General features: G+C 44.0%; 6 protein-coding genes across 8 annotated transcripts; 3 read left to right on the top strand and 3 right to left on the bottom strand.

The window, feature by feature from the left end:
* Positions 1–8,628: 8,628 nt before the first annotated feature.
* LOC121543731 (L-lactate dehydrogenase B chain) lies at positions 8,629–20,520 on the top strand. The gene is made up of 8 exons (XM_041853883.2): positions 8,629–8,826; positions 17,198–17,337; positions 17,648–17,765; positions 17,995–18,168; positions 18,458–18,631; positions 18,976–19,093; positions 19,487–19,610; positions 19,763–20,520. The coding sequence occupies exons 2-8, from the start codon at positions 17,209–17,211 to the stop codon at positions 19,928–19,930; spliced, it is 1,005 nt and encodes a 334-aa protein (XP_041709817.1). The 5' UTR covers positions 8,629–8,826; positions 17,198–17,208; the 3' UTR covers positions 19,931–20,520.
* Positions 20,521–24,757: 4,237 nt separating this feature from the next.
* On the top strand, positions 24,758–35,199 carry LOC121543730 (glycogen [starch] synthase, liver). The gene is made up of 16 exons (XM_041853881.2): positions 24,758–25,056; positions 26,700–26,881; positions 27,259–27,450; positions 27,691–27,876; positions 28,691–28,835; positions 29,061–29,178; positions 29,283–29,403; positions 29,488–29,594; positions 29,800–29,859; positions 30,186–30,264; positions 31,484–31,597; positions 32,974–33,100; positions 33,261–33,356; positions 33,619–33,782; positions 34,117–34,197; positions 34,573–35,199. Exons 1-16 carry the CDS (start codon positions 24,936–24,938, stop codon positions 34,789–34,791), a joined length of 2,112 nt encoding a protein of 703 aa, XP_041709815.1. The 5' UTR covers positions 24,758–24,935; the 3' UTR covers positions 34,792–35,199.
* An 85-nt stretch (positions 35,200–35,284) lies between these two features.
* Positions 35,285–36,254, bottom strand: LOC121543732 (spexin prohormone 1-like). Its single transcript, XM_041853884.2, has 4 exons — positions 36,096–36,254; positions 35,794–35,932; positions 35,553–35,639; positions 35,285–35,379 (listed from the first exon to the last, which is right to left on the bottom strand). Exons 1-4 carry the CDS (start codon positions 36,099–36,101, stop codon positions 35,315–35,317), a joined length of 297 nt encoding a protein of 98 aa, XP_041709818.1. The 5' UTR covers positions 36,102–36,254; the 3' UTR covers positions 35,285–35,314.
* Positions 36,255–50,372: 14,118 nt separating this feature from the next.
* On the bottom strand, positions 50,373–53,779 carry LOC121542526 (vesicle transport protein GOT1B). 2 transcript variants are annotated; one of them, XM_045208443.1, is made up of 6 exons: positions 53,623–53,779; positions 53,055–53,146; positions 52,521–52,699; positions 52,181–52,262; positions 51,771–51,807; positions 50,373–51,438 (listed from the first exon to the last, which is right to left on the bottom strand). In XM_045208443.1, exons 1-5 carry the CDS (start codon positions 53,645–53,647, stop codon positions 51,799–51,801), a joined length of 387 nt encoding a protein of 128 aa, XP_045064378.1. In that variant the 5' UTR covers positions 53,648–53,779; the 3' UTR covers positions 50,373–51,438; positions 51,771–51,798. The 2 variants fall into 2 exon arrangements, with proteins under 2 accessions (XP_045064378.1, XP_041707855.1); XM_041851921.2 differs by lacking the exon at positions 51,771–51,807.
* Positions 53,780–54,125: 346 nt separating this feature from the next.
* LOC121543733 (ATP-dependent DNA helicase Q1-like) lies at positions 54,126–77,504 on the top strand. 2 transcript variants are annotated; one of them, XM_041853885.1, is made up of 15 exons: positions 54,126–54,208; positions 58,214–58,286; positions 59,048–59,269; positions 66,717–66,896; positions 67,935–68,041; positions 68,307–68,505; positions 68,795–68,961; positions 69,139–69,220; positions 73,179–73,445; positions 73,686–73,824; positions 73,954–74,045; positions 74,219–74,435; positions 74,713–74,842; positions 75,880–75,998; positions 76,440–77,504. In XM_041853885.1, the coding sequence occupies exons 2-15, from the start codon at positions 58,265–58,267 to the stop codon at positions 76,450–76,452; spliced, it is 1,956 nt and encodes a 651-aa protein (XP_041709819.1). In that variant the 5' UTR covers positions 54,126–54,208; positions 58,214–58,264; the 3' UTR covers positions 76,453–77,504. The 2 variants fall into 2 exon arrangements, with proteins under 2 accessions (XP_041709819.1, XP_041709820.1); XM_041853886.2 differs by lacking the exon at positions 54,126–54,208 and adding an exon at positions 57,358–57,472.
* Positions 77,505–89,689: 12,185 nt separating this feature from the next.
* On the bottom strand, positions 89,690–98,230 carry pyroxd1 (pyridine nucleotide-disulphide oxidoreductase domain 1). Its single transcript, XM_041853887.2, has 11 exons — positions 97,929–98,230; positions 97,756–97,836; positions 97,423–97,542; positions 95,940–96,068; positions 95,773–95,846; positions 93,729–94,023; positions 93,429–93,531; positions 92,042–92,154; positions 91,797–91,919; positions 91,505–91,642; positions 89,690–91,325 (listed from the first exon to the last, which is right to left on the bottom strand). The coding sequence occupies exons 1-11, from the start codon at positions 98,004–98,006 to the stop codon at positions 91,077–91,079; spliced, it is 1,503 nt and encodes a 500-aa protein (XP_041709821.1). The 5' UTR covers positions 98,007–98,230; the 3' UTR covers positions 89,690–91,076.
* Between the last annotated feature and the right edge of the window lie 23,666 nt (positions 98,231–121,896).

Genomic DNA, 121,896 nt, shown 5'->3' with positions numbered 1-121,896 from the left:
TTATCTCCCTCACTAACTTTAAGCATCAGTTGTCAGAGCAGCTTACCGATAACTGCACCTGTACACAGCCATTCTGAAATTAGCCCACCCAACTACCTCATCCCCATATTGTTATTTATTTTGCTAATTTGCACCCCAGTATCTCTATTTGCACATCATCTTTTGCACATCTATCATTCCAGTGTTAATATGAAATTGTAACTATTTTGCACTATGGCCTATTTATTGCCTTACCTCCATAACTTACTATAATATAATAATAATAATATGCCATTTAGCAGACGCTTTTATCCAAAGCGACTTACTGTCACGGTGCTGTGTATGGGTGTGGTGTGGAATCAGGCGCAGGCAGCAGAGGGTAAGTCCAACAAGACTTTACTGTGCACGAAAAGTAATCCAAAACAGCCCGGAGGCAAAAGACGCACACAGGCGTAAATACAAGCGCACACACAGGTGCGTAAATCTCTCCTCACAACACAAGGAGGAAGCTCAGGAAAATAGCGTACCGACACGGGTAGCGCAACCACGACACGAACAATCACACACAACACAAACCTAACAACAAGGAAACTAAATAGGGTGCTAAATGAGACCTAACACAAAACAGGTGTGACTAACAGACAAAACCAAACAAACACGAAACATCGAGCGGTGGCAGCTAGAACTCCGGAGACGACGACCGGCGAAACCTGCCCGAACAAGGAGGAGGAGCCGCCTCGGCCGAAACCGTGACAGTACCCCCCCCTTGACGCGCGGCTCCAGCCGCGCGCCGCCTCCGGCCTCGGGGACGACCAGGGGGACGCGGAGCAGGGCGCGCAGGATGACCACGATGGAATTCGGTCATCAGGGACGGATCCAGAATGTCCCTCCTTGGCACCCAGCACCGCTCCTCCGGACCGTACCCCTCCCACTCCACGAGATATTGGAGACCCCCCATCCGGCGTCTCGAATCCAGGATGGTCCGAACCGTGTACGCCGGAGCCCCCTTGATGTCCAACGGGGGCGGAGGAGTCTCCTCAATCTCAAAATCCTGGAGTGGACCAGCTACCACCGGCCTGAGGAGAGACACATGAAACGAGGGGTTAATATTATTGTAATCAATAGGTAGTTCTAACCTGTAACTCACCTCGTTCAATCTCCTCAGGACTTTAAAAGGCCCCACAAACCGCCGACCCAGCTTCCGGCAGGGCAGGCGGAGGGGCAGGTTTCTGGTTGAGAGCCAGACTCGATCTCCAGGTGCGTACACTGGCCCCTCACTGCGGTGTGGGTCGGCGCTCGTCTTCTGTCGACGTATGGCACGCTGCAGATGGACGTGTGCAGCGTCCCACGTCTCCTCCGAGCGCCGCACCCACTCATCCACAGCGGGGGCCTCGATCTGGCTCTCATGCCATGGTGCCAGAACCGGCTGGTACCCTAATACACACTGAAAAGGGGTTAGTTGGGTGGAGGAGTGGCGGAGAGAGTTCTGTGCCATCTCGGCCCAGGGCACATATCTCGCCCACTCTTCCGGCCGGCCCTGACAATATGACCTCAGAAACCTACCCACATCCTGGTTGACTCGTTCAACCTGCCCATTACTCTCCGGGTGGTAACCCGAGGTAAGGCTCACCGAGACCCCCAAACGTTCCATAAATGCTCTCCAGACTCTGGAGGTAAACTGGGGGCCTCGATCGGACACTATATCCTCGGGCACCCCGTAATGCCGGAAGACGTGAGTAAATAGAGCCTCAGCTGTCTGTAGGGCCGTAGGAAGACCCGGCATGGGAAGGAGACGACAGGCCTTCGAGAACCGATCCACAACGACCAGGATGGTGGTATTCCCCTGGGAGGAGGGAAGATCGGTCACAAAATCCACCGAGAGGTGAGACCAGGGTCGTTGTGGAACGGGCAGGGGCTGTAATTTACCCCTGGGCAAGTGTCTGGGCGCCTTACACTGGGCACATACTGAGCAGGAGGAGACATAAACCCTCACATCCCTGGCTAACGTTGGCCACCAGTACTTCGTACTAAGGCAGTGCACCGTCCGGCCAATACCCGGATGTCCAGAGGAGGGGGACGTGTGAGCCCAATAAATTAGCCGATCCCGGACCTCGAGCGGGACGTACACCCGACCCACCGGACACTGTGGAGGACTAGGCTCGGTGCGTAACGCCCGCTCGATCTCCGCATCGACCTCCCACACCACCGGTGCCACCAGACAAGACTCCGGTAGTATGGGAATGGACTCCACGCACCTCTCCTCCGTGTCATACCGACGGGACAGAGCATCTGCCCTCCCGTTCTGGGACCCAGGGATGTAAGTGATCTTGAACACAAACCGGGCGAGAAACATAGTCCATCGAGCCTGGCGAGATTCAGTCTCCTAGCTGCCCGAATGTACTCCAGGTTACGATGGTCGGTCAGAATGAGGAAAGGGTGCTGAGCCCCCTCAAGCCAATGCCTCCCACACCTTTAGGGCCTGTACTACGGCTAACAGCTCCCTGTCCCCTACGTCATAATTCCGCTCCGCCGGACTGAGCTTCTTAGAATAAAAAGCACAGGGGCGGAGCTTAGGTGGTGTACCGGATCGTTGAGAAAGAACTGCCCCGATACCGGCCTCAGACGCGTCCACCTCAACTTGGAAGGGTAAAGTGGGATCCGGGTGCGCCAACACCGGGGCCGAGGTAAACAGGTCCTTCAGTCTCCCAAAGGCCCTGTCCGCCTCAGCTGACCACTGCAAGCGCACCGGACCCCCCTTCAGAAGAGACGTTATGGGAGCTGCCACCTGTCCAAAACCCCCGGATAAACCTCCGGTAGTAATTCGCAAAACCCAAGAACCGCTGCACCTCTTTAACCGTAGTTGGGGTTTGCCAATTACGCACGGCGGACACTCGGTCCACCTCCATTCTCACCCCTAACGCAGACAACTGGTAACCCAAAAAGGAAACTGACTCCTGGAAGAACAGACATTTCTCAGCTTTGACATACAGGTCATGCTCCAACAGTCTCCTCAATACCCTGCGCACCAGGGCTACATGCTCGGCCCGAGTAGCACTGTACACAAGAATATCATCTATGTACACCACTACTCCCTGCGCCTGCATGTCCCGGAAAAGTTAGTCTACAAACGATTGGAAGACTGATGGAGCATTCATTAACCCATATGGCATGACGAGATACTCGTAATGGCCGGATGTAGTACTAAATGCTGTCTTCCACTCATCGCCCTCCCTAACGCGCACCAAGTTATATGCGCTCCTGAGATCCAATTTTGTGAAGAACCTTGCCCCGTGTAAGGACTCCGTCATGGTCCCAATCAGAGGAAGTGGATAGCTGTACTTCACCGTCACCTGATTGAGACCGCGGTAATCAATACACGGACGCAAACCTCCATCCTTTTTCTTCACAAAAAAGAAGCTCGAGGACGCGGGAGAAGTGGAGGCCCGTATATATCCCTGTCTCAGAGACTCGGCAATGTAAGTCTCCATTGCCCTTTTCTCCTCCTGTGACAAAGGATACACATGGCTCCGCGGAAGCGCTGCTCCTGTCTGGAGGTCTATCGCACAATCCCCTTGTCTATGAGGTGGCAACTGTGCCGCTCTGGTCTTACTGAACACGAGCGCCAAATCCTCATACTCAGGAGGAATGTGCAGTGCTGGCATCTGGTTCGGACTCTCCGCCGAGGTCGCCCCTACGGAAACACCCAGACATAACCCCTCACACTGAGCAGACCACCCTTTAAGAGCTTTCTCTCGCCACGAAATAGTAGGATCATGGGTCATCAACCAGGGAAGCCCCAGTACCACCGGATACGCAGGAGAGTCGATAAGATAGAGTTGAATCGTCTCCTCATGACCCCCTGCGTCATCATCCGAAGTGGCGCTGTGACCTCCCCAATCAACCCAGATCCTAACGGACGACTATCTAGGGCATGTACAGGAAAGGGTTTGTCGACTGGAAGGAGGGGAATCCCTAACTTAACACAGAATCTCCGGTCTACAAAATTCCCAGCTGCGCCTGAATCGACTAGCGCCTTATGCTGGGACCGAGGTGCAACCTGTGGGAAACAAACAGGTAAGGTAATGTGAACGACAGAAAGCTCTGGGTAAGTAGGGCGCCTACTCACCTGGGTGGACTCCCCACTGTACGACCTGCTCTCTCCCTCACCAGGGGACCCTCCCCAGCACCTAGCCGCGGTGTGCCCTCCGCGCCCACACTTGGTGCAGGAGACTGCCCCCCCTCGGGCTCCTACCTCCTCTCCCTCTAGCGCCAGCACCTCCAAGCTCCATCGGACACTGCTCGGAGGCGCTGGAGGGTGGAATGGGGGACCCCCACCTGGGACGTCCGCGGGTCGCCAGCAGGTTGTCCAGTCGGATGGCCATGTCCACCAGCTGGTCAAATGTTAGTGTACTGTCCCTGCAGGCTAACTCCCTGCGGACGTCCTCCCGAAGGCTACATCGGAAGTGGTCTATGAGGGCCCTCTCATTCCACCCCGCATCAGCCGCTAGAGTCCGGAACTCCAGCGCGAACGCCTGAGCGCTCCTCATCCCCTGTCGGAGGTGGAATAGACGTTCCCCCGCCGCTCTCCCCTCTGGTGGATGGTCGAAGACCGCACGGAAGCGACGGGAGAACTCCGCATAGGTGACGGTGGCGGCGTCTATTCCCCTCCACTCGGCGTTGGCCCACTCCAACGCCTTGCCGGTGAGACAGGAGATGAGGGCGGAAACGCTCTCGTATCCCGAGGGCGCCGGGTGTATGGTGGCAATGTAGAGCTCCACTTGTAGGAGGAACCCCTGACACCCGGCAGTGGTGCCGTCGTACGCCCTCGGGAGCGAGAGCCGAATCCCACTGGGTTCCGGTCGATGGACGGGCTGGTTGTCCGGCGGTGAAGGTGATGGTGCGATAGGTGGGGCTATGGGAACCCCGCTGGTCTCCCATCGACGAAGGGTGTCCATGACGCCCTCCAAGGCGTGCCCGATACGGTTGATCCGGTGCTCGTGTCCAAGGAGACGCTCCTCCATGGGGTCGACGGGTGCTCCTGCTGATTCCATCTAATGGTGTGTGATTCTGTCACGGTGCTGTGTATGGGTGTGGTGTGGAATCAGGCGCAGGCAGCAGAGGGTAAGTCCAACAAGACTTTACTGTGCACGAAAAGTAATCCAAAACAGCCCGGAGGCAAAAGACGCACACAGGCGTAAATACAAGCGCACACACAGGTGCGTAAATCTCTCCTCACAACACAAGGAGGAAGCTCAGGAAAATAGCGTACCGACACGGGTAGCGCAACCACGACACGAACAATCACACACAACACAAACCTAACAACAAGGAAACTAAATAGGGTGCTAAATGAGACCTAACACAAAACAGGTGTGACTAACAGACAAAACCAAACAAACACGAAACATCGAGCGGTGGCAGCTAGAACTCCGGAGACGACGACCGGCGAAACCTGCCCGAACAAGGAGGAGGAGCCGCCTCGGCCGAAACCGTGACACTTACAGTCATGCGTGCATACATTTTTGTGTATGGGTGGTCCCGGGGATCGAACCCACTACCTTGGCGTTACAAGCGCCGTGCTCTACCAGCTGAGCTACATTCGCACACACTGTATATATATTTTCTGTTTGTATTTTTGACTTTATGTTTTGTTTACCCCATATGTAACTCTGTGTTGTTGTTTTTATCGCACTGCTTTGCTTTATCTTGGCCAGGTCGCAGTTGTAAATGAGAACTTGTTCTCAACTGGCTTACCTGGTTAAATAAAGGTGAAATAAATAAATAATAATTAAAAAGGGCCTTGGTCAGGGAGGTGACCAAGAACCCGATGGTCACGCTGACAGAGCTCCAGAGTTCCTCTGTGGAGATGGGAGAACCTTCCAGAAGGACAACCATCTCTGCAGCACTTTACCAATCAGGCCTTTATGGTAGAGTGGCCAGATGGAAGCCACTCCTCAGTAAAATGCACATGACAGCCCGCTGGTGTTTGCCAAAAGGCACCTAAACGACTCTCAGACCATGAGAAACAAGATTCTCTCGTCTGATGAAACCAAGATTGAACTCTTCAGCCTGAATGCCAAGTGTCAGGTCTGGAGGAAACCTGGCACCATCCCTATGGTGAAGCATGGTGGTGGCAGCATCATGCTGTGGGAATGTTTTTCAGCGGCAGGGACTGGGAGACTAGTCAGGATCGAGGGAAAGATGAATGGAGTAAAGTACAGAGAGATCCTTGATGAAAACCTGCTCCAGAGTGCTCAGGACCTCAGATTGGGGCGAAGGTTCACCTTCCAACAGGACAACGACCCTAAGCACAGAGCCAAGACAACGCAGGAGTGTCTTCAGGGCAAGTCTCTGAATGTCCTTGAGTGGTCCAGCCAGAGCCTGGACTTGAACCCGATCAAACATCTCTGGAGAGACCTGAAACTCCCCAAATATAGGTGTGCCAAGCTTGTATTGACATACCCATGAAGACTTGAGGCTGTTGTCACTGCCAAAGGTGTTTCAACAAAGTACTGAGTAAAGGGTCTGAATAGTTATGTAAATGTAATATTTAAAAAAACAATTTAATCAATTTTAGAATAAGGCTGTAACGTAACAAAATGTGGAAAACATCAAGGGGTATGAATACTTTCCGAATGCACACTACCAGTAAAAAGTTTGGACACACCTACTCATTCAAGGGTTTTTCTTTATTTGGACTATTTTCTACATTGTAGAATAATAGTGAAGACATCAAAACTATGAAATAATACATATGGAATCATGTAGTAACCAAAAAAGTGTTAAACATACAAAATATATGTTATATTTGAGATTCTTCAAATAGCCACCCTTTGCCATGATGACAGCTTTGCACACTCTTGGCATTCTCTCAACCAGCTTCACCTGGAACTATTTTCCAACAGTCTTGAAGGAGTTCCCACATATGCTCAGCACCTGTTGGCTGCTTTTCCTTCACTCTGCCGTCCGACTTATCCCAAACCATCTCAATTGGGTTGAGGTCGGGGGATTGTGGTGGCCAGGTCATCTGATGCAGCACTCCATCACTCTCCTTCTTGGTAAAATAGCCCTTACACAGCCTGGAGGTGTGTTGGGTCATTGTCCTTTGAAAAACAAATGTAGCTAAGACCTTTGCAGCTTGTGAGTTTACTATCAGTTAGGCCTACCTATATTAGAATCACGTGTTGTCTATCTGCATAGGCTTTTAAACTTGCAAACTTGAACATGACATCTCTCTTTCTCTCTCTTTCCCTCCCTCCCTCTCTGTAGGTGCTGAACACCTTGGAATATGGTGGAGTAGGCTATGCCTACAGTTTTCCTTTTCATATTAAAGTCCCTTGGACACACCTAGTTGTTGGTGTCCACATCACCAACAAACGAACATGGTCCAAGCACACCAAGACAGTCGTGAAGAGGGCACGACAAAACCTAACCTGAGGAGACTGAAAAGATTTGGCATGGGTCCTCAGATCCTCAAAAGGTTCTACAGCTGCACCATCGAGAGCATCCTGACTGGTTGCATCACTGCCTGGTATAGCAACTGCTCGGCCTCCGACCACAAGGCACTACAGAGGGTAGTGCGTACGGCCCAGTACATCACTGGGGCCAAGCTTCCTGCCATCCAGGACCTCTATACCAGGCGGTGTCAGAGGAAGGTCCTAAAAATTGTCAAAGACTCCAGCCACCATAGTCATAGACTGCATGGCAAGCGGTACCAGAGCGCCAAGTCTAGGTCCAAGAGGCTTCTAAACAGCTTCTACCCACAAGCCATAAGACTCCTGAACATCTAATCAAATGGCTACCCAGACTATTTGCATTGCTGCTACTCTCTGTTTATTGTCTATGCATAGTCACTTTAATAACTCTATCTACATGTACATATTACCTTAATTACCTCTACTAACCGGTGCGGTACTGCTGCTCTTTAATTATTTGTTACTTTTATTTTGTATTATTTTATATTGTATTTTTTGTGATTTATTTGTTGGTATTCTTTCTTAAAACTGCACTGTTGGTTAAGGGCTTGTAAGTAAGCATTTCACTGTAAGGTCTACACCTGTTGTATTCGGTACATGTGACAAATAACATTTGATTTGATTTAATAGGCCTATCATATACCTACACAGTACAATAATAAAGCATAGACTTGATGATACAGTACATGCACATAACGTTTTGTAACAACCAGAGATTGAGTCCTGGGGAGATAAATTGAATTAATGCATTTATATGTAGTCGTTGCTATCACAGAAGAGCAGCCCTTCATTTCCTTTTCTGTGTGTGTGCAAATGTTGAACGTGGTCCAACGGTCATACGTGGTCCAACGGTCATGGCTGGAAGGGATATCGTTTCTGTCAAAATACGTCAAAAGTTGTTGTTTTTTCGTGCATTTTAGCTAATCCTAACCGTTTCCTTGCCTTTAACAAGTCAAATCTGACAAAAACGTTATCCCATCTAGCCAAAGCCTGGTCCAACCGTCTGTCAACATATTTCACAATCTCAATTGCATTTTCTCGCGTCCTCTCTCATAGTCCTCGCTTTCTCAAAACCCATTGGATGAGAAAGCCAGAGGTTCCGCCCCTCTGACCTTCTCCTCCAATGGGTTTTGAGAAGGAGGCGAGGAGCGGACCCGAGGAGGATGCAATTGAGATTTCCCCGTGTCAAACTCAGCCAGTGGTCAAGCCTTTTGTTGCATCCTCCTCTTTCTCTCGCTAAAAGAACTTTAAACCCCGCACTGCACAAGTGAAGTCAACACATCCTCTTACTACCTGTCGTTCGACGCTGCTTCACTCGCCTGTCTCTTTGGAACAAAAAGGATATAACCGCTCTTTAAAATCTCTGCTAAAGGTAAGTATCTAGCTACAGCCGGTGTTTGCTTTGACTTGAGTGAATTCTTATACATTTTCTCTTCTGTCATGTGACGCACTACTTACTCATCACTTTGCTGGATGCTCAAAAATGCACGTAGGCCTACACACTTTTTGGATACATTCTGTAGCTTGTAACCTGGTTGCAACAGCCTAAATAATGTTATTTATATATTTCCTTCGTGAGCGACTCCGTTTTGAACATGACAAAGTTATCGTGTTACGGAATGTCATTTGTAGACGTGGTTAATGATTGACTACTTCAATATTAGCTTGAACTGTGCAGAGTGACAAACGAGGTGGAGGTTATAGATTTTCTGCCATCTTGCAGCCGACTAGTACAAAAAAAGCATCCGGCGTCAAGGACGATGGAAGGACTATTGGGTCAATGTGATTACAAAAGTGTATTAAGCATTGGCCTATAAGGACATAGCTACGTTTTTATAGGGAATTATAATTTACCTATTGTGATGTCAGTTATCACATACCCGACATTTTGAGGCTTCAATATTTTTTATATGAACAAGCCTATTAGTATTAATAGGCCTCTATGGGGCGAGTCCAGGCCAGCAAGGCCCCAATATATTTTTGGTATCTCATCACATAGAAACTTAATTGGGACGAAGTATGTTTGATATCCTTTTTATATTTGTATCATAAACCATTTTTGAGAAGATCATAATGAAAGTGGCAATTTTAAGCCCTTTTTAGACTACATGCCCTCTATCAACCGTACATGAGACAGACATCTTGGTGTTATACATTTACATTTAAGTCATTTAGCAGACTCTCTTATCCAGAGCGACTTGCAGTAAGTAGTGACTGCATACATTTTTCGTAGCTAGAGGTCCCCCGTGGGAATCAAACCCACAACCCTGGCGTTGCTCTACCAACTGAGCCACACGGGACCCATTATAGATAGTCCTTAGTTTGCTCTAAAATATGGATGGCTAGATTCTGAAATACATTTTTTCACATTAATATTTTTAAAGTTGAATAAATGAATGTGAATATCTCAAATACCCTTTTTGATTTTGTTAATATTAACACATTGTTTTAAACAATGTACTCTACAAGTACATCACATTTCCAGAATGCATGCCCTGTGACTTTTAAATTAGGATAAATGTCATGAGCACCACCAACAATGGGAATGGGAAAATGGATTTAAAGGGAACTCCCTCTGCTGGCGGTTTGCTGAATGTGCAATCCTGAAGGAGGGCTGGAATTGGTTAAAGGGGAAGTTTACTTTATTTGAACCAAATCTCTATTTTTGTTGTAAATGGCATGTTATAGACTTATTTTTTTAGGGGGAAGATCAGCTTTAATATTGCAGATTGTGGCTTTATCAATGTAATTGTCTGCATCATTTCCAATCCCCCATATATTTGTGTGTGTGTATATATATATATATATACATACATACAGTTGAAGTTTACATACACTTAGGTTGGAGTCATTAACTCGTTTTTCAACCACTCCACAAATTTCTTGTTAACAAACTATAGTTTTGGCAAGTCGGTTAGGACATCTACTTTGCATGACACAAATAATTTTTCCAACAATTGTTTACAGACAGATTATTTCACTTTAAATTCACTGTTTCACAATTCCAGTGGGTCAGAGGTTTACATACACTAAGTTGACTGTGCCTTTTAAACAGCTTGGAAAATTCCAGAAAATGATGTCATGGCTTTAGAAGCTTCTGATAGGCTAATTGACATAATTTGAGTCAATTGGAGGTGCACCTGTGGATGTATTTCAAGGCCTACCTTCAAACTCAGTACCTCTTTGCTTGACATCATGGGAAAATAAAACAAAATCAGCCAAGACCTCAGAAAAATAATTGTAGACCTCCACAAGTCTGATTCATCCTTGGGAGCAATTTCCAAACGCCTGAAGGTACCACGTTCATCTGTACTAACAATAGTATGCAAGTATAAACACCATGGGACCACGCAGCCGTCATACCGCTCAGGAAGGAGACATGTTCTGTCTCCTAGAGATTAACATACTTTGGTGCGAAAAGTGCAAATCAATCCCAGAACAATAGCAAAGGACCTTGTGAAGATGCTGGAGGAAACAGGTACAAATGTATCTATATCCACAGTAAAACGAGTCCTATATTGACATAACCTGAAAGGCCGCTCAGCAAGGAAGAAGCCACTGCTCCAAAACAGCCATAAAAAAGCCAGACTACAGTTTGCAACTGCACATGGGGACAAAGATCATACTTTTTGGAGAAATGTCCTCTGGTCTAATGAAACAATAATATAACTGTTTGGCCATAATGACCATCGTTATGTTTGGAGGAAAAAGGGGGTTGCTTGCAAGCCGACGAACACCATCCCAAACATGAAGCACGGGGGTGGCAGCATCATGCTGTGGGGGTGCTTTGCTGCAGGAGGGACTGGTGCACTTCATAAAATAGATGGCATCATGAGGAAGGAAAATTATGTGGATATATTGAAGCAACATCTCAAGACATCAGTCAGGAAGTTAAAGCTTGGTCGCAAATGGGTCTTCCAAATGGACAATGATCCCAAGCATACTTCCAAAGTAGTGGCAAAATGGCTTAAGGACAACAAAGTCAAGGTATTGGAGTGGCCATCACAAAGCCCTGACCTCAATCCTATAGAAAATGTGTGGGCAGAACTGAAAAAGCGTGTGCGAGCAAGGAGGCCTACTAACCTGACTCAGTTACACCAGCTCTGTCAGGAGGAATGGGCCAAAATTCACCCAACTTATTGTGGGAAGCTTGTGGAAGGCTACCCGGAACGTTTGACCCAAGTTAAATAATTTAAAGGCAACGCTACCAAATACTAATTGAGTGTATGTAAACTTCTGACCCACTGGGAATGTGATGAAAGAAATAAAAGCTGAAATAAATCATTCTCTCTACTATTATTCTGACATTTCACATTCTTAAAATAAAGTGGTGATCCTAACTGACCTAAGACGGGGAATCTTTACTAGGATTAAATGACAGGATTGTGAAAAACTGAGTTTAAATGTATTTGGCTAAGGTGTATGTAAACTTCCGACTTCAACTGTATGTATGTGTGGTGTGATGTGATGGTTTAGGGATTTTTTTATATAAAAAGGTTCTTACTGTGGAATGCAGTATTTGCTTTTCGCCAGGCATGATGGGACCCATGTCTTCCAAAAGGTTGACTCAAGTTTGCCAAAAAGCACCTGGATGATCATCAAGACTCTTGGAAGAATGTTCTATGAACAGATGAGTCGAAAGTATAACTTTTTGGACAACATGGGTACCATTGTCTTGCTGGGTCCCATGAATTCTACTCTGTATAAGAGAATTCTACAGGAGAATGTCAGGCCATCCGTCTGTGAGCTGAAGCGCAGCTGGGTCATGCAGCAAGACAATGATCCAAAACACACAATCAAGTCTACATGAAAATGGCTAAAAAGCAACAAAATTGAAGAAGCTGATTTAAACAGCATGATCATTACACAGGAGCATCTTGTGCTGGGGACAAAAGTCCACTAAAATGTGCAGTTTTGTCACAACACAATGTGACAGATATTTTGAGGGAGCGTGCAATTGACATGCTGACTGCAGGAATGTCTGCCAGAGCTGTTGCCAGAGAATTGAACGTTAATTTCTCTACCAAAGTCGTTTTAGAGAATTTGGCAGTACATCCAACCGGTCTCACAACTGCAGTATGGCGGCGTGTGGGTGAGCGGTTTGCTGCTGTCAACGTTGTGAACAGAGTGCCCCATGGTGGGGTTATGGTATGGGCAGGCATAAGCTACGGACAACCAACACAATTTTATCGATGGCAATTTGAATTCACAGAAATACAGTGACAAGCTCCTGAGGCCCATTGTGAAGTCCTTTTTAAATGTTATTTTTTTTGTGTCTGTGACCAACCGATGCATATGTTTTTCCAAGTAATGTGAAATCCATAGTTTAGGTCCTAATTTATTTATTTAAATTGACTGATTTCCTCATATGAACTGTAACTCAGTAAAATCTTTGCATGTTGCGTTTATATTTTTGTTCAGTATACATAATGATGTGTCTTGGGATTGCCCCTTCAGTCCACTGTGAATAGGCAGCCTCTGACCCCAGCCATAGGACCATTATCCACCCATTTGTCTAGTATTTTGTTAGCCAATTTCTATAGGCTTGTTCTGTGATTGACTGACGAGGTGAACACATTGTGCCAGGCAAGCAGTCCTCATGGGCAAGCCTCTGTTTCCCTCTCGCAGTGTCTAGACTTGACAGTTCATGCAGCTTTAGTATTCTCATCAGAGTACTGATTATGGAATTCCGAAAGTATCATGTGTCTATGCCTACATTTAAATGTGTCCGGATTGGCTTTTCCCATGCTATATAAAGTTCCAGAGTGGGATCTCTGCTACTTTTAGAGTTATGATCCAATTTGTATGCATTACCAACAGAGTGAATGTGAAAATGGATTCCAAGTGGTTGCCCTCTGCTGGTGATTTGCAGGATGTGATACAAGCAAAAGGAGGTCTGTGATTGGTTACATTGCCTACTATATCAATTTCTCTGTGTACAATGGGCAATAACTTTAAAACTAGCAGAGATCCCACTCTGGAACTTTATGCCTGTAGAGTATATTATGTTTAGCAATATATTACAACATTTGCCCAAATAAAAAAAATAGCATTTTCAATATTCATATTTGTCTATATTCATAAATGTTATTGAAATCAAAATACTACTCATTAAAGAGCAAGCGATAAAGCTTCATATGACACCAACTTTTAATTTGCAGAACCTACAGATGAAACTTTATGGACTCTTAAAGGAGCATTGCAACTTCAATTAATTATTTCTCAATTATGCTTTAAGATGCAAATGTAAAATATATGTCAATCTTTCCTCCAAAGGACCCTTCTAGGGATAACATTTTAGTGAAAATCCTGGGGGGGTTTTGTTCTCGTTGTGAGGAATCACCCATAGATATATCTGTCCTTCATTTTCAGAAGATTAAAATATATTAAGACATTTATCAGAGGGTGCACTGTTTTCATATTAAAGATTTGCAGTAACATTACTATTACCAATCACATACACACACACACACACACACACACACACATCTGGGTCATGCTACTCACTATAGGGCTAGGCCCACTAGTCACACTGTCATGTAAACCTATAATAGAACGGATGTCTTCAGCTGAAGTTCTGTTCTATTAAGATCAAATTCTAATAACACCGTTGCATGACCTTTGTCACTCTCCTGCCTCTGGACTCCAGTATCCTTTTTAGCTGCTGTTGGAGGATTAAGGATACTGTTGGCAAACAACTCTAACTCATCACATTTTATTTGTCACATGCTTTGTAAACAATAGGTGTACATCTGTTGTTTAAGAAGCGTGACAAATGTTTGAGTTGTTGGCTAACTGTGGTAACTGCCTCTCACATGGAATAGCCTAGATATTTGCGAACAGAGCAACTCTCCCACTGACTTCACTTATCGCACAAGTTTGTGTGTGTGCGCGCTTCAGCAGATGGAGGGGGCAGTGTGTTTGTGGATTGTAATTTAGCCTTGGGGCCTAGAGATGGATTAGGGTGACCGCACAGGCACTGCCAGTGTGTGTGTCAGACCCTTGTTTTGGGGGGGACAGTTACTGTATGTTCTCTGGTGTGCCTTCGTCCGTCCTGGATCATATTGGACCTCAGGGGGACCTCCTGTTGGACAAGGGGGATAAAGTGGCTAAATCTGGGGCTGTGGAAGTAGGAAAGCTCCCTGCTGCCTTTGATCCCTGGTAGGCCTTGCATGGGACTCCTCTGCTCTATCCTAGCCTGGCATGATCACTACTTGGGGGTGCCTGTATCTGGCAGCAAGGAATCTCGCCAAACAAAGCAAGAATTCCTGTCCTGTTTGAGGATTGTTCGTCTGATAACCAGGCAATGTCAGGCCGTCGGGATTGGCTTCTTATGAAATGACCCTGGCTTAGTTGCTGCTTCAGATTGTTACATATGTCGATCTTCTATGATATTCTAGTAATATGACGAAAGGACATAACATGATGATAATTGTCCTTGGAAGTTGATGTATTTAATATTGAGGCGGGTTTTGATAGTTAGTTAGTCAGTCATGTGTTTACATGGTAGGGACTGCTCAGTAAGGATGGTTGTAACGGTAAGATGTCCAGGCTTTTGATTCCAAAGATCCGCTCGTACTGTAGGTCTCCTGCTGGGGTTTAGTGTGTGTGTGTGTGTGTGGGCCTATATGCTGTGGGTTAGTGAGTTCTGAGGTTAGAGTTGCGTGCCAAGGTGTGCTATGGATAAGCAGCAGGACTTACAGTGCATTCGGAAAGTATTCAGACCCCTTGACTTTTTACAGCCTTGTTAGAAAATTGATTTTAAATAGATTTGTTTCACTCAATCTACACACAGTACCCCATAATGACAAAGCAAAAACAGGTTTTTAGAAATGTTGCTAATTTATAAAAAATTTACTGAAATATGACATTATTACAGCCTCAAGTCTTCTTGGGTATGATGCTACAAGCTTGGCACACCTGTATTTGGGGAGTTTCTCCCATTCTTCTCTGCTGATCCTCTCAAGCTCTGTCAGGTTGGATGGGGAGTGTCGCTGCACAGCTATTTTCAGGTCTCTCTAGAGATGTTAGATCGGGTTCAAGTCCGGGCTCTGGCTGGGCCACTCAAGAACATTCAGAGACTTGTCCCAATGCCACTCCTGTGTTGTCTTGGCTGTGTGCTTAGGGTTGTTGTGCTGTTGGAAGGTGAACCTTCGCCCCAGTCTGAGGTCCTGAGCGCTCTGGAGCAGGTTTTCAACAATGATCTCTCTGTACTTTGCTCCGTTCATCTTTCTCTCGATCCTGATTAGTCTCCCAGTCCCTGCTGCTGAAAAACATCCCCACAGCATACGGTGCCAGGTTTCCTCCAGACGTGACACTTGGCATTCAGGCCAAAGAGTTCAATCTTGGTTTCATCAGTCTAGAGAATCTTGTTTCTCATGGTCAGTCCTTTAGGTGCCCTTTGGCGAACTCCAAGCGGGCTGTCGTGCCTTTTACTGAGGAGTGGCTTCCGTCTGGCCACTCTACCATAAAGGCCTGCTTGGTGGAGTGCTGCAGAGATGCTTGTCCTTCTGGAAGGTTCTCCCATCTCCACAGAGGAACTCTGGAGCTCTGTCAGAGTGACCATCGGCTTCTTGGTCACCTCCCTGACCAAGGCCCTTCTCCCCCGATTGCTCACTTTGACCGGGCGGCCAGCTCTAGATCTGTGCCTTGACACAATCCTGTCTTGGAGCTCTACGGACAATATCTTTGACCTCATGGCTTGGTTTTTGCTCTGACATGCACTGTCAACTGTGAGACAGGATGCACCTGAGCTCAATTTCGAGTCTCATAGCAAAGGGTCTGAATACTTATGTAAATAAGTTATTTTATAGATTTGCACAAATTTCTAAACCAGTTTTTGCTTTGTCATTATGGGGTATTGTGTGTAGATTGAGTATTGTTTTTGAATAAGTATCAATTTTAGAATAAGGCTGGAACAAAATGTGGAAAATGTCAAGGGGTCTGAATACTTTCCAAAGGCACTGTACGTTGACCAATAATGGTTTGCTCGTCTTTAATTGGGCTACAGTATATCAAGCTATATACACTAACTGCACTAGAGTAGCTCTGTAAAAATAGCAGGACATTTTAGAAACGTGACAAGTAATCCACTATATACTATGCAAAATGCTTTCCAAATGGTTATGAAATGTGTCAAAACAAGACCTGAATAGGGTTTTGTCTGAACCTTGGCCTCAAACACTAGGATCAGACCTAGGTTCAAATACTATTTAGTGTAGGCTATTTCAATTTCTTTCAAGGACATTTCGAAATATGTATTTGGATATGTTTTCTTTGAAAATAGGCTACAAGTAGTTGAATATTGGAATGCATTTTCAAATATTTAAATACTCCATGCATTTGAACCCAGGTCTGTTTGGTCCTAGGGGTATTTTAATTAATGTATTTGGAAATTAGTAGTTAGGCTATTTTTATAGGAAGTTATTTGAAAATATTTCAAAAGTAGCTGATTTGGCCACATTCTTTAAAAATACTTACATTTATTTGAACCCAAGTCTGACTAGGATATTGGTTTTGACTTAGTCTGGAGTAAATCAATTAAATACAGTAGGGTTTGTTTGATTGGCTTAAGAAATAGATTTATTGGGTTGGATTCCCAGACACAGATTAAGCCTTTGCCTGGACTAAAGAGGTGTGCTCAATGGTGAATGTCAATTTGCTTGCTTTTCACAGCAGTTTTCAGTTGACGAACCTTGATAGCGTTGAACCTTTAGTCTAGTTATCTCCTTCCCTCCCTCCAGCGTCGTGGATCATGTCGTCTGTGATGCAGAAGTTGATCACCCCCATGGCCAGCGGCCCCGCTGAGCCCCCTAGGAACAAGGTGACCGTGGTGGGGGTGGGCATGGTGGGTATGGCCTGTGCCGTCAGTGTCCTCCTCAGGGTAAGTCTGACTATATCACTGTCTTACTGCTACTTTACAACTGCATTACTACTCTTACTATTGCGTTATAAGTACTTTACAAGTACATTAGTACTAGTTTACTATGAGTTTACCTCTGAATTACTACTATTGTGATACCAACAAATAGTTACTACTCAGTTATTATGTAGGCTAGTTGTAATTGTTGATTTTTACCATGTCATTTCTAAGTAAAGACCAGGTATTCATGACCAAACTATCCTTCCTCTCCTTCTGGCCCTTCTCCTCCTCTCCACCCCTACCTTCTCCTTCCCCCTCCTCCTTCCTGTAGGACTTGGCTGATGAGCTGGCTCTGGTTGATGTGATGGAGGATAAGCTGAAGGGAGAGATGATGGACCTGCAGCACGGCAGCCTCTTCCTCAAGACATCTAAGATAGTAGCTGACAAAGGTAAGAGAATCCCCTTTGTGTGTATGCCACTGGAGTGGCTCAGAGCCAAAATGGCGGAATATGTATGTATTTTGCCATTGCAAGTGTAATGCAGCCTGTTTTGAAATGAGTCCTTGCCAGTTTAAGGTTGATTGCCATTCATTGATTGCCATTTTGACTTTTCTTCCTGCTAAATGTGAAATGGAAAAATTATTCTTAATTCAATTCCTCTTTCCCCATCTCTGTCCAGACTATGCCGTGACGGCTAACTCCCGCATCGTGGTTGTGACCGCTGGCGTGCGTCAGCAGGAGGGAGAGAGCAGGCTCAACCTAGTCCAGAGGAACGTCAACATCTTCAAACACATCATCCCCCAGATCGTCAAACACTCCCCCAAATGCACCCTTATCGTGGTGTCCAACCCAGGTACAGACACAGACAGACAATTTAAATCTTGGACACAAGCTAAGTTGTTTCCATCATTATCCCCTAGATTGTGTTGTCCAACCCAGTCCCAGCATTCCACCCTTATCAACTACTACAGTATCACATCACACCACTCCACATTACAAGATGAGAGAGAGGGCACTGTGACAAGAGTGGGGTGGCAGGGATGGGCAGTCATTCGTTAACGTTGTCAAGGATAAGTGTGTAGGCATCCGTGTGTGTTTGTGACCCTATCCCCAACTCTATCCCCATCTCTCCCTACCCCTAGTGGACGTGCTGACCTATGTGACATGGAAGTTGAGCGGCCTGCCCAAACACCGTGTCATCGGCAGCGGCACCAACTTGGACTCCGCCCGCTTCCGTTTCCTGATGGCTGAGCGCCTGGGGATCCATGCCACCAGCTTCAATGGATGGGTGCTGGGAGAACACGGCGATACCAGCGGTGAGTAGTGGTGATGAAAGTGATGATTGGTCCTGGTAGAGCACAGAGACGCAAGCGGTGGGGATGATGGTGATAAGAATGGTGATGTCTGTTGAGTGCATACTTTAGTGGGAATCTGAGCGCATGTGTGAACTTCTTGTCACACCCATTAAGCCACAAGGCTGTTGGCAGCTTTAACAGCTTTTAAAACAAAAGTACTTGTTTTGGCATTTTTACATCACTCTGCACATCCAGTTCTATGGCCGAAATAATGAGTTATGAATAAATTGGTTGAGTCTGCTTGTGTTTTAAATGGGAAATTCAAATATTTTCTGGGTAAATGAATAAATAAATGTCTGTGTTAGTCCCTGTGTGGAGCGGTGTCAATGTGGCTGGAGTCAACCTGCAGAAGCTGAACCCAGAGTTTGGCCTTGACGGAGACAAAGAGGACTGGAAGGCCACCCACAAGGAAGTGGTCGACAGGTATATACCCTAAACCTATCCCTAGCTCCATCCAGAGTCTAAATATGCACCTCCCACTCAACCTAGCCCTGGTAGTAAAGCTGGAGTTTACACCATATTGCGCACCACCTTGTGATTCATTCATATCTACTGGAGCTGTCAAGGTGTAAGGGCTAAAGTAAGGAGGATATCAGGCTAATTTTTGGTATCATTAAAATAACTAGTTCTACTGATATTGTATACTAGAATAAGTATCAAAGCTCGCACTCCCTTCCATTTTATTTATTTAGAATTAACCTTTTTATTTGAGTTAATGTTCATGCAGGTTCCTCCATTAAGAGAGAGACCTGTTCAAGATGGCAACAGTCGGACGTAGATGTTGACTGACAGTGATTGTTTTGTGTGCTCCTCCAGTGCCTATGAGGTGATCAAGCTGAAGGGGTATACCAACTGGGCCATCGGCCTGAGTGTGGCTGACCTCACTGAGAGCATCATCAAGAACATGAGCAGGATCCACCCTGTCTCCACCATGGTCAAGGTGAGGGGATTACACCCACAGACATGTGCGTGCAGACACACGCACAGTTACACACACATTATGCGCATGTACGCATGTAAACCCACACAGAGCGAATCAAATGCACACATTTCTATGTGATAATGACTGACGGCTGTGTTTTGTTTCCCCAGGACATGTATGGTATTGGTGAGGAGGTGTTCCTGTCCCTGCCATGCGTGCTGAACAGCAACGGAGTGGGCAGCGTGATCAACATGACCCTGACTGACGCGGAGGTGGGCCAGCTGAAGAAAAGTGCAGACACACTCTGGGGCATCCAGAAGGACCTCAATGACATCTAGACACAACACACACCAAACCAACAACCCATAGGTGGACGGACTTCACACCTCTACCCTCCCTCCGTCTCCGATGCAGTGACTCCCAGACCTAGTTCCAGCCCTCCTCCGATCTACTGTATCCATCTCCCTTTCATCTTAATCTACTGGTATAAACTATTCCTTTCACCTCCACCTTTCCCTTTGTAGGATGTTGCTGTGGTGTTTCCATGCTAGGTACTGTGTGAACCAGTATGACTGTACGTACCCTCATTGGGTTCATGTGTTGAAGCTATTGTACTATGATCAAAAAGAAGTGTTGGCTTTATCCTCTTTCATTTGCACTGTTCTGTTCACTCCCTTTAGGGATTGCAGAAACAAAGACCCTATAACTCGGTCACATCCTGTCAGGGAGCAGAGGTGTTGGTTATTGTGCTAGGTGAGGCGAGATTTTCAGTATGTTTTTTTCTGGCAGTCAATGTCAAAGGGAGAAAGAGGTCAGGGGTGGAATCAATCGAAACATCCTACTTGAGTATCATACTGTAACTATCATGTTGATTGTGTAATGAATGACAAGAAACAATGAGTGACTTTAATAAATATTTGAACCTTTATGAAGAATTGTGTCCAATGACTGAAATGTCCTTCAGTAAATTGGGCTACAGAATGCCTCCCTCTGGTTAGGTATCTCAACTAAATGATCTGACATTTAAAGATCCCTTTTCATGTTTTTAGTCACATAAACCTTCAAATTAATATTGACAATATGTTCAGTAGAGAAACATTCTGTCAATTAGGCAACACTACTGCATGTTCAATCACAGAACCATATTGGCTTTTACATTGCTTTTCTTCCCAACCAGCAAATTGCGGCGCTGTCCACTGGTTTGTGGTGCTGAAACGCATCTAGCCGATTCAAGGCAATTCTCTTTCCTTATCCTCATTACAAGGTGTAAGAATTACATTACACAAGACAAGTACACAACTTTTATTCAGCAGACTTATGCATTTCCCAAACCCACCTTTTATAAGTAGACAATATGACACACAAACTCCTTACATCATGAGTGACTTGTTATAACAATGCTGCTATAACAGTAAGAAATTGACCATATCCATTGGTTCCTTCTTTGGAAGAGAAACTGCTTGTCCATTTAGGCAGGACCTTCTAGTTCTCGGAGGTAGAGTAGAATAGGCAACAGTTTGCTTGTCCTGGATCTTATGAGGTTGGCCTTGAATGGGTTAAATTTGTCGCGCTTTCCAAATCGGAGCCCGAATGGGTTGAAGTTGAATTTGCTGGTCCGAGTTAAACGATGTTTGCAGATCATTTGTCGCTGGTCTTCATCACCCTCTTTCAAAAGGTAACAAATGTTAGCATCGTCAGGTAAATTCGGACTGACAGCCTCGCTTCTCATCACCACAGAGTGCCCCTCTTGCGCCTTAGCAGGTGTATGTTCTGAGAAATGGGAGAGCATCAAATTATAAAATCGAATTTTCTTAGCTTATTACTTTAGGATATTAAAAAGTTTGGCTCAGGACATTATGAGATGAAAATGACATAAGATATCAAAAAGTCAATATTAAATCAAGAAATTACCTGGGATATCCGTCCACCCAAATCCATGCATTGGAGTCCCCAATGTTCCATACTGGCGAATTATCGCACAAACCAGGAAAAATGCCAGCATTATCATTCTGTCAAAATCCAGTGATCACACTTCGCATCCAACCAATGCAGCAATAAACTATATGTGGTCATCTACACTAAGATGTCTTTATTTGATGCATGACGTGTATTCTCTGCCTTTTATATTTCTGTCTGTATGCCCCGGATTGTTAGATGACAGCGGATGAGTCGCGTTCACGTCGTTGTCCACTGCTTAGTGGTACTGAAATGAATAATTCATTACCTTCTAGGAAATGTTGACAATCCGCAACAAGGGATGACTTTTCTCTGAAAATATGACGATCAGATGTGGTTGTTGTTGAATTGATGCAGTTTGCTAGAGTGCATGAGAGGATTGAGGGATATGGGAAGATCTTGGCCAGCAGTTTAGACACTAGCCAAATATCAATTATGCGTTTGGTTAAAGTAAAAGATATACATCTATATAAATAACTTCACCCATGATTGATTCTTGTAATGTTGGTCCATCAGAATTGCATATATTCTATTTGACCAACATTCAACCCCATGCGTAAAACGTACAACTCATTCAGGACGCATGGGGGTGCCAAGTGTAGATTTTTTGATGAGAAATTATGCCATATACCACCAATAGGCCTACAGTGAGGGAAAAAAGTATTTGATCCCCTGCTGATTTTGTACGTTTGGCCACTGACAAAGAAATGATCAGTCTATAATTTTAATGGTAGGTTTATTTGAACAGTGAGAGACAGAATAACAACAAAAAAATCCAGAAAAAACGCATGTCAAAAATGTTATGAATTGATTTGCATTTTAATGAGGGAAATAGGTATTTGACCCCCTCTCAATCAGAATGATTTCTGGCTCCCAGGTGTCTTTTATACAGGTAATGAGCTGAGATTAGGAGCACACTCTTAAAGGGAGTGCTCCTAATCTCAGCTTGTTACCTGTATAAAAGACACCTGTCCACAGAAGCAATCAATCAATCAGATTCCAAACTCTCCACCATGGCCAAGACCAAAGAGCTCTCCAAGGATGTCAGGGACAAGAATGGGCTACAAGATCATCGCCAAGCAGCTTGGTAAAAAAGGTTGGCGAGAACAGTTGGTGCGATTATTCGCAAATGGAAGAAACACAAAATAACTGTCAATCTCCCTCGGCCTGGGGCTCCATGCAAGATCTCACCTCATGGAGTTGCAATGATCATGAGAACGGTGAGGAATCAGCCCAGAACTACACGGGAGGATCTTGTCAATGATCTCAAGGCAGCTGGGACCATAGTCACCAAGAATACAATTGGTAACACACCACGCCATGAAGGACTGAAATCCTGCAGCGCCCGCAAGGTCCCCCTGCTCAAGAAAGCACAAATACAGGCCCGTCTGAAGTTTGCCAATGAACATATGAATGATTCAGAGGAGAACTGGGTGAAAGTGTTGTGGTCAGATGAGACCAAAATCAAGCTCTTTGGCATCAACTCAACTCGCTGTGTTTGGAGGAGGAGGAATGCTGCCTATGACCCCAAGAACACCATCCCCACCGTCAAACATGGAGGTGGAAACATTATATGCTTTGGGGGTGTTTTTCTGCTAAGGGGACAGGACAACTTTACCGCATCAAAGGGACGATGGACGGGGCCATGTACCGTCAAATCTTGGGTGAGAACCTCCTTCCCTCAGCCAGGGCATTGAAAATGGGTCGTGGATGGGTATTCCAGCATGACAATGACCCAAAACACACGGCCAAGGCAACAAAGGAGTGGCTCAAGAAGAAGCACATTAAGGTCCTGGAGTGGCCTAGCCAGTCTCCAGACCTTAATCCCATAGAAAATCTGTGGAGGGAGCTGAAGGTCCGAGTTGCCAAACGTCACGCTCGAAACCTTAATGACTTGGAGAAGATCTGCAAAGAGGAGTGGGACAAAATCCCTCCTGAGATGTGTGCAAACCTGGTGGCCAACTACAAGAAACGTCTGACCTCTGTGATTGCCAACAAGGGTTTTGCCACCAAGTACTAAGTCATGTTTTGCAGAGGGGTGAAATACTTATTTCCCTCATTAAAATGGAAATCAATTTATAACATTTTTGACATGCGTTTTTCTGGATTTTGTTGTTGTTATTCTGTCTCTCACTGTTCAAATAAACCTACCATTAAAATTATAGACTGATCATGTCTTTGTCAGTGGGCAAACGTACAAAATCAGCAGGGGATCAAATACTTTTTTCCCTCACTGTACCTATGGGCTAGGCAACATTGAGAAATAGGACTATGCGCTTGAAAAGGCTACATGGACTGAACATGGATTAAGAGCGAGGTCAGGTTTCAATGTGTGGATACACACTACACAGCCCTAACTCTTGGCTGTCACTGGGTATTGTCCAGTTAAACAAACGAATGAGGAGGAGCAAAGTTCAAGCGAACATTGCGTCACGTACAGCCTTCTGCGTCATCATCAGCGGAAATGAACTGTAGGCTACCTAGGTTTTGTTTTTGTCGCAATTACGTTTTTTTCCCTAACATAGACTATTGTTTCAAAACAAAAGTGTAATTTGTGTAATTATTTAGGCTACTGTAATTAATGTCGAGGTCCCTCAATTGCAGACATGATATGCATGATAATAAGACTCCAGTAGGTGTAGTATAGTTTACATCGCCTAAAAAGGGAAACCATAGCCCTATAAATAGTAGGGCCAAATTCATGATATAAATAATACAATATCCAAATGTGAATGAGTATTCATAATATCATGAATTTGGCGTACTGTTTAAGGCTAGGGAAAGCACAGAATAATACATGTGAAACTTTGATTTATAATTTATGTAGGATCTTCATTTGATCACTCCTTTGTTGCTGAGAATTGTCCTGCACAGCACGAAATGCAAACGTGTAGTGTATTTGAGTTTTAAAAAGACTTCTAAAGTTTGTCATTTCCAATAACGAAAAATGTATCAACTCCTATAAAAATGTCCACTAATTATAATCCACATAATAATTCATATTTCCTGTAGCTGCAGGATTATTTTCCTGCTGTAGCAAACTGCCTCAAATTAAGATTCTACATCGGTATATTCTCCACTTTTGCTCGCTTTTGATGTCTGTGTGTGGACTTCAGTCCCGTGCATGCAGCCAGGGAATGTTGACTTTCTGTTCACAGACGAGGGTCGGATTCAATTACAAAAAGTAGGCGGGCTGGACAGTGGACTGCTAGGAGTGACGCACTGGGACCATGGGATGTATGTCTTCTGAGTCCAAGTGAACTCCAGTGGGATATTCGGATGTGAGAAGATAGACAGTTTACAGTTGAACCTACAGAGGAGAAACTCAGAGAGCATCAGTGGTACTTACCTTTTCTTAACTTAAAAACTCTACTTGTTGATAGCAACATGCCCCTGACCCGTTCCTTATCCATGACGTCACTGAGCGGTCTGCCGCTGTGGGAGGAGGAAGATCTACCTGTAGACGACCTGCTGCTGTTTGAGGTGGCCTGGGAGGTCACTAATAAAGGTTAGTATTACCTGACCGAGAATTATCTGCAAGGAGACTGTAAAGTCTCTTCCAAGGGTATTGGTCCGTGGAGTATAACTGTTTTGTGTTCCTCCTCAGTAAATGTAATAGTGACAGTGGATGCAATGTTGCATGCATTGTCTATAGATGTCAATGATGTTACTTGTCCATTCATTCATTGCATGATCTTGCAATTTTAATAGTACATCATTTATTTTAGGCAGTATTACTACTTTTGTGTAAAGATGGGTTGCAGTGAAGTGTACAAATATGGAGCAACTCTTACAGAGTTCATGACCCATGGACTATTGGTCCAGAGTGGTCAGATATGGGATACTATCATGATTGAGAGGATCATCTTAAAATTCCTCTGGAGCTGTGACAGTTTAGCCTGATGTCAGTATCACCTGTCATCTTCTTTTTGCAAAACATGGTCATCTTTGAATCTTTGGCCCCAAAAGAGCAAATATTGAAGTACAGTGAGAGTGGAGAATATTAACTGTCTCACTGTCTGAACTGTTAAACATTAAGCTGAAGATAAATACACAATCTCTGTCAAATACATATGTCTTAATGTTGTTTGTGTAACTGGATGTGTGAACCATATTAACTATGGTTATATAAACTATATGAACCTGAACCATACTGGCAAAATAAACATTTGTTCCTGGAAAATAGACTGAACTAGACATGAGAGTCCCAATGATTATAGAAACATGATGTACTTTTTGTAGTATAGGGCTCTTCAGTTCTGTGTACCATATACGGATCTGTTGTCTGAGTCTATCCTGTTGTTGTGAAGAGTTCAGAGGTTATCATTTATGCAGTGTTGGGGAGTAGTGAACTACTGTATATGTAGTTCAACTAGTAATTTAACTACATGTTGCAGTAGCTTAGTGGTAGATTAACTAAATGCAAAAACTGGTAGTGTTTTCAGTAGTTAATTACTTTTTTTTCACGTAGCGGTGTAGCTAACTACTGGAACTACATACTACTTTTTATGCAAAAAATAAATAAAAATGGGTGAAGTAGGCAATAATTTCCTTTCTTTTTCGGCATCAGACCTGCCTAATTCTTACTTGAAACATTGTTTTTGTATTTAATAGGATAAATTACACATTCTGTTAACATAAGCTACCCTTAAGAACAATATAGTTTACTACTTTGTGAAACATTATCATATCTAAATCTGAAATGTCATAGACTACAAATTGCAATAATAGATCACTTTGGGGTCATTAGTGTAGCTTAACTTCTTCCAGTGTGAAGTAATTGGTAGATTGGTAACCTACATTTTAGGAGTAGCTTCCCCAACACTGCTTATCAGGTATGCTGAGTAAATGTATTTGGCGCAAGGGAAAAGTCTTATGCACCTATGATGGTGTGCAGACATAATACAGTGGGTTGTGATTGTTAATGGTCTTATCTTTTATGCAGCATTTTCAAGTTTTTTTGTTATTTATATCATGGTCTTTGTTTTTGTTAATTCCAGTGTATATTAGACTATTAATCATGCAAAATACACAATATAATGTAGAATTATATCTTAATATGTGGACACACCCACCCTGCCTTATGGGTGTCATAACAAGTCACAAGTTAGAAAGTTTGAATCTCATGTATATTATATTTGTTTCCTCTAGTGGGTGGGATCTACACAGTGATCCAGACCAAGGCCAAGATAACAGTGGATGAATGGGGGGAGAACTTATTCATGATGGGGCCGTACTACGAACACAACTTCAAGACCCAGGTGGAGCAGTGTGAGCCCCCCAACCCAGCCATCAAGAAAGCCATGTGCGCTCTCATTGACAACGGCTGTCTGGTACTCTACTACAGACTTATTTTATTCTATTATTTTCTATTCTGTTCTATGGGTATGACATGCAAGTGGAGAATACACGATCCTGTAATAGTACTTTCTGTCCAGAAGAGGACAGACATGCACTTCTACAGAAGTAGGCCTACTGTACACTGTTGATGCCAATAGAGTTAGATAGAAACCACAAGATGGCAGACAAACACCATCTCCAGAATCAGAAACAAACAAATCACCAGCAGCTTCAGAAACTATTATTTAGTAGTATTTCAGCTTTGTCCCATGTGTTTGATACTGTGATTGTGGGTGATGTGTTGATTGTTACTGTCTTGTAGAACCACACATATCTTTCCCTTGTGTTGGGGTTATACTGTATGTTTTAGGTGTACTTTGGGCGCTGGCTAATCGAGGGCAGTCCCTATGTGATCCTATTTGACAATGGGTCAGCAGCCTGGAACCTGGACCGATGGAAGGGGGATCTGTGGGAAACCTGTGGTATCGGCCTGCCCACTCATGACAGAGAGGCCAACGACTCACTCATCTTTGGATCCATGGTTGCCTGGTTCTTTAAAGAGGTCATTTGTCAGCTTGTTAAGGATGCTGTGAAAAATACTCTGAAAGAGGTTTAAAGATTGGTGTATGTTTTTTATTTTTTAAGTCAAGAATATCTGCTTGATGTGAATACCTTAATGTCAGATATCTTTAAAAATAAATGATACAGTAGCCTACTTCTTTTTACTCAAATCATATTCACCCTCTTGGGTAATATGAGATTTCAGAGCTAATCATTAGTAATTCATTGCTTTAATTCCTAGTTAACCGACCACCTTGGAGACTCGCCCAATGTCCTCGCCCATTTCCATGAGTGGCAGGCAGGGGCAGGACTTATTCTCTGTCGCTCACGGAAGATTCCCTTGGCAACCATCTTCACGACCCATGCCACTCTGTTGGGACGATACCTCTGTGCCGGAAATGTGGACTTCTACAACAACCTGGACAAGGTAAAGAGGCTACACTTGCACACGCACGCACACACACACACACACACACACACACACACACACACACACACACACACACACACACACACACACACACACACACACACACACACACACACACACAAATCTATAAAGTTTTGTTATTCAAATTCCTCACAAACTTTTTCAGCTTTAACAATGTTGGGGTAATAATACATTAAGCATTGTTAGAGTTAGTTTGAGTTTTGTTTCTCCCAGTATCTCTCCCGTGCGTCAGTGAGCAATGGGTCTGTGACTTTGTTATTCAAATGCCTCACAAAACTTTATCCTCTTCACAGAGGCAGGTGTTTTTGTTAGATTTAGAGTTTCTCATAGTATCTTCCATGTGTGTTAGTGAGCTATGGGTCTGTGTTGTGTTGTGTTTATGCTGGTGTATGGTACTGTAATTGGCCCTCAGGCTAAGTGTAAAAAGGTAATTGTGGACCTAAAGGTCATTTACTGGGCAGGCTGGGTAATTGACAGCAGCTTCTCGTTATGGAGAGGAAGAGGAAGCATCTTCATCACTGGCAGACAGGAGACTCAAGAGATCCTACTTCAAACATTTGTCAAACTGTTTGATTGACAGATGCCCAACGAACTCGAAATGAACCCCATAACCCCAATCCTAGTTATTGTAGATCTCAACATTTGAAAAGGTTTTATTCACAGGTTTCATTCACTATTCACCTGATATTTACTTAGAATGTGCATGACAATAGGTAAATTACACAATAGTTATCTCTTAATAATGACCTATTAATGACTCTTGCGTTGATTTCTGATGTGCCCCTGTCAGTTCAACATAGACCAGGAGGCTGGTGAGAGGCAGATCTACCATCGCTACTGTCTGGAGAGAGGTGCTGTCCATTGTGCCCATGTCTTTACAACTGTATCCCAGATCACTGCTGTAGAGGCTAACCACATGCTGCACAGGAAACCAGGTGAGGGGGCCAGGGTCCTGTACATTACGGTTCACCGTACCAAAACCTTTCGAAATGGAGGAGGTACTACCTGAAATGGTCAACTTATGTCCAATAAGAATGCTCTTTTCACGTTTCAAAATGTTTTCTCCTGTTTCCCTCTATTTCCTCCTATTGAACAAAAAGTGACAGAGCAGGGATATTTGATATTGAAGTAAGCTGGGTTTCTCTCTATCTACTGTACAGATGTGGTGACTCCAAACGGATTGAACATCAAGAAGTTCTCAGCCATGCACGAGTTCCAGAACCTTCACTCCACTAACAAGGGTCGGATTCAGGAATTCATCAGGGGACACTTCTATGGGTAATACTTAAGTCCTTATTACGTTTTCAAGTTTGTTATCCAATATACTGCTAACTATATAACTATTGCCTGTTTTAAAACTATTATCCCTTGTTTTTTGTCAGTCATCTAGACTTCAATCTGGAGAAAACCCTCTTCTTCTTCATTGCTGGACGATATGAGTTCTCCAACAAGGGAGCTGACATCTTCCTGGAGTCACTGTCCAGACTCAACTACCTGCTGAGGGTATGTACTGGTCTCTCTCATAACAATATTACAGTTTAATCCTAAATTCTTCATCTCATTTAAGCTTTTTTCCTTCTCTCCCAGGTGCATAAGAATGACGTCACAGTGGTGGTGTTCTTCATCATGCCAGCCAAGACCAACAACTTTAACGTGGAGTCACTGAAGGGACAGGCGGTACGCAAACAGCTATGGTACGTCTCTGCAACCCCCAACAGTACACCTCATGGAGTTCTGCAAAATGTCTGCAATGTTAGCACCAAACATTTCATGAAAATGACATTCTGATTTGCATTCTTCTTAGAATATTGCCTTGGAACTCGTGTTGCCAACATGGTTCCCATTAATATGTTAAATTGTAAACAATTTGCTGATTATCTATGTATCTCTCTCTGACAGGGACACTGCTCACACTGTGCAAGATAAGTTTGGCAAGAGGCTTTACGAGGCTTTGTTAAAGTAAGTCAATTTAAAATTAAATAAAAAATACAGAGGCTCTCTTCCACCAGTGTATTCACCAGACCTGTACTGTATGTAATATCAGTGTAACACCCCTCTATTTGACAACCCTGCCATTTAGCCAGGCAATCCTTAGCAGGCATTTTTAATGAATGAACTAAGGCACTTAGTTCATTCATGTGGATGGTGCGTGACCTTTGGGTCTTCCACGTTACCAAAGTGTGGAACGAGCTTCCGTGTTAATGAAGGGCTTGTCCATGCGGGTTATAATGTGATTACTTGAGTGTTGCTTTACTAACCTGCTGATGACCTCATGATGTCTTCAGAGGAGACATCCCTGATATGAACACCATCCTGGACAGAGACGACTTCACCATCATGAAGAGAGCCATCTATGCCACACAGGTAGGAGTTGAAGAGACAGATAATGTATGAAATATACTCAGGTAAAGGTTATAGTATATCATAGTTGTAAGAGGTGCATTATACACAGTAGTAAAGCCATAAAGAGTTAGGTTGTCAAGAATGCTAACAGTCTCCATATTGTAGATTGGGTCAGGTCTACATTATGATTAAAATACTGGCGTATAGACATTTGTATGATGAACATCAAATAAAACAGAGACAACCAGAGTGGTAGAAAGACAGAGAAAACTGGACAACAACGTAATGTAATGATGTATCGTCCAGAGAATCCCAATACATTGTACCCTGCTGTTTTATGAAAGGAGTAACTTAACATTGACGTTGTGGGTCAATGTGAGGTATGCCCCTGTAAGGTGATCAATTCAGAATGGGACTGGGGTATTCACCAGGCCATGGGTCAATAGATTGGATGGTGTTGCAGTATTTAATAGCAAAGTGGCAATAAAAATGGCGTCGTCACTTAGATTTATTCATGTCACATGTGTTTAGGCGTAAAAATTACGACAGGTAGAGCACGGCGCTTGTAACGCCAGGGTAGTGGGTTCGATCCCCGGGAACACCCATACACAAAAAAAAAATGTATGCACGCATGACTGTAAGTCGCTTTGGATAAAAGCGTCTGCTAAATGGCATATTATATTATTATAAATTATTGGTGGACAGATTGTGGCCGTTGTTACTCTCACTGCCATTTTTATTGACCCTGTGTCCCATTTGTGTTAGATGTACCAGTACAGAAATACTTGTCTGTCTGCACTTTTGCTGCATTCACACAGTGGTTAGAGTGACAAATGGCTTTGCATGTCTGCTAAGTTCTTACGCCTCAAAGTTGATGTGAGATGTAGCAGCCTGTTCACTTGTGACATGTTTTTAGCATTACTGTCTATTCAGCAACTCTTTTACATGCAAGTTAATATTTTCTGAGAGAAAGGCTTGTGTTTCTTTTGAGGGTAATCCCAAGAGAAGAGAATCATTAAATATCATTAGGCCAATGGTTCGATACTCTTCTTCAGATCCATATTCCTGATGTCTACCTGTAAAGGTTATTAGTCATGGATCAGTGACTTATAGATGTTGATACGTGCCATGTTTACTGCTCAAGGCACGTGCACAATGATGATGCAGTCACAACACGTGCACATGCACGCACGTACACAGACACACACACACTGTACTCTGTCTGTTTCTCTCTCTGCAGAGACACACCCTTCCTCCAGTGACCACTCACAACATGCTGGATGACACCTCTGACCCCATCCTGGCCAATGTGAGACGCATCGGCCTGTTCAACGCTCGCACTGACAGAGTCAAGGTATGCAGGATGTTTGTTTGATGTCCATGTTTGATAGTGTTTTGCCTCATTTATTGTGTTATTGTGTTATTGTGTCGGTTCTCCCATGTGGCGCAGTGGTCTAAGGCACTGCATCGCAGTGCTAGCTGTGCCACTAGAGATCCTGGTTCGAATCCAGTCGTAGCCGGCCGCGACCGGGAGACCCATGGGGTGGCGCACAATTGGCCCAGGGTAGGGGAGGGAATGGCCGGCAGGGATGTAGCTCAGTTGGTAGAGCATGGCGTTTGCAACGCCAGGGTTGTGGGTTCGATTCCCACGGGGGGTATGAAAAATATAAAAAATTATGTATGCACTAACTGTAAGTCGCTCTGGATAAGAGCGTCTGCTATATGACTAAAATGTAAATGTGTTAAACCGGTTGAAGAATTGTCTGGAAAAATCCTGGCAGCCGAGACATTGACAATATAAAAGACACCATAAACGCTCATACGTGCTTATGATAAGTAATACCTGTTGCGTTTATGTAAAGTACTATCAAAGTGTTCTTTATTCCGTTAGAGCAGTGGTTCCCAAACTGTGGGTTGCTGCAGTGGTCCAGGTGGGTCGCGGGAGGACATTTTTTAAAATACATTTTCGGTATTGAAAAACGCTTTCATTGTAAACTTAAATGACTAAAACCAAATAGAAAGGGTGTAGAAAAGATAATGGACCTATACATTTTTCTATAATAGCTTATAATTATTGAGAATTTACAATCAACAAAAGAAAAGCTAGACAATCAGGACCACATTGATTTTGTTATAATGTTTGAGCATAAGAACACAGCATTAGCCATGTCAAAATGCGTAGAATTGTAGGAAATTAGCTTAAGAACTGCTAAATGTTCTCTAAGCTCCATGGCAAAATGTATAGAATTTCAGGAAATTGGCTTTAAAATTGCAACATTTTCTTTCAGCTCAATGGCAGGATGTGTGGAATTGCAGGAGATTAGCTTTGAAACTGCAACATTTTCTCTCCGCTGCCACGATAATATATTTTATTTATTCTTTGGTCTGTGTATGTTTTTTCACCACATAAAACTTATGGTGGGTCGCAGCGCAAAAGACACCTCAATTGGTGGGTCACGAAGCAAAAAAGTTTGGGAACCCCTGCGTTAGAGTATACTGTATATGCCATCTAGCAGACGCTTTTATCCTAAGCAATTTACAGCCATGGGGTCATAGATTTCACGTAAGGTTGGTCCTGGGAATCGAACCCACTATCTTAGTGTTACCAGCACCATGCTCTACCAACTGAGCTACAGAGGACCCTTAGAGCATACAGTATAGCCAGCGTAGTGCTGATCTCTATATTTGATTCTAAACGGTACTAACAGACATGTTCCCTGATACTCTCAGATAGTGTTCCACCCAGAGTTCCTGTCCTCCACCAGTCCCCTGCTTCCTATGGACTATGAGGAGTTTGTACGAGGCTGTCACCTGGGGGTCTTCCCTTCTTACTACGAGCCCTGGGGATACACACCAGGTGACCTGTCACACTTACAAAGCCTGCGAACATAAACTCCATCACTTGGGTTTTCTCTGGCTAATGTTTCTATCATTGTTTTTGTGTATTCCTTCATGTGTGTGGAGAGTTGTATGTTGTGTGAGTGTACTATTAGGTTGTAGTTGTTATTGCTCCCCAGGTGAGTGTACTGTGATGGGGATACCCAGTGTGACCACCAACCTGTCTGGCTTCGGCTGCTTCATGGAGGAACATGTGTCAGACCCCACAGCATATGGTATGTATGTGCATATAGACCTCTCCAGTTTCATCACCAAATCAGTGCACAGTGTGATTGACCTCTAATGGAAGAGCTCTGATATATTTTGGGAGTTCCCCGAAACCCAGAAGAACAGAGTGACTCTCTTTTTATCAGTGAAATTATAGCCCTTACTTCCTATCAGTCAGCAGTTTAGAACAGAATAAATACTATATTTATAATAGAATGGAATACTTTATTCCTGCGTCTCACTGTTCCGTTCCTATCCCGCTCCTCTCAGGGATCTACATAGTGGACCGGCGGTTCCGCTCGGCAGATGACTCATGTAACCAGCTGACCCAGTTCATGTTCGGGTTCTGCCAGCAGTCCAGACGACAGCGCATCATCCAGAGGAACCGCACAGAGAGGCTGTCGGACCTGCTGGACTGGAGGTACCTGGGACGGGTGAGTCGCTATAGGTCCATGTCCCTGTTTCCCTAATGGTTTGAAAGGCAAGTGGATCTCACAATGCAACAAAGTTTAGGAAACAAAATACTATGACCACCATTGAAACATACTGAAACTAATTCCACTGAATTACGTGCTTTTGGTGCTAACTTCATTGTTATTCTTTGTTATTTGTACGATTTCCTTTTGTAACATGTAATGTAAGCAATGTCCCTTCTTTCCTTGGAGAAGTATTTTATTGTTCCTTGTTCAGACTAGTTCAGTTGATTTGTGATTGGTTCAGTTGTGTTTTAGTTGTGGTTCAATTGATTCAGTTGATTTATGTTTGCAGTTCTACATGCACGCCCGGAGCCTGGCTCTCAGCAGGGCTTTCCCTGACAAGTTCAAGATGGAGCTGCTGGCCCCGCCACAGGTGAGATATGGAGGAGAGTCTGTCTTCCTCTGACTCTATTGATTAACACTATAGATGCGTCAGAGACTCAGAGTTCATCCATTCCTTGAGCTTTAATTGACAACCTAACATTTTAGTAAATGACAAGACATAATTTTGTATTTGTCCAATCTGTTACTACTGTTCTCTAAGCACTACCCTCTTGAGTAAAACAATCTCTCCCTGTCTCTCTCCCTCTCCCTGTCTCTCTCTCTGCTAATTTTTTCATGGTTTGTATGTTGTATGTATTGTACAGGTACAGTTGCACTGTGGTTTTTCCACAGACGTGAATAATTTGCTCTCTCCTCTCTCTCTCTCTCTCTCTCTCTCTCTCTCTCTCTCTCTCTCTCTCTTCAGACAGAGGGATTCCGTTACCCCCGCCCCGGCTCTGTGCCCCCCTCCCCCTCGGCGTCGGTACACTCCACCCCCCACCACAGTGATGAGGAGGATGATGATGAAGAGCCGTATGATGAAGATGAGGAGGCGGAGAGGGACAGGCAGAACATCAAAGCCCCCTTCACTCTGGGTGCCACGCCCGAGGGCAAGAAGACACACCCAGGAGAGTCTGCCAACTGAGAGATCTCGCACTACTAGCCTGGGATGGCCAACCCTGGTCCTTGAGAGCTGCAGTATGCGCAGTATGTTTTTGTTCCAGCCCAGAACTTTCCATATTAGCTTTGTTGTAGGGATACTGAGCCTCAAGCAGCAGTTACACATACTACCTATGTATATTTTCTAAGAGAAAATGCCTATTCCTTTGATGATAAAAGTACCCTCACGCCCATAGGAAATGGGACATGAATAGTTTAATCAATAGTTATATATGAGGAATTGCATTGAGAGGTCTCACTCTCTATAGCCTGGGATGGCCAACCCTAGTCCTGAACACATTACTTCTATGATCAGATGTATCCTTAGACAAGTATTGCTATGAATTAAAAATAATTTCATTAAACATTTTATTAAACAATACATTCAAACATTTTCAGTCCAGTGTTTTTCTTACATCACATTAAATATTGTACATCCAACAACAAGAGATCAACAGATGCAACAGATTAGAATGTTATCAACAATAACAAATACATTATAAAATACATCAGAAGTACTCTCTTTTCCATGCTGGCAAGTCTTGAAAGTACAGTTGTTCAGGATTTTCTTCTCCTGAAATGAAAAAATATAACAGTGCAATTAACTTTATGGCCATTTCAAACCTATAGCTTGGATGTAGTTGGGGGAACCCAATGCCTGAATTGGTGCCTATTGAGGTGGGTTTCCTAGCTAGCTTTGGTTGTATCCTTAACCTGTACTGTAGGTTCCCATATGACCCAACTCACCGTCCTCCTTGGCTTGCTGCAGGAAGTTGAGCAGGACTGTGGCTGCCTGGTTCACATTGAGTTTCTCTGTGTTCTGACTCCGAGTCTCTGAAAAGAGGATGTTTTTTAAAAGTAAAAGATGGTAAAATCTCAATCACCCTATTCCCCATACAGTGCACTACTTTACAGAGCCAATTTGTAAGTCGCTCTGGATAAGAGCATCTGCTAAATGACTTAAATGTAAATGTAAATATAGACATACGGGTGCCCTTGAGGTACAGCATTGCCTGAGGCGACCAATTTCTCCTCTGGAAACTGCCCTTCGGTGCGCTCAACGAATGGGAAACGAGCGTTGCCAGAAATAAAAGAACAAGTGCATAAACTGCAATAGTCCTCACACCCTGAAACAGTTAAAAGTAGAGTTATGCTGTATGAAGAAGCGGACAAGGTAAAACAAATATGCGTTCAAAATAAATGACAAGAAGGTAATAATTTGCGTGCGCCATGCGCATCTCCATTCGTATAAAACGCAAAGATCAAAATGTACCTCAATAGGCAACTTACTTTCATTGCGATGGAGGATATTAGATCCCTGTAAAGCCCGTAGAGATCCGTTTCCAGTGAAAAAGGGCAGACGTTGTGTGCCTTGACAAGTGTTAACCCTGTTTTTATATTGGACGGGTGGGGGAGACCTCGTAGCCCACAGCGCAACGGGTTATGGTTGTCAACAGCGATAGGTCATGTAAATTTTATGAAAGAGAGGTGGACTCCAAGCGCAGAGAGGAACCAATAAAATCATTACTCACATTTGAATGTACACAATACACATTTTATGAATACAATTAGCTGCCAAAGGCAATCATAGATCTACAGTGCCTTCAGAAAGTATTCACACCCCTTGACTTTTTACACATTTTGTTGTGTTACAAGGTAGGATTAAAATGGATTTAATTGTCATTTTTTGTCAATGATCTACACAAAATACTCTGTAATGTCAAAGCTGATTTAAAAAAAAACAATTGTAAAAAATGCATGAAAAATGAAACAGTAATATATCTTGATTACATACTGTAAGTATTCAACCCCCTGAGTCAATACATGTTAGAGTCACCTTTGGCAGCGATTACAGCTGTGAGTCTTTCTGGGTCTCTAAGAGCTTTGCACATCTGGATTGTACAATATTTGCATATTATTCTTTTTAAATTGTTCAAGCTCTGTCAAGTTGGTTGTTGATCTTTGCTAGACAGCCATTTTCAAGTCTTGCCATAGATTTTCAAGACGATTTAAGTCAAAACTGTAACTAGGCCACTCAGGAACATTCGATGTTGTCTTGGTAAGCAACTCCAGTGTATATTTGGCTTTGTGTTTTAGGTTATTGTCCTGCTGAAAGGTGAATTTGTCTCCCAGTGTCTGTTGGAAAGCAGACTGAACCAGGTTTTCCTCTAGGATTTTGCCTGTCCTTAGCTCTATTACATATATTTTTATCAACAAAAAAACTCCCTAGTCCTTGCCAATGACAAGCATACCCATAACATGATGCAGCCACCCCTGTGCTTGAAAATATGAATAGTGGTACTCAGTGAGTTACGAAGGACGCCTTCATCTTTGTAGTGACTGGGTGTATTGATACACCATCCAAAGTGTAATTAATAACTTCACCATGCTCAATGTCTGCTTTTATGACAAAGAAAATCCCATCTACCAATAGGTGCCCTTCTTAGCGAGACACTGGAAAACCTCCCTGGTCTTTGTGGTTGACTCTGTGTTTAAAATTCACTGCTCGACTGAGGGACCTTACAGATAATGAATTGTATGTGTGGGGTACAGAGATGAGGTACTCATTCAAAAATAATGTAAAAAATCTATTATTGAGTCCGTGCAACTTATAATGTGACTTGTTAAGCACATTTTTACTCCTGAACTTAATTAGGCTTGCCATAACAAAGGGGTTGAATACTTTGAAAATGTTCAAAAAATATCATTCCACTTGTATGTAGGCCAGTGACAAAAACATCTCAATTTAATCCTTTTGAAATTCAGGCTGTAAAACATTTTTTTTTAAGTCAAGGGGTGTGAATACTTTCTGAAGGCACTGTATAATGCCATATTTTATCAAAAGTCAAGAAAGAAGCAATTTAATGCAAAATGCTGAGACACAATCAGTATTCTTACTGTTGTAAAAATGAAAGTAATTGCTTTGGAAATATTGATATGTTTACCTCTTGTGCACTGAAGCGGTTCATGGATAGATGCCTGGTCGTTTTTATGAATGAACAGCTGACAGTCTCGCAATGAATGTAGGAGTGTTTGATTGGGATAGACTCAGGGAAGCTGGAGGTGATGGATTCCCTGGGATTCTCATTGACAGTACCATCAATTATTATACCTAGCCTAATGCTGGTAAACAATCCACAACTAAAACTAAACAATTGCAGAGAAGTAGAGTAGTAGGCCTAGCATAGGCCTACAATGTAATGTGTATGGAGACAAATAATACATTATTCCAAAAGTTATTCATACATAAAAAATGAACCAAATAATAGTAGGGCCATCTGCACTAGCCTAGTTAAATAAAAGTTAAATAAAAAAATACAAATAAAGCACAACAATCTTACATTTTCTGTGCATAAATGTTGGGATAAAAACAGGCCTGCCGTTATAATGTGTCCCATTTGCATAAAGTCCATTCATGTGAGCAGTGATGTCATGTTATTGACCCTGTGACCTGTGAGTCTATTACCATAGTGTATGCAAGTGCCTTGTTTGGCATAGGCTATATAGACATGCTGAAATGCCACTGGTCCAGCCCCAAGCCGGATGGCGACGGTGGAAATCCCGCGACAGGGAGGGATCTAGGATATCCCTCACCGGGACCCAGCACCGTTCTTCCTGACCGAACCCCTCCCACTGCACAAGGTACTGAAGGCCCACCACCCGACGCCTCGAATCCAGGATGGCACGGACAGAGTACGCCGGGGCCCCTCGATGTCCAGAGGAGGTGGAGGAACCTCCCGCACCTCAGACTCCGGGAGCGAACCAACCACCACCGGCCTGAGGAGAGACACATGAAACGAGGGGTTAATACGGTAATCAGGGGGAAGTAACAACCTATACAGTGAGGGAAAAAAGTATTTGATCCCCTGCTGATTTAGTACGTTTGCCCACTGACAAAGAAATGATCAGTCTATAATTTTAATGGTAGGTTTATTTGAACTGTGAGAGACAGAATAACAACTAAAAAATCCAGAAAAACGCATGTCAAAAATGTTATAAATTGATTTGCATTTTAATGAGGGAAATAAGTATTTGACCCCTCTGCAAAACATGACCTAGTACTTGGTGGCAAAACCCTTGTTGGCAATCACACAGGTCAGACATTTCTTGTAGTTGGCCACCAGGTTTGCACACATCTCAGGAGGGATTTTGTCCCACTCCTCTTTGCAGATCTTCTCCAAGTCATTAAGGTTTCGAGCCTGACGTTTGGCAACTCGAACCTTCAGCTCCCTCTACAGATTTGCTATGGGATTAAGGTCTGGAGGCTGGCTAGGCCACTCCAGGACCTTAATGTGCTTCTTCTTGAGCCACTCCTTTGTTGCCTTGGCCGTGTGTTTTGGGTCATTGTCATGCTGGAATACCCATCCACAACCCATTTTCAATGCCCTGGCTGAGGGAAGGAGGTTCTCACCCAAGATTTGACAGTACATGGCCCCGTCCATCGTCCCTTTGATGAGGTGAAGTTGTCCTGTCCCCTTAGCAGAAAAACACCCCCAAAGCATAATGTTTCCACCTCCATGTTTGACGGTGGGGATGGTGTTCTTGGGGTCATAGGCAGCATTCCTCCTCCTCCAAACACGGCGAGTTGAGTTGATGCCAAAGAGCTCGATTTTGGTCTCATCTGACCACAACACTTTCACCCAGTTCTCCTCTGAATCATTCAGATGTTCACTGGCAAACTTCAGACGGGCCTGTATATGTGCTTTCTTGAGCAGGGGGACCTTTGCGGGCGCTGCAGGATTTCAGTCCTTCACGGCGTAGTGTGTTACCGATTGTTTTCTTGGTGACTATGGTCCCAGCTGCCTTGAGATCATTGACAAGATCCTCCCGTGTAGTTCTGGGCTGATTCCTCACCGTTCTCATGATCATTGCAACTCCACGAGGTGAGATCTTGCATGGAGCCCCAGGCCGAGGGAGATTGACAGTTATTTTGTGTTTCTTCCATTTGCGAATAATAGCACCAACTGTTGTCACCTTCTCACCAAGCTGCTTGGCGATGGTCTTGTAGCCCATTCCAGCCTTTTGTAGGTCTACAATATTGTCCCTGACATCCTTGGAGAGCTCTTTGGTCTTGGCCATGGTGGAGAGTTTGGAATCTGATTGATTGATTGCTTCTGTGGACAGGTGTCTTTTATACAGGGAACAAACTGAGATTAGGAGCACTACCTTTAAGAATGTGCTCCTAATCTCAGCTCGTTACCGGTATAAAAGACACCTGGGAGCCAGAAGTCTTTCTGATTGAGAGGGGGTCAAATACTTATTTCCCTCATTAAAATGCAAATCAATTTATAACATTTCTGACATGCGTTTTTCTGGATTTTTTTGTTGTTATTCTGTCTCTCACTGTTCAAATAAACCTACCAGTAAAATTAGAGACTGATCATTTCTTTGTCAGTGGGCAATTGTACAAAATCAGCAGGGGATCAAATACTTTTTTCCCTCACTGTACGTAACCTCGTTGATTCTCCTCAGGACTTTGAACGGCCCCACAAACCGCGGGCTCAGCTTACGGCAGGGCAGGCGGAAGGGCAGATCCAGACGTTCCATGAACGCCTTCCAAATCTTGGACGTGAACTGGGGACCTCGGTCGGACACGATATCCTCTGGCACCCCGTAGTGCCGGAAGACGTGAGTAAACAGGGCCTCCGCAGTCTGCAGGGCCGTGGGGAGACCGGGCAGAGGAAGGAGGCGGCAGGACTTGCAGTCCACAACGACCAGGATGGTGGTGTTACCTTGGGAGAGGGGAAGATCAGTCAGAAAATCAATACTAAGATGAGACCATGGTTGTTGTGGAACTGGTAATGGTTGTAGCTTACCCGTTGGGAGGTGCCTAGGTGCCTTCCTCTGGGCGCACACCGAGCAGAAGGAGACGTACACCCTCACGTCCTTAGCCAAGGTAGGCCACCAGTACTTTCCGCTCAAGCAGCGCACTGTACGGCCGATACCTGGGTGACCAGAGGAGGGTGACCTGTGTGCCCAGAAGATCAGACGATCACGGATAAGAGCAGGCACGTACCGCAGCCCAGCTGGTCACTGCGGTGGAGATGGATCTGTGCGTAATGCCTGCTCTATATCCGCGTCCATCGCCCAAACTACCGGTGCCACAATGCTGGAGGCCGGGAGTATGGGGGTGTTGTCTCTGGGCCTCTCCTCTGTGTCATACAGCCGGGACAGTGCGTCTGCCTTCACGTTCTTCGAACCCGGAATGTATGATAGTGTAAAATCAAACCGGGTGAAGAATAGGGCCCACCTGGCCTGGCGAGGATTCAGCCTCCTCGCTGCCTGGATGTACTCCAGGTTACGGTGGTCCGTCCAGACGAGGAAAGGGTGTTGTTTTGCCCCTTCGAGCCAATACCTCCACACGGTCAAGGCTCGGACAACAGCCAACAGCTCCCGATCACCAACGTCGTAGTTCTGCTCCGCCGGGCTGAGCTTCTTAGAGAAGAAGGCATGGGGCAGAGCTTGGGTGGCGTACCCGAGCGTTGAGACAGGACAGCTCCTATCCCAACCTCGGATGCATCCACCTCCACTACGAACGGTAGTGATGAATCGGGGTGGGCCAGTACTGGGGCTGAGGTGAACAGACCCTGCAGTTTGCTGAAGGCCAGGTCAGCCTCAGCAGACCAGCGGAGTCGAGATGGCCCACCCTTCAACAGGGAGGTAATGGGAGCTGTGACCTTGCCAAAGCCCCAGATAAACCTCTGATAGTAGTTGGCAAAGCCAAGGAAGCGCTGCACCTCCTTAACCGTGGTTGGAGTCGGCCAATTACACACGGCTGAAATGCGATCTCCCTCCATCTCCACACCTGAGGTGGAAATGCGGTATCCAAGGAAGGAGACGGACTGCTGGAAAAACATACACTTCTCTGCCTTAGCATAAAGGTAATTTGCCAACAGTCGGGCCAGCACCTTGTGAACCAGGGACACATGCTCGGTGCGTGTAGCGGAATACACCAGGATGTCATCGATGTAGACCACTACACCAAGCATGTCCCAAAACACCTCGTCCACAAAGGACTGGAAAACTGAGGGAGCATTCATCAAACCATAGGGCATCACCAGGTATTCATAATGCCCCGTGGTTGTGTAGAATGCTGTCTTCCACTCACCTCTCTCTCGGATACGTACCAGGTTGTACGCACTCCTGAGATCTAATTTGGTGAAGAAGCGTGCTCCATGCATTGATTCAATCACTGAAGGAATGAGGGGGAGAGGATAACTAAATCTTATTGTCTCCCTGTTCAGTGGTCGATAATCAATGCAAGGGCGCAGACCTCCGTCCTTCTTCTTCACAAAGAAGAAACTCGAGGAGGCGGGTGAAGTGGAGGGACGTATATATCCCTGGCGCAGGGACTCGGTGACATAGGTTTCCATAGACACCGTTTCAGCCTGTGACAGGGGGTATATATGACTCCTGGGAGGTACAGCGTCTACCCGGAGGTTTATCGCGCAATCTCCCGCCTGATGAGGTGGTAATTTAGTCGCCTGTGTTTTAGAGAACGCTTGCGCCAGATCAAGGTATTCAGGGGGAATGCACATGGTGGAGGTACTGTCTGGATTTCCACCGTGGTTGCACCAACGGAAACATCTAGACACCTACTCTGACACTCTCGCGACTACCCCGTGAGAGCCCTCTGCGGCCATGAGAAGGTGGGGTTGTGGATGTCTAGCCAAGGGATACCTAATACCACAGGGAAAGCAGGAGATTCAATCATCGAAAAAATAACCTGCTCAAAATGAGTCCCCTGGGTGATCATGGTGACTGGTATCGTGACTTCCGTAACAAACCCGGACCTTAATGGTCGACTATCGAGTGCTCTGATGGGGAGTGGAATGGATAGGGGAACCAATGTTATGTCTTGACGGCGTGCGAATGCCCTGTCCATAAAGTTCTCAGCTGCGCCTGAATCGACTAGCGCCTTACACTGGGGAACTACCATGAGATCGGGAAAGTGGATAGGTAGGGTACAGTGCGCAGCAGAGGGCTCTGAACAAGTGTGGGTGTTCTGTACCTGGGGTGATGCGTGAGTGCCCTGCCTGCCGCCTCCCGGCCCAAAAGAACGTTGACTACGACGTGTAGTGTATTATCCCTTCGTGCCACCAGAGTGGCACTGTCGCTGTCCTCCTCCGCTCTCTCGGCAGGCGGCTCCACCCAGCTCCATCGGCTCGGGATCCGAGTCGTCCGGGGTGGAAACGGGCAGACCCCTATCAGGACGTCCTCTGACTGCCAGCAGGTTGTTCAAACGAATGGCCATGTCCACCAGTTTGTTGAAGGACAACATGGTGTCTCAGCAGGCTAGCTCCCGTCGGACGTCCTCCCGCAGATGGCACCGGAAATGGTCGTTCCACCTGGACCGCTGCCAGCGTCCGAAACTCCAACGCGAAGTCCTGCGCGGTCCTCGTCCCCTGCCTCAGATGGACCAGTCGCTCACCCGCCTCTCTACCCTCGGGTGGTGTAATGATGTCATGTCATAGTATTGTGAGGACCGAGGTAGAGTTACGAGATAATTGGCTTGGTTCCACTGAGTCTGCATTCCTTATGTCAAAGGAGATTAGTGATGTTTATGGTAGTATAATAATATAATAATATGCCATTTAGCAGACGCTTTTATCCAAAGCGACTTACAGTCATGTGTGCATAAAGTTTTACGTATGGGTGGTCCCGGAGATCGAACCCACTACCCTGGCGTTACAAGCGCCATGCTCTACCAATTGAGCTACAGAGGACCACAGTATGATGGATGGATATGGTATACTGGCTTGGGTCAAAGGGTAATAGTAGTAGAGAAAGGGAGTTCACATGATGATTACCAGATGGTCGTGGAGAAGTTTGTAACAGGCTATATAAGAGAGAGTGAATCTTTGTTCGGGAGAGAGAAAGATGAAAGAGGCTGGGCTATGCCCCAATGTCTGTTATAACTAACCCGGTACCGACTAATAAAACATTTACATGAACTCCTCATCAAAAGTGTCTAAGTACATCCTTACATTCGTGATCACTTGATACCTAGAAACTCCTCATAACAGGCGGGTGATCGAAGACCGCCCGAAAGAGGCGAGCGAACTCCCTGTAGTCCTCCAACGCGGCTCCTCCTTCGTTCCACACCGCGTTGGCCCACTCCAGAGCTTTCCCACAGAGGCAGGAAGCAAGGACGGACACCTTCTCCCGCTCCGATGGTTCCGGCCTGATGCTGGCGAAGTAAAGCTCCAATTGGAGGAGGAATCCCTGGCACAGCGCCGTCGTCCCATTAAACGCCGTGGTCGGGATATCTGGATCCCTCCGGGTGCTGGGGTGTAGGTGGCTGGATCCGGTTGGCCAGCTGGTCTCGACAGATCGGGTTCTCTCCTCTCGAGGCGTTGGACGACCTGAAGAACCTGATCCATCGCTTCCCCCAAGCTGGCCAGCATCGTGGAATGCTCCTGGACCCGTGCCACGACTCCAGGCATGCGCTCTTCTCCTGCTGACTCCATATTCGGGTGGGTGATTCTGTGATGAGGTGGTGTTGAAGGAGTCAGGCGCAGGAGGGTAAATCACAGAATAACAGGCTTTAATCCGCAAAATACATGTTTATGCAGAACAGCGTCAAACACACTCCAGGGCACAAAACAGGTGCACTGGAAAATACAAGGCACACAGGAAAATACTCCCATCTAACAAAATACCCGAGCTCCACCGAGCTTCACTAACCTTCACAATAAACAATCACCCACAAGGACAAGGGGGCAGGGAATTAGAACCAGGTGTGTGTGATAACGAGACAAGACAGTGATGATGATTTGGGCGGCAGTGGTTAGTACTCCGGTGACGACGAACGCCGAAGCCTGCCCGAACAAGGAGGGGAGGCAGCATCGGCCGAAGTCGTGACAGGAACCACCAAGACTCTTCCTAAAGCTGGCCGCCTGGCCAAACTGAGCAATCTGGGGAGAAGGGCCTTGGTCAAGGAGTTACAGTGCCTTGCAAAAGTATTCATCCCCCTTGGCGTTTTTTCACTATTTTGTTGCATTACAACCTGTAATTTAAATTGATTTTAGTCCAAATTGGTGAAATGAAATGGAAAAAATAACTTGTTTCAAAAAATTCTAAAAAATAAATAACAGAAAAGTGGTGCGGGCGTATGTATTCACCCACTTTGCCATGAAGCCCCTAAATAAGATCTGGTGCAACCAATTACCTTCAGAAGTCACATAATTAGTTAAATAAACCAATCTAAGCATCACATGATCTGTCACATGATCTTAGTATATATACATATGTTCTGAAAGGCCCCAGAGTCTGCAACACCACTAAGCAAGGGGCACCACCAAGCAAGCGGCACCATGAAGACCGAGGAGCTCTCCAAACAGGTCAGGGACAAAGTTGTGGAGAAGTACAGATCAGGGTTGGGTTATAAAAAAATATCCAAAACTTTGAACATCCCACGGAGCACCATTAAATCCATTAATGAAAAATGGAAAGAATATGGCACCACAACAAACCTGCCAAGAGAGGGCAGCCCACCAAAACTCATGGACCAGGCAAGGAGGGCATTAATCAGACCAAAGATAACCCTGAAGGAGCTGCAACGCTCCACAGCGGAGATTGGAGTATCTGTCCATAGGACCACTTTAAGCCATACACTCCACAGAGCTGGGCTTTACGAAGAGTGGCCAGAAAAAAGCCATTGCTTAAAGAAAAAAATAAGCAAACTCGTTTGGTGTTCACCAAAAGGCATGTGGGAGACTCCACCAAACATATGGAAGAAGGTACTCTGGTCAGATGAGACTAAAATTGAGCTTTTTGGCCATTAAGGAAAACGCTATGTCTGGTGCAAACACGACACCTCTCATCACCCCGAGAACACCATCCCCACAGTGAAGCATGGTGGTGGCAGCATCATGTTGTGGGGATGTTATTCATCGGCAGGGACTGGGAAACTAGTCAGAATTGAAGGAATGATGGATGGCGCTAAATAAAGGGAAATTATTGAGGGAAACCTGTTTCAGTCTTCCATAGATTTGAGACTGGGTCGGAGGTTCACCTTCCAGCAGGACAATGACCCTAAGCATACTGCTAAAGCTTGGGTGGTTTAAGGGGAAACATTTAAATGTCTTGGAATGGCCTAGTCAAAACCCAGATCTCAATCCAATTGAGCTCCAGTGTTCCTCTGTGGAGATGGGAGAACCTTCCAGAAGGACAACCATCTCTGCAGCACTCCACTGATCATGCCTTTATGGTAGAGTGGCCAGACGGAAGCCACTCCTCTGTAAAAGGCACATGACAGCCCGCTTGGAGTTTGCCAAAAGGCACCCAAAGGTCTCTCAGACCATGAGAAAAAAGATTCTCCAGTCTGATGAAACCAAGATTGAACTCTTTGGCCTGAATGCCAAGCGTCACGTCTGGAGGAAATCTGGCAGCATCCCTACGGTGAAGCATGGTGGTGGCAGCATCATGCTGTGGGGATGTTTTTCAGCAGCAGGGACTGGGACACTAGTCAGGATTGAGGGAAAGATGAATGGAGCAAAGTACAGAGAGATCCTTGATGAAAACCTGCTTCAGAGTACTCAGGACCTCAGACTGGGGCGAAGGTTCACCTTCCAACAGGACAACGACCCTAAGCACACAGCAAAGACAACGCAGGAGTGGCTTCGGGACAAGTCTCTGAATATCCTTGAGTGGCCCAGCCAGAGCCCGGACTTGAACCCGATCTAACATCTCTGGAGAGACCTGAAAATAGCTGTGCAGCGACACTCCCCATCCTTAGTTTCATGAGCTGTTCAAGTGGCTGGTCTCAGACCATCCCGCAGGTGAAGAAGCCAGACGTGGAGGTCCTGGGCCTGCGTGGTTAACCGTGGTCTGCAGTTGTGAGGCCGGTTGGACGTACTGTCAAATTCATTAAAACAACATTGGAGGCGGCTTATGGTAGAGAAATGAACATTACATTCTCTGGCAACAGCTCTGGTGGACATTTCTGCAGTCAGCATACCAATTGCACGCTCCCTCAAAACTTGAGACATCTTTGGGTTTGTGTTGTGTGACAAAACTCTACATTTTAGAGTGGCATTTTATTGTCCCCAGCACAAGGTGCACCTGTGTAATGATCATGCTGTTTAATCAGCTTCTTGATATGCCACACCTGTCAGGTGGATGGATTATCTTGGCAAAGGAGAAATTATCACGAATAGGGATGTATACAAATGAGTGCACAAAAGTTGCGAGAAATACGATTTTTGGAAAATTTGGAAAATATCTGGGATCTTTTATTCATCTCATGAAACATGGGACCAACACTTTACATGTTGCATCTATATTTTTGTTCAGTATATTTTCCATTTGTCACAATCAAAACACACTGAATGACAATGGCACAACGCAAGTTTTCTTTTGTTTTTGTGTAGTTACAAAAGTGTCAGACAAAACATTGTCAAAGCATTGTCATTTCACATGTAACCATTCCATTCAGTACCCTCCATTCCTATACATTGATACAATTACAACTCAAATGTTGCGCTTTAAAAAAAAAACGGAATCTACAGAAGTTCTCTCATCCAGTCATACACATAAATGACTGAAAAATAAGGGGAAAATATACAACTTCCAGATCTTGTACTCATAACAGGTGTGAGAGAAAAGAAAGAAAAGCTATTTTCTTCCACAGGACTCAAGTTTTAGTCCAGTGTGAGAAAGCACAGGCACCATAAGTAGGACCAGGAGTCTTTCCCACACCTGACCAGGAAACCACCTATAACTATGGCTTTGAGTATTCCCTGGTCTGGTCATATGGTCAGGAAACCCTAACATGGTCTAAGATCTGTTTGTGCCATCTTGCTAACCCCTAGTTCGTTGTTGTCAAGACAGCACATCACTAGGAAACACCCCTGGCCCCATCTATATTGTAACAATAGGACCAGCTCTCCTCCTCCACACCTTTTGAGGTTGTCCAGAGGCTGTCTTCAGAAGTGATGACATGGTGATTTTGTCTGTACATTCAATAGCAGATTAAGAGAGCGAAAACGGACGCTGGTTCTCTTCAGTCCGTTAGAGGAACTCTACTTCTCGTGGGGAGTTCTCCAGTAGAGGAGAGCAGCATTCAACAACGACATGTAAAACATTATTGGGTAGCCATCGTAACCAACTCCAGATTCATTAGAAACAGTAACCAACTCCAGATTCATTAGTAACAGTCGCCCGTAGCAGCCAGGACTGGTACCCTTGACTGGTACGGACCTTAAAATTGCTGAATCTAGATACAAAAAACCAGACCGTTTTCCCTTGAAATGGGAAGAGGTCTTAATATACACTGCTCAAAAAAATAAAGGGAACACTAAAATAACACATCCTAGATCTGAATGAATGAAATAATCTTATTAAATACTTTTTTCTTTACATAGTTGAATGTGCTGACAACAAAATCACACAAAAATTATCAATGGAAATCAAATTTATCAACCCATGGAGGTCTGGATTTGGAGTCACCCTCAAAATTAAAGTGGAAAACCACACTACAGGCTGATCCAACTTTGATGTAATGTCCTTAAAACAAATCTAAATGAGGCTCAGTAGTGTGTGTGGCCTCCACGTGCCTGTATGACCTCCCTACAACGCCTGGGCATGCTCCTGATGAGGTGGCGGATGGTCTCCTGAGGGATCTCCTCCCAGACCTGGACTAAAGCATCCGCCAACTCCTGGACAGTCTGTGGTGCAACGTGGCTTTGGTGGATGGAGCGAGACATGATGTCCCAGATGTGCTCAATTGGATTCAGGTCTGGGGAACGGGCGGGCCAGTCCATAGCATCAATGCCTTCCTCTTGCAGGAACTGCTGACACACTCCAGCCACATGAGGTCTAGCATTGTCTTGCATTAGGCCAACCGCACCAGCATATGGTCTCACAAGGGGTCTGAGGATCTCATCTCGGTACCTAATGGCTGTCAGGCTACCTCTGGCGAGCACATGGAGGGCTGTGCGGCCCCCCAAAGAAATGCCACCCCACACCATGACTGACCCACCGCCAAACCGGTCATGCTGGAGGATGTTGCAGGCAGCAGAACGTTCTCCACGGCGTCTCCAGACTCTGTCACGTCTGTCACATGTGCTCAGTGTGAACCTGCTTTCATCTGTGAAGAGCACAGGGCGCCAGTGGCAAATTTGCCAATCTTGGTGTTCTCTGGCAAATGCCAAACGTCCTGCACGGTGTTGGGCTGTAAGTACAACCCCCACCTGTGGACGTCGGGCCCTCATACCACCCTCATGGAGTCTGTTTCTGACCGTTTGAGCAGACACATGCACATTTGTGGCCTGCTGGAGGTCATTTTGCAGGGCTCTGGCAGTGCTCCTCCTGCTCCTCCTTGCACAAAGGCGGAGGTAGCAGTCCTGCTGCTGGGTTGTTGCCCTCCTACGGCCTACTCCACGTCTCCTGATGTACTGGCCTGTCTCCTGGTAGCGCCTCCATGCTCTGGACACTACGCTGACAGACACAGCAAACCTTCTTGCCACAGCTCGCATTGATGTGCCATCCTGGATGAGCTGCACTACCTGAGCCACTTGTGTGGGTTGTAGACTCCGTCTCATGCTACCACTAGAGTGAAAGCACCACCAGCATTCAAAAGTGACCAAAACATCAGCCAGGAAGCATAGGAACTGAGAAGTGGTCTGTGGTCACCACCTGCAAAACCAGTCCTTTATTGGGGGTGTCTTGCTAATTGCCTATAATTTCCACCTGTTGTCTATTCCATTTGCACAACAGCATGTGAAATTTATTGTCAATCAGTGTTGCTTCTTAAGTGGACTGTTTGATTTCACAGAAGTGTGATTGACTTGGAGTTACATTGTGTTGTGTAAGTGTTCCCTTTATTTTTTTGAGCAGTGTATAAAGTCTCATGAAAATTACCTAGCTAACTGTTGGAGGTAAGCGATTGACCAATGGGGGTTAAGTGGCTTCATGAGAACTACTGTATCATAAATATAATAGAGATCAAAAATTTCTAAAAACCAGTTTTTGCTTTTTCATTATGGGGTATTGTGTGTAGATTAATGAGGGGGAAAAAAATGATTTAATCCATTTTAAAATAAGGCTGTAACGTAACAAAATGTGTAAAAAGTCAAGGGGTCTGAAAACTTTCTGAACAACCATATAAACGCAACATGCAACAATTTCAAAGATTTTACTGAGTTACAGTTCATATAAGGAAATCAGTCAATTGATATAAATTCATTAGGCCCCACTCTATGGATTTCACATGACTGGGCAGGGGCGCAGCCATGGGTGGGCATAGGCCCACCCACTTGGGAGCCAGGCCCACCCACTGGGGAGCCAGCCCCAGCCAATCAGAATGAGTTTTTCCCCACAAAAGGGCTTTATTATAGACATAAATACTCCTCAGTTTCATCAGCTGTTCGGGTGGCTGGTCTCAGACGATCCCGCAGGTGAAGAAGCCGGACATGGAGGTGTGTATGGAACATTTCTGGGATCTTTTATTTCATCTCATGAAACATGGGACCAACACTTTACATGTAGCATCTATATTTCTGTTCAGTATATTTTCCATTTGTCACAATCAAAACAAACTGAATGACAATGGGACAACGCAAGTTCTTTTGTTTTTGTGTAATTACAAAAGTATCAGACAAAACATTGTCAAAGCATTGTCATTTCACATGTAACCATTCCATTCAGTACCCTCCATTCCTATAGTTTACATTGATAAAATTACAACTCAAATGTTGCGCTTAAAAAAAAAATCTACAGAAGTTCTCTCATCCAGTCATACACAGAAATGACAGAAAAATAAGGGGAAAATATGCAACTGCCATATCTGGTACTCATAACAGGTGTGAGAGAAAAGAAAGAAAAGCTATTTTCTTCCACAGGACTCAAGTTTTAGTCCAGTGTGAGAAAGCACAGGCACCATAAGTAGGACCAGGAGTCTTTCCCATACCTGACCAGGAAACCACCTATAACTATGGCTTCGAGTTTTCCCTGGTCTGGTCATATGGTCAGGAAACCCTAACATGGTCTAAGATCTGTTTGTGCCATCTTGCTAACCCCTAGTGCATTGTTGTCAAGACAGCACAGCACTAGGAAAACCCCCTGGCCCCATCTATAATGTAACAATAGGACCAGCTCTCCTCCTCCACACCTCTTCTGAGGTTGTCCAGAGGCTGTCTTCAGAGGCGATGACATGGTGAGTTTGTCTGTATATTCAATAGCAGAGTAAGAGATAGAAAATGGACGCTGGTTCTCTTCAGTCCGTTAGAGGAACTCTACTTCTCGTGGGGAGTTCTCCAGTAGAGGAGAGCAGCATTCAACAACGACATGTAAAACATTCTGGGGTAGCCATTGTAACCAACTCCAGATTCATTAGTAAGAGTCGCCCGTAGCAACCAGGACTGGTACCCTTGACTGGTACGGACCTTAAAATTGCAGAATCAAGATACAAAAAAGCAGACCGTTTTCCCTTGAAACGGGAAGAGGTCTTAATATATAAAGTCTCATGAAAATTACCTAGCTAACTGTTGGAGGTAAGCGATTGACCAATGGGGGTTAAGTGGCTTTATGAGAACTACTGTATCATAAATATAAGAGAGATGATTTTTTCTTAATAAACAAAAAGTCACTGTTATACCATGGTGTTGCTCTCTCCCACTTTGTCCACGAACTGAAAGACAGAGAGAAAATAAAAATATAAGTCAACAGTCTACCGTCCCCTTTGCAAAGTAGAGCAAAATAGATGACATCGAGAAGCTTGACTAAAACGTTTAGTGCATAGTTGTACATGGGCAATAAAATGTTTGCTTGACGTGACTGATTGAGTAGACTAAACAAAACGGTGTGTAGGATAAATTCTGTTGCTGGTGTCCTAGTATAAATTATTTCCAATACCCATGGTTCCCTACTCTGGTCAGGCATAAGGCAACATTACAGTATAACATACATTATAAACAGATGTGAATCATGCTCACATGCAAGGGAAAATCTGCAGTGACTGACCAAGACTGCGGATTGTCCTCAGAGTTAATTACGAAGGCTTTAAAGAGACAGAGACACATTCTCCTCAAAACAAGTGACTCCACAAACATACACCTCAAAACACACACACACACTCTTATATGATAGAAGATTGAGTGACACAGTATGAGACACTACAGCCTTCCAGAACCACTGTCAGAGACCAAGTGGACCATGTGTTGCCTTTAGTATAACTACCTCAGCCCACACAGCACCCACTGCATTGTAGCTCCTGTTCCCATTGTTTTACTCACCCAGTTGTGTAGTGGAGGATAGACGCAAGTAAACACAGTTTACCCACCAGGAAAAATGCATTGAAACTATAGGAGCGTTACTTTTTTCACCGTAACCGGCAAACAAATGTTTTATTACCACTAGATCACTGTACTCACCCCACTGATGAATGGGAGGTTTAGCAGGGAGCCCAGGATAGGTATCCTTCTGATGAAGCCTACTGCCACTGGGAAGAAACCCCTGGAGAAGATAAAGAGAAAGAGAGGGGGGAGAGAAAGAGAGAGAGTTAGTTGACAACAGCAAGCACATGATGACGGACTACGGATCTTTACACGCAGCAAAGCCCTTGCATCAAATGGGGGCTGCGCTCAACAGGGAGTGGGGGCGAGACACAGTTGACAGGACAAACAAAGCTTTCTTGGCTTGTTTCCCTCCAGACTGGATCTTATTCTAAAGATAAGCTTAGCAAACTGAGCCTGGGGACTGTGGTGTACCCACCTGAATAAAAGGAAAAAGCCATAGACCTCCAGGACCACGCCCACAATGGGCCAGCCAATAAGAACGATCAACACTCCACCCAGGAAGAAGCTGGTGGCCTTCATCTTGTGTTTCTGGAAGAAGAAGCGGAACGTCCTCTCCAGACCGATCACAAACGACAGGCCAGCCACAAACAGGATCTATAGAGAGAGATAAAAGGGACAGGGAACGGACAATGTCAATGTTTGTTGACAATGACAGAGTACTTCACAATTAAACCCTACAACTCTAGAAGGTGGTGATTGTTCTCAGTTGAGAGAGAGAGAGAGAGAGACAGAAAGGCACACACAGATAGAGTGAACAACCGTTAACCCTCAGGCAAGGAGCTCTGACTCTGCAGCTGTGTGTTTCTCAGTGTCACTCAGAGATAATTGTATTGCAGATCACACCAACGTCCAATAAATATAGCAAAACGTAAGCCTCATGTATGTAGCTGCAGAAGGTAGGCAAACATTCTGAATATGAACTGTGGATGGTGATGATGAAATCACTCACATTTCCTATTGCAAGGAGTGCTTTGTCAAAAAACAGGATCATTCCAAAGAAGAGGAAAAACACACCGAAGCCTGTTAGTCCCATTCCGATCTCTGCAAGAAAGAGGAATCACATTATTTCAAGTATCCAAGCACACTAAAGTTAATATGTTTCAATCACAGGAGGCTGCTGAGGGGAGAACGGCTCATAATAATGGCGGTAACGGAGCGAATGGATGGCATCCAACATACCATTCCACATATTGCACGAGCCCGTCCTCCCCAATTAGGTGCCACCAACCTCCTGTGGTTTCAATTGACATCCTCGCTCCCTAACTAGCCATCTGGCTCAGAATGAATGTCATTAATTAGCTAGCTAACGTTAGCTGTCAATGGTCACTCTATCTAGCAAAAAAATACTATTCAGCAAGCTATCTATTTCTAGCTGGTTTCCTCACATTAAGAGAATAGCCTAGCTTAATTTAGCGTTAGTAATGTAGTTGAGAGGCTAGCTTGCTAACGAACGTTAGCCAAAGAGCTGGAACAAGTTGGCAAGCAACAACCGTTAGATAAAATAGAAATCGCCTTACTCTGTGAGTCCGTTAGAGAGATCATTTTGACAATGAATCAACAGCTTGTAAAATATAAAGGTTTACACTGTTAATTGTATTTTACTAAAATACAAGTTCAAATGCTATTACAACTGTAGTGCCACTGTAGCACTAGCCACGTCTTCCGGAAACACGCCTTCTTGGTTACATCAAAAAAATATTCTTCTTCCGGACAAAGTCAGGGGTGCATTCAACATTGTAAAGGGTTGTCTCAAAACGTTCGTGAAAAGGTTAACGAGAGCACGTCTCTGCTGAATATAACTAGGTAGTTGTTGGAAAATGTCTTCCCTGCCTACATACACATGTCAATATTCCGGATGGAAATGTTTTCTAGGTTGTATTATATTGTAAAATAAAATAAAATAAAACATTGATTCAGCGTTGATTGCAGTTGGTTTGTTGAATGTACCCCATACCGTGGAGAAAGTGAAAGCATCCGCAATCTGATTGGTCTGCACCATTTTTTCTTTTTTCACCGGCGCGAGCTGTCTAGCAACCTTCAACAGAAAAGGGAGTGCAAAAAAACAGTGCAAAATCAAGTAGTGGGGAGAGTGAATGGTCATAGGTGAGTGTTGCTTTGCTTTGTTCTTTCAATTCCTCTTTCCCCTTTCCCATAATTTCGTTCCACACGTTAGTATCATTAATGGCTAGCCAAATATTTAGCTGTCAAAAAGTTTAAGTATATAATTTGCTAGCTAGTCAGCAAGGTTGGCTAACATTAACATTAGCTGTTTGGAGCAGGTGGCTGATTCCCGATGGAGGCTGGTTAACGTACTGCTAGGGTGGTTGATCATTGGCAACATATTAGCTATCTAACTATCATTGGCTAGCTATCTAATATGGTGAAGAAAAAGCTAAGAAAAAGAGTAAAGCCACATGGAGGAAGAGGAAGGGTGGGGGCTTTCCCGGTTCACACAAATGTCCGTTTACTTTGCACAATAAATGTTTAAGTTCGGCCTGCTTGCCAAAAGCTCAAGGAAACAGCTTGTCCATGTATGGATAGATTCAAAGTGTATTTTATCCATACATTTTAGAATATATCCTTTGTTAATGCACATTATACCATGGCATTGTTGAATACTTTTTTCTGATTGGCTTGAAGGGCATTCTAGAGCGTGCATTATTTCCCTTTATAAACTGGGTAGTTTGAGCCTTGAATTCTGATTGGCTGAAGGCCATGGTATATCAGACCGTATACCAAGGGTATGACAAAACATTTTGTTTTACTGATCTAATTACATTGGTAACCAGTTTATAATAGCAATAAGGCTCCTCTGGGGTTTATGATATATGGCCAATATACCACGGCTAAGGGTTGTGTCCTGGCACTCTGCGTTGTGTCGTGATTAAGAACAGCCCTTAGCCATGGTATATTGGCCATATACACCTCCTCTGGCATAATTGCTTAAATAACGCACAGTATATTTGCACGGTAGAATTCAATGGCAATAGTTAATTCTTACATGTTCTATGTTTGAGCTGCTTTTGAAAGCAATAGTCGAATTGAAAACATTATTGGCATTGTTGAATTTGATTTTCATAATGGCAAGCTAGGACTGATGGTTTGGTTAACTAAACTAGCAGGACTGTTTGTTTGGTTACCACAGCAACTATGTAGCTATCTAGTAAGCTTGCTAGCTACGTCAGTGGATGTTGAACACATTTCTAGGGGCAAATCTGTTAAATTATAGCTATGGTATAAAAGGGATAATCAACCCGGGACTCTGCGTTCTCTGGATAATAATAAATAAAAAAATGCAACTTTGTGGAAGGTCAGTTCCACTCTGCTAGCGCGTTGTGGAACACACCTTCCATGTCACTCATTATTTTCCATAGAACGCATAGCCCCTCGTTGATTATTCCTTACATATCCAATGTTGAGGGAGAAAGATTGTAAGCAATCTTATAAACACCCCTTGACCTTTTTTTTCCCCCACATTTTTGTTGTGTTACAAGGTGAGATTAAAATGGATTTTAGTTGTAATTTTTTGTTAACTATCTACCCAAAATACTGTAATGTCAAAGTGGAAGAAAAATGATAACATTTGTAAAATAATAAAATAAAATAATAGTCTTGATTACGTAAGTATTCAACCCCCTGAGTCAATACATGTTAGAATCACCTTTGTCAGCGATTACAGCTGAGTCTTACTGGGTAAGTCTCTAGAGCTTTGTATACCTGTATTGTACAATATTAGCACATTATTATTAAAAAAAAATTTCAAGCTCTTTCAAGTTGATTGTTGATCATTGGTAGACAGCCATTTTCAAGTCTTGCCATAGATTTTCAAGCCAATTTGTCAAAACTGTAACTAGGCCACTCGGGAACATTCAATGTCGTCTTGGTAAGCAACTCCAGTATATATTTGGCCTTGTGTTCTAAGTTATTGTCCTGCTGAAAGGTGAATTTGTCTCCCAGTGTCAGTTGGAAAGCAGACTGAACCAGGTTTTCCTCTAGGATTTTGCCTGTGCTTAGCTCTATTCCGTTTATTTTTATCTTAAAAAACTCCCTAGTCCTTGCCAATGACAAGCAAACCCATAACATTCAGCCACCACCATGCTTGAAAATATGGAGAGTGCTACTCAGTGATGTGTTTGTTGTGTTGGATTTTCCCCAAACATAACACTTTGTATTCAGGACATAAAGTTAATTTCTTTGCCACATTTTATGAAGTTTTACTTGCCTTATTGCGAACAGGCTGCATGTTTTGGAATATATTTTATTCTGTACAGGCTTCCTTCTTTTCACTCTGGCATTTAGGTTAGTATTGTAGAGTAACTACAGTGTTGTTGATCCATCCTCAGTTTTCTCCTATCAAAACCATTCAACTCTGTAACTGTTTAAAGTCACCATTGGCCTCATGTAGGGCTGGGCGATATAGCCTAAAAATCATATCTCAATTTTTTTTCAAACTTTATGCGCTTCTCGTAAAAAATATAATATTTTCTCTAAATAAGCGTAGTTGTACTATTAAAGGTCAAATACACTGCATTTCAAACAGTCAGCAATAATATAATGAATTCAGGGCTTGTGAAGTTATACCTAGGCTAAATATAAGCCTTCCACAACCATAGAACCCACTAATAATTTTCTAAAAATAGTTTTGCAATAATCACTGATCTGGCTTTCAAGTCTGTCTATGAAAATGCCCTTTTTTGTTACAAATGTAACTAGAACCATGCATAATGCACATTCACTAATAATGACTAACTTCTTGTAGCAGGCATTAGGCTACAGAAAATTAACACAGGTCTCATCAACAATTGTTATATTTCAAGTTTAGCCTCTTGGATCTACTTGCTAGCTAACAAGGTTGAACAGTTGAATTGTTATGAACACACCCTTTTGTCTGTCTCCAACTGTTTGAAAAGAATGTTTGCATGTCCACTTTGTTCAGATGTTGAAATCAAGTGGCCTACCTTATTTCTCAGAATGAGAATGAGTAGCCAATTCCTTATATAATTGTGTTTATGCTTATTGCACATTTATAAATCACAGACTAGACAGCTAGTATAATAACAGCCTTTGTCTAAAATGCTGCTAGCGGTACGTGGTACCCCAATGCCGCGCGCAACAAACTGTGCAATAATTTTACAGAATCAATGTTCGTTGATACTCTCGTTTTAGTAGTCTGCTCTGCATGCAATTTGAGTAGTTGAGACAACTTTTCTAACGATAAACTTTTTAACTTCTCCTTTATTACAGTAAAATCATGTCTCAATGTGTTTTGGTGTCCATATGACCGATTCTGCTGGACCAAACCTCAAATGCAAATAGTGAGTTGAAACCGCTTGTCAGAGAGGAAGCTGTGATCTCTCAACTTTTTTGGTAAGAGAGGCAGGGGGAGGGGCTTGGTGTGTGTGTGTAAACCATAGAGGAAGAGACGAAGCGAGAGGTTTCACTTTCGCTCAAATCTGTCAAAAAATAAGGCCAATGTGTTTCTATGGGCTTATTTAGGATCTAAGCTTGTCGCCTGCCTTCCCGCCTTTGGGACAACGACTCTCATTGTTAGGGCAGAGACGTGCATCTCGTCATTATATACAGATCTGTTGTGTAAATGGGAAGGTTCACAAAGCACATCTACCAATATGTGCCCTTCTTTGAGAGGCATTGGAAAATCTCCCTGGTCTTTGTGGTTGAATCTGTGTTTGAAATTCACTCCTCGACTGAGGGACCTTACAGATAATTGTATGTGTGGGGTACAGAGATGAGGAAGTCATTCAAAAAATCATGTTAAACACCATTATTGCACACAGTGAGTCCATGCAACTTATTATGTGACTAGTTAAGCACATTTTTACTTCTGAACTTATTTAGGCTTGCCATTGCAAAGGGTTTGAATACTTATTGACAAGACATTTCAGCTTTTAATTTGTAAAAATGTATAAAAGCATAATTCAACTTTGACATTATGGGGTATTGTGTGTAGGCCAGTGACACACAATCTCAGTTGAATCCATTTTAAATTCAGGCTGCCTGTAACATAACAAAATCAGGAAAAAATTAAGGGGTGGGAATTCTTTCTGAAGGCATTGCATAACACTGACATTTAACTCCCTCATTCAACAGAGTGATACAATTCTGCAAGGTGGTTGATTGCATTGTAGATTTGTCTTGGAAATGGACAGTGACAGTGCCAATGGTAAGTGACTTTAATCTCACATTTCTATCCCCCTTTCTCAAAATTATGGTTAAAAAACCCATAGAGAAACAGACAGAGCTGAGCTTGGATCTCATCATCCAAGGTATTGGATATGCTATTGTTTTTGCGAACTGAGCTGAGCAGGTGAGTCCAGAGGGACAGGTGCTACTCTATCCTCCCCCAGGGGGTATAATGGTGACTGTGAGAGAGACTGATGTGTGTCTGACATCATTAGTGCCCTACCTGTGAAACACAGGTCGTTAGTGACTTGGTGGTGTCAGACCTGAAAGTCTCCTCGTATAGGATCACATGGGATTGGTCCCAGAGGAAAGCTAACCAGGGCAGATTGTGCCAAACTTTGAAATTAATATAATAATAATTGATATTAGGCCCTGGCCAACATATTTACAGTGTTTATCTACAAGGATTTAGCACAGCATTTAAAAGAGAAGTGAGCTTGCTGTTTTCCATTTCTGATTCATGGTACCACTCTTGTCTTTGTGCATGTGTGTTCAATTCATATTCTATATTATTTCTATGTAGGGCCTAGATACCGTAGAGAACTTTGACTGCAGTGAATGAAAATGTAATTAAAAGATAAAATGGTGATTAGCCTATTGTTCTCCTCCCTACCAGAGGGGCATGTGTGTTACATGAATGCTCAATCGTAAGTAGTAGATACCATAGAGCACATTGACTACGGCATATAAAAAAACCTTTGTTAAATAATTATGGTTTTATTTTTTGTTCTCCTCCCCCAGACGTGCAGGCAGAGCTGGACTCTGTGGAGGCAGAGCTGGAGGTGGTGGAGCTGCAGATAGCTGAGCTGCTGGAGAAGCAGGCTAGCCTGACCTCCAGGAAGAAACGGCTGCTCTGCAAGCTGGAGGAGGCATGTGACTCCGCCCAGCCCTCTGGATCCTCCTCAGGCTCTGGATCTGGACCTGCAATGACCAAGCAGGAGCTGTTGCGCTATGAGAATGATGGTACAGTGGCACATACATACAATATACACTGAGTGTACAAAACATTAAGAACACCTTCCTAATATTGAGTTCAACAGGGATGCTGGCGAATGTAGACTCCAATGTTTTCCACAGTTGTCAAGTTTTCTGGATGTCCTTTGGGTGGTGGACCATTCTTGATACACACGGGAAAATGTTGAGTGTGAAAAACCCAGCAGCATTGCAGTTCTTGACACACTCAAACCGGTGCGCCTGGCACCTACTAACATACTCCGTTCAAAGGCACTTAAATCGTTTGTCTTGCCCATTCACCCTCTTAATGGCACAGATACACAATCCATGTCTCAATTGTCTCAAGGCTTAAAAATCCTTCTTTAACCTGTCTCCTCCCCTTCATCTACACTGATTTGAAGTGGATTTAACAAGTGACATCAATAAGGGATGATAGCATTCACCTGGTCAGTCTATGTTAGGGATGCAAATTTAGGTCAATTTTGTTGGCGACTAACTGACCCTCATTAACTGGTCAACAAAAGGTTTTTAAAAAATCCAAACAAAAATCCAAACAGTCAAATAACATGACCAACAGAAAATACAATCAGAGATCTGTATACAGTGGGGAAAAAAAGTATTTAGTCAGCCACCAATTGTGCAAGTTCTCCCACTTAAAAAGATGAGAGAGGCCTGTAATTTTCATCATAGGTACACGTCAACTATGACAGACAAAATGAGAATTTTTACTCTCCAGAAAATCACATTGTAAGATTTTTAATGAATTTATTTGCAAATTATGGTGGAAAATAAGTATTTGGTCAATAACAAAAGTTTCTCAATACTTTGTTATATATCCTTTGTTGGCAATGACACAGGTCAAACGTTTTCTGTAAGTCTTCACAAGGTTTTCACACACTGTTGCTGGTATTTTGGCCCATTCCTCCATGCAGATCTCCTCTAGAGCAGTGATGTTTTGGGGCTGTCGCTGGGCAACACGGACTTTCAACTCCCTCCAAAGATTTTCTATGGGGTTGAGATCTGGAGACTGGCTAGGCCACTCCAGGACCTTGAAATGCTTCTTACGAAGCCACTCCTTCGTTGCCGGGCGGTGTGTTTGGGATCATTGTCATGCTGAAAGACCCAGCCACGTTTCATCTTCAATGCCCTTGCTGATGGAAGGAGGTTTTCACTCAAAATCTCACGATACATGGCCCCATTCATTCTTTCCTTTACACGGATCAGTCGTCCTGGTCCCTTTGCAGAAAAACAGCCCCAAAGCATGATGTTTCCACCCCCATGCTTCACAGTAGGTATGGTGTTCTTTGGATGCAACTCAGCATTCTTTGTCCTCCAAACACGACGAGTTGAGTTTTTACCAAAAAGTTATATTTTGGTTTCATCTGACCATATGACATTCTCCCAATCCTCTTCTGGATCATCCAAATGCACTCTAGCAAACTTCAGACGGGCCTGGACATGTACTGGCTTAAGCAGGGGGACACGTCTGGCACTGCAGGATTTGAGTCCCTGGCGGCGTAGTGTGTTACTGATGGTAGGCTTTGTTACTTTGGTCCCAGCTCTCTGCAGGTCATTCACTAGGTCCCCCCGTGTGGTTCTGGGATTTTTGCTCACCGTTCTTGTGATAATTTTGACCCCACGGGGTGAGATCTTGCGTGGAGCCCCAGATCGAGGGAGATTATCAGTGGTCTTGTATGTCTTCCATTTCTTAATAATTGCTCCCACAGTTGATTTCTTCAAACCAAGCTGCTTACCTATTGCAGATTCAGTCTTCCCAGCCTGGTGCAGGTCTACAATTTTGTTTCTGGTGTCCTTTGACAGCTCTTTGGTCTTGGCCATAGTGGAGTTTGGAGTGTGACTGTTTGAGGTTGTGGACAGGTGTCTTTTTTACTGATAACAAGTTCAAACAGGTGCCATTAATACAGGTAACGAGTGGAGGACAGAGGAGCCTCTTAAAGAAGAAATTACAGGTCTGTGAGAGCCAGAAATCTTGCTTGTTTGTAGGTGACCAAATACTTATTTTCCACCATAATTTGCAAATAAATTCATTAAAAATCCTACAATGTGATTTTCTGGAAATTTTTTTCCTCAATTTGTCTGTCATAGTTGACGTGTACCTATGATGAAAATTACAGGCCTCTCTCATCTTTTTAAGTGGGAGAACTTGCACAATTGGTGGCTGACTAAATACTTTTTTCCCCCACTGTATAATGACGAGATGCTTATGTTTCCGCTCTAACAATGGGAGTCGTCCCAAGGCGGGAAGGCAGGCGACAAGTTTAGGCCCAAAATAAGCCCATAGAAACGCTTTGGACAGATTTTGGCGAGAGTGAAACATCTCGCTTCGTCGCCTCTTCCTCTCTGATACTATGCATGCATACAAGGACCGGACATTTTTCATTATGAGGTTAATGGAAACATGCAACAATAGCAAGCCTATCGTCTTACTGTCAAAAGTCGATAACCTATTATTTAACATGCAACTCCTGTAATGAAGCGGCTAATAAAACCTCATTTTCAAACATTTGCCCAAATGCAATTCGCGGAAAAAACACAGTTCTAAAGTGCGCACCTAATGCGAGCAGTTCCATATGTGACAGAGATGAAAATCTCAGTTAGAAACGTAGAAAGAGTGGGAATCTAATAGCAACTATTATGATGGGTTGCTAATATGACTAGGATTGTGCCTTTGGCTTCTGGACAACGAAATAAAGTTTATGTGAAAACCAATAGAACAGGAGAGAAATCTTGGTTAATGGCATGAGGAAGTCTTTATAAAATAATTGCCTCCACGTTTCTATGGATGGATTTTTGCAAGGCTACTTTGAAGTAAGGTAAGACATGCCTCGTTATTTGAAGTAAAGTAAAATGTTCAGATTTCAAACAATTATCTGCCTCAAGCTCACATTGCAAAGTGGTGGGTGACGCACTGATAGTCAACGGTTAGCAGGCTACAGCCTATGCATCCGAATGGCGAACGAGTTGAGATTGAGAAATAAAAATAGTTCATTTTTAATCGTGGCCACCAAAATTAACACGAGATTGCATTTAGAATTGTTATTTGTTGCGCAATGACTGGGTTTAAAAAAGCAGGTTTCACTCCAGTAGCCTACAGGCTTTTTGAGGAGCAACTCTGTCTGACAGGTGGTAGGCTATTCCGCTCCTTAAACTAGGCTCTGTATGCTGTGCACGTGTGATAAATTAAATGCATGACGACTAACGAAAATACACATGCACCAATTTAATTCCACAAAATTATGCTAGTTAACCTATAGAGCGAGAAGCATGATCTCTCAAATGTATTTTCGGCTAACCGATTAACACTTAACCTTAACATCCCTAGTCTATGTCATAGAAAAAGCAGGTGTTCAGTGTGTGTGTATGTATGTATGTATGTATGTATGTATGTATGTATGTATGTATGTTGTTTGCATATATATACAGTACCAGTCAAAAGTTTGGACACACCTACTCTTTCAAAGGTTTTTCTTTATTTGTACTATTTTCTATGTTGTAGAATAATAGTGAAGACATCAAAACGATGAAATAACACATGGAATCATGTAGTAACCATGTAGTAGCTATTTTACCAAGAAGGAGAGTGATGGAGTGCTGCATCAATGACCTGGCCTCCACAATCCCCCGACCTCAACCCAATTGAGATGGTTTGGGATGAGTCGGACAGCAGAGTGAAGGAAAAGCAGCTAACAAGTGCTAAGCGTATGTGGGAACTCCTTCAAGACTGTTGGAAAAGCATTCCAGGTGAAGCTGATTGAGAGAATGCCAAGAGTGTGCAAAGCTGTCATGAAGGCAAAGGGTGGCTATTTGAAGAATCTCAAATAGAAAATCTATTTTGATTTGTTTAACACTTTTTTGGTTGCTACATGATTCCATATGTGTTATTTCATAGTTTTGATGTCTTCACTATTATTCTACAATGTAAAAAAAATAGTAAAAAATAAAGAGAAACCCTTGAATGAGTAGGTGTGTCCAAACTTTTGACTGGTAGTGTATATATATATTTATTTGTTTCTTAAATGATTCCACTAATTTGAAGGGGTGTCCACATACTTTTATGTACACAACCGTTCAAAAGTTTGCGGTCACTTAGAAATGTCCTTGTTTTCGAAAGAAAAGCAATTTTTTTTGTACATTTAAAATAACATCAAATTGATCAGAAATACAGTATAGACATTGTTAATGTTGTAAATGGCGATTGTAGCTGGAAACGGCTGATTTTTAATAGAATATCTACATAGATGTACAGAGGCCCATTATCAGCAACCATCAGTCCTGTGTTCCAATGGCACGTTGTGTTTGCTAATCCAAGTTTATCTTTTTAAAAGGCTAATTGATCATTAGAAAACCCTTTTGCAATTATGTTAGCACAGCTGAAAACTGTTGTGCTGATTAAATAAGCAATACAACTGGCTTTTTTATTTATTTTTATTTAACCTTTATTTAACCAGGTAAGCCAGTTGAGAACAAGTTCTCATTTACAACTGCGACCTGGCCAAGATAAAGCAAAGCAGTGCGATAAAAACAACAACACAGAGTTACATATGGGGTAAAACAAAACAAAGTCAAAAATACCACAGAAAATATATATACAGTGTGTGCAAATGTAGCAAGTTATGGAGGTAAGGCAATAAATAGGCCATAGTGCAAAATAATTACAATTAGTATTAACACTGGAATGATAGATGTGCAAGAGATGTGCAAATAGAGATACTGGGGTGCAAATTAGCAAAATAAATAACAATATGGGGATGAGGTAGTTGGGTGGGCTAATTTCAGATGGACTGTGTACAGGTGCAGGGATCGGTAAGGTGCTCTGACAACTGATGCTTAAAGTTAGTGAGGGAGATAAGTCTCCAGCTTCAGAGATTTTTGCAATTCGTTCCAGTCATTGGCAGCAGAGAACTGGAAGGAATGGCGGCCAAGGGAGGTGTTGGCTTTGGGGATGACCAGTGAGATATACCTGCTGGAGCGCATACTACGGGTGGGTGTTGCTATGGTGACCAATGAGCTAAGATAAGGCAGAGATTTGCCTAGCAGTGATTTATAGATGGCCTGGAGCCAGTGGGTTTGGCGACGAATATGTAGTGAGGACCAGCCAACAAGAGCGTACAGGACACAGTGGTGGGTAGTATATGGGGCTTTGGTGACAAAACGGATGGCACTGTGATAGACTACATCCAATTTGCTGAGTAGAGTGTTGGAGGCTATTTTGTAAATGACATCGTCCAAGTCAAGGATCGGTAGGATAGTCAGTTTTACGAGGGCATGTTTGGCAGCATGAGTGAAGGAGGCTTTGTTGCGAAATAGGAAGCTGATTCTAGATTTAATTTTGGATTGGAGATGCTTAATGTGAGTCTGGAAGGAGAGTTTACAGTCTACAGTATTTGTAGTTGTCCACATACTCTAGGTCAGACCCGTCGAGAGTAGTGATTCTAGTCGGGTGGGCGGGTGCCAGCAGCATTCGATTGAAGAGCATGCATTTAGTTTTACTAGTGTTTAAGAGCAGTTGGAGGCTACTGAAGGAGTGTTGTATGTCATTGAAGCTCGTTTGGAGGTTTGTTAACACAGTGTCCAATGAAGGGCCAGATGTATACAAAATGGTGTCGTCTGCGTAGAGGTGGATCTGAGAGTCACCAGCAGCAAGAGCGACATCATTGATATACACAGAGAAAAGAGTCGGCCCAAGAATTGAACCCTGTGGCACCCCCATAGAGACTGCCATAGGTCCATACAACAGGCCCTCCGATTTGACACATTGAACTCTATCTGAGATGTAGTTGGTGAACCAGGCGAGGCAGTCATTTGAGAAACCAAGGCTATTTAGTCTGCCAATAAGAATGCGGTGTTTGACAGAGTCGAAAGCCTTGGCCAGGTCGATGAAGACGGCTGCACAGTTCTGTCTATTATCGATTGCGGTTATAATATCGTTTAGGACCTTGAGCGTGGCTGAGGTGCACCCATGACCAGCTCGGAAACTGGATTGCATAGCGGAGAAGGTACGGTGGGATTCGAAATGGTCGGTGATCTGTTTGTTAACTTGGCTTTCAAAAACTTTCAAAAGGCAGGGCAGGATGGATATAGGTCTGTAACAGTTTGGATCTAGAGTGTCACCCCCTTTGAAGAGGGGGATGACCGCGGCAGCTTTCCAATCTCTGGGGATCTCAGACTTTACGAAAGCGAGGTTGGTACAGGCTAGTAATAGGGGTTGCGACAATTTCGGCGGCTAGTTTTAGAAAGAAAGGGTCCAGATTGTCTAGCCCAGATGATTTGTAGGGGTCCAGACTTTGCAGCTCTTTCAGAACATCAGCTGTCTGAATTTGTGTGAAGGAGAAGTCTCAACGTCAACAGTGAAGAGGCGACTCCGGGATGCTGACCTTCGAGGCAGAGTTGCAAAGAAAAAGCCATATCTCAGACTGGCCAATAAAAATAAAAGATTTTATTTATTTAACCTTTATTTAACCAGGTAAGCCAGTTGAGAACAAGTTCTCATTTACAACTGCGACCTGGCCAAGATAAAGCAAAGCAGTGCGATAAAAACAACAACACAGAGTTACATATGGGGTAAAAAAAACATAAGGTCATAAAATACAACAGAAAATATATATACAGTGTGTGCAAATGTAGCAAGTTATGGAGGTAAGGCAATAAATAGGCTATAGTGCAAAATAATTACAATTAGTATTAACACTGGAATGCTAGATGTGCAAGAGATTATGTGCAAATAGAGATACTGGGGTGCAAAAGAGCAAAATAAATAACAATATAGGGATGAGGTAGTTGGGTGGGCTAATTTCAGATGTGCTGTGTACATGTGCAGTGATCGGTAAGGTTCTCTGACAACTGATGCTTAAAGTTAGTGAGGGAGATAAGTTGGGCAGTCTGAGATATGGCTTTTTCTTAGCAACTCTGCATCTGTGTGCATAATATGTTCCAGACCTGGGTTCAAATACTATTTCAAATATCTCAATTACTTTAACATACATTTCTAAGTAAGTATTCAGATAATTTTTATTTGAAAAGACAAGTAGTTGAATATTGGTATGTATTTCACAATACTCGTACACTGACTCAAATACACTCCCATGCATTTAACCCAGGTATTTTGAAAAAAGTATTTGAAAATACTTTCAAATACAAGGCTATTTATAGGAAATTAACATATTATTTGAAAATACTCAAATACATAGAAAAGAAATATTTAAATAACAAATAATCTAATACACATGTATTTTAACTCAGGTCTGATTTGTTCACATCCAAGAAGATAGGGCTATCTTTCCAGCAGCTGAATTGAGCAAACAGTTAAATTAAAGCAAAAAGAAATATGTAGATTGTGTCCAAAGTGCTATTTTATTAGGTCGGCTACAATGTTGAAGGCTGAATATATTGCTGTATTGTATTTTGACAAGCTTCAATGTTTTCTTTCCAAACCTAGATTTCCCGTGGTCTACAGAGCTGAAGCAGAATCTGAAGGATGCGTTCCAGCTCTCTAAGTTTCGTCCTCTCCAGCTGAAGGCCATCAACCTTAGTATGTCTAGTAAAGACCTCTTCATAGTGATGCCCACTGGACGAGGGAAAAGCCTCTGCTATCAGCTACCTGCAGTCTGCTCTGAGGGTAAGGGGGGAACGCACAAACATACACACGCACACAAAATACATGCATACATGCATACATGCATACAGACACATACACACCAGGTGACGTGCATATACTGAAAACACTAATGTTACAGTTCATTAATTGTTGTGTGCTGTGCAAACACGTACTGCAGACAGGGCTCTAAATTAAAACATTTAATTGGTAGCACTGGTGCACCCAAATTAAAAAAGTTAGGAGCACCACATGAAATTTAGGAGCACCAGAAAATAATATTTGTTTAATTGATTGAGATACAGCCTATATGAATTTTACTTACTTTTGAAGCACATGTTGTGCCCTAGAAACGAATATGTAACACTGTAAAGACATTTGTTTATTAAAAAAGCTAAAATGTTGAAACAAATACCTATCATTGAAATTACAAAGTAATTTGGAGAATATTAGGTTTCTACATTGTGTAAAAGCACAATTTTCCAATTGAGATGCATTACATTTAAAATGATACACTATCTTTAAGAACGTCAGGTTTGTGTTGACATGCAGCAGATCTGTCATTCATTCATTCATTGCTCTCCTGAAAAAGCTATCCCTTTTCCTTTGTTTCTGTGCCCCCAAATGTTTGGATATACTGATGAAGTTACCAGGGTATTAGCTAGCTAGCCAATGAGGTAACAAATGGTTGACAAATTCAAATAGCTTTAGAACGGCCCATGACATGGTTTATGAATGCTATAGGAAGATGTTGCACTGGTAATATGGGTCAGCCATTTTTGCTGTAGTAATGGTGCAACTATGAACGTAATAAATCTGCACTCACTTTTTCTCTAGGGCACTGGGAAACAACGGTACAGCGAAGCCTTATCATTACAACTATTATTATCAGGGAGATTCTTTCCCTAGGCGGTCTCTGCTCCCAAAATAAAACTCCTGGTTGCACAGCAACATTTTTGGTCGCATATGCAACTAAATTGGTCGCAGTTTAGAGCCCTGACTGCAGATTGTTACAGCCATTACTCGCTGCAGTGTTCTTCTAACGTGTTTGTGTGCTGCCAGGTTTCACTCTGGTCGTAACTCCTCTAGTTTCTCTGATGGAGGATCAGCTCATGTACTTAAAGTCCATTGACGTTGAAGCCGTCTCTCTCAATGCATCCAGCAGTAAGGTAATAACCAACACAAACACTTTCTACATATTATTGATACTTGGCTGGTATTGCAGGGATGTAGCTCAGTTGGTAGAGCATGGCGTTTGCAACGCCAGGGTTGTGGGTTCGATTCCCACGGGGGGTATGAAAAATAATGTATGCACTCACTAACTGTAAGTCGCTCTGGATAAGAGCGTCTGCTAAATGACTAAAATGTAAATGTATTGATTATGATTATAGCTGTAGGATTTGTGTTTGATTAGACTTCTGATATGTACCTCAGGAACATGCTAAAATGGTCCTAGCTGGGATGACCGACACCAAAGCGCCTTTCAAGCTGCTGTATGTGACTCCAGAGAAGATAGCGAAGAGCAAGCTGCTAATGTCGAGGCTAGAGAAGGCCTACAATGCAGGCAGGCTTAGCCGTATTGCTGTGGACGAGGTGCACTGCTGCAGCCAGTGGGGACACGACTTCAGACCTGGTGAGAGACTGTACTGTATATGGGCTACTTACTTTTTATTAGTCTCCTTACTTTGTTTTCGAAGGTAAAGGGCAACTCCAACAAATCACTCAAAGTAGAATTCTAATAACGCTATGTTTTACATTACAATACCCAAACAAGGATATCACCATATAATTAAACAGAACACTTCAATGTATCTCTATGCATACCACTTAGAATGCATGCCCAATAGATTGCTTCATTCTAAGTAGTATGCTGTGAGTTTTGTGTGGGGCTGATAGCCAACTACCCACTCCTCTACCGCCAGACTACAAGCTCCTGGGGATCCTGAAGAGGCAATTCCCAAAGGTTCCGTTGCTAGGGCTGACGGCCACGGCAACCAGCAGTGTTCTAAAGGACTGTCAGAAAATCCTGTGTGTCCCTGAGCCAATCACACTCACCGCCTCCTTCAACCGCACCAACCTCTACTACGAGGTGGGCGTCATGGCAACCATACACACCTGGCCTCCACCTGCTTGGCAAACACCTGTTGATGTTCTTTTGACCTTTAAAAATACACACGCTTTTGTTTCTAAAGGGAATGCTTGTTAGATTCCCGCTGTATCTCTGCACTGAAGTTTTGAGGATCTGTACTGTTTTTGTGTTTCTCAGGTACGCTTTAAAGACTCGAACAGTGATGATTCAATCAGTGACATCTCAGCACTGATCAAGGAGAGATATAAGGACCAGTCAGGTACTTTGAAAGGAAAAACAAGGATATGTCAAAATTCAGTTTGTCCTATTTTCGAAATCATCAGCAGCTTGTTATCCAGACTATTTCAAGATGGTGTAGCAGTGCGGTCGTGTTCTTTGTTGTGTGTCCGTGTAAATAGCCTGTTTTTTATTTATTTTTCGTACATATTTCCCTATCACACTTTTCATCCCAGTACTAAATATACTTTCCTGCAACCTGCCTCACTCAATGTGGAATGGATTATATTATTTACTCACCTTTATCTAGAATCTCCAGTTGAAACTAGCTAGCCAGCTAACTAGCTACTTGCTATTAGCCACCGTTAGCGGTTTTCACCCAGATCATCGGATTTTCTGCCGGAATAACTGAATCACTGGACCCTAACACCGGATCGCAACTAGCTAGCCGCAACCGAATGGATGTTGCTGTAGGCTAATCACCACTGCCCCCGAAGCAAGCACCAGTTAGCCTTGAGCCAGGCCCATATCCCAGCTATCTACCTCTTTGTCTACCGGAGGGGAGGAGCCAGCTAACTAGCTACTTGCTATTAGCCACCGTTAGCAGTTTTTCACCATTGTCCGTGGCCTGCACTACCTACCAGCCAGCTCTAGCCTGGACTATTATCGGCCAGTCTGCACTGTCTGCACAGCGCGTTATCGACCCAGAACATATCGGATTTTCTGCTGGAATCACTTAATCACTGGACCTTTAACACCTGACAACTAGCTAGCTGCAACCAAATGGATGTTGTTGTTGGCTAATCAGCCTTTAGCTAGCCTCGAGTTAGGCACATCTCCCGGCTATCTACCTCTCTGTCAACCGGACGGGACCTCCTAGAGTCGACACGGAGCCCCGCCGATCCATCACGACTGGTCTGCCGACGTAATCGTCTGTGGTTTCAACAGGCTTCCCGTTGCTACGACCACGAAGATCCATCTGCCAGCCCCGGCCCGCTAGCACACGCAAACAGCCGTGCTTCCTGCTCGCTGTGCTTTAGCACCAATTTGAACTGCTCTCGGACTCACATATTGCTGTTAACTGAACCTTATGATCACTCAGCTGCACAGCTGATGCCTGCTGGACTGTTATTTTACACGGTACCCTGTCCTGTTTATCTGTTTAGCCTCAGCCCAAACTTTCATCGCCATTACCAGTTGTTGTCTTAGCTCTCTCTAATAACACCTGTGATTGCTTTATGCCTCTCTCCCATGTCAATATGCCTTGCCTATTGCTGTTCCAGTTAGTTCTTATTATACAATTTCAATATAGAACCCCAAGTTATTCTCAAACTGCCTCAAATAGCTCCTTTGTTCCACCCCCCCATACACGCCGAGACCGGCTCAATCGGTGCCTCCAGTGATGCTATTTCTTTCATTGTTACCCAACGCTTAGGTTTACCTCCACTGTACTCATATCCTTCCATATCCTTGTCTGTACATAATGCCCTGAATCTATTCTACAACGTCCGGAAATCTGCCCCCTTTATTCTCTGTACACAACGCACTAGAAGACCAGTTCTTAAAGCCTTTAGCCGTATCCTTATTCTAGTCCTCCTTTGTTCCTCTGGTGATGTAGAGGCTAACCCCTGCAGCCCCCAGTATCACTCCTACTCCCCAGGAGTTACCATTTGTTGACTTCTGTAACCGTAAAAGCCTTGGTTTTCTGCTCGTTAACATCAGAAGCCTCCTTCCTAAGTTTGAGTTATTCACTGCGTTAGCACACTCCGCAAACCCTGATGTTCTAGCAGTGTCTGAATCATGGCTTAGGAAGGTCACCAGAAATGTCCATCCCCAACTACAACATTTTCCGTCATGATAGAACTGCCAAAGGGGGTGGAGTTGCAATCTACTGTAGAGATAGCCTGCAGAGCTCTATCATACTATCCAGGTCTGTGCCCAAACAGTTTGAGCTCCTACTTCTAAAAATCCACCTTTCCAGAAATAAGTCTCTCACTGTTGCCGCTTGCTACAGACCCCTCTCAGCCCCCAGCTGTGCCCTGGACACCATATGTGAATTGATTGCCCCCCATCTATCCTCAGAGTTCGTACTGCTTGGTGACCTAAACTGGGATATGCTTAACACCCCGGCCATCCTACAATCCAAACTAGATGCCCTCAATCTCACACAAATTATCAAGGAACCTACCAGGTACAACCCTAAATCTGTAAACATGGGCACCCTCATAGATATCATCCTGACTAACTTACCCTCTAAATACACCTCCGCTGTCTTCAACCAGGATCTCAGCGATCACTGCCTTATTGCCTGCGTCCGTAACGGGTCCGCGGTCAAATGACCACCCCTCATCACTGTCAAACGCTCCCTAAAACACTTTAGCAAGCAGGCCTTCCTAATTGACCTGGCCCAGGTATCCTGGATGGATATTGATCTCATTCCGTCAATAGAGGATGCCTGGTTGTTCTTTAAAAGTGCTTTCCTCTCAATCTTAAATAAGCATGCCCCATTCAAAAAAATTCAGAACTAAGAACAGATATAGCCCCTGGTTCTCCTCAGACTTGACTGCCCTTGACCAGCACAAAAACATCCTGTGGCGTACTGCATTAGCATCGAATAGCCCCCGCGATATGCAACTTTTCAGGGAAGTTAGGAACCAATATACACAGTCAGTTAGGAAAGCAAAGGCTAGCTTTTTCAAACAGAAATTTGCATCCTGTAGCACTACCTCCAAAAAGTTTGGGGACACTGTAAAGTCCATGGAGAATAAGAGCACCTCCTCCCAGCTGCCTACTGCACTGAGGCTAGGAAACACTATCACCACCGATAAATCTACAATAATCGAGAATTTTAACAAGCATTTTGCTACGGCTGGCCATGCTTTCCACCTGGCTACCACTACCCCGGCCACCAGCTCTGCACCCTCCGCTGCAACTTGCCCGTGCCCCCCCCGCTTCTCCTTCACACAAATTCAGACAGCTGATGTTCTGAAAGAGCTGCAAAATCTGGACCCCCTACAAATCATCTGGGCTAGACAATCTGGACCCTTTCTTTCTAAAAATAGCCTCAGAAATTGTCGCAACCCCTATTACTAGCCTGTTCAACCTCTCTTTCGTAACGTCTGAGATCCCCAGAGATTGAAAAGCTGCCGCGGTCATCCCCCTCTTCAAAGGGGGTGACACTCTAGATCCAAACTGTTACAGACCTATATCCATCCTGCCCTGCCCTTCGAAAGTTTATTTACTACCCACCACTGTGACCTGTACGCTCTTGTTGGCTGGTCCTCACTACATATTCGTCGCCAAACCCACTGGCTCCAGGCCATCTATAAATCACTGCTAGGCAAATCTCTTCCTTTATTTTAGCTCATTGGTCACCATAGCAACACCCACCTGTAGTATGCGCTCCAGCAGGTATATCTCACTGGTCATCCCCAAAGCCAACACCTCCTTTGGCTGCCATTCCTTCCAGTTCTCTGCTGCCAATGACTGGAACGAACTGCAAAAATCTCTGAAGCTGGAGACTTATCTCCCTCACTAACTTTAAGCGTCAGTTGTCAGAGCACCTTACCGATCACTGCACCTGTACACAGCCCTTCTGAAATTAGCCCACTGAACTACCTCATCCCCATATTGTTATTTATTTTGCTCATTTGCACCCCAGTATCTCTATTTGCACATCTCTTGCACATCTATCATTCCAGTGTTAATACTAATTGTAATTATTTTGCACTATGGCCTATTTATTGCCTTACCTCCATAACTTGCTACATTTGCACACACTGTATATATATTTTCTGTGGTATTTTTGACTTTGTTTTGTTTTACCCCATATGTAACTCTGTGTTGTTGTTTTTATCGCACTGCTTTGCTTTATCTTGGCCAGGTCGCAGTTGTAAATGAGAACTTGTTCTCAACTGGCTTACCTGGTTAAATAAAGGTGAAATAAATACAAATAAAAAAAATAATCAAAACTTGAGGTATTATGCTTCTGCTTTTGGCAGGGATAGTGTACGTGTTTTCCCAGAAGGATGCAGAGACAGTGTCAGCAGACCTACAGAAGAAAGGCATCAATGCATATCCATACCACGCTAACATGAATCCAGAGGACAAGTCACAGGTTCACCGCAAATGGGCCACCAACAAGATCCAGGTGGTGGTAGCTACTGTGGCGTTTGGGATGGGGATCGACAAGCCTGACGTCAGATTTGTCATCCATCACACCATCAGCAAGTCCATAGAGAACTACTATCAGGAGAGCGGCCGAGCAGGTAGACAACTCTTTTCTCCCATCTCATAGATTTGATAATTTAGGAATAACACCTGATCCCTTGACCTCAGAAAAGGAGGAATACTATTTCTACATTAAAAAAAAAAAAAAATCCTCTGATTTGCCAATTGTACTTTTACTTCGACTGTAGCCATGCGAGTAGCCAGTTTGTTTTTAAACACTCTTAAATAATTTTTCTCCTACCTTTATCAATACCATGGTCCTCTCTCCGTTCCTCCAGGCAGAGATGATAAGCCGGCTGACTGCATTGTGTACTTTGGCTTCAACGACATCTTCAGGATCAGCACCATGGTTGTCATGGAGAATGTAGGACAACAGAAGCTGCTGACCATGGTCGACTACTGTCAGAACGTAGACAGGTACTGAGCTGGACCAATCACAACGCTCTCATTGACATCACTAGATTACTTATGTGACAATTTTAGTTGTGTAGATAGCTGTGTGAGGATCTCAAGGGTACAGTACGTGTGTATCTCTATTGTTTTAAGGTGTCGGCGCTCAGTGATCGCTGTTCACTTTGATGAGGTTTGGGATGATGAAGGATGCAACGAGATGTGTGATGTCTGTCGCCATGGCAATGGTATGTGTATAATATGGTGAACATACCACTTTTCAAATCTAGCGTACATGGCGTGCTAGGGGCAAAGGGGTAAATTTGGAATTGGGCATATGAGTTACTCTCCCATCTAATAGAAAGATCTGGCATAATTTATATTGAGTCTTCATACCAAGTATACCTGTGTTTCCATCCAGACTACATCACGGTGGACATCACGCAGCATGCTAAAGATGTGGTCCAGATTGTGGAGCTGGCGGGCTCTCTGGACGAGAAGCTGACCCCCTTGAAGGTGACCGAGGCCTGGATGGGGAAGGGTCCGGCCAAACGCAGGAAGATGATCCAGACCACCACCCTGTCTCGCCTGGAGGTGGAGGCCATCATCACAAGCCTACTGCTGCAGGGATACCTTAGGTACTGACTGACTTAACGTTAAACCCTTTACCAGTTCAATACGCTTACTGCTGCAGGGCTACCTCAGGTAGGCCTACGACCTAGGGCATGTTCAGTGGGGCACACCATCATCATTTCAGGCAGTACCTCCCTAAAGAACACATCCTTGTCTTACATCAGGTACTGACTAAGGACAAATAGGGTTGTGAGGAGGTCACAATGGACTTGTACTACTGCACATCTGGTTGCTTTTAGAATGTTCATCTTTGTTTACCCCCTTTTTTTCTCTTCTCCACAGTGAAGACTTCAGTTTCACTCCATACACCACCTACTTCTACCTGAAGCTGGGTCGTAAGGCCCCACTGTTGAAGAACCAGAGTCACTCCATCACCATGAAGATGAGGAGGACAGGCCTGGACGCCAACACGGTCAGTACTATACAGCAATCGGTACAGGAATCATTCAAACAGGAAAGCCTTTGGGTGCATCTCAATAGGCTAAAGTGGCCTCCTTCATCTGCACATAATCGATATGATAAATGACTACCCGGTAATAGCTTTTTTTGTTGTAATTTTTCTAGTCCGTGCAGACTAAGGATAGGAAGCCACTTTTGTCTGAAATACCTCATCCAGGGATGTCTTTTCTGCTTATCACATTTTATTTGTCTATTTCTCCTTCTGTACTTCTGACTGAAATATTTCAGTGTAAATTATTTCCCTGTTTAAAGTAGTACTTTACTCAACCTGTATCTTTACTCCTTGTATCTCTTTGCCCCGTCTTCTCTCTGACATTTCAATCTGTTTATTTTGTCTTCTCTGTATCTGCCCTGTGTACCTCTATTGCTTACTTGTCTACTTACCTGCAGGTAAGTGAACTATGTTGTCAGTTTCTTTTCCTTTCAGGCCATTGGAAGAAGGATCTAGATTTTTTTTCTTCAGCATTTTGATTGTATTATTTATTCAATCACCAACAAAATCAGAGCGTTTTCCCTTTTATCTATGTTAATTATTATTTTAAAGATTGAGTAGAATCATTCTTACCACCATCACCCTTGATTGTCATAAGCATGCTTACTGTAAACGAAACACTTTTCCCTAATCACTGTAGTTCTAGTGCTGTAGGTTTTCTAAACAATGTAGTGTTGCGTAATACCAGACAGGCGCCGATATCAGGGCCCCAAGTGCAGTACAACAGCTGTAGTTTTGAGTGTTACTGAGATCTAGGCCTACTTATCTAATCCATGTTGATATTTGCTAAAGGTGACCAAGGTGCCGGTAGTGATTGATCACAATCAATCCTAACACCTTGATATGGGAATGTTTCATGTTTCTGGTTCTCCCATGTCAATCCTTAAACCTTCCTCTGCTTACGTTATTACCCACACCTAGCTTAGGTGAGTGTTTGTGTGTGTGTGTGAGTGAGAGAGACAGACAGACAGGTTAAAGCTGTTGTTGATGACCTACAGGTAAATGTGACCCAGGTAAAGACCAAAGGAGGAAAGAGATCTGGTGACAATGCTGCAAACTCCCCTGTCACCAAGTCAAGAAAGACCTCTAGTGCCCCCCTGAAGAGACCAAAGAAAAAGTACAGTTCCCTGATTCTCTATTCAACCCACTGCATCTATGGCATGGCACTGTCTGGGCAACCATGTGTATGTCAATCAGGTTAAAGACAAATATGTAACGTTGGGTCCTGAATGATATCCTTACAGAATGCATCATTATTAATAAAATAATGAAATATGCATGGTCATATTTCTGTAAACACTTAACCATTGTTACAGCTTTCTTGGTTTGTGGCCTAACTCAGTCCTGTGTGTATGTCCTATCAATGTCTACACACATGGCTGTAGATTCATTATGGAGCATGCTTTCACTAACTCACGCTATGCCACACTAACATTGGGTTTCACTAACATGGTTCTGTAAACAGCATGCCCAATCCCAAATCAACCATCTTCTTCGATTTGGGATTGGTTCTTCAGTAAAGTCAGGGGTCACTGACACTTCATGTTGTCTCCCACAGGAGGACCAATTAGCTGCTGGAGCTAAAGAGGTGGTGGTGACCTCCCAGTCCCCTCCTCCCGTTGCCCCCAACGACAGCAGCACTCCCCCTCCCAGACACAACAAACTGATCAAGATGGATAAAGAGCAGCAGAATCTGGCCGGGAAACAAGACAAGGACCATGACCAGACAGAAAGACAGACAGGGGAGGACCAGAATGACCCTGCTGCTGCCCAGCCCACTGCCATTGAAGTAGACGTAGAGATCAATATTATAGAGAAAGTTAATGACAGCGAATCCCCACTACCGCCATTAAAACTACATTCAAAACCTAAATCAACCACCCCTCAAAAGAAGCGGAGGAAACCCTGTACTGCTGCTCCTGCTGTGGTCCCAGTGCCCTCAAAAGGTGCAGTTACAGACTCTGACCACCAGAGGCCAGCATTGGTCAACTCTCCCTCCCAGGTCTCTATCATCTCCGAGGCTGCAGTGGAGGAGCTCTGTGACCTGAGGAACTATTACAGCAAACAGCTGAGGCGGATAAACTACATTTCCCATGAGTACTTGCAGAATCAGGGGTGCTGGCCTGTATCAGAGAGCCACTAAAGAGCCTGCGCCTCCCCCGTGGCGCAATCATCGCCCGGACGGCACGCAACCTGTGGACCAGAGTCGGCTCCAGAAGGAAACTCATCCAAAGATGACCCCTTGACCTTCCCTGGGACAGTTGACATTCAGATGTGGACACTACTGTACTGTATCTCTATTTTTCACGTCCAATGTTGCCAGACCTAGAGCCTTGGGGCAGACGCGTCTACTTTATTTTTGTAACTTGATGTTCTATTTTTCTGAAATGGCTTTGACTGAGAGAATATCCGCATCCAAGTTAGTTTGAGATTTTAATATTTTACGGTTGGATCAATACCACTGTTAGCCTAAGATAAAGAATGAAGAGCTGTTTTTGTTGACATTTCAATATTTTACTTTGGATAAAGTACCACACATGAACTGAAGAATGTTTTCACAATGTATTATTTGTCACTGTTTAAATTTTTTTTTTTGACATTTATATATTTTGGTTGAAAAGTTTGATGTTTTTTGCACCCGCTTCTGGTATATTTTCTGAGTTCCACTAAACCCCCAAAACACAATAAGAGCACTTATCAGGAAAATAATTACATTAAAACAATAATATTGAATCTATATACGCTGTAAAAAATGATGTTGAATCTGCTTAAAAAATTAAGGCAACAATTTACACAATATTATTGAAAAGTTTGGGGTCACTTAGAAATATCCTTGTTTTCGAAAGAAAAAGCAATTTCTTTGTCCATTATAATAACATCAAATTGATCAGAAATACAGTGTAGACATTGTTAATGTTGTAAATGGCTATTGTAGCTGGAAACGGCAGATTTTTTATGGAATATCTACATAGGCGTACAGAGGCCCATTATCAGCAACCATCAGTCCTGTGTTCCAATGGCACGTTGTTTGCTAATCCAAGTTTATCATTTTAAAAGGCTAATTGAACATTAGAAAACCCCTTTGCAATTATGTTAGCACAGCTGAAAAAGCTGATTAAAGAAGCAATACAACTGGCCTTCTTGAGACTAGTTGAGTATACATTTACATTTACGTCATTTAGCAGACGCTCTTAGCCAGAGCGACTTACAAATTGGTGCATTCACCTTATAGCCAGTGGGATAACCACTTTACAATATGTTTTTTTTCTTTTCTTTCTTTGGGGTGGGGTAAGGGGGGTAGAATAATTACTTTATCCTATCCCAGGTATTCCTTAAAGAGGTGGGGTTTCAAGTGTCTCCGGAAGGTGGTGAGTGACTCCGCTGTCCTGGCGTCGTGAGGGAGCTTGTTCCACCATTGGGGTGCCAGGGCAGCGAACAGTTTTGACTGGGCTGAGCGGGAACTGTACTTCCACAGAGGTAGGGGGGCCAGCAGGCCAGAGGTGGATGAACGCAATGCCCTCGTTTGGGTGTAGGGACTGATCAGAGCCTGAAGGTACGGAGGTGCCGTTCCCCTCACAGCTCCGTAGGCAAGCACCATGGTCTTGTAGAAGATGCGAGCTTCAACTGGAAGCCTGTGGAGTGTGCGGAGGAGCGGGGTGACGTGAGAGAACTTGGGAAGGTTGAACACCAGACGGGCTGCGGCATTCTGGATGAGTTGTAGGGGTTTCATGGCACAGGCAGGGAGCCCAGCCAACAGCGAGTTGCAGTAATCCAGACGGGAGATGACAAGTGCCTGGATTAGGACCTGTGCCGCTTCCTGTGTAAGGCAGGGTCGTACTCTCCGAATGTTGTAGAGCATGAACCTACAGGATCGGGTCCGCCTTGATGTTAGCGGAGAACGACAGGGTGTTGTCCAGGGTCACGCCAAGGCTCTTCGCACTCTGGGAGGAGGACACAACGGAGTTGTCAACCGTGATGGCGAGATCATGGAACGGGCAGTCCTTCCCCGGGAGGAAGAGCAGCTCCGTCTTGCCGAGGTTCAGCTTGAGGTGGTGATCCGTCATCCACGCTGATATGTCTGCCAGACATACAGAGATGCGATTTGCCACCTGGTTATCAGAATGGGGAAAGGAGAAGATTAGTTGTGTGTCGTCTGCGTAGCAATGATAGGAGAGGCAATGTGAGGATATGACAGAGCCAAGTGACTTGGTGTATAGCGAGAATAGGAGAGGGCCTAGAACTGAGCCCTGGGGGACACCAGTGGTGAGAGCACGTGGTGCAGAGACAGATTCTCGCCACGCCACTTGGTAGGAGCGACCGGTCAGGGAGGACGCAATCCAAGAGTGAGCCGCGCCGGAGATGCCCAACTCGGAGAGGGTGGAGAGGAGGATCTGATGGTTCACAGTATCAAAGGCAGCAGACAGGTCTAGAAGGACAAGAGCAGAGGAGAGAGAATTAGCTTTAGCAGTGCGGAGAGCCTCCGTGACACAGAGAAGAGCAGTCTCAGTTGATTGACCAGTCTTGAAACCTGACTGGTTTGGATCAAGAAGGTCATTCTGAGAGAGATAGCAAGAGAGTTGGCTAAAGACGGCACGCTCAAGAGTTTTGGAGAGAAAAGAAAGAAGGGATACTGGTCTGTAGTTGTTGACATCGGAGGGATCAGGTGTAGGTTTTTTGAGAAGGGGTGCAACTCTCGCTCTCTTGAAGACGGAAGGGACATAGCCAGCGGTCAAGGATGAGTTGATGAGTGAGGTAAGGTAAGGGAGAAGGTCACCGGAGATGGTCTGGAGAAGAGAGGAGGGGATAGGGTCAAGCGGGCAGGTTGTTGGGCGGCCGGCCGTCACAAGTCGCAAGATTTCATCTGGAGAGAGAGGGGAGAAAGAAGTCAAAGCATAGGGTAGGGCAGTGTGAGCAGGACCAGCAGTGTCATTTGACTTAACAAACGAGGATCGGATGTTGTCAACCTTCTTTTCAAAATGGTTGACGAAGTCATCCACAGAGAGGGAGGAGGGGGGGGAGGAGGATTCAGCAGGGAGGAGAAGGTGGCAAAGAGCTTCCTAGGGTTAGAGGCAGATGCTTGGAATTTAGAGTGGTAGAAAGTGGCTTTAGCAGCAGAAACAGATGAATAAAATGTAGAGAGGAGGGAGTGAAAAGATGCCAGGTCCGCAGGGAGTCTAGTTTTCCTCCATTTCCAATCGGCTGCCCGGAGCCCTGTTCTGTGAGCTCGCAATGAGTCGTGAAGCCACGGAGCAGGAGGGGAGGACCGAGCCGGCCGGGAGGATAGGGGACATAGAGAGTCAAAGGATGCAGAAAGGGAGGAGAGAAGGGTTGAGGAGGCAGAATCAGGAGATTGGAGGGAGAGCGAAGGTTGCGACGGCACATTACCATCTGAGTAGGGGCAGAGTGAGTATTGTTGGAGGAGAGCGAGAGAGAAAAGGATACAAAGTAGTGGTCGGAGACATGGAGGGGAGTTGCAGTGAGATTAGTAGAAGAACAGCATCTAGTAAAGATGAGGTCAAGCGTATTGCCTGCCTTATGAGTAGGGGGGGACGGTGAGAGGGTGAGGTCAAAAGAGGAGAGGAGTGGAAAGAAGGAGGCAGAGAGAAGACGTAGGGAGGTTGAAGTCACCCAGAACTGTGAGGGGTGAGCTATCCTCAGGAAAGGAACTTATCAAGGCGTCAAGCTCATTGATGAACTCTCCAAGGGAACCTGGAGGGCGATAAATGACAAGGATGTTAAGCTTGAATGGGCTAGTGACTGTGACAGCATGGAATTCAAATGAGGAGATAGACAGATGGGTCAGGGGAAAAAGAGAGAATGTCCACTTGGGAGAGATGAGGATTCCTGTGCCACCACCCCGCTGACCAGATGCTCTCGGGGTATGCGAGAACACATGGTCAGACGAGGAGAGAGCAGTAGGAGTAGCAGAGTTTTCAGTGGTAATCCATGTTTCCGTCAGCGCCAAGAAGTCGAGGGACTGGAGGGTAGCATAGGCTGAGATTAACTCTGCCTTGTTGGCCGCAGAACGGCAGTTCCAGAGGCTGCCGGAGACCTGGAACTCCACGTGGGTCGTGCGTGCAGGGACCACCAGGTTAGAGAGGCAGCAGCCACGCGGTGTGAGGCGTTTGTATAGCCTGTGCGGAGAGGAGAGAACAGGGATAGACAGAGGCATAGTTGACAGTCTACAGAAAATGGCTACAATAATGCAAAGGAGATCGGAATGGAATGAACTAAACATCTGGGAAAGCGAGAGAGCGCCTCACCTACGATTCACTGAAACACCCAAATATAACTCTCCCAACTTCCACCTCAGAAACTATAATTGTTGTAAACTACACCAGTTCAATGTTTTCTAGGAATAGACAAACTTAGTTTATTCAGCTAGCTAACTTGGTACAGTATTCTTCCGTGAAAACCGTCCAGGGCACCTAGTCATATGACGCCACAGCCAACTAGCATGCCGGCCTCCAACAACACGGTTTAGCACCAATACTCGGCCACAACAAACCACCAGTGTGTCAACACGCCAAGCAGATCATTCGTGTCCGTGTCTAACGTTGTGGGTTAGTCCCGACAGCTTGAGCGAGTCCGTCGTCAACTTTTTCAGCCACATAGGCGTATCTGGAGCATCAGCAATTGTAGGTTCGATTACAGGCTCAAAATGGCCAGAAACAAATAACTTTTTTCTGAAACTCGGCAGTCTATTCTTGTTCTGAGAAATGAAGGCTATTCTATTCGAGAAATTACCAAGAAACTGAAGATCTCGTACAACGCTGTGTACTACTCCCTTCACAGAACAGCGCAAACTGACTCTAACCAGAATAGAAAGAGGAGTGGGACGCCCCAGTGCACAACTGAGCAAGAGGACAAATACATTAGTGTCTAGTTTGAGAAACAGGTCCTCAACTGGCAGCTTCATTAAATAGTAGCCACAAAACACCAGTCTCAACGTCAACAGTGAAGAGGCGACTCCGGGATGCTGACCTTCTAGGCAGAGTTGCAAAGAAAAAGCCATATCTCAGACTGGCCAATAAAAATAAAAGATTAAGATGGGCAAAAGAACACAGACACTGGACAGAGGAAGATTGGAAAAAAAGTGTTATGGACAGACAAATCGAAGTTTGAGGTGTTCGGATCACATTTGTGAGATGCAGACCAAATGAAAAGATGCTGGAGGAGTGCTTGATGCCATCTGTCAAGCATGGTGGAGGCAATGTGATGGTCTGGGGGTGCTTTGGTGGTGGTAAAGTGGGAGATTTGTACAGGGTAAAAGGGATCTTGAAGAAGGAAGGCTATCACTCCATTTTGCAATGCCATGCAATACCCTGTGGACGGCGCTTGATTAGAGCCAATTTCCTCCTACAACAGGACAATGACCCAAAGCACAGCTCCAAACTATACAATAACTATTTAGGGAAGAAGCAGTCAGCTGGTATTCTGTCTATAATGGAGTGGCCAGCACAGTCACCGGATCTCAATCATATTGAGCTGTTGTGGGAGCAGCTTGACCGTATGGTACGTAAGAAGTGCCCATCAAGCCAATCCAACTTGTGGGAGGTGCTTCAGGAAGCATGGGGTGAAATCTCTTCAGATTACCACAACAAATTGACAACTAGAATGCCTATGGCTGTAATTGCTGCAAATGGGAAGATTATTTGACGAAAGCAAAGGACACAATTATTATTTCAATAAAAAATCATTATTTCTAACCTTGTCAATGTCTACATTTCCTATTCAAACTCATTTCATGTATTTTTTCATGGAAAACAAGGACATTTCTAAGTGACCCCAAACTTTTGAACGGTAGTGTAATTACCTATGTTTTTGAATAAAAACACTTCCCGAGTAGCGCAGTGGTCTAAGGCACTGCATTGCAGTGCTAGCTGTGCCACTAGAGATCCTGGTTCGAATCCAGGCTCTGTCGTAGCTGGCCGTGACCGGGAGACCCATGGGGCGGCAAATAATTGGCCCAGGGTAGGGGAGGGAATGGCCGGCAGGGATGTAGCCCAGTTGATAGAGCATGGCGTTTGCAACGCCTGGGTTGTGGGTTCGATTCCCACGGGAGGACAGTATGAAAAAATAAAATAATGTAGGCACTCACTAACTGTAAGTCGCTCTGGATAAGAGCGTCTGCTAAATTACTAAAATGTAAATGTAATAAGTTATTCAAATGTACACAATTAAAGTCCAGGGAAATAAGAATAGCCGTAATATGAATGAGATTTACTTAATTTCTGATTAGTTACTTTCAGTGATGGTGTCTTAATGTTTAACATTGTTTAATGTATTAGTTCATTTGCCAGCTTTGGCAGGTACAGTTGAGGTTGGAAATGTACATACTTAGGTTGGAGTCATTAAAACTTGTTTTTCAACCACTCCACACATTTCTTGTTAACAAACTGTAGTTTTGGCAAATCGGTTTGGACATCTACTTTGTGCATGACACAAGTAATTTTTCCAACAATTGTTTACAGACAGATTATTTAACTTATAATTCACTGTATCACAATTCCAGTGGGTCAGAAGTTTACATACACTAAGTTGAATATGCCTTTAAACAGCTTGGAAAATTCCAGAAAATGTCATGGCTTTAGAAACTTCTGATAGGCTAATTGACATAATTTGAGTCAATTGGAGGTGTACCTGTTGATGTATTTCAAGGCCTACCTTCAAACTCAGTGCCTCTTTCCTTGACATCATGGGAAAATCAAAAGAAATCAGCCAAAAATAAATTGTAGACCTCCACAAGTCTGGTTCATCCTTGGGAGCAATTTCCAAATGCCTGAAGGTACCACGTTCATATGTACAAACAATAGTATGCAAGTATAAACACCATGGGACCACGCAGCCATCATACCGCTCAGGAAGGAGACGCGTTCTGTCTCCTAGAGATGAACGTACTTTGGTGCAAAAAGTGCAAATCAATCCCAGAACAACAGCAAAGGACCCTGTGAAGATGCTGGAGGAAACAGGTACAAAAGTATCTATATCCACAGTAAAACAAGTCCTATATCGACATACCCTGAAAGGCCGCTCAGCAAGGAAGAAGCCACTGCTCCAAAACCGCCATAAAAAAGCCAGACTATGGTTTGTAATTGCACATGGGGACAAAGATTGTACTTTCTGGAGAAATGTCCTCTGGTCTGATGAAACAAAAATAGAACTGTTTGGCCATAATGACCATTGTTATGTTTGGAGGAAAAAGGGGGTACTTGCAAGCCGAAGAACACCATCCCAACCGTGAAGCACGGGGGTGGCAGCATCATGCTGTGGGGGTGCTTTGCTGCAGGAGGGACTGGTGCACTTCATAAAATAGATGGCATTATGAGGAAGGAAAATTATGTGGATATAGTGAAGCAACATCTCAAGACATCAGTAAGGAAGTTAAAGCTTGGTCGCAAATGGGTCTTCCAAATGGACAATGACCCCAAGCATACTTCCAAAATTGTGGCAAAATGGCTTAAGGACAACAAAGTCAAGGTATTGGAGTGGCCATCACAAAGCCCTGACCTCAATCCTATAGAAGATGTGTGGGGAGAACTGAAAAAGCATATACGAGCAAGGAGGCCTACAAACCTGACTCAGTTACACCAGCTCTGTCAGGAGGAATGGGCCAAAATTCACCCAACTTATTGTGGGAAGCTTGTGGAAGGCTACCCGAAACGTTTGACCCAAGTTAAACAATTTAAAAGCAATGCTACCAAATACTAATTGAGTGAATGTAAACTTCTGACCCACTGGGAATGTGATGAAAGAAATAAAAGCTGAAATAAATCATTCTCTCTACTATTATTCTGACATTTCACATTCTTAAAATAAAGTGGTGATCCTAACTGACCTAAGACAGGGAATTTTTACTAGGATTAAATGTCAGGAATTGTGAAAAACTGAGTTTAAATGTATTTGGCTAAGGTGTATGTAAACTTACGACTTCAACTGTATTGTTAAGTGCTCAATCAACCTGCAGTAACTGGAGGTAGAACTGCAAGCATTACAATGTGCTGCATTTGCCTCTGTCATTTAGGGTGCTGATGGTGGAAATGGGTGGTCTCACCATTGAATGACTGTTTTGATATCCGTTCATCATGATCCATTACACAACAAGCTGCTTAATCATAATATATAAATATACTTTTCTTTCTTCAAACATGTATACAACATTGTGTAAAATAAAGTCTACAAATGTTGAATTATCCACAATCCTCTAAAAACAGAGCTACGTCGTCTTGACTTCTTTCTTATCTCATTCTCGTTGGCACCAAAAGTAAAAAAAGTGTTGATAGGGGACAGAATGCGGTTGGACCATCATATAATAGGCATATACATTACTCTTACTGAATTTCCACGTGGGCGAGGATATTGGAAATTTAATCAAAGCCTATTGGATGATAATTTATTTATAATTAGAACAAAGGAATTTATAACTGACTTTTTCCAACATAACATAGGTACAGCGAATCCCCTTATTGTATGGGACACCTTTAAATGTGCCTTTAGAGGCTATGCAATTCAGTACTCATCTCGAAAACAAAAGCAATTTAGGTCAAAAGAGTTTATACTAAGAAAGGAAATAGAAAGTCTAACAGAACAGATAGATGGCAATAAAAACTGTAATATAGAGGCTCAGAATAAATTAGAGGAAAAACAAAAAGAAATGGAGAAACTTATTCAAGAAAGATCAAGTGTAATATATTATAAAAATAAAGCAAACTGGATGGAATATGGGGAAAAATGCACACAATTCTTTTTTAATCTTCAACATAGGAATACTACCAAAAATAACTTAATGAAACTTCCAGATTTTTTTTTTTTCTATTGATAATGTCAAATTAACAGCCACACAGAAAGACTCATGTGAAGGTGAAATTACAGAGGAGGAACTTCTGGATGCAATTAAAGACTTTAAGTCCGGGAAAACTCCAAGGTTGGATGGCATACCAGTCGAGGTATACCAAAAAATTTTTTATATACTAAGAGGACCGTTATTAGCATGTTTTAACCACTCCTATGTAAATGGTAGATTATCTGACACTCAAGAAGAAGGTCTGATCTCATTACTACTGAAACAGGATACAAGTGGAAAATATAAAGATCCAGTCCATTTACAAAATTGGAGGCCCCTTACACTTCAGTGTTGTGATGCAAAAATCCTAGCAAAATGTATAGCGCATAGAATTAAAAAGGTATTGTCGGATATTATTCATTCTAATCAGACAGGTTTTTTACATGGAAGATACATTGGAGATAATATAAGGCAAGTATTGGAAACAATAGAACACTATGGAAAATATGGGAAACCAGGCCTGCTATTCATAGCAGACTTCGAAAATGGCATTTGATAAAGTTCGACTGGGGTTTATATATAAATGCCTGGAGCATTTCAATTTTGGAGAATCTCTTATAAAATGGGTCAAAATCATGTATAGTAACCCTAGGTGTAAAATAGTAAATAATGGCTATTTCTCAGAAAGTTTTAAACTGTCAAGAGGAGTGAAACAAGGTTGTCCACTATCGGCATATCTATTTATTGTGGCCATCGAGATGTTAGCTATTAAAATCAGATCCAATAATAATATCAGAGGATTAGAAATACAGGGCTTAAAAACAAAGGTGTCATTGTATGCTGATGATTCATGTTTTCTTTTAAATCCACAACTAGAATCCCTCCACAGCCTCATAGAGGATCTAGATACATTTTCTAACCTCTCTGGATTACAACCAAATTATGACAAATGTACTATATTACGTATTGGATCACTAAAAATACAATTTTTACATTACCATGTAGTTTACCAATAAAATGGTCTGATGGTGATGTGGATATACTCGGAATACATATCCCAAAGGAAATAAATGATCTCACTTCAATAAATGTTAATAGAAAGTTAGCAAAAATAGATAAGATCTTACTACCATGGAAAGAAAAATACCTGTCAATTTGTGGAAAAATCACCCTGATTAACTCTTTAGTATTATCCCAGTTTACCTATTTGCTTATGGTCTTGCCTACGCCTAGCGAACAGTTTTTTAAATTATATGAGAAAAAAATATTCAATTTTATTTGGAACGGCAAGTCAGACAAAATTAAAAGGGCATATTTATATAATGAATATGAATTCGGAGGACAGAAATTATTAAATATTAAAGCATTAGACCTATCACTAAAAGCTTCAGTCATACAAAAGTTATACTTAAATCCGAACTGGTTCTCAAGCAAATTAGTAAGATTGTCTCACCCAATGTTCAAGAAAGGCCTTTTTCCCTTTATTCAGATTACAACCTCTCACTTTCAGTTATTTGAAAAGGAAATAATCTCCCAAATATCACTATTTCTAAAACAAGCCATAGAAAGTTGGTTGCAATTTCAATTTAATCCTCCAGAAACGACAGAACAAATAATGCAACAAATATTGTGGTTAAATTCAAATATACTAATTGACGAAAAACCTTTATTTTTTGACAGAATGTTTAAAAAAGGTATAATCTTCGTAAATGATATCACCGGTAGGACTGGTGGAGTTATGTCGCACATGCAGCTAACAAAAACATATGGAAATGTCTGCTCTACCCAAAATTACAACCAAATAATTGCAGCCTTACCGCAAAAGTGGAAGAGGAAAGTGGAAGGGGGAGAAAGTAAGGAACTTGTCTGTCGGCCTTGCATTAAAGAACATAATTGGTTAAGGAAAACTGTGATAAATAAAAAAGTATATCAGTTTCACTTAAGGACCAAAGGATTGACAGCCGTCCCATATAGATTGCAAAATAGTTGGGAAGAGATCTTTGACGTACCGATCCCATGGCATAGTGTTTATGAACTGACACACAAAACAACACCGGATTCAAAAATTAGAATATTTCAATTTAAATTATTATATAAAATTCTTGCTACCAATAGAATGTTATTTATATGGGGGATACAATCTTCCCAGCTCTGCAGATTTTGCTGTGAAGAGACAGAATCATTAGATAATTTGTTTTGGTTCTGTCCATTTGTAGCTTGTTTTTGGACACAGGTCCAGGAATGGCTAAAGGATTGCAATATTTACCTGGAGCTAACCTTGCAGATAGCATTACTGGGTGATCTGAAAAGTCATAGTCAATCAATCAATAATATAATAATACTTTTAGCCAAAATGTTTACAATCTGTAGAAGCAATGAGAATAGAAAGGTTCAGAACTTTTGTAAAACATCACAGTACGGTTGAAATATATATGGCAAATAGAAATCCTATATGGATGGTGTTAAGAGATAGATGGGAGGTATTGAATAGAGTTGAAGGATGGGACTAATAACAAATAACAACAAATAATAACAAAGATAGCTAATAATGTAAGCATACTGTGTCCATAATAAGTATATAGGTTGTATGTTGGGAGCTTTTGGGAAAGAGCACAGTTAGAAAGATATGGCATATAGAAGCAAACCGGATGGACATCATGAAAATGATCGGAGAGGTTGAGAGTAGAAGAAGTTCAGGAGCAAAAAATAAAATAAAATAATAATAATATATATATATAATAGAATTATTGTAAAATTAACTCTGTCCATAAGGTGTAGATAGTACGTATAGACCGGAAGTAGAGGCCTGGGCATTGTTGTTCACTAATTTACTCCAAGTAGGGAAAGGATGGTGGGGTTGAAAAGTAATAAAGGGGAATATATATATATAAAAAAACATGGGGGATTGGAAGTGATGCAGACAATTACATTGATAGAAGATACAATCTATCTGCAATATTAAGCTGATCCATTCCCCCCCAAAAATAAAAAATAAAATAAACAGAGCTACGTGGCAAGTTGTTGCAAGAATTTAAAATATTAAAATTAAGTAAATTAAATCAATTCTCTCTTTGGTTATCCACAAAATATACTTACATTTTATGCAACATATTGAGTTGGATTTATTCTTAGCTTGTTTGGTAAAATGACTTGCATACATTTTTAATAAGTATTTGTTGGTTCAATTCACCCCAGATTTTTTTTTTACGGTGCTTAGCAGATTAATCATAATAACCCTTGGCTTGTAAACAATGTTAACTTGAGGTTTGATATTGATCCGCAAATCTGTTCTTAGCCCTGCAGGACCCGTTTATACCTGGTGCTAACACGTGTCCTGATCTTGTCCACATTTTTAGACAGGTTTAGACGATTAAAATAACTGATTGCGATCAGATATTCTGGACTGTCTTCAGAGGTACTCAGGGATGAATTGATTGGTTGGATGATAGCTCGATGGACAGGTCAAAGGCTGGAGTGTACAGGTGAGAGTCAAATAAAGAAAAGCCTTCTTTAGGGAGGTAAGTTTGAGGGTGTTAAACGCGGGTTGCGACACACAAGGTTGCCAGTTCGAATGCCAATGCGGCTTTTGTTTTCCAACCTTACTAATCACAATTCTACCTGACTGAACAGCTTTATATATGTAAAAAAAACGAGTTGTGCCCTCCCAATTGCTTGCGCAGTAGACTAGGCACTGGGATAGGGACCAGAACACCAATTCCATTTTTCAACAAAGGTATATTTATAGCCCTGGTTACACCTTGCATTAACGTGGGTTTCGTGATAAAATCAAGATGATCCAATCATTATTAGCGTCTACATATGGATCGCACGCGCGGGTTGACTCATAACCCGCAATCCCTGCTGTTATATCCGGGTTTGGGTCATGGAATACTGTGTGGATGATGGGGGGGTTGGTTGCGTGCAGGTTGAATAAAGAGAAAACAATGTATTAAAAAAATCCATAAATTGATAATTATTGTGCAATTCATTTCTATAGGCTACATTTAGATTTTTATTTTTATTTTTTTATCTGGCATTAGTGCATAGGCCTAAGCTTTAGGGCCTAACTGTACACGCGCCAAATGCTTTTGGGAACTTGACCTGAAAAAGTTAACTTCGATCCACTGAAGCAAAAAGGACAAAAAAGGGAACACATTTTCTATATTTGCAGGTTAGAGTCGGCTGTGGGCCTCAGATTTTCAATATCACATATAGTCGGGCAGTTGCGGATGGGTTATTAGCAATTGCTGGTGGGTGCTGGTGAACAAACAGCTGACCCACGCATCACTAGTCTACACATTTGCAGCATCTACACATGGTATTAAAATGTGTCTCTTGAACATTGTTCACATTGGCAGTTTGAAGTGACTCAAAAAAATAATAATGCATATCTGATTTTAATCTATTATTTTTCTTGCAGTCTGAACTGCCAAAAAGCACATGGAATCTGATATTTCAAACCACCTTTGTAGGTGATTTGAAATAAAATAAAAATCTGATTCCTTGCCATATGCGACTTGTCGGAACGGTCAAATCTGATTAATTTGCCTACAAGTGGTTTTTTGACTTATTTGGCATATCGTGCCACTCTGAACATGTGGTAGCTAACTAGCTTGTTAATTGTTTACAAACAAATTAGTGAATGTGTTATCAAGCTAAATGGCTACCTAGCTAGCTTCTGTTCTTATACTATGATTTTGAACATTCAAAGCAACTGGGAAACGTCCATGGCAGGCATTGTTGTCACTTTAGCTTGCTACAGTACATAACTTCTGAGTGATAGGAAGCACAAGCAAGACCACCAATCTGCCTACACCACTGCGCATACACCCGTTGTTACTATGACAACTAGCGTAGCCATGTTAGCAAATGACTGCTGTCTGAACACACACATCCGATTTGGTCACTTGTAACTTGCTGTTTGGACAGTCAGTATTCCAAAACGGATTTGAAAAATAAATTTGAGCATTATGGGCTGCAGTGTGAACAAGTCTATCTATCCGCTGTGTCTGCATTGTTACCAGATGACCTGGTCCCTCCCTGTATGCAAATTATTTGAGAGTTATTGTTTCAAAATAATCATGTTTATTGTTAAAACGAATATTGACACAGAGTCAATGGTGCCACCTGTCAATGATTTTAGAGGGACAATTTAAATGTTTTGATAATCCAGATCTGTTTACACTATCCAGATACAATGTGTCACTGACTACCTCCGGAGGTGGTCAGGAAGATCTGATCACAATCAGTTATTTTAATCGTCTACACCGGTCTAAAAATGTGGGCAAGATCAGGACACGTTAGCACCAGATATAAACGGGGCTAAAACAGAGTTCTTGGCCCCTCAGTCAAAGTAGTCCTCTATGTTGGGGTTGAGTAGTAACCCCCGTACGGTGTTAGCTACACACACGCTCAGTCAAAGTAGTCCTCTATGTCTATGTTGGGGTTGAGTAGCTCTTCTCCGTAGGGTGTTAGGTCCATCTGGTTGAGGATGAGGTTCTCAAAGGTCTCCTCCAGATCAGTCTCTCCAATAAGGACTGCTCCCAACATCCTCCCTCCGCTCAGCACCACCTTGACGTACTCATGGCCCTTAGTACAGCGCACCAACAACTCCTGGTTCAGACCCAGACCCTGGCCGTTAAACTTCCCCAGCAGAACCACCTGGAGGAAAAACAGCACAGCAAGTGGACACACATTATTTAGCATTTCAAGTCAAGTGAAGATTTATTATTACAACGTGACAGGATTTTAATCTAGTTGCAGGGAACACACCATTAAAGCAGATTCAACACATATCAACAACTGATGTAGAAAGGCATTGCAACTTTGCCTTCACACACCTTGTAGTTGAAGAACTTTGTAATGTGAGAAAAGAGTTCAAAGCAGAAGTCCAGCTCTATGGTTTCAGACAGGACATCAGCAGCCATACATCGCCCTGCGTACCAGCCCATCTGACGAGCCTGCGTCCACAGACGCATCTACAGATGAGAGATGTATACAGGATATCATGTCATATATCACAACTGCATTGATGACAGGATAGTTCACCACAAAATCTAAAGGCCTCATACCCAAAGCAACAGTCAGGCGCAGCATAACGTGATTAAAAGAGATTTAGTGTGGTCTGTTTACCTGCTGCCAGAGGTGGCTTGGCTCCCAGCCTGCTGTACATACGTCTCCAGCAGCGTAAATGTCTGGTTCTGATGTCATCATGTGGTCGTCCACTCTCAGCCCAGAGTCCTCAGCCAACGCAAACTGAACAGAATATGTATGGACAAATATTGGTAAATATTGCTTCTGAGTAGAAGTGGCCTGAGTTGTCATGAAACAATGGATGACATGAAACATCTAGCATCTGTTTTACTTATTTTCCTTACGTTGTTTTCATGGAGAAAAGGTTCAGTGTTTGGCACGACTCCTGTGGCACTGACAATGAAGTCACAGCCAAACGTCTTCCCATTGGACAGCTGAGCATACACTGGCCAAGAGCCTATAGTAGGGGAAACAGTACAGTGGATTAAAAGATAAATCAACTACACTGAACAAAAATAGAAACGCAATATGTAAAGTGTTGGTCCCATGTTTCATGAGCTGAAATAAAAGATCCCGGAAATGTTGCACAAAAAGCATATTTCTCTCAAATTTTGTGCAGAAATTAGTTTACATCCCTGTTAGTGAGAATTTATCCTTTTCCAAGATAATTCATCCACCTAACAGGTGTGGCATATCAAGAAGCTGATTAAACAGCATGATCATTACACAGGTGCACCTTGTGCTGGGGACAAAACGGCACTCTAAAATGTGCAGTTTTGTCACACAACACAATGCCACAGATGTCTCAAGTTTTGAAGGAGCGTGCAATTGGCATGCTGACTGCAAAAATGTCCACCAGAGCTGTTGCCAGAGAATTGAATGTTAATTACTCTAACGTCGTTTTAGAGAATTTGTCAGTACTTCCAACCGGCCTCACAACCGCAGACCACGTGTATGGTGTCGTGTGGGCGAGCGGTTTGCTGATGTCAACGTTGTGAACAGAGTGCCCCAGAGTACCCCAAGCTATGGACAACGAACACAATTGCATTTTATCGATGGCAATTTGAATGCAGAGATACCGTGACGGGATCCTGAAGCCCATTGTCAAGCCATTCATCTGCCGCCATCACCTCATGTTTCAGCATGATAATGCACGGCCCCATGTCGCAAGGATCTGTACACATTTCCTGGAAGTTGAAAATGTCCCAGTTCTTTCATGGTCTGCATACTCACCAGACATGTCACCCATTCAGCATGTTTGGGATTCTCTGGATCGACTTGTACAACAGCGTGTTCCAGTTCCCGCCAATATGCAACAACTTCGCACAGCCATTGAAGAGGAGTGGGACACAACATTCCACAGGCCACAATCAATAGCCTGATCAACTCTATGCGAAGGACATGTGTCACGATGCATGAGTCAAGTGGTGGTTTTCTGATCCACACCCCTACCTTTTCTTTAAGGTATCTGTGACCAACTGTAATCATATGTGAAATCAATAGATTAGGGCCTAATGAATTTATTTCAATTGAGTGATTTTCTTATATGAACTGTAACTCAGTAACATCTTTTAAATTGTTGCATGTTGCGTTTATATTTTTGTTCAGTATAATTGATTATTTGATTAATGGAAACAAACACATTTTCAGCACATCATATTCAGTCACTTATTTCCATCTCTTTCACACTGGTATATGTTCCATTGTCATAGAGTCATAGGTTCCTCTCACCAGTGTCTGCTGTCTGTAAGGCAAGTGGTGACAGCAGGAAGTCCTGGTGAGTGTAGATCTGTTTCACCTCAGACTGGTACTCAACTGACACCCTGTGAGACACCTGGCCACAGCAAGAGTTAAAACAACTTGGGTTACTATGAATTACTACCTTTCTTTCCCCGTTGTGTTTCAACCAATGTGTTATATCTGTTTATAACAGATTCATAAACCATCTATAAACTAATAAAATTGCTTTACTAAAACAATATAATATTAAAGTTGTATTCTATAATTGTGAACACACAGAGGCACACTGACCTCCTCTGCTCCTCTCAGACTGATGCCTTCATGCCAGTCTGGTCCCAGGGCACTGCCTGGCTCTTCTAAACCTCTACTCTGGCCTTGTCTGTCACTACCTCCACCTACAGCAAGGCCTTGCGTAGCTGCAGGCCCCTCTATGGTGTAGCGAGCCCTCTTAGAGGTAGCAGCTCTCTCTGGTTTGTCTGTGTCCAGGGAGGGGATGAGGAACTGGGCGGCTCCCGCGTCAAAGAAGGTGTTTCCTATGGCCTTGTCTTTCACCGCCCAGATCACCTCACAACCTTCCACCTCATACCTGAACACAATATACAGTACAGTGGCTTGCGAAAGTATTCACCCCCCTTGGCATTTTTCCTATTTTGTTGCCTTACAACCTGGATTTAAAATGTATTTTTGGGGGGTTTGTATAATTTGATTTACACAACATGCCTACCACTTTGAAGATGCAAAATATTTTTTCTTATGAAACAAACAAGAAATAAGACAAAAAAAAGCAGAAAACTGGAGCGTGTATAACTATTCACCCCCCCAGAGTCAATACTTTGTAGAGCCACCTTTTGCAGCAATTACAGCTGCAAGTCTCTTGGGATATGTCTCTATAAGCTTGGCACATCTAGCCACTGGGATTTTTGCCCATTCTTCAAGGCAAAACTGCCCCAGCTCCTTCAAGTTTAATGGGTTCCGCTGGTTTACAGCAATCTTTAAGCCATACCACAGATTCTCAATTGGATTGAGGTCTGGGCCATTCCAAGACATTTAAATGTTTCCCCGTAAACCACTCGAGTGTTGCTTAAGCAGTATGCTTAGGGTCATTGTCCTGCTGGAAGGTGAACCTCCGACCCAGTCTCAAATCTCTGGAAGACTGAAATAGGTTTCCCCTCAAGAATTTCCCTTTATTTAGCGCCATCCATCATTCCTTCAATTCTGACCAGTTTCCCAGTCCCTGCCGATGAAAAACATCCCCACAGCATGATGCTGCCACCACCATGCTTCGCTGTGGGGATGGTGTTCTCAGGGTGATGAGAGGTGTTGGGTTTGCGCCAGACATAGCGTTTTTCTTGATGGCCAAAAAGCTCAATTTTAGTCTCATCTGACCAGAGTACCTTCTTCCATATGTTTGGGGAGTCTCCCACATGCCTTTTGGCGAACACCAAATGTGTTTGCTTATTTTTTTCTATAAGCAATTACTTTTTTCTGGCCACGCTTCCGCTCTGTGGAGTGTACGGCTTAAAGTGGTCCTATGGACAGATAGTCCAATCTCCGCTGTGGAGCTTTGCAGCTCCTTCAGGGTTATCTTTGGTCTCTTTATTGCCTCTCTGATTAATGCCCTCCTTGCCTGGTCCATGAGATTTGGTGGGAGGCCCTCTCTTGGCAGGTTTGTTGTGGTGCCATATTCTTTCCATTTTTTATAATGGATTTAATGGTGCTCCGTGGGATGTTCAAAGTTTCTGATATTTTTTTATAACCCAACCCTGATCTGTACTTCTCCACAACTTTGTCCCTAACCTGTTTGGAGCGCTCCTTGGTCTTCATGGTGCCGCTTGCTTGGTGGTGTCCCTTGCTTAGTGGGATTGCAGACTCTGGGGCCTTTCAGAACAGGTGTATATATACTGAGATCATGTGACAGATCATGTGACACTTAGATTGCACTCAGGTGGACTTTATTTAACTAATTATGTGACTTATTATTTAGGGGCTTCATAGCAAAGGGGGTGAATACATATGCACGCACCACTTTTCCATTATTTATTTTTTAGAATTTTTTGAAACAAGTAATTTTTTTCATTCCACTTCACCAATTTGGACTATTTTGTGTATGTCCATTACATGAAATGCAAATAAAATCCATTGAAATTACAGGTTGTAATGCAACAAAATAGGAAAAACGCAAGGGAGGATGAATACTTTTGCAAGGCACTGTACATTTAACTATAATATATATATATATATATATATATATATATATATATATATATATATATATTTGAGATTTTAGAACAAGACCATTTCAGACAAAAGAATGGCAGAATGTCGATATACTCACACTAGTTCCAAGGCAATCCCTCCGTTTCCAACGACTACAATTCGCTTGGCTTTGGATAACCGCTTCTGAAACTCCTGCCAGCACAAAAGACATCATGAGTACTAGATTAACTGAAGTGAATGGGTGCTAAAGAAACAAATCTGTACTGGGAAGCCATTGTAAAGTACCTGGGCACTGTCTGTGTCTCGTATCCCCAGCACAAAGGGGTTATCCTGGGTAAGGAGTTTGGGTCTGCCCCCGCTACAGATACACAGCTTCTCATAGTGGATCTCCAGACCATCCACAGTCAGCAAAGTCTGAGAGAAGCAGGAAGGAAGATCACGTTATGCTTGCATTTTCATAGCATTTACTGTACTGTATGCATGCCCTGTATGAAATGGATAACATAGTAATTCACGAAAAGACATCCACAAGGTGGTAGTGTTGGATAGGGATTTATGTCTGGGACCTAATGGTACACTACATATACAAAAGTATGTGGACACCTGTTCAAATTAGTGGATTCGGCTATTTCAGCCACAGCCGTTGCTGACAGGTGTATAAAATCGAGCACACAGCCGTGCAATCTCCATAGACAATCAGTGTCTTTCAACGTGGCAATGTCATAGGATGCCACCTTTCCAACAAGTCAGTTCATCAAATGTCTGCCCTGCTAGAGCTGCCCCGGTCAATTGTAAGTGCTGGAATTGTGAAAACGTCTAGGAGCAACAATGGCCCAGCCGCGAAGTGGTAGGCCACACAAGCTCACAGAACGTGACTGCCGAGTGCTGAAACGCGTAAAAATGTCTGTCCTCGGTTGCAACACTCAGTTCCAAACTGCCTCTGGAAGCAACATCAGCACAATAACTGTTCGTCGGGAGCTTCATGAAATGGGTTTCCATGGCCGAGCAGCCACACACAAGCCTAAGATCACCATGCACAATGCCAAGCGTCAGCTGGAGTGGTGTAAAGCTTGCTACCATTAGACTCTGGAGAGGTGGAAACTCGCTCTCTGGAGTGATGAATCATGCTTCACCATCTGGCAGTCCGATGGACAAATCTGGGTTTGGCGGACTCCAGGAGAATGCTACCTGCCTGAATGCAGTGCCAACTGTAAAGTTTGGTGGAGGAGGAATAATGGTCTGGGGCTCTGTTTCATGGTTCGGGCTAGGCCCCTTAGTTCCAGTGAAGGAAAATCTTAACGCTACAGCATACAATGACATTCTAGACAATTCTGTGCTTCCAACTTTGTGGCAACAGTTTGGGGAAGGCCCTTTCCTGTTTCAGCATGACAATGCCCCCATGCTCAAAGTGAGGTCCATACAAAAATGGTTTGTCGAGATCGGTGTGGAAAAACTTGACTGACCTGCACAGAGCCCTGACCTCAACCCCATCAAACACCTTTGGGATTAATTGGAACGCCGACTGTGAGCCAGGCCTAATCGCCCGACCTCACTAATGCTCGTGGCTAAATGTTCCAACATCTAGTGGAAAGTTATAGCAGCAAAGGGGGGACCAACTCCATATTAATGCCCATGATTTTGGAATGAGATGTTCGACGGTTATATTAATATAGATAGCTATAATTTAACTGTATACATTATTATAAATATACCACACATTAGCCTAATCTAATGCATTTCAGCCTGTGTGTTTACTATTTAAACTCACGTGATGTTGTGCATGAAGGGCCTTCACTGCAGACTGGATGACTCTCAGGTTGGAGTACTTTTCCTCTAGAACACTGGAGGGCCTCTCCTCCACATCAAACTCCTCCAGCGTCTTAGATACCTGGCCAGGGAGGGGAGTGTATGGGTTACCGTTAGGGCATAAGGAATTACTACGGACAGATCTATTGTAGACATAGCTATAGTATTAACTCATAAACAAATGTTATTTTGAACAGATTAGTAGTCTATAATAGAATACAGTCTAATAGAATATAACTTTTATATTTGACACAATTCAATAATCATTATAGCTAGTCTATATGTGTATGATCACCTGTTTGAAGTTGCAGACTGCCTTAATCAGGGGGGCTGCTGTCAGGAGAGCAACATCAGCTGATGGGAACTGGGAGGCCAGCTGTCAAAGACAATCACACAACAGTTTAACATGTCAAGTTGACAATGTTACAGGCAGTACAGGCAGTTTGACAAAGTGCACAGTGGTCTCACCTGCTCAGCACACGTTACACCTGCAATGCCGCCTCCGACGACCACAAACTTGAATGTCTTTTCTATATTTGCTGCCATCTCTGTTCAGCTAAGCTAGCAAGTTAGCATGCCTGCATTGACAGAAGTTGGAGTTCTCGCGCAATGTCCTTAACCCTTAATACCCAATTTCATTGTATCAGTTTCTACTGGACTGCACTGTATGCTGCCAAATTGTTTTATGTAAAATAAACTAGCAATACAGTGTTTAAATGCATTACATTCACTAGTTTGTTGCTCTGAATTGTCTACGTAATGCACTTCCTTGTTTGTAACCAAACTATGGCAAGCGGCTGGGTCAAAAGTACATTTCATTATGCAGAGAGAAACATGGATCGTAAAGGACAGGGAATGTGGATTTTCTCCTTTGCAAATTGAAAAAAAACTCTCTACTAGCAAAAGCATGCATGTTTTACCCCAGAATATTTTCAGAATATTCAAACTATATGCTTATTATTTTCAAAACACAAAATTGGTGTGGCCTTTTTATTGGGACAGTTCAATCAATGGCTCTCTCTCCTCTAGCCAAACAGTGATGCCACCAGCATGCGTCACTAGTTATATAAATAGAGAGTGGAGGCATCCAGACAGAAATAAAACCTTCAGAATGAGAAAAACGACTTTGTAAAAAGAAAACATTGTAGAAACAGTGATAAGGAATGCCCTAGTTTTCCCCCATCAATATAGGGAGAGTGGCTGGGCAATCTGTCATGCATACAAACCAACATTACCACCGCCCTGACAGTTTCAATTTCAGCCCCTCCGATTGAATGCCCTCTCAACCTAGCCTCTTGGGCCACACTGACCTTTGTAGGGGGCTATTCTTTATTTGGTGATCAGGGTGTGGGTGAGCACATTTGGAAACCTGATCTCATGTGAAATAAATGTGACAAAATGAAGATGCAACATTTTAACATGTGATACCACGAACCTACACATGTGACAACATTTTAGCACATGTGAAAACCCAGGTGTCAAATGTCATTGAGAATATTTTACTTTAAAAGGCATAATTTACATAAATTTTATTTCAATAGTCATGGTCTTGCAGGTTTTGTCTTGTTCCCGGTTTGTCCCAGGGACTCCCCAAGAAAATATTTAGAACGTTCTTAGAGCGCTGTTTCATGGTCCCCTGGAGGTTTTTGTCTAGTTGCGGTCAGTGCTTGACTTGGACTGAAATAGGTGCCAGTACTGTTTACATTTAGGTGCAGGAGTTCCATAATATTTTTGAGCTAATATTCTATAAGAGGTGCAGGAGCTCAAGCAGTAGAACATTTGAGGAGCCGGTACTCAGCTCGGTTGAGCTCCTGCCCAAGTCAAGCACTGGTTGCAGTGAAAATACAGTAAATCTACAACAAGTTACTGTATTTCTTACAGTTAAATTAAGGTGTTAATGTTAGAGAACAGTATGCTGTTGTATGCTGATTACTTGGGCCTCAACCTCACTTGGGATTTGAACTCACAACCTCTTGGTTGCTAGCTACTTGATGTTAGTGCTGCATCACCAGGTCTGTGGACATAATGGAGATTGGCTATAAATATACAATGGCCAGTTTATTAGGTACACCACCCCGTTCACGAAATGGTTCACTTCTACAGACAGTAAGTCACGTGGCCGTGGCTTGCTATATAAAGCAGGAAGACAGGCATCGAGGCATTCAGTCAGTGTTCAATTGAACTTTAGAATGGGCAAAACAAGTGACCTAAGTGACTTTGAGCGTGGTATGATCGTCAGTGCCAGGTGCGCCGGTTCTAGTATCTCAGAAACGGCCGGCCTTCTGGGCATTTCACGCACGACAGTGTCTAGGGTTTACCGAGAATGGTGCGACAAACAAAAAACATCCAGTCAGCAGCAGTCCTGTGGGCGAAAACAGCTCGTTGATGAAAGCTAACAAGCGGGCCACAAACAGGCAAATAATGGCGCAGTACAACTAGTCGGTTCTTGTCACGGATGGGCTATTGCAGCAGACAACCACACCGGGTTCCACTCCTATCAGCTAAAAACAAGAAAAAACTGCTCCAGTGGGCACCCAATCACCAACACTGGACAATTAAGGAGTGGAAAAACATTGCCTGGTCCGACGAATCCCGGTTCCTGTTGCGTCATGTTGATGGCATAGTCAGGATTTGGCGTAAGCAGCATGAGCCCATGGCCCCATCCTGCCTGGTGTCAATGGTACAGGCTGGTGGCGGTCGTGTAATGGTGTGGGGAATGTTTTCCTGCTACATGTTAGGTCCCTTGATACCAATAAAGCAACGTTTCCATGCACCGAATAATTCAGGCTGTTCTGGAGGCAAAGGGGGGTCCGACCCGATACTAGATGGGTGTACCTAATAAACTAGTGTATTGCCAATAATATATTTCTGCACTTTGCCTAAAGTATAAAATGACAGTATGCCTTGCCTAAAGTATAAAATGACAGTATGCTACTGTTTTCTGATTTCAATTAGTGTAAACAATATTGCATAACTTTGTAAGCTATACCTCAATAAACATAAAGTTCAAATGCAGAGACTCCGAGATCATTGATTGAATGTTTTTAAGTGACTATATTTAGGCTAGTTTCATTAACAGTAAACAAACGCAGTAAACAAAGGGCGAATGGATATCCAAATAACCAAAACATAGCCTACAGCCTACTACAGTGAGATGCAGCCATGCTGTCTTGCCAAGAAATAGGCCTATAGGCCTGCTTCAAACATGGAAAATCATGCTGCTCATGAGTACAGCAACACGTTGTGATATGGCACAATACACATTCTTTTTGTTTTGGCTCTGTGCTCCAGCCCTTTGGATTTGAAATTATACAATGACTATGCGGTTAAAGTGCAGACTGTCAGCTTTAATGTGAGGGCATTTTCATCCATATCGGGTGAACCGTTTAGAAATTACAGCACTTTTTGTAGGCTACATAGTCCCCCCATTTTAGGAGACCAAAAGTATTGGGACAAATTCACTTATATGCGTACTAAAGTAGTCAAAGGTTTAGTATTTGGTCCCATATTCCTAGCACGCAATGATTACATCAAGCTTGTGACTCTACTAATGTGTTGGATGCATTTGCTGTTTGTTTTGGTTGTGTTTCAGATTATTTTGTTCCCAATAGAAATTAATTTTAAATAATGTATTGTGTCATTGTGGAGTAACTTTTATTGTAAATAAGAATTGAATATGTTGCTAAACACTTCTACATGAATGTGGATGCTACCATGATTACGGATAGTCCTGAATGAATCTTGAATAATGATGAGTGAGAAAGTTACAGACACACAAATATCATACTCCCAAGACATGCTAACCACTCACCAATAACAGGGAGGTTAGCATTTTTGGGGGGTTTGATCATTGTTAGTTGCTTTTGACTGGAGTAATTTGTTTGGGGTATTGAGAAAACTGAGGTTTCTGTGCACCATGGTGGCTGTAAACTTAAATCCGGGGTCTGTCAAAGCCTTCAGCATCCCTGTAGCCTCGATTCTTACTTCTGTGTTAAATGAACGCGTACATTCGATGTCAGAGAGGAACTTCACAATGCTGTCACAACTTTTAACAACCACTGACACAGTAACCAGGTGTCCCCTTCTCCTTTGGCTTTGTTTGGGTACCAATTTCTGATACACATCGTGGCAGTGGCAGATTACCTGGTTCGAGCTAGCTAAATAGGCCGCTAAGGCTAATAACACCAATGCTTTATACAGCTAGCTAAGAAGCTAACTAACCTCTGTAGTGGTGGGGCGTGAGGCAGAGCTGAGTGAAGCAGCCTCAACGATAAACTTGACTGTCACGATCGTCTGACGAATGAGTAGACCAAAGCGCAGCGCGTTGAGCGAACATGACTTTATTTAATTAAAGCCTGGAACAAAACAACAAATAAAGAACGATACGTGAAGTCCTCTGTAACACTGACAGAACATGGAACAAAAACCCACAAACACAAGGTGAACACAGACAGTTTAAATATGGCTCCCAATCAGAGATAACGAGCCGACAGCTGACACTCGTTACCTCTGATTGGGAGTCATTTGACCAAACAAGGAAAACACAACCAATGACAACCCAACCAAACCAAACACAACCAAAACGAACACACCCTGGCTCAAAATACAAAGTCCCGGAGCCAGAGCGTGACAGTACCCCTCCCTAAAGGCGCGGACTGCGACCGCGCCTCAAAACCCCAAATAGGGGAGGGCTGGGTGGGTGTTGCTCCTCGGAGGCGGCTCCGGCTCCGGGCTTGACCACCACCCTACTTCAATCCCCCCGTAATGGCCCCGATCCGATCTGACCCAGCTGGCTGGATCAGGACTGACGACGCGCACCCCTGGCTTAGCGCGTGAGGCAGGAACGGACCGGACCTGGCTGACGATACGCACCCTAGGCTTGGTGCGTGGAGCCGGAACGGACCTCACCAGGCTGACGACTCGCATCCCTGGCTTGGTGCGAGTAGCAGGAATGGGCTGGACCAGGCTGACGACTTCGCACCCTTGGCTTGGTGCGAGTAGCAGGAACAGGCTGGACCAGGCTGACGACTCGCACCCTTGGCTTGGTGCGAGTAGCAGGAACGGGCTGGACCAGGCCGACGACTCGCATCCCTGGTTTGGTGCGAGTAGCAGGAACGGGCTGGACCAGGCTGACGACTCGCACCCCTGGCTTGGTGCGAGTAGCAGGAACGGGTTGGACCAGGCTGGCGACTCGCACCCCTGGTTTGGTGCGAGTGGCAGGAACAGGCCGGGTCGGGCTGGCGACGCACCCCGTAGGCTTTGTGCGTGGAGCAGGGACAGGCCGGGCTGGGCTGGCGACGCACACCGTAGGCTTTGTGCGTGGAGCAGGAACAGGCCGGGCTGGGCTGGCGACGCACACCGTAGGCTTTGTGCGTGGAGCAGGAACAGGCCGGGCTGGGCTGGCGACGCACACCGTAGGCTTTGTGCGTGGAGCAGGAACAGGCCGGGCTGGGCTGGCGACGCACACCGTAGACTTGGTGCGTGGAGCAGGAACAGGCCGGGCAGGGCTGTCGACGCACACCGTAGACTTGGTGCGTGGAGCAGGAACAGGCCGGGCAGAGCTGTTGACGCACACCGTAGACTTGGTGCGTGGAGCAGGAACAGGCCGGGCAGGGCTGTCGACGCACACCGTAGACTTGGTGCGAGGAGCAGGAACGGGCCGGGCAGGGCTGGCGACGCACACCGTAGGTTTGGTGCGTGGAGCAGGGACAGGCCGGACCGTACTGGGAACACACACCACTGGCTTTAAACGGGGATCAGGAACGGGCCGGACCGGACTGGCAATCCACCTCAGTCCCTCTCGCCGTGCCTCTACGACTTCCTTCCCTCCTCTCGCCAATGGCTCCCGTAACCCGGTGGCCTTCTCTCCTCTTCTCCTATTTCGCCCTGTGGCAGCCTCCTGCTGCCCAGTCGCCCATGCCGTGTGCCCCCCCCTAAAAAATTCCTGGGGGTGCCTCTCCTCCGTCCGACGATGGCACTGCTGACGCCGCTGCTCCTCTCTCGCCAGGGCCTTGATCCTACCCCAAGGTCCCTTACCCCCGAGCATGTCCTCCCAGGACCACACTTTGCCCACCTGGGCCATCGCCAGCCTCTCTATCTCCTTTCCCGGCGCTTCCTCCCATGTCCAGTCTGCCTCCGTCTGGACACGCTGCTTGGTCGTTGTATGGTGGGTTTTTCTGTCACGATCGTCTGACGAATGAGTAGACCAAAGCGCAGCGCGTTGAGCGAACATGACTTTATTTAATTAAAGCCTGGAACAAAACAACAAATAAAGAACGATACGTGAAGTCCTCTGTAACACTGACAGAACATGGAACAAAAACCCACAAACACAAGGTGAACACAGACAGTTTAAATATGGCTCCCAATCAGAGATAACGAGCCGACAGCTGACACTCGTTACCTCCGATTGGGAGTCATTTGACCAAACAAGGAAAACACAACCAATGACAACCCAACCAAACCAAACACAACCAAAACGAACACACCCTGGCTCAAAATACAAAGTCCCGGAGCCAGAGCGTGACATTGACCCCTCCCTTATAAATCAAAATCAAATATTACAGGTGGAGGCGTTTCGCGTTATTCACTTAACCTACCACAGATGAGAAGCTTTTTTCTCTCGCTGTTATTGGAAACCCAAAGGAGTCATACATAACCACCCCAGTGGCTTTCCATAGCCCCCCTACACACACTACAGCGTGCTATGTCCATTGTGCTGACACAGCGCAGCAGAGATACATATTTTACGCCAACCTGTCACTCAATCATTTGAACTTTTTTGCTATTTTTATATAGGGACATAAAACAATTTTTATATAGGAACATCAAATCTAATGGAGTCAGCCAGGGCCTATGACAAGATGACGCCGACGAACATGGTAGCCTCGCCTTGAGCTCCTACAAAACTTTGCAGATTTCTACTTTGTCTAGTGTTTTTTCTAGTGTTTTTCTCTCATTTTCTTACTCTGTTTCGTGTATTACTTCATACACCCAGGTAGAACTATTGGAATATGAATTGCTGGGTACTCACTGCAGCGGAACAATGGTCTAGCCTCTTCAATGAGGCGCCTGGTAGCCTGGGAGTCCTACTGAAGGAAAGGAACACGCTGAGTGAGAGGCAGACGTGGAGGGGTCTTAGTGAGTTTGAGACACCGGGCAACCCATCCTCCATTACCGAGCATACTACTTGCCGAGCATACTACTTGCCATTACCGAGCAACATACTCTGTTTTTCTGAGATTGGCAAACAGAATATATACAACCAGCGGGTTTTACAGTTCATCTAGCGGATAGGAAGTGGACTCTCTCTGGCAAGAACAAAGGCGGTGGTGTCGGCATCATGACCAATAACAAGTGGTGCGATGGGGGAAACGTACAGGAACTTCGAGCTTGTGCTCTCTCGACTTTGAATACTTGATCATCAAATGCTGCTCTTTTTACCTTCTGAGAGAGTTCACAGGCATTATCGCCACGGCTGTGTACATCCCGCCCAAAGTCGATACCAAAAATGCTCTCAAAGATCTTCATTGGACCCTAAACAAACTGGAGACCTCGTACCCGGAGGCAGAGTTCATTGTTGCGGGGCACTTTAACAAAAGTAATTTGACGTCCGTGCTCACGAATTACTATCAACACATTGAAATTCCATTGACTACGACTCCATTTTGCTCCTCCTACAAACAAAGACTCAAGAGGGAAGTTCCGGTGGTCAGATCTGTACAACGCTGGTCTGACCAATCAGAATCCATGCTCCAAGACTGTTTTGATCACGTGGACTGGAATGTCTTCCAGGGCGACTCTGGGGATAACATCAATAAATACGCCAACTCATTCACCGGATTCATCAAAAAATGCATCGATGATGTGATACCGATAGTGTCTTTCAAAACCCGAATCAAAAACCGTGGATTGATGGCAGCCTTGTTGGGGAAACTGAAGGAGAGAGATGCTGCTTATAAACATGGCAAGGTGACCAGGGATAATTGTATGGTTAAACAGTGCAAATATGACCTACGCAGATCGATCAAGATGGTGAAACACAAGTATAGGGACAAAGTATGTAGCAGGGCCTTCTAAGAATACCGGATTACAAAAAGAAAGCCAGTCACGGCGCAGACACCAACCCCGCCCTACCGGACGAGCTAAACACCTTTTTCTCATGCTTCGAGTATAATGACTCTGAGCTGCCGAGGAGAGCCCTTGAGGACAACAAGGGCTATGTGCCTACGGTCTCCACGGAGGACGTACTGTATGTAAGTCATTCAAGCGTGTCAACCCTAGCAAAGCTGCCGGCCAGCTAGCTGTTGTGTTTTCTGAAATTCTCACTACAAAACTGGTCCTGGACTTCCTGACGGGCAGTCCCCAGGTGGTGAAGGTAGGCAACATTACCTCCTCCACACTGATCCTCAACAATGGGGCCCTGCAAGGATGTGTCCTCAGTACCCTCCTGCACTCCCTGTATACCCACGACTGCTGGGAACCAGGCTGGGCAGGAGGCTCAAGAGGCTGAAGAAATTTGGCCTGTCCCCGAGGGCCCTCACAGTGTTCTACAGGAGCACCATCAAGAGCATACTGTCGGGCAGCATCACAGCCTGGCAGGGCAACTCCACCACCGCTGACCGCAAGGCTCTACAGGGGGTGGTACACTCAGCTGAATGCACCATTGGGTGCACACTGCCTGCCCTCCAGGACACCTACAACTCTAGATGTAGCAGGAAGGCCAAGAAGATCATCAAAGATGTTCCAGTAATTTAATGGCAACTTGTTGCCAGAAGTTAGTGTGAATTACAAATTGTCAGTAAGTTATTGTAAAAATCAGTTACTGGCAAATCGTTTCCAGTAACTTACAGGCAACTTACTGCCACTAGCAATACATGCCAGTAACCTACTGTGCTTTCACTGACTCTTCTGTTGACAACATGCAACATTACTTCTGCTGGGAAAAGGTTTATTACTCTGAGGTTTTAACACAATGCACATTAGTGACATCTGCTGGTCAGCAATGAAAAGCAGTTGAAGTTCATAAAGACGTTTATTCCACAATATATCAAATCTCCGAGACGCGGTGGTTAATCGTGGGTCTTAGTAGCCTACTATCTGTTACAGGTTCGCACCTTCCGTGATGTGTCCATTTTTTGCTGTGAATCCCAATCTCTTTTTTGTTGCTGTAAAGAACTGTGAATCTATGGCATTATTTAGGATAGAAGCTTATACCTTATTAAATTAAACAAATTGTTTGAACAACAATGTGCAGAAAGTGTGGTGTCACAACTATTTTTCTAAATAATATGCCTTCACCAGGATTTGACACCTTCCCTGTCGTCTATGAGTGTTCTTGTCCCGAAGACCCTGACTCTACCTGCTGAGCTACCATTCAGGTGACTCTGCATAAAAAATTCCTAACTATACATTGTAAGTACAGTGTCAAGTAGAGGTCGGTGTTTGAAACCAACTTGGAATCGAAGCACCGTAACCACGGCAAAATCAATGGGATCTCGCATTTTTCAACACAGGTTTGAAAAACCAGGTGATCAAACGAAGCTTTGGACGTCATTGATCACGTGATAATGATACTTGTGAAACGCGCATCAGTACATTGTCGGCTCAGTAGTGAAACTACATCGGAGTATTGAAGCTCCGGTATCAATCGTCCCATCACTAGTACACTGTAAAACCGGATAAGTTCTGGCTACTCAAACATTTTAAGGAAACCAATTAAGTTAAGAAACATAAATAGCTGAAGTGAGCAGAACTACCTTCATGTGAGTAATACAAATGCAGTTTATTTTTGTGATGCATACCGTACTTAAATTTAACACCCCCACTACGCCACGCCTCCAATAATTTCCCAGTGTGCCTTTTCGATTGAATTGTAGAGTTACCACCCATGACTGTGTTTGCTAGTGACAGAGACATTGTTGAATTCATTCATTTCAGTCCTGTGGCATTCACCAAGTGAGTTCCTAGGTGAATATGATCATAATAATTTAACCATTACACATGTCATAAGGCCTTATACAATGGCCTGAAATTCATATCAGGCCTGCAAGTACGGTTGTAAAATTCCACGAATCTTGGGACCAGGATTTCTGGAAAACATGGGAAATTTAACTGCGTTCATAATGACTGCCAGGGTTAAGAACAGTGGGAGGAAACTACCTAAGCCATTTAAACTGGAACAACCATTTCAGTAACCGGTGCAGAAATTAGCATAACATTTAATCAATCAATCACTCAATGTACATGCAAAAACACAGATATGAAAAACAATTCCCAGGTGGTTAGCTTGTTGTCTGTCGATGTTATCGGCAGAGTCCGAAAACATATTCCAATCAGCGCTAGCAAAGCAGTACTGTAGCATAATCTCTCATTCTGGAGACCATTTCTCAATGGAGCGAGTCATGGGTAATTCCTGTTTGAGCTTCTGCTTGTAAATAGGAAGCAAGAGAATGGAGTCATGATCTGATTTGCCAAATGGCGGACGAGGGAGGGCCATGTATGCTTGCTTGTGGGTAGAATAACAGTGGTGTAGGACTTTATCACCCCTAGTGGTGAGTTGGGCATTACGTGTCTTAATGACGTGGAATTAAAATCGCAGGCAACCAGAAAAGCAGCCTCTGTATGTAAGTTTTCCTGCTTGGTTATAGCCTCGTACAGTTTGTTAAGTGCCAGCATGTTACTTTTCTTGTCCTGAGTTGGAATGTATGGAACAGTCACAGCTGAAAACTCACTTCGGGAGGTAAAAGGGTCGGTATTTGACTATCAGGTATTCCAAGATGGGTGAACAATGGGTCGACACTTCCACCGCGCTCGAGTCAGCACACCAGTTGTTGTTGATGAAAAGGCAAACCCCTCCCCCCTTGATTTCCCCGACTCCACTGTCCTGTCGGCACGGTGAATGAAGAATCCATAAAGTTGGATAGCCATGGGGGATATCTTGTCCGAGATCCACGTTTCAGAAAAGCAGAGAATATTGCATTTTTGAGAGTTCTGTTGGTAGCAAATCCGCAATCGGAGGTCATCCATCTTATTATCAAGTGACTGGCCAGTAGAATGGAGGGAAGAGGTGGCTGGTTCTCCCTTTGCCTTAATCTCACCAGGATCCCTCCCTCTCTTGCCTCTGTAACGTCGGCGTTTCCTTTGGGTTGCACGAAAATTTGGTCGGAATTACAGAAAGAGCCCAGGGCAGATGAGTCAAAGTTGAAGCCGGAATTGAGGTAACTGCCGATCTGATGTTCAAAAGTTATTGTCGGTTGTAAGAAATTATAGAGGATACATTTTGAGAAAATAGACTAAAAGTAAACGACAAAATAATCACAAAATATACAGTACCAGTCAAAATTTTGGACACACCTACTCATTCAAGGTTTTTTCTTAATTTTTACTATTTTTTACATTGTAGAATAATAGTGAAGACATCAAAACCATGAAATAACACATATGGAATCATGTAGTAACCAAAAAAGTTTGAAACAAATCAAAATATATTTTATATTTGAGATTCTTCAAATAGCCACCCTTTGCCTTGATGACAGCTTTGCACACTCTTGGCATTCTCTCAACCAGCTTCACCTGGAATACTTTTCCAACAGTCTTGAAGGAGTTACCACAAATGCTGAGCACTTGTTGGCTGCTTTTCCTTCACTCTGCGGTCCGACTCATCCCAAACCATCTCAATTGGGTTGAGGTCGGGGGATTGTGGAGGCCAGGTCATCTGATGCAGCACTCCATCACTCTCCTTCTTGGTAAAATAGCCCTTACACAGCCTATAGGTGGGTTGGGTCATTATCCTGTTGAAAAACAAATGATAGTTCCACTAAGCCCAAACCAGATGGGATGGCATATTGCTGCAGAATGCTGTGGTAGCCATGCTGGTTAAGTGTGCGTTGAATTCTAAATAAATCACAGCCAGTGTCACCAGCAAAGCACCCCCACATCATAACACCTCCTCCTCCATGCTTTACGGTGGGAACTACACATGTGGAGATCATCTGTTCACCCACACTGCGTCTCACAAAGACACAGCGGTTGGAACCAAAAATCTCAAATTTGGACTCCAGACTAAAGGACACATTTCCACTGGTCTAATGTCCATTGCTCGTGTTTTTTGGCCCAATCAGGTCTCTTCTTCTTATTGGTGTCCTTTAGTAGTGGTTTCTTTGCAGCAATTCGACCATGAAGGCCTGATTCACACAGTCCCCCCTGAACAGTTGATGTGGAGATGTGTCTTTTACTTGAACTCTGTGAAGCATTTATTTGGGCTGCAATTTCGGAGGCTGGTAACTCTAATGAACTTATCCTCTGCAGCAGAGGTAACTCTGGGTCTTCCATTCCTGTGGCGGTCCTCATGAGAGCCAGTTTTATCATAGCGCTTGATGGTTTTTGCGACTGCACTTGAAGAAACTTTCAAAGTTCTTGACATCTTCCATATTGTCTTAAAGTAATGATGGACTGTCATTTCTCTTTGCTTATTTGAGCTGTTCTTGCCATAATATGGACTTGGTCTTTCACCAAATAGGGCTATCTTCTGTATACCCCCCCTACCTTGTCACAACACAACTGATTGGCTGAAACGCATTAAGACGGAAATAAATTCCACAAATTAACTTTTAAGAAGGCACACCTGTTAATTGAAATGCATTCCATGTGACTACCTCATGAAGCTGGTTGAGAGAATGCCAAGAGTGTGCAAAGCTGTCATCAAGGCAAAGGGTGGCTATTTTTTTTGTGTGATTTGTTTAACACTTTTTTGGTTACTACATGATTCCATATGTGTTATTTCATAGTTTTGATGTCTTCACTATTATTATATAATGTAGAAAATAGTAAAATTGAAGAAAAACCCTTGAATGACTAGGTGTGTCCAAACTTTTGACTGGTAGTGTATATAAAATCTTTGAATTCACAATCTCCTGATTTGAGCTGCACTGATCTTTCTGCTGTTCCACAAAGTCTGTAACATTCCCCTACACATTCCTTAACTGTAATACATCTATGCACTTAGCAAAAGAGTTCCATCTGCACTGCTATTTTAGTTATCAGTTAATCTGACTCCTCTCATCATTGATTTAATTAACTTATTTCAGCAATTTAAGGGTTTTCTGTATAGTTGTCTAATGTTGGTGCAGCATATTATTCTGTTTCAATGTTACTCCTGAATCACTATGATAAATATAATAGTTTTTCTTGAGTGTATTTTTACCAAAGCTGATATTTACTTTGAAGTCCAAAGTGCAGGAATACAGGTGAAATCAGGCATTGACACAGATGTGGTGGCACAGCAGAAAGATCAGAATGCTGTGAACCAAGAGGTTGTGAGTTCCAAATCCCATGTGAAGACATGTTGAATAATAATGACTGTAAAAATAAACATACACAATATAGTAAAATGTAAGTTGAAAACACTGTATGTTAAAAGCACTGTGTGTGTATCATGATGACTAATTTTAGTTTTTACATGTGAAGTGTTCCAAAAACATGTTTTCACATGTGAAATGTCACGTGAAATGTTCAAGAAACACGTTTTCACATGATTTCACATGTGAAATTTGAAATGTGAAATAATGTGTGTGAAATCATTCATGTTGTAACGATCCCGGCAGTCTGAGTCGGGTCCTGTCTGTGGACTAGTTTTTCTGCTCGTGATCTCCAGTTTCCCGAGGGTTCTGGAACGCTCCGGGGAGCTCTCTTGATTTCCGCACCTGCATCCCATCAGCAATCTGCACACCTGGTCCTGATCATCACCCTTCTTAGGCTCTGGCCTAACATCCATTCCCTGCCGGATCGTTAGCCATGAACAGTAGGTTTACCAGAGTATCAGTCTTAGAGCTTCTAGCGGTAGTTTTGTTGTTTTTGCACCTTGTTGGTTTGTTGTTTACTTACCTCCGTTTTGTTCCATCTGCAGTCACTCGTCCGGAACCTTCATCCAACCTCTGCCTGGTGGTCGGCGGCTGCCGAGCCATGATGGGATCAACCACTGCACCCCCAACAACTAATCAACGCCGCCCGCTCTGTTCCCTGGATTATTCAGCATCACTCTTGAATTTGTAAATAAACACTCACCTTCATTTCAACTTACCTTGTCCTGGTCTGCTTCTGGGTTCTGGCTTTGTAACTCGTGACAGAACGATCCGGCCAGTAATGAACCCAGCGGACCTGGACTCTGTTCGCCATGCCATTACCCAGCAGGAGAAGATGTTGGGCCATCATAGCACGGTACTACAGGAGATCGCGTTGTCAGTTCGGAACCTTTCTACCGGTCTGACGGAGGTCCAGAACCAACGCAAGTTTCCGGTGGAGGATCCACTACCGGTTTCACCCATCTCGCCTGCCGCTTCTGGAGCTGTGTCCTTCCGTGAGCCCAAGGTTCCGACGCCGGATAAATATGAGGGGGAGCTGGGAAGATGCCGTTCCTTCCTTATGCAGTGTGGATTAGTGTTCGATCTACAGCCCTACTCTTATGCCACAGACAAGGCTAGGATAGCCTTTGTGATTGAGTTGCTGCGTGGTCGAGCGCTGGAGTGGGCTTCAGCCGTTTGGGAACGACAGGATCCCTGCATGGCTTCATACCAGGGGGTTCACGGCCGAGATGAGGAAGCTCTTCGACCATTCCGTCCGAGGGAGGGACGCAGCTAGGCGCCTGTTTTCGCTTCGCCAAGGAACTCGCAGCGTGGCCGACTTCGTGATCGAGTTCAAGACGTTGGCTGTGGAGAGTGGGTGGAATGAGGAGTCTCTGCAAGCGGCCTTTTACCAGGGTCTGTCGGAGCAGCTCAAGGATGAGTTGATCTCCTATCCGGAGCCCTAGTGACCTGGACAGCTTGGTAGCCTTGTCTATTCGGGTGGATAATCGAGTCCGAGAGCGAAGGAGGGAGAAGCAATGGGTTCCGTCCAACCGATCAGCTTCTCAGGTTCCAGTCGGGTCGGGGATTGGATCAGAATACGTCGATCATCGGCCACCACACAGGATTAGTGGAGAGGTTCTGTCTCCCGATTCTGAACCCATGCAAGTGGGGCGGCACGGGTTAACCAAGGAGGAGCGCCAACACAGACGTAGGACTAACTGTTGCCTCTACTGTGGTGGTTCGGGACATTACCTCGCCACTGGTTCCCGGCGGTCGTCAAACTGCGCGGCTCGCTAAAGTTGGGAGGACTTTTAGCGAGCCAGTTTCGACCTCTCAATACCTCTGTCAGACCCCGTTTCCCGGCTACCCTTATGAACAGGAATCAGAGCTTAGCGATTAACGCTTTTATCGATTCAGGTGCCGATGGAAGCTTTCTAGATGCCGAGTTGGTGGAACAGCTGGGGCTTTCCAAGGAGCAATTGCCGGAAGCCATTGAAGCTACCACTCTGGACGGCAGTAGTCTGGCACGTATCACGATGAGGACTGAACCGGTTAAGATGCTGTTGTCGGGGAATCATTCTGAGATGATTTCATTCTTCATTCTGCCGTCTTCCCATGTTCCTCTGGTCCTTGGATACCCCTGGCTGAAGGAACACAATCCCACATTCGATTGGGTGACGGGCAAGGTAACGAGTTGGAGCCTTGATTGTCATGCTAACTGTCTCAAGACTGCCTGTCCCCATTCGGTTCCCAGTCAGGTGATTGAGGCTAAACCCCCAGATTTGTCCCTGGTTCCCGAGACATATCACGATTTGGGGGAAGTTTTCAGTAAGCAGAAGGCTCTGTCACTCCCTCCCCACCGACCATATGATTGTGCCATCAACCTGTTCCCTGGAGCTGTCTACCCCAAGGGAAGGTTATACAGTATCTCCCGACCTGAACGTGAGGCTTTGGAGACCTACATCAAGGAGTCCCTAGCTGCTGGTCTCGTTCGTCCCTCGTCATCACCCCTGGGGGCAGGATTCTTCTTTGTGGGTAAGAAGGATGGCTCTCTTCGACCGTGTATTGATTATCGGGGGTTGAATGACATCACGGTCAAGAACAAGTATCCCCTGCCCTTGATGAGTTCTGCCTTCGACTCCTTACAGGGTGCTACGGTGTTCACCAAGCTAGACCTACGCAATGCGTATCACATGGTCCGGATCAGAGAGGGGGACGAGTGGTTGACGGGTTTCAATACACCGATGGGTCACTTCGAGTATCAGGTGATGCCGTTTGGACTGACCAATGCTCCAGCGGTATTCCAGAGTATGGTGAACGACGTCCTGAGAGATATGATCGGTCTCTTTGTGTTTGTTTACCTGGATGACATTCTGATCTTCTCGAAGGAACCTTCCGACCACGTCCAGCATGTCCGGCAGGTTCTGCAGCGATTGTTGGAGAATCGCCTGTTCGTGAAGGCCGAGAAGTGCGAGTTTCACGCCCACACGACATCCTTTCTCGGGTACATCATCTCCAGGGGAGAGATTAGGATGGACCAGGAGAAGGTTAGAGCGGTTCTGGAATGGGCCCAGCCCGGTACGAGATTGCAGCTCCAGAGATTTTTGGGGTTTGCGAATTTCTACCGCAGATTCATCCGGGATTACAGCCGTGTGGCCGCTCCGTTAACTGCCTTGACTTCCAGTATCAGGACCTTCAAGTGGAATCCGGAGGCGGATCGAGCGTTTCTGGATTTGAAGAGGCGATTCACCAACGCACCGATTCTCTCTCAACCGGACACGGCCCGTCAGTTCGTCGTTGAAGTGGACGCGTCTGATGTGGGAGTTGGCGCCATCCTGTCGCAGCGATGCTCCACGGACAGTAAACTCCATCCCTGCGCCTACTACTCTCGTCGCCTTTCGCCTGCGGAGAGGAATTACGATGTGGGTAACCGGGAGCTTCTCGCGGTGAAACTTGCCTTGGAGGAGTGGCGCCACTGGTTGGAGGGGGCGGAGCAACCGTTTATTGTCTGGACTGACCACAAGAATCTTGCTTACGTGCAATCGGCTAGACGTCTCAACTCCCGTCAGGCCAGGTGGGCGTTGTTTTTCGGACGATTCAAGTTTTCCCTGACGTTCCGACCTGGATCTAAGAACGGCAAGGCGGACGCCTTGTCCCGGATGTTCTCCAAGACGGAGGAGAGTGGGTCCAAGACCGAGACAATTCTCCCCCGGAACTGCGTCGTGGGAGCAGTTATGTGGAAGATTGAGGAGGAGGTGATGGCGGCCCTTCGGACTCAGCCCGGTCCCGGTAACGGTCCACCCGGTCGGTTGTTTGTGCCTGAGTCGGTTCGTCCTGCTGTCCTCAAATGGTCCCACGCCAGCAAGATGGCTTGTCACCCTGGCGTGGCTCGGACGATGGCGTTTCTTCGCAGACGTTTTTGGTGGCCTGCCATGGCCGAGGATACTCGGGGTTTTGTTGCTGCCTGTCCAGTGTGTGCGCAGAATAAGAGTACCAATCGGCCCAGCCCTGGACTACTTCACCCCCTTCCTATTCCCCGGCGACCATGGTCGCATCTGGCCCTGGACTTCGTCACTGGGTTGCCCGCTTCTGAGGGGAACACGGTCGTTCTGACTATCGTGGACAGATTCAGCAAGTTCGCCCACTTTGTGCCAATTGCCAAGCTTCCCTCTGCCTCGGAGACGTCCGAGATCCTGGTTAGGGAGGTTTTCAGGGTCCACGGTTTGCCCAGTGATATCGTTTCCGACCGTGGCCCTCAGTTTACCTCTGCTGTCTGGAAGTCCTTCTGTTTGGCCATTGGAGCTACAGTCAGTCTCACATCTGGTTTTCACCCCCAATCCAATGGTCAGGCGGAGAGAGCCAACCAGAAGATGGAAACCACGCTACGCTGCCTGGTCTCTTCCAACCCCACCTCCTGGGTCTCTCAGTTGCCTTGGGTTGAGTATGCCCACAATACTCTCCCTACATCTGCCACTGGGATGTCTCCCTTCCAGTGCCTGTATGGCTACCAACCTCCCTTGTTCCCTTCTCAGGAGAAGGAGCTCTCAGTGCCCTCTGTTCAGGCCCATATTCGTCGTTGCCACCGGACCTGGCATCGGACCAGAAAGGCACTCCTTAGAGTTTCGGACCGGTATCAGCTCCAGGCGAATCGTCGCCGGATCCCCGCTCCCACCTATACCATCGGAGATAGGGTCTGGTTGGCCACACGGGATCTTCCGTTACGGACTGAGTCTAGGAAGTTGTTACCGAAGTTCATTGGTCCGTTTGTGGTGGAGAAGGTGATCAATCCAGTGGCAGTTCGACTCAAACTACCGAGGACGCTCAGAGTCCATCCCACCTTTCATGTCTCCTGCCTCAAGCCTGTTTTCCTCAGTCCTCTGTTGCCTCCTCCGCCTCCTCCTCCTCCTCCTCGGATGATCGGAGGTGGTCCTGCCTACACGGTGCGACGCATCATGGATTCCAGACGGCGGGGCCGGGGTTTCCAGTATCTCGTGGACTGGGAGGGGTATGGTCCTGAAGAGAGGAGTTGGATTCCGCGGCGACAGATCCTAGATGCTGACCTCATCCGTGACTTCTACCGCCTCCATCCTGGCGCTCCGGGAGTCCGCCCGGTGGCGTTCGTCGGAGGGGGTACTGTAACGATCCCGGCAGTCTGAGTCGGGTCCTGTCTGTGGACTAGTTTTTCTGCTCGTGATCTCCAGTTTCCCGAGGGTTCTGGAACGCTCCGGGGAGCTCTCTTGATTTCCGCACCTGCATCCCATCAGCAATCTGCACACCTGGTCCTGATCATCACCCTTCTTAGGCTCTGGCCTAACATCCATTCCCTGCCGGATCGTTAGCCATGAACAGTAGGTTTACCAGAGTATCAGTCTTAGAGCTTCTAGCGGTAGTTTTGTTGTTTTTGCACCTTGTTGGTTTGTTGTTTACTTACCTCCGTTTTGTTCCATCTGCAGTCACTCGTCCGGAACCTTCATCCAACCTCTGCCTGGTGGTCGGCGGCTGCCGAGCCATGATGGGATCAACCACTGCACCCCCAACAACTAATCAACGCCGCCCGCTCTGTTCCCTGGATTATTCAGCATCACTCTTGAATTTGTAAATAAACACTCACCTTCGTTTCAACTTACCTTGTCCTGGTCTGCTTCTGGGTTCTGGCTTTGTAACTCGTGACACATGTACGGTAGGCTATAGGTGGGAAATCCTTAGAATGGAACGTTTACTCTCCTTCTGTTTAAACGTTTTTCTTGGCCCTGGAAACAGTCACAGAGTTCAGACAGAAAGAAAGATCTCATCAGATTTCATCACCAATCAGGCGTCATACTCTTATGAGTGTGCCCATGTGTCAATTAGTGATACTAATCAGAGTTAAACAGATTTCAATTTTTACATCCAGACAGAGTAGAATCCAATTAATGTGCTGAGAATGTTAATTACCCTGTGACAAGGGGCCGTAACCTCTGACCATTCTGATATGGAATTAGGTAGACACTCACGTCAGGGTGAAAGCTATATAACAGTGTGTGAGATATAATAACCAACCAGATATCCATGACTGCTGCTATATGCTATAAGGGCTAATAAACTCTGTCAGAGGCTGTGGTGTTGTTTGATATGCTGGGATTATTAAAAGAGAAGTGATCTGACATTAGAGGGTAAAACACATTTCCGATAGCTGTCTGGTATAATTACGCAGTGGGAGTATAACACAGGTGAAGTGCTACTGATGTGACTCACATTAGAATGACTGGGCCGCTCCGCTCTGCTCCATCAAAACTATTTTTAGAACAAAGTTCTGCAGCATTAGTAAAGATATGATCAATACACTTGGATGATATACTTCCTGTTCTGTTTGTAAATGCTCTGGTAGGATAATAATAGCTCTATCCAGCTATTTGAGTAATAGGCTACACTATCAACAGTATTGATGGAATTAGCTCAAACACTCCATAGAGGTAAAGCTAATATCAACCTACCAGAGTGTTTACAAAAAGTACAGGAACTACATAATCCAAGTGTATTGATCATATCTTTACTAATGCTGCAGAACTTTGCTCTAAAGCTGTATCCACACCCATTGGATGTAGTGACCATAATATAGTGTCTATATCCAGAAAAGCCAAGGTTCCAAAGGCTGAGCCTAAAATATTGTATAAGAGATCATAAAAAAGGTTTTGTAATGATTCCTATGTTGAAGATGTAAAGAAGATTTGTTAGCCTGATGTGTGTAATGAGGAGCATCCAGACGCTGCACTTGATGCATTTATGAAATTGTTACTTCCAGGTATCAGTAAGCATGCACCTATTAGGAAACTGACTGTTAAAACTGTGAAGGCCCCATGGATTGATAAGGAATTGGAAAACTCTATGGTTGAGAGAAATGAAGCAAAGGGAGTGAGTGGCAAATATGTCTGGCTGCACATCTGATTGGAAGACATATTGTAAATTGAGAAATGATGTGACTAAACAGAAAATTGTATTATGAAACTAAGATTAATTATATAAAGTATGATGGAAAAAAGCTTTGGAGTACTTTAAATGAAATTATGGGTAGAAAGACTAATTCAACTTCATCTTTTATTGAATCAGATGGCTCATTCATCACAAAACCTTTTGATATTGCCATTTTTTAAATGACTATTTCATTGGTAAAGTGGGCAAACTTAGGCATGAAATGTCAACAACAAACTGTGACCATCATATTCATGCATAAAATACCTAATAATTAAAGAAAAGCATTGTAATTTTGAAGTTAGTGTGGGAGAGGTGGAAACATAATTGCTGTTTACAGTAATGAGAAACCACCTGGTAATGACAACCTAGATGGAAAGCTACTGAGGACGGTAGTGGACTGTATTGCCACTCCTATTTGCCACATCTTTAATCTGAGCCTGGAGAAAAGTTTGTCCACAGACCTTTAGGGAAGCTAAAGTCATTCCGCTACCCAAAAATGTGTAAAGCTCCCTTTGCTGGCTTTAACAGCCGACCAATCAACTTGCTGCCAGTTCTTAGCAAACTTAGGGAAAAGGTTGTGTTTGACCAGATACAATGCTATCTCTGTGAACAATTTAACAACTGACTTTCAGCATGCTTATAGGAAAGGACACTCAACATGTACTGCACTGACACAAATGTCTGATGTTTGGCTGATGTCCTGTGTGAATTTAAGTATGCTCCCTCTAATTCTCTCTCTCTCCCTCTCTCCCTCCCCTCCCGGAGGACTTGAGCCCTAGGATCATGCCTCAGGACTACCTGGCCTGATGACTCCTGGCTGTCCCCAGTCCACCTGGTCGTGCTGCTGCTCCAGTTTCAACTGTTCTGCCTGCGGCTATTGAACCCTGACCTGTTCCACGGACGTGTTTCCTTGTCCTGGACCTGCTGTTTTTGACTCTCTCTCTCTCTCTCTACCGCATCTGCTGTCTCGACCTCTGAATGCTCGGCTATGAAAAGCCAACTGAAATTTACTCCTGAGGGACTGACCTGTTGCACCCTCTACAACCACTGTGCTTATTATTTGACCCTGCTGGTCATCTATGAACATTTTAACATCTTGAAGAACAATCTGGCCTTAATGGCCATGTACTCTTATAATCTCCTCCCGGCACAGCCAGAAGAGGACTGGCCACCCCTCAGAGCCTGGTTCCTCTCTAGGTTTCTTCCTAGGTTCCTGCCTTTCTAGGGAGTTTTTCCTAGCCACCGTGCTTCTACATCTGCAGTGCTTGCTGTTTGGGGTTTTAGGCTGGGTTTCTGTATAGCACTTTGTGACATCTGCTGATGTAAAAATGGCTTCAAAAATACATTTGATTGATTGATTGATATCGATAAGATATTATTGACCATCATTTTTTTTTTTACCTCATCTGCCATATCATGGATAGAGAGCTATCTACCTAATAGAACATAGAGGGTTTTCTTTAATTGAAGCTTCTCTATCGTAAAACATGTCAAGTGTGGTATTCCACAAGGGAGCTGTCTTGGCCCTTTACTGTTCTCTATTTTTACAAATGATGTACCATTAGCGTTAAACAAAACCTGTGTGTCTATGTATGCATATGATTCAACACTATACATGTCAGCACCCACAGCTAGTGAAAACCCTAAACAAATAATTGCAGTCAGTTTTAGAATGGGTGGCTAGGAATCAACTTGTCCTGAACATACAGTATTTAAAACCAAAAGCATTGTATTTGGCACAAATCACTCTCTAGGTACTGGCCCTCAGCTGAATCTGGTTATGAATAATGTTGCTGTAGAGCAAGTAGAAGAGACTAAACTTATTGGTGTTACCTTAGATTGTAAACTGTCATGGTCAAGGAATATTGATTATATTGTTGTAAAGATGGGGAGAGGTGTGTCTGTGATGAAGAGATGCTCTGCTTTTTTAACATCACATGCAACTAAACAAGTCCTGTAAGCTCTGATTTTGTCGCATCTTGACTATTGCCCAGTTTTATGGGCAGGTGGGGCAAAAAAGGACCTAGAAAAGTTGCAGCTGGCCCAGAACAGAGTCCAATGTCAATAACATGCATGACAGTCTCTTCTGGTTCAGAGTGGAGGAGAGATTGACTGCATCACTCAATATTGGTCTTTGTAAGAAGTATTGACGTGCTGAAAGTACTGAATTGTCTGTTCAGCCAGTTAACACACAGCTCAAAAACCAATACATACCATATAAGACATGCAATCATTGGCCTCTTCACAGTCCCCAAGTCCAGAACAGAGGCTGGGAGATGCACAGTACTGTATAGAGCAATGTAATTCTCTTTTTCACCGCAGGTAACTCAGGCAAGCAATAACATCTGTTTTAAAAACTGATAAAACAACACCTCAAGAAACAACGAGGACTGTGAAGAGTCACACGCACGCACGCACACACACACACACACACACACACACACACACACACACACACACACACACACACACACATTATTCTTAGTACTATTTATTATTATTATTATTATTTTTTTTAAATAGTCGTATTGTTCTTTAGTCGTAGTGTTCTTAGTTTAAATTTGTGTTGCTGTTCCTGTCCATTAGTGTTCTGTATTTTTTCATGTTCTATGTTTTGTGTGGACCCCAGGAAGAATAGCTGCTACTTCTTCAACAGCTAATGGGGATCTGAATAAAAATCATAAATCAATATCTGTATTGTTTACAAGGTTGAAGGCCTTGATGTTTTCATTTTATTACGAACCCTTAAAAAACATGTCTATGTGATGCAATGCTTATAAGGTCTGCAGTGCACTTCTGAAACAGAGCTTTCTGTTTCAATATAATAATACAACATATCCAAAAGTCTTTCAAGGTAATAGTTCTCGGTCAATGGCAATTCTCAACTTGAATTGCCTGTATATTACAGTTTTTCTCAATTGCTAAAACACTAAACCCTATTGTCTGAACCAAATGCTCAGTTGCCTGAACCCACTGATTGAATCAATCACTCTTTTGGCAAAACCATAAGCACTTTTCACCTGTTTAGACATAACTTGCCAACACATTTTCATTGTGATGCACCCGTGCTGCATAATGGTGAGCACAGGTGACAAAAGTCAAACACAATTAGAGCACAGGTGTCACCACTTGAACACAACAACTCAAAATTGATCACACTTGTGGCTAATGATGTGAGGGAACATATACAGTAAGCCAGTTCAGAGAGCACTGGCACCTACAGAGAGCACCTACAATGGATAGAAATCTGAGAGGAAGAGTTCGTGTGAGAGGAGGTCGAGGTGGTCGAGGTGGTCAGCGAAGACAAAGAACAGTAATATCTGATGAAATCAGAGCTACTGTGATTGACCATGTTCTTGTCCATGGTATGAGCATGAGGGAGGCTGGACAAAGGGTACAACCAAACATCAGTAGATTCACTGTGTCCACCATAATCCGAAGATTTAGAGAAGAGAACAGGTAATTACCTTTTTTTGACATTATAGTACAGTATGTAAATGTTGACAGCAATTACTGTATGACATACTATATACTGTACCACAGTATACTGTAAGTAAATATATGTTTCAGTACATCACTGTAACAATGTACTGTAGTATTGTAATGGAGGGTTGGTCTAACTGTTTGTAGGCCTAGTATTCCATGTATATTTTTTGTAACTCCATGTTCTCTTTTTGTAGAATTGAAAGACTGCCACATGGGGGTGGGAGGACAAGTATGTTCTCCCCACACCAAGAGACCCTAATTGTTGATATGGTCCGTGAGAACAATGCCATTAAACTGAGCGAAATTCAGCAGAAGATCATTGAGGACCATTTAAATTTTGAGGGTATCAACAGTGTCAGCCTCTCTACTGTTGATCGTGTCCTCAAGCGCAACAGACTGCGCATGAAACAGCTATACAGAGTGCCCTTTGATCGCAACTCAGACAGAGTCAAAGAGCAAAGATTCCAGTATGTACAGGTTGGCATATATCCAGACACATTCAATGTTGATTACTCTAAGTAGTGATTTACTGTAGTGGCCTAAATCACTTTTTCCGTATCACTTACAAAACTATATCTATTTCTACAGAGGGTTTTTCAACTGGATGCAATGGAAAGACCCCATCAATACATCTACATGGATGAAGCTGGGTTTAA

Source organism: Coregonus clupeaformis, chromosome 28, assembly GCF_020615455.1.
Source record: "Coregonus clupeaformis isolate EN_2021a chromosome 28, ASM2061545v1, whole genome shotgun sequence".
NCBI classification, from domain to species: Eukaryota; Metazoa; Chordata; class Actinopteri; order Salmoniformes; family Salmonidae; genus Coregonus; species Coregonus clupeaformis.
The sequence above is the reverse complement of the archived record's forward strand: the minus strand, read 5'-3'. Positions and strand labels throughout refer to the sequence as shown.

Coding starts and splice junctions, on each gene's coding strand:
- pyroxd1 (XM_041853887.2), bottom strand. CDS start 98,006: ATGGCAGCAAATATAGAAAAGACATTCAAGTTTGTGGTCGTCGGAGGC. Junction 95,847..95,939: donor GAGACACAGACAGTGCCCAG/GTACTTTACAAT, acceptor TTGTGCTGGCAG/GAGTTTCAGAAGCGGTTATC. Junction 91,643..91,796: donor CAAGCCACCTCTGGCAGCAG/GTAAACAGACCA, acceptor TCTCATCTGTAG/ATGCGTCTGTGGACGCAGGC.
- LOC121542526 (XM_041851921.2), bottom strand. CDS start 53,647: ATGATCTCTCTAACGGACTCACAGA. Junction 52,700..53,054: donor CACTCCTTGCAATAGGAAAT/GTGAGTGATTTC, acceptor CTCTCTCTATAG/ATCCTGTTTGTGGCTGGCCT. Junction 51,439..52,180: donor ACCTCCCATTCATCAGTGGG/GTGAGTACAGTG, acceptor TCTGTCTTTCAG/TTCGTGGACAAAGTGGGAGA.
- LOC121543733 (XM_041853885.1), top strand. CDS start 58,265: ATGGACAGTGACAGTGCCAATG. Junction 68,042..68,306: donor TCAATGCATCCAGCAGTAAG/GTAATAACCAAC, acceptor TATGTACCTCAG/GAACATGCTAAAATGGTCCT. Junction 74,046..74,218: donor TGTCTGTCGCCATGGCAATG/GTATGTGTATAA, acceptor GTTTCCATCCAG/ACTACATCACGGTGGACATC.
- LOC121543731 (XM_041853883.2), top strand. CDS start 17,209: ATGTCGTCTGTGATGCAGAAGTTGATCACCCCCATGGCCAGCGGCCCC. Junction 17,338..17,647: donor CCGTCAGTGTCCTCCTCAGG/GTAAGTCTGACT, acceptor TCCTTCCTGTAG/GACTTGGCTGATGAGCTGGC. Junction 17,766..17,994: donor TAAGATAGTAGCTGACAAAG/GTAAGAGAATCC, acceptor ATCTCTGTCCAG/ACTATGCCGTGACGGCTAAC.
- LOC121543730 (XM_041853881.2), top strand. CDS start 24,936: ATGCCCCTGACCCGTTCCTTATCCATGACGTCACTGAGCGGTCTGCCG. Junction 27,877..28,690: donor TCTACAACAACCTGGACAAG/GTAAAGAGGCTA, acceptor TGCCCCTGTCAG/TTCAACATAGACCAGGAGGC. Junction 28,836..29,060: donor CATGCTGCACAGGAAACCAG/GTGAGGGGGCCA, acceptor TCTACTGTACAG/ATGTGGTGACTCCAAACGGA.
- LOC121543732 (XM_041853884.2), bottom strand. Junction 35,640..35,793: donor GCTGTACCTCAAGGGCACCC/GTATGTCTATAT, acceptor TCCTCTTTTCAG/AGACTCGGAGTCAGAACACA. Junction 35,380..35,552: donor GCAGCAAGCCAAGGAGGACG/GTGAGTTGGGTC, acceptor TTTTCATTTCAG/GAGAAGAAAATCCTGAACAA.